The sequence below is a fragment of the Terrapene carolina genome, unplaced genomic scaffold, assembly GCF_002925995.2.
Source record: "Terrapene carolina triunguis isolate 2854851 unplaced genomic scaffold, T_m_triunguis-2.0 Scaffold85, whole genome shotgun sequence".
Classification (NCBI taxonomy): domain Eukaryota; kingdom Metazoa; phylum Chordata; order Testudines; family Emydidae; genus Terrapene; species Terrapene triunguis.
In genome coordinates, this window is record NW_020664436.1 from 4,342,025 (window position 1) to 4,486,203 (window position 144,179).

The following is a 144,179-nucleotide window of genomic DNA, read 5'->3' on the forward strand; positions in this document are numbered from 1 at the left end:
TGCTTGTCTGTGATTATGTTGAGTGTGATATGATGACAGAACAATATTCTTGAACGATGTCTTGCCATATCGGAGACAGATCCCTTTCGGAAGTTCCACTCCTCCAAAAACCAAGAGCCTGTCTTTTTACCAAGAAGGTTTGCATAGCGGTCCTTGTATGCGTGGAGCTGGTTGTAGGAGAATGCTCGAGTGGCAGATCAGTGTATGTTTGTGCAATTGAATCAACTGGAAAAATAGACAAATTGTAAAAATTGACTGTCAACCCACAAAAATTGGCAGGAGGACTAAGGGGGCAGATATAGTACATTAAATGCTCATTTAAAAAAACAACTAGATTCAAGTTGGTGTCCTTTTAACAAAAGACTTCTGAAAATTATGTTGTTTTTTATAAAACCCACATTGCTGCTCGGCCCTTTGTTTTCAATCTACAGTATTTTTTCATGTGAATACTTTGCACATATATAGCACTTACTGTCTCCAGAGTCAGCTAGGATCATAGAAGAGACATGATCTAATGGTCTAAACATGGGGCTTGGAACCAAAATTTCCTGAATTCTAATGCCTCTTCCGATGCTCGCTCCCTTTGTGGTTTTGGAAGTCACCTGTCCTCTCTACCACCTTTATTTTCCCCATCTGTAAGGATCAGGGATGCTTTGAGGCAGCAATTTGAAGCTGAAAGCCAGTAATATTTGTTGCTATGCTCGTGATTGCAGTGCTTGTAATGGTAGGAGGTGATTGGTGCACATGATGCACGAAGGGGCTTTAACAGAACAACCAGAGGAGAGAGTCAAATGAAAAAATTCATCAGCAGGGAGGGAGATGGGGGAATGGAAAGTCTCAAGAGGAGGAGGGGTCCCAGGATGGCTGCAGATTTGCGTATGTCCAGGGATCATACCCAACCTTCTCCTTTGGAGTACGATGCAGCGGGTGCTGTACTTCAGCAGGACCAAACTGCAGATGGATGGGTGTTGAGTGCAGTGGGTATTGGGAGTCCACACTGCTGGACTGTGAGGAGGGAGGAGTGGAATGCTACGGGTAGAGAGTTGAGCCAGGAGGTTGATAACAGTAGGTTGGGGGGGGGGGAAGTGGGAAGGGGGGCGCATGGGAAAGAGTTTTGCAACAGCGGCTGCTGGGGAGGGCGGGTGCGGAGCTGCTTGGTTTCAAGAGCTAGTATTGCCTGGAGCATGTCCACTTGGCGCTCCATAACTGTTAAGAGCCGCTCCGGGGCTTCTTTCTGGTGTGCCACATTCTCCTTTCATTCCCTCTTCTCGCTGTCGCGCCATTCCTTAAATTCCTTTTTCTCAGCGGCGGAGTGCATCATAACCTCATGCATAAAGTCCTCCTTAGTTCCTCTTGGATGCTTTCTAATTCTTCGCAACCGTTCTGCCACCGCTAACAAAGAGGGAGGCTGGGCTCCCAAGGTCATCTCTGTGAAGTTTAAATGCAACATTTTACAGAAGCAGTATTGTTTGCAACACAGACAACAGTTTCAATGCTTTAAAACACAGCCAGTCCTCACACACCTGTCACTAACTGGCTGACCCCAGGTAAGTATACACAAGCCACAAGACCCCCAGAATGATGAGTAGCCGCAGGGGCAGGGTAAATCACTCTTCCTGGACCCTGCTGTACACTGGGCACGTGGCTCTTGGGCACTTGGGGAGAGCCAGCACTATAGCAGGGGCCTGATAATCATTCCTGTCCCCACACTTTCCACAGGAGGTGATCATTATCAGTGGCATAGCCAGGTTCTAAGTGCAGGGGGAGCAAACATAAAAAAGGCGCCCCCCCCTTGGGTCCGCCCTGGCCGCTGCGCGCCCTCCCCTTGGCTGGCTCCTCCAGCTACGCCGCGCTCCCCCCCCCTTGGCTCCTCCGGCCACGCTGTGGCCATGCTGCGCCCCCCCTTGGAGGGGTTTGGTCCGGGAGGGGCTGGGCGCGGGGAAGGGGTGGCGGGCGGGCGCTGCTCGCTTCTCCCGGGGGCTGGGGGGAGCGGAGCAGTGGGGCGGGCAGCAGCTGGCGAGATCCCCTCTCCCTGGCAGCTTCCTGCTTCCCTCGGCCTGGGCAGCCAGCATTTTTTTCAAAAGCGGCGCCTGCTGGGCCGGGGCTGGGTTCCTGCAGGCAAGGAGGGGGGCGGGCAGCACGGCCGGACTCCGGAGGAGCCATTGGGGGGGGGGGCGGCGGGCGCGGCCAGAGGAGCGAAGGGCCTGGCTCCTCGGCCATCGCGCCCCACGCTCAGCGTGGCCCCAACATCGCCGCGGCCTCCTCCTGCGGCGGCTCAGGGCTCGGCGGCCGAGCGCTCCACAGCTGGCAGGCAGATCCCCTCTCCCCGGCAGCTTCCTGCTTCCCTCGGCCCGGGCAGCCCAGCATTAGCAAGCCAAGGTCCCCGCCCCTTGCTAATCCTGGGCTGCCCGGGCCGAGGGAAGCCGGAAGCTGCCGGGGAGAGGGGATCTGCCCGCCAGCTGCGGAGTGCTCAGCCGCCAAGCCCTGAGCCGCCGCTGGGGGCGGCCGCGGTGATGTTGGGGCCGCGCTGACCGTGGGGCCGTGCTGACCGAGGAGCCAGGCCCTTCGCTCCTCTGGCCGCGCCCGCCGCCCCCCCCCCCAATGGCTCCTCCGGAGTCCGGCCGTGCTGCCCGCCCCCCTCCTTGCCTGCAGGAGCCCAGCCCCGGCCCAGCAGGCACCGCTTTTGAAAAATGTGCTGAGGGGAAGCAGCTGCTTCTCCTGAACCCCCCTAGCTACGCTCCTGATCAGTATGGAAGATACCTCGCTGCTGAGGATGAGCAGGGAATCAAGTGAGGGTCTTCTCCAAGCCTGCGGCTTCTGCTCTGGCCTCTGTACAGCTAGCCTGTATGCAGCTATGGTCCCCGTCCCCCAGCGCCTCCGTGACGGCACAGTGGCGTGGGAAAATTACCGTTAATGGGGCAAGAAACAAAGCAGCTCTGCCGTGGAACCTGGGGGCGAGGATTGCCCCGTATCTCCATGAGAGTTTCCTGGAGATCTCTGAGGGAGATTCACGTGAAGTGAGGGAGTGTATCAACAGCCTGTTCCGCCGCTCAAACTAGGCATGAGGTGGGAGACAAGCCTGTTTTCTGCAACCCTCCTGCCCCCAACAACTCGCTTCAGCAATGCCCAGATCCACATACCAGGGGCCTCCTCTCCTGTTTGCACTTCACCAAGATCCAACTGCTGTGACTGGCTAGGCTCCTCCAGGATAGAAAAGAGCTCCCGACTGCATGCATCTCTGGCCTCCGAGTCATCCTTTGCCTCCCACATCCCTCACTTCATCCAAGATTGCCTCCTCCTGGCTCGGTCCACTCTCGACAGGCAACGAAGTATCCACAGGGGACTTTGCCGTGGAGGTGGGGTCACCCCCAAGTATCGCATCCAGCTCTTTGGAGAACTGGCAGCTTGTGGGCGCAGCACTGGAGTGGCGGTTTGCCTCCTGCACCTTGTGGTAGGCGTTCCACATCTCCTTCACTTTGACCCTGCACTGCAATGTGTCCCGGTCATGGCCCTTTTCTATCATGCATCATGAAATCTGTCCATGGGTATCCTAATTCTGATGGCTGGAGCGCAGCTGTGACTGTACTGTCTCCTCTCCCCAAATGCTGATGAGGTCCAGAAGCTCAGCATTGCTCCAAGTGGGGGATCGCCTGGTGTGTGGAGCAGGCATGGCCACCTGGAAAGATGCGCTGAGACCACTGCACGCATCACCAAGAAAACAGGAAGGGGACTTTCAAATTTGCAAAGGAATGTACGGGGTAGGGTTGACAGTTGGTCACCTGAGGGCAGGGCAGTAGAGTTCAAACCGATGGCCAGAGAGGTGAGAACAGGCATTGTGTGACACCTCCCAGAGGCCAATCGCAGCACTGTAATCACTACGGTGTCTGCACTGGACCCACAGTGCTATAGCCCTGGTGCAGAAAGCTCTACGCCTCTCGTCGAGGTGGTTATTTTTTAGAGCACTGCATCTGCGCAGTTTCTATGCACTAAGTGGCTTGGCAGTGTGTGCACCTCAGGAGTTACAGCTCTCAAAGCTGCTTTACTGCGCAAAAACTTGCCAGTGTAGACGGGGCCTAATATAAAAGGAACCAAAATTCAATCTGTCTCTTTAGAAGTTAATTCTCCAATACTTGAATTTTAGGAGGAAAAATTAATCTAAATTACAAGTTTTACAAAACCAATGTCTCTTCTCTCCATTTAAAAATCAGCTCTAAATAACATACGCAAAAACCTCTGTAAGGAATTAGATAAGTCCAAGTCTACCCACTCCATTCCATTTAATACACATTTTCACAACCCTCAAAAACTAAAGCTACTGCAGACTTTTCTCCCTCAGCTCCATAAAACTAATAAAGTCAGATCATTATATTAATAATCAGTTGCCTTTGCCTGAACTAATGGCACTTAGCTTGTCCTCATGAGTGGATGTTGATGTCATGAAAGAGAAAGTTCCTATCAATTAATTAGAGGAATATATCTGTACTCAAGAGAATTAATAGAATTTGATCATCAATATTATTTCAGAATAGTATGGCATGCACAAACTTGGACAGAATTGACACGTTGTGAGGCTGAAAGAGCTTTGGAGCAGCATTTCCATGAAGATTTGACTTCTATTGGACAAAAGCTCTGATTAAGGCTTTATTATTGAAGACATGGGTCGCTGGTGCTGTGGTGGGGTGGTACTGTTTTAGTGATGTGCCAATTTCAGAAAGATCAGATCTAATATGTACCATGGGGCATCCCTTTAGGTTAGCTAAGTTAGGATGGACATTTTTAAAGAAGCGGTTTCCTGGTGAAATTTGTATTGCTTCCTGCTTCCAGTCATCTCAAAATACCTCAAGAATAGCCTTTCAACTAGTTTTCCAGCCCTTCTGCTTCCAGAAGGAACTAGAAATTGCAGACTTGTGAAAATGAAAAAAATAATTGACCCTTGTGCAATCACTAAAAAAAGATTTATTTTACATTTTGGACAAAAATTGGAGTAGGTTCTTATTTTGTCAATCCTTACATCACTGAATTTATTCCTGCTGTCTTGTAGATTGTGTATGATGTCCAAAGCCAGTTTTAGTTTCAGTTTCAAAAGTTCTCGAAGAGGGAAAATGAAGCAAAATGCAGCCCGTGTCCCACCTCTTCTAATGACCTGTGTGACTCTGATTTTCTAAAGATTATTTTATATCATAGCTATGAAGATGTTCACATTTTGTTAAGGGCACAGGTATCCTGCAGAATTGCTGAAAGGTGAAAATTGCTGAAAGGTGAAAATGTCTAAAGAATAAGAGTCTCCTCTATTTCACTTGTTTGTTGCCTAGACAAAAATAAATCAGTAACTGTGTTGCTGTCAAGGCTGAATCCCCACTCTGTCACTTTGAGTACAGAAGGTGGGGGCCTGCAGGGATTTTAAAAATTAATACTTGCCACTCCAGGCTTGTATTAAACTTCCAAGGTTACAACTTTTCTCTGGCCTTGGCTTGGTAAACGCTGCCACCAGCCAAATGCAAAAAACCCCCTTGGAGCCAGGAAGGAGCACTTGGGAATTCCTCCCTCTGGGGTACCCTCGAGCCCTTACACACACACACACACACACACACACACACACACACACACCCCCACCCCCCCCCCGAAAGAAAATAAAGGAAACTAGATGTTTCTACCAGCTAATCAAACAACATGCACAAACCTCTTAGGACACCAAAAATCCAATCCTGTTCTTAAAAAAGGTAAATTTTATTAAAAACAAAAAAGAAGAAAATATATCTGGAACTTAGGCTTTTGCTAGATTTTTTTAAAAGAGCAATTCCAAAAATTAAGCACCCGAAATAGCTTTCTTAGGGGTTAGCTTAAAGATTACAAGCAAACAAAGGCATCTGGGGTTAGCACAGAGGAGTCCACAAATAAACCTAATCACGTCTTCCTAAACATTCCTAATTTACTTACATATTTAGGTTGTTAAAAGTAGTTCTAGATATGACCTGATGGTTTTCATATCTGGTTCAAATTTTACACCGCATTCCTGATGCCCGTCTCTTCAGCCCAGAGAGAGCAACAGACAAAGGGAAAGTTTCTTTCCCAATTTTAAAAGTTCTACCTGCCCATTGGCTCTTTTGGTCAGGTGCCCAGCTTCTTTTCTTCACTTGGGGCACTTTTAACCCTTTACAGGTAAAGCAAGCAGAGAACAGCTACCAAGAGGGATTTTACAGCTAACGGGCTGGCTGGGTGTTCATCAAAGGGAGCTACCCCCCCCCCCCCCCCCCCCCTCCCCCAACCCCCCCGCCCCCCTCCCCCCTCCCCCCCCCCTTGTTCCTTGACGCCCCCCCCCCCCGAGACTCCTGCCCCATCCACCTCCCTTCCCTGTCCCCTGACTGCCCCCGCCACCCCATCCAACCCCTCCTCTCATTCCTGATGGCCCTCCGGGATCCCTGCTCCATCCAACCACTCCTTCTCTCGGTCCCCTGACTTCCCCTGGAACCCCTGCCCCTGACTGCCCCCCACCGCCCCATCCAACCCCTGCTCCTTTCTGACTGCCCCCCCGGGACCCTTGCCCCTATTCAATCCCCCTGTTCCCTGCCCTCTGACCGCCCCGACCCCATCCACCCCCCCCGAACTCCCCTGCCCTCTTCCAACACCCCCTCACCGCGCTGGAGGCCGGGCCGGGGGCGCTGGGTCAGGCCGGGCCCGGGACGAAGCCGCTCGGCCGGGGCCTGGCCACTCGGCTGGGGCTGGTCCAAAGTCTCTCGGCCGGAGCTGGAGCCGCTCGGCCGGGGCCAGGGCTGGGCCGAAATCTCTTGGCTGAAGCCAGGGCGCTTGGCCGGGCCCGGGCGCGGGCCCGAGCCACTTGGCCAGAGCCGGGGCCGGGGCGCTGGGCCGGAGCAGGACTGGGCTGGGCCGCGCCTCCCTGGAGCCCTCCTCGTGCCCCCCCGTCTCAGCTTACCTTGTGAAGCCGCTGCTTGTTTCTGAACCCTCCCAGGCTTCCTGCGCGAACATCTGATTTGCGGGAAGCAGGGGAGGGGGAAGAGAAGGGGGGCAGAGCGTTCAGGGGAGGAGCCGAGGAAGCAGAGTTGAGCTGGGGCCGGGGGCTGGGAGCTGGAGCTTTACCAGTTGTTAAATTTAAAAGCCCTTTTAGAACCGGTTGTCTCACGTGGGACAACCGGTTCTAAAAGGGCTTCTAAATTTAACAACCGGTTCCTGCGAACCGGTGCAAACTGGCTCCCGCTCACCACTGTATAAAGCTAAGTAAAATCCAAATTCTTACAATGATCTTACTCCTGTTTTTGAAAGCAGATGGACTCTCATTGTAGCTGTCAACGTTCTCTGCAGTGTCTCACCACTCTGAGCACCAATCTCAGGTCAGATGTCAGAAAACAGGGCAGACACCCTAAACTGGTGGTGTAATCTATCATTAGATTTCACCAAGCCAGTAACAAATGTGCACTCCTGGATCACTATACCAGTTTTACCATAAAGTCATAGACAGTCCCCTTAGACTCTCCAGTCCATCCTGCCAGCCAGCCAAACTGGACTTAGTGATAATGGTCACATAAACCAAAAATCACACATCAGTTTTCTTCCAGTCCCAAAGGACCAGTCACTTACCCCCAAATCAATTGGTACTCTAGATCTCACACCAAAGACAATGCTGGCAACCAATTCTCCAGTAAACTAAAGGTTTATTAGTCAAGAAAAAGAAATGAGTTATTGAGAAGCTACAGCAGGTACATTAACAGGTAAGTCAAAGATTGTAAGTCCAAAATGGTAACAGATGTCCTGGGCTGGCCAAAAAGATCCTGCCGTGGACCCTGTCTCGAGATCAGGCTCACGAGGAGAGTAATCTGCCAGTTTCCCCAAAGTCTTTTCAGGGCTACCCAGAATAACTTCAGGGATCTCCGTTTTCTTGTTCAGTTATTCTACCATGTTCAAACCCAAACAGTCCAGACATAAAGGATCTCTTTTTGAATCAGTATTTCTAGCTTCTTTTCACAGACAACAATCTGACAAGTGTATGTACACAACGGTCAATTGCTTTGAATTTAGCACTCCTCTTCATTTGCATCCAACGAGTTATTTAGTCACAGGGATACACATAATGGAAATGCCTACCATTACATTATAATAGAAATAGATAAGTGAAAACAATACAAGTAACATTCCATTAGTTTTCTCAAAGTTCTGACACCTGAATACACTCTTACATTAACACACACTTTGATGTAGGGTTATTTAATTACCAGGCATGCATAATGTAAATACACTATAATAGTAAACAACAGGATATAGATAGGTGAAAACAATACAATTGACATCTCCTTTGAGCTCTTATTAACATACAAGTGAATTGGCCTGAACATATACTAATATATTTAACTCCTTTGATATTCACATACAAGTGAATTGGCCTATAGCGATGGCCTGAGCTGGTCTGTCCATGTGACAGTAGCTATAAGAATGACACACCAAAGATATAAGAAATGAACAGGAGCCAAGAAACTGAGTTAAAAGCAGATCCTTTGATTGCAGCAAGAATAAGAGATATTTGCCTCACATTGAACTAAATCTGCCATAGCCTGATCATATCTTGTCATGCTTGTATGTGTGTGTGTATAGCATAAACATACTTTGAAAACGATGCAGTATTAAGCAACTATTCTTAAGTCTCTTAAAGCAGTAGCCTTTTAAAAATGCTTAGTTTACCTTGAACAGCTAATCAGATGATGTTTATAAACATGTTGGACTTTAAATGGAAACTGACAAAGCTCCCAGCAACAATGGGAGTCTACGTATCAGCTGCTTGCTTTAAATGAAACTGCCTGAGGATCCAGTGTTGTGGCTTGTTGGGCTACACAGGCCATATGGTAGTCATAGTTGTGGATAGAGGTTGCCCAGGTTGTTTTGCCATGGGGACTATTTTTAAGCAGTTCTTGGTCACATTGAAGAGATACTTAGGGATGGTCACTTAGCGTGGGTTGACACTAATACGGATTGAATTAAGTCTGTGTGTTTGTAATATACAATTAAGAAGGAAGTTACAATTGCACAAAAGTTAAGACATTCAGAGTTAAGGTTCTCATAGCAACCTTACCTCTGCCCTTAACAGTCAGAAAAGTGGGTTGCCCCATATCAAAAGAAAACAGCATAACAAATATAATATATAGACTTTGACAGAAAGGATTATAAATTCAATACCAAACTCATAAGTCATATATACAGATAGTAAAGATTAATTATATGTGTCTTTCTCATACTAACTACTGCTGATGTATGTGTGGACTCATCTCTTTAAGTGCTCATGTTTTTGTCCGAACTTCAGTACTTCAGGTGTGCTCTATTTGATATGTTCATCCGCACCAGAAGGGCATTTTATCCCGCATATTAGATACATCAGGCAGCAAACGAAGGTCCTATGCATGCTATTTTAAAACATTGGGAGTTTTATTTGAAGAGCACCTTTTTTTAAACAAGGCAAAAATTTTGATTCTGCATGGCACAGATGTGACGCTTAATGTTTAAAACAACGTTGATCTGTTACTGAGTATAAAATATGTAGCTGAGAAATGTCTTAGTTGAAAAATAAAATTTTTCCCCACCCTAAAATAACTGAAAAACAGCACCATGGATTTGTATTTAATTTTCCAAACACCAAGCATGAGAAATTTCAATTATTTTAATATTTTTATGTGTAACTTAATGTTGTATGCAGCAAAACTAGAACTACTAAAAGAAAGTGGAGTTTGTATAAACATCCCCACTCCCCTCCCTCTGAAATTGGTTGGTCCTTACAAAAAGAAAGGCTTTGGCCAGCTTACCATATACCTTGTCTCATACTATAAGGCCGGAGGCCGATCAGTGAAAGGCAACAACTGTAAAACCCATCAAAGAAACCAGCCCACTACAGAGCCAAGCCTAACCAAAGCAAGTCCTTGGCACTCGCTCATTGGCACAAGGCAAACAGCTTAGTCCAACTCAAACCCTGATCAGAGCTGCAGGTGCCCCCTCCTCCTTGCAAAGGTGTGGGGCTGAGCACCAGCCAGGCCCCTGCAGAAGAAGGGGATGGGCCCCACCTCTGGTCCCATCCATCCGCCTCCCCTAGAGAGGGTCCTTCATCTGTGCCACACCCCTGTGAATTGGGGCACTTGTGGCCGGGCCTTAAATTGCCCTCGACTGAGCCAAGAGCCTTGGCTCTGGTCCCCAGTGACTGGGTCCTGGTTCCCCATCAGCTGCTGGGTTCCGCCCCCTAGCGTGAAGGGGCAGAGAAAAGGAATCCACTCCCCGCCACATCGCTCCGCCCCCTACTACTGGGGGCGGGGCGGCGGGTGGCTCCTCCCCCCGAGCGCTCAGTGACGTAGGGGGCCCTGTGTGCGAGGGGACAGGCTGTGTTGGGACGCACGGGACGCGCGGGTCTCCATGGAGCGGAGGCTGGCGCAGTTCCGAGCCGCGCGCAGCGCCCCCCAGCCCACGGCGGCGGCTCCGGCTAGCGAGCAGAGAGCCGGGCCGGAGGCAGGCCTCGGCCCGCGGGACGGCCCCGCCCAGGTGAGGGGGGACCAGGGCCTAGACTCACTCCGCCGCGCCACTCGCGGGGTGGCGCCGGGACCAGGTGCCTGGCTCGTTCTCCCGGGGCTCTGCAGCCGGGTGAGCGCTGACCTCTGGCCCGGCGGGCGGGGTCTGGGAGGCCGCTTGGGGGGCGGGATCCGGAGGAGCGGGGCAGGCCCCGCAGGGCGCAGTGCTCCTCCCCCCCACACACCCCGCTTGCTCTTGCCCCTCAGGGAGAGGCGCGCAGGCCGGGACCCCCGCAGGACGTGGCTGCCGGTGCCGCCGCCCCGTGGGGCGCCCGGGCGCTCCTGACCCACGTGGCCTTGCTGAAGTTCCTGCTCTGGCTGGTGCTGCTGGGGCTCGCCGCGGAGCTGCAGTTCGGGCTGCCCTGCTTCGTCCTGTCGCTGTTCTACTGGCTCTACGCCGGCATGCGCGGCCCCGGCGAGAGGCGGCCGGGGGAGAGAAGCGCCTACTCCGTCTTCAACCCGGGCTGCCAGGCCATCCAGGGCACGCTCACCGCGGAGCAGCTGGAGCGAGAGTTACTCTACGGACCCGCCGCCGGGAGGTAGCGCCTGGCGCCAGGGGCTGTGGGCGCAGCCTGACGAGCCGTAGCTGTGTGCGCGCCTCCCCCGCGGGAGCTGGTGCCACCGTACGCTGCTTTGTCTGCACTTCCCCTGCTCGCTGCAGTGCCTCAGGCGCACCCCTCAGGCCTGTGCGAAATCGAGCCTCGTAGCACCGCAACACTAACTGTTCTTCGCGGCCTGAGCCCCTCTCTCGCTAAGGGAGTGAAGTCGAGGTGGCTCCAAATAAGAAAGTGGCAAGCTCTGTTCCAGGTGAAATGCCTTAATTGACGCCTGTTGGCTTGAAGTTATGGCGACAAAGTGGTGCCAATTCTAATGTACTGATATCGCCTTATACACAACTTCTGGACACTAAGGCTTCTGGTACCTCAGACGGCAGGGCAGTCTGAACCTGCTTGCCTTTATTTTCTTATGCTGCTGGCCCACTAGTGAAAGCAATTAACCTGTTAAGATTGTCATCTTAATATTAAGCAGCCTAATGAAGAATCCATGCCGAGCCTGGCTTTCAGAGTCAGGACCCCATCTACTCTGAGACCAAATTTCACAGCAGTGTTAACTTAATTCTACTGCCCCTGAAATACCCTTCATTTTTTTTTTTTTTCCCCCCCCCCCCCCCCCCCATACATATAAATGTGTCATAGCTGAAAATATTCAGGGATTTAAAATGTGTTGTATTTACTATTTCCAACAGTTTTTTTTTTTAAGCAAGTTTTTTTTTTTTTTTATTATGCTTTGCAGTGGGAGAGGATGGGATTAAGGGGGCCTGAGCCCACTCTCCTGGCCTCAACTCTTCTCCCACCTAAAGGAGAGTGGGAGCTGACTGACCCGTTGCCTTCCTCTATGGGCCAGTGCAGGGAACATGGACTATAATCCAGTTACTTCTCTGTTGTGAGGAAAGCTGAAGATCAAGAGGCAGCTGCAGGCATGTCCTATGGGCACCTGGCTGCAACAGCATAGCAAATTCCACAGCAAAAATGCTTAGTGGTATATAGTGGGGAAAATTCCAAATGACAGGACGGCAGAGTCCCCAGGGCCCTGATTGTAATGAATAGGGTAGTTTACACCTCTGAGCTATTGTCAGACTTTCTGTACCCCTACATTCAGTTCATGTTTTCAAAGTTCTTTCTGCCAGAAACCAAATCTGTTTTTTAAATGAAAGTTGAAATTTGGGAACACAGTTTTGCAGCAAGGGGTAAATTTAGATGCTGGGGGATCTCAAACAGTGTCAATAATTAACAGACATTTATTTAGCTCTAGCTAGGCTTTTAATAGTATGATTAATAACTCTTTCTTCTTCCCTTATCACTGTAATTGCACTTCGGCAGGCTGCTATTGCTGCCATTTATTAAGGGATGATGATAAATGAGGCACAGAACTGGGGATGGTGAGGGAAAGTCAGCTTACTTGGTACCCATAATTTGCTATAATATTCTTAATTATGCAGATTAAGGCATAAACTCTTCAACAGAGGAGGTATTGAGCCCAGCACCCCACACATCATGTGACTGCCCATGCAAATGCAAAGGGCATCTGGCCTCCTTTGTAATGCTGCATGGAGGATGGATTATAGTCTGCACTCAGCCAAGTTTACAGCCTGTAGCGTAAGATTTTTTTTTTCCATTTTACTTAATCTTTATGGGAATGTGATTTATTATAAAATTAGCCTGCTTTAGAATCCAGTCCAAGTTACTTCTGGTTTCAAAGTAAAATTTAGGCTTCAGGAGATGAAAAATAACCATTAGAGCTTCAAGCTCTGCCAAGACTGCCTACTTAATGAGCAGTGATATCTGTATAGTTATTGAGCTGTTCACAACTGTAGGTGGGTGAGATCTAATACAGGAAAAAATACAATAATGCTGTTTTGTCCTGGTTATTAAATATGCATAATCTCCCATTCCAAGAAATCATTTTGGTTTCTGGCTGGACAGAGACAACTTTTATCATCATTGGACATTCAACTTGAATTGTTGGAGGTTCTTGCCTCTGGCAGATGCTGTACTTTACTATTCCTTAAATTGGGAGAGGTTTCTCTAGTACAAATCTCCATGGAAGAGTTTACTCCGATAATCCGTGCCAAGGCTTTGCAATACTGAATAATGTTACTATGTTTGCCTCGAATGTATTGTATCACAATGGGACCGTACCCATAAAAAAGAAAATCAAATGTTTTTAGTGTGATTGTAATTTATTCCCTTTGTGTAACAAAGATATATAGTATAAATGACCCTTTGCAGTCCAAGTTACCAGCAGGAGGTGGAAAGAGAATAGAGAGGAGAAGTGCTTCAAGGATTCTTGTTTGTGGAAGATAGTGAGATGCTCTCACTGAGTTAATCAAAGTGGAAGGACAATAAGAGTAAGGATACCAATCGTGCTTGATCTACTGAGGCGCTTCATGCAGCTCTCTAGCTAGTGATTAGGCTTCTAGCTTTGGATTGTTTGCTTTGATAATTAGAAGACTGATTCGATTAGAAATTTTAGTAATTCTTTCTAAGAGACTGAGGTATCAACATATATACCAAGTAAAATATCTTTTCTGATTTGCAGAGTCTTCTGTTCAAAACACTAATTTTAGATGCCCAGTCTGATTCCAGTGGGGGTCCTACTGTTCACCATGTATTCTAACAGAGTAGTTGTTGCTACAAGAGAGATCAGGAAAGTTACAAATACTGCAGAAGTAGATGTTTTTTAGGCAAACTGCTTGAGGACATAAACTCTCAATAAATGACTTAATATCCACTATATAAAGGCTTTTCTGTTTCTTTAAGTGAATCATAACTTGTGTGTCACTTAATTCTCCTTGAAAATATTCCACCAAGAACTGTGTAAAAAGTAGCCAAAAGAAAGAAAACAAACAAACAAACAAACACCAGTAACAACAGATTTATGTGACAAGGTAATTACATTCCAAGGAAAAATAAGGAAACTACACATCCATTTAATGTGCACAGTGAGCTTATTATGGTCTACATGTACATCTTCTATAGCTGCCTGTCTGTTTTTACATGCGAAGAAATCACATTCAAATACAAATTAACATTTAAACATTAATGATAGCGTACACATTCTTTGTAGCAGCAAGAATAGACAAAGTTTTCACTCACGAAAAACCTTTAGTTACATAATCGCTATATGTGCATTTAAAGTCTGGCTCCAAACACTTTGAAATAAATTATAATCACAGTGAGTGAGCATGTTGCTACAAGGCACAAAAATACACATTCATGTGGTTCATAAATGCAGGTTGAAAAGGTACTGCAAATTCTGAAGCATAGGCAGCAGTCATATAACAGAAGATAGCAAAAGGATTTATTGAAGATGCTGGTCAAATGTGTGAAAACCATCTTCTAGGCCCTGTCTGAAAAATGTTTATTTTTTCCAAAGGCAGGATGTAATAAATTAGCCTAAATATTTTGACATGTTGGGTCACTAAGAACCAGGCTGGCATGAGGATTTTTTTTTTCATTGTAACTTCATGTATCTGACAGCAATGATTCTCTCCCCCTCCCCCCGAAAGATGATCTGCACAAGAGGTGAAGGATTGAGAGCTTGTATTGTCTTTTTTTTTCTTTATGGCAAATAAGAGGATGCCTGAAAGTTTCCTCCAAAATTAATTTTTCTTGTTTATGTTTTACCATAGAAGTATTAGGCATGCTTTTGGGTATTCCTGGGGTTTTTGGAGTGCTCCCTTTAATGGCAACAGGAAGAGAAGTGACTGTGAAACTTTTAACCCTTAATTGATGGAGCAAGTTCTCAGTCACTGACAAAAGCACATTTCTTGTCATTCCTTTGTGCTAAACTCAAAAATTTCTGCATGCCTGTAATCACTTTCATCACCCATCTCTGGACCCTTTCCAGTTTTGCTATGTATCTTTTGAGACAGCTGACTAGAAGTAAACATGCTATTCCAGGCAAGGTACAGTATTGAATTAGATCAGGGCATTACAACATTTTTTTACTACAATTCTTCTATCCTACTCTGTAAATGTCTCAACTTTTTTTTTTTAAATCGCTTCTGTACAATATGCTCAAGGCTTCATTGAGCTGTCCACAATAATAGCCAAGTTTTGTCATGAGATGTAACAGTTAAATTAGAACCCAGCCATGGATGAGAGTAGTTTAAATTATTCCTTTGGCAGTGCAGTATCTTGCACTTGTCAGTCATGAATTTTACCTGTTGTGATGCTGCCCATTCACTGGGATCCTACAGCTTTGGCCTTCACGTCAATCAGTGCATGCTTAAGTGCTTTGATAAACAGGAACGTTGCTGAATTAGAGCCTTCATTAGGTCTCTAAAGTTCCACACAGGACTTTTAGAGGGGGTGATGAAAATAAGGCATGGTGGGCCTTCCATATGAGGAGAGACTGAAAAGATGGGGGATTGTTTAGTTTTGAGAGAATTAAAATAGGGACCTGACAGAGGTATACAGCAGATAGAGTGGGTGTAACACCATCAATTAAATGAAAAGGCAACAAATTTAAAACTGATATAGGTTAATTATGCACTGACACTGATGCTCACAAGATACTATTGAGCTTTTGTAGGAATAACCAGTTACATTGGATAAGATTTTAAAAAAATGGTGTAAGCTGTGTGAAGGGAATTAGGAAGGGCTAGATTCACAAAGGTATAGTAAGGTGCCTAAGGCCCAATTTTGGCTCAAGTGCAAGCCACCAAATTCCTGCCCTACCTTCATTTGGTGCGTATATGTTAAGTTCCTTAGGCACCTTTGGTTCAGCCTCAGGGTGGGCATACTACTGCTTCCTTCTAGGTGCCTAGCTCCCCACCTAAGCACCAGAACAATTCACAAACCAAGGCAGGCAGATATCTGGCCAAATCTGTCACATGCAGGGCTTGATGTGCTCAGAGGCTGCCTACCAATCAGGTCCCATTCAGAATCTGAACAGGAGCAGCAGCCAAACTTACAACTTTTTTCCCAGTGGTTGGTGCACTAACCTGGTATGTGGGAGACTCAGTTCAATTCCCCATATGCTTGAAATGAAGAAAGTATTTAAATAGGGGGTCTCCTACACCTCTCAGGAGAATGTCCTAGTCAACTGAGCTAGGATATATTTCAATATAGTGGGGTGGGGAAAAAGAGGATACAGATCCCTTGGTTTCTTTGGTGGAAGCTGTTTCACTATGGATAAAGAGTGTCATTGGAGTGGAGGGACTAGACTTTGGGTCATCTACCGCCTTCGGTGGATGTCCTAATTGCCAGGATACAGTCATTCTTCCAAGCTTGCTCATCAATGACACTCATTTATCAACAGTAGAACAGCTTTAACCAGAGACACCCTCCCTCTCTCCCCCCCCCCACCTGCCTGTCTCACAGCTAGTAATTGGCTCACTCTCACAGGAAACACCTTAAGCACACCTAAACTGCCTGGTCTCTAAGGTGCCACAAGTACTCCTGTTCTTTTTGCTGACTCCAGGAGAGGGGTTCCTGGCTGTGGATCGCTAGCAGAGATAAGTGCCTCCCTGCAGCCTGGACTTAGGTGCCTAACAGTAAGAGGAGCAAGGGTTAGGCCACACCCTTGTCATCAACATCGCCTATTAGATAGCAAGTAGGGAGCAGCCTAATCTATTTGTGAATCGCAATCTGAAGTGCCTGTCTCACCCCATTCATTGTATAGCAAGCCTAAGCACCTAACTCGCAGTGTCGTTCATACACGTTTGTAGGTATCTAAAAGTAAGCTTTGTGAAGCTAATCTGAAGAAACTTCCCCTTAGGGGAAGTTATTATTTAGTTGTTCGATATGAGGTTTCTTGCACTTTTCTCTGGAGCATCTGGTATTGGCTTGTACTGAACTAATGGTCTGATCTGATAGTAATTCCTTTATCTTGACTAACCCAAACAATTGCATTACTGCAACATATTGTCACCACATAGAAACATGTGGCATGCCAGTGTTAACCTTTTGTCATGGTGAAAATAGGGTCCAGTCTCTTCTTTCTGGATGAAAATTCCCCATATGCATATAAACAAATGTATAGTAATAAAGTACATACAAATTTGCATTATGTTAAAACGTTTCAAAAATCTGTTATTCACAGGAAGGAAGAGTCACTGTGTAAAGGGAAACAGTTGCAGCTCAATGTAAAACTTTTCTTGGAAATTTGCTATATTTTATTTTTTCACTGCATGGTTGTAGACTGAATTATTGGGACATATAAAGTGTGCTTATCAGCTATGGGTCTGAAACTGAAATCATAGTTTGATTCATGTTGAATTATAAACTGCATGACATGACTTGGTAAAATCTTCACCACAGTAGAGACCTCCACTTCCTTTGAATACTCCCACCTCAGGAAAAAGTCTGAGCAAATATATGGGCCTTCCAGCATGTCCTGAGCTCAACAGACTCTGCTTTCTCTCTCCCTCTGCTTGTCTGCAAACCAGAGTCTAAGGGCTAGATTCACAGAGGACATAGGTGTCTAACTGCTACTCTAGGTGCCAATGGCATTCACAAACCTCCTGCTCAGCTGCTATCTAAACTTGTAAGTGCCTAAATTCCCATGGTACCTACATTTCTACCAGTGAGCATGTACAAAACACCCTAAATCATGACACAGCTGAGCTGTTTGACACCCTAGCTCATGCCTAATCCTGGTGGGATTCTCAAACTAGGTGCATGCCTACTGGTTCAGGCCTTGCATAAAAGAGAGCCAACAGTTCAAGCATTGTTGTGGCTGCCAGGCATATTTGTGTGTCATTATACTAAACAGACCAGTTGATAAGGAGGTGGGAGAGTCAGCTCTGAATCCCTGTTCTGCCTGATTGATTTGAAGCAGGGACTTGAACCCAGGTCTCCCACATTGTAGGTATGTGCCCTAGCCACGAGGCTGTTGGATATCCTGAGATAGGTCTCTCTCAATCTCTCCTGCTGAAGCTGTTCCACTTTGTATTATTAATTAAATATTATTGGAACATGGGCTTGAAGCTGACTCACCTATATGCCAGGGACATGGCTTAACCAACCACCAGCCTATTTATTCTCTCAGAAATTCATTCTCTCACTTTTTCTTTCTCTCTGGCTCAATGAATATTTAAGTATTTATACACAGTGGAACCGCTTCAACAGGAGAGACAGAGGGTATGTCTACACTAAAAACTTAAGTCAACCTTAGGTCGACTTACAATCACCTCAGTAATTACTGCAGTGGTGCATGTCCTCACCAGGAGCGCTTTCATTGGCCTAAGAGGGGCAGTGTGGGGAGCTGAGAGCGCGGTCTCTTAAGCTCCCCGGCAGCTCCTTGCTGGAAGCCTAGCTACCTACCCCACCTGCTCCCAGGCTACCGATGGGTGGTGGGAGACTTAGATTTGATTTCTTCTCCCGCCTGATGTGGAGCAGAGATTTGAATTCGAGTCTCCCACCCGAGTACCCTAACCACTGAACTTGTCTTGTTGAAGCTGTTCCACTTTTAAATAAATAGTCATTGAACCAGAGAGAGAATGACTCTATAGCCCAGTGGCTAAGGCACTCTCCTGGGAAGTTGGAGTCTCAGCTTCACAATTCAGCAGAGTGGACTTGAACCTGGATCTCCAGCATCCTAGGAGCGCTAACCACTGCAATAAAGATTATGGGGGGCTGGTTCTACTACTATTATTACTTTTCCCCTTTGTGACTCTAGCTCAAAGATTGAGAAGGCCCTGCCACCTGCAGGACATTTACACGAGATACATATTAGGTTGGGTACCTTGGCTGAATGCCACTGGGAGTAAACAACATGAGAATAGAGGCAGGCAGGAGTCAAAGTTTTGGTCTTAACCAATACAACCAAAGCTTATTTACAGCCAAAGAGACAGAAATACCAATCAGAGTTGTATGTAGGGAGAGGAGGAGGATTTTGCCAGAAATACAGCATGAAATAAGTCATTAGACTATTTGAAGCCTATAAACAGTGGGCCTGATCCTTTGGTCCTTATACATACAAAGTTCTCAGACTTCACTGGGCAGTTTGCTTGAATAAGAACCACAGGAGTAAGTCCTTTCACACTAAGGGCAGGTCTACACTACAGACTTTCATTGGTGCAGCTGCATCAGTGCTGTAGCACTTCTGGTGAAGATGCTCTAAGCGGATGGGAGAGAGCTCTCCTGTCAGCTTAATTACTCCACCTCTGCGAGAGGCAGTAGCTATGTCAGCAGGAGAAGCTCTGCCGCTGACATAGTGCTGCCTACATGGAGGGGGGTGAGGGGTGAAGGTTGTTAGAATTACAGTGCTCAGAGGTGTGATACGCCTGAGCAAGGTAGTTATACTGAAGTAAGGGCAGGTCTACACTTACTTCCTGGTCCGGCCATAAGCAATCGATCTTCTGGGATTGATTTATCGCGTCTTGTCTAGATGCGATAAATCGATCCTGGATCGATCCCGGAAGTGCTCGCCGTCGACGCCAGTACTCCAACTCGGCGAGAGGAGTACGCGGAGTCGACAGGGGAGCCTGCCTGCTGCGTCTGGACCTGCAGTAAGTTCGAACTAAGGTACTTCGAATTCAGCTACGTTATTAACGTAGCTGAATTTGCGTACCTTAGTTCGAAGTGGGGGGTTAGTGTGGACCAGGCCTTAGTGTGTAGTGTAGATCTGGCCCAAGCAACTGGAGCGAGGGTTATATAGCTTCTCTTACTGTTCTTCTCATGTATGCTCTGCCGTTCACAACACTGAGCACTCTCAGCTCCTGTAGACTTCAGCGGGAATTGAGGGCAATTAGCACCTTGATTGGTCCTCTGGGCTGGATTCATTCATTTTTAGAAAAAGCTTTGAGTCTACATAAATATTTCGTTTCGTCTTGCAACATTGTAAGTGGTGACATTCTAAAGGCTCATTAAGAGCATAAATTTAAATAGCTCCAGCACAGAAGAGAAAGTACAGCAGGGAGCTGTCCTCAGTGCTGAAAGTGTAGTTACTAAATAAACTCAATTAACAATATTTTAGTTCCTGGCATCATGAGAAAAGAGCCTTGAAGATACATCATGCCAAAAGAAAATAAACAAGGCAAGAGACAAGGAAACTAAGAGAGTACACCAGAGAACTCCAAGAATTCTATTATTTCAAAGTGAAGAAAATTTTGCAAGATGTGTAATGGCCACAATATAACTTTTGCATGTTTGTACACCCAAGAAACAGAGCATTAACAGGAGGATAGGCCCCTAATATACACAGAACATACTTCTCCAAATTAAGCTTAAAAAAAAAATTCAGGAGTGTGCACATTACTGTTTCCAGTTATAGGCTTTATGGATGCCCCATATTTGCCCCTTCACATCAAGCAGTTAAGCACATCTCCAACCTTGATTTTGGGATGCTCTTGCCATTTAACTGTTGTGGCCCAGTGACTGTGCCACAAAGAAATATGTTCAAACTCCACTAATGTCTCTTTCTAAAAATAGTGAATATCAGCCTCTCCTTTCCCAGTAAAAGTACAAACATGGTTTATTGTCAATAGTCATGTTCTGTATTCTTGTAATTTAATCAGTGGATCTCAGCTCACCCACCTACAGTAATAAGCCATTGACCCTGTGGTTTGTGACTGGATCAATGCACTGCTTAAGTTTTGGACACCTGGAGGCCTCCTGTATTAACAGGAACAAACTCTTTAAACTTACTTTAGACATGCTCAATTTATCCTCTGATGTGTTGATTATATTAGCAGACTGCTTTCCTTAGAAAACTTTGTCCAGCTGCCTGCAGCAATGAGCAACAGAAGGTTAAGTCTCTGGGTCCAGCAGACATTTTTAAGCTGCTTGTCTGGGTATTTGAGGGTCTTCAGGTGCCTCCTACAGTTCAGTTTGGGTAATCTGGCTCATCTCTATTTTCATCTGTAGAAATCCTAGCTGAATGTGGCTTGGCAAGTGGCAGCATAGACACTGCTGCCCACTGTGCCTCCACTGCTTAGGCTGTTGGCTGGACATTTCAGTGGTTTCATACTGCTGTCTCTCTGGACATAAAAATGTTCCAGTCTCCAGCGTTCCCAGCTTTTCCGAAACTCTGTCTGAACCTTACACGAGCAAAGAAGGAAACAAAGGCATTTAATACAGAAATAATCAAGTCTTGAAATAATCCCATTTTAGGACAGGAAAAAATATAATGTATCACATTATTGAAGGACACTCGCAAGGTTTTAAGGCTCCCTTATTATTGCTTCAAATAGTCTCCCTAATTACCTTATTGGTCCATCACACCATTATTTCGTAAGTAAAATAATGACAGCACTTACTCTTATCTCTATAAATAAACCTGTTTATGCCACGCAGTGGGCACCAGCAAGCCTAGTCTATATTACCTTGCTCCAAACAGTGCTCAGCTGCAGTTCTGAAACTGTTCTAAATATGGTCTGGCCCTGTCTGCACTTGCAGTTAGTTTTTAGCACCAATTCAGCAGGAACTATTGCACATACCCATTGTCAGCAATGAATACATTTTCCTAACGCAAACACAGCCAAAAAGTGTCCAATGTCTTGTCTACCCTTACAGCGCCGCTGTAGCGCTTAGTGAAGACTCTACCTTGGCGTAGGTACTCCACCCCCCTGAGAGGCAGTAGCTATGTCGATGGGAGAAGCCCATTGACACAGCACTGTCTACACAGGGAGTTTGGTCGGTATAAGGGGTGTGGATTTTCCACACCCCTGAGCAATGTAGTTATACTGACATAAGTTCGTATTGTAGACCAGGAGCTAACTTTCCTTCCATGTTTTATAACTGAAAACACTTAAAGATCTGAGGCTACATTCATCCCTGTGTAATTCCATTGATTTAAGTGGTATTACATCTTGGATGAATTTGGTCCTTTGGATTTTCAACATGTTCATTCCACAAGGCAAAGAAATAGCAACTATTTACTTCAGCAAACAGCAGGCTCAAGAATTGCATCAATAAAGGATAAATCCAATAGAAACCCTAATCTAAGTTTTGAGCTTCCAATAGGTTCTTGACAATAATAGTGAGTTAAAGAAAAATGCCAGTGATGAAAGATAGCTTGACAGTGTCCTTCCAAACAGCATTACACCAGATATTGAAGGATGTTATACAGTACCTTTGATTATGCAGTGCAGTTAAGCATAAAAATCTATGTGCACAAAATAAACCATTGTGCCTAGTACCTTCATACATCAGTTAATTGTCATATCTTAAATTGAAGCATGGGACCAGAATATAGCACATCCAGATGTGGAAGCTTAGCGTGCATGAAACTCGCCATCCCATGTTTGCTGTAATGGACTAGTTTTGACTAGTGTGTCTGAATGAGTCATGTTGTCCTCTAGTGCCTGGGCCACAGAGAGGATAAGAAACCTACTAGAGGGGTTAGTTAAAAGAGTTGTTCTCTGAGCTACCAACTGTGCCTTAACTGAGTTTTTGGAACCAAAAGGCAATGGTTCTGGTTCCAAATTCCTCAAAATAAAGCAGAGAAACTGTTTAAGGCAAACTGATGGGGTCAGCTATAATCTCTTTCAAAGATATCAAACAAATTTCCAGCACTGAGTTCTACCAGGTCCACAAGGTTTCTTATGTATTATTATATAATAATATATAACAAATGGAAGAAAGGGGAAGTTGATAGTAATGAATAATAAATCAGAAGCTAGGAATTGTAGAAAATCGATAAGGGAAGCAAAGGGACACAAGGAGACATCTACGGCCAGCATTGTTAAAAACATCCTTCTTATTGTCCTTAAATATAATAGGAACAAAAAGAACCCTAACAATGATATTGATCCATTACTAGATGAAAATGATAGAATTATCAATAATGATGTAGAAAAGGCAGAAGTATTAAATAAATATTTCTGTTCTGTATTTGAGGGGAAAAAAAACAATGTGATCATATCATATAACACTAGTATCTCAGGAGGATGTTAAACAGCAACTACTAAAGTTAGATATTTAAAAATCAGCAGGTCTGGATAACTTGCATCCAAGAGTTTTAAAAGAGCTGCCCAAAGAGCTTGCTGGACCATTAATGCTGATTTTCAATAAGTCTTGGAACACTGGGTTCCAGAAGACTGGAAGAAAGCTCATGTTGTGCCCATATTTAAAAAGGGTAAACAGGATGTTCCAGATAATTATAGGCCTGTCAGTCTGACATTGATCCTGAGGAAGATAATGGGGCTGCTGATATGAGACTCAATTAATAAAAAATTAAAGGACAGTAATACAGTTAATGCCAATCAACATGGGGTTACGGAAAAAAAGATCATGCTAAACAATATCTTTTTTGATGAGATTACAGGTATGATTGATAAAAGTAACAGTGCCAGTGTAATATATCAAGACTTCTGTAAGGTGTTTGACTTAGTGCCACAAGACATTTTGATTAAAAAACTAGAACGATATAAAATTAATAAGCCACATATTAAATGGATTAAAAACTGGCTAACTGATAAGTTTCAAAATGTCACTGTAAACAAATAGTTGTATTTCTAGGGGATCCTGCAGGGATTGGTTCTTGGCCCTACGCTATTTAACATTTTTCTCAATAATGTTGAAGAAAACAAAATTATCACCGCTAAAGTTTGCAGATGACACAAAAATTGGGAGAGCCGCAAATAATAAAGAGGACAGGTCACTGATAAAGAGCAATCTGGATTGCTTGGTAAGCTGGGTGCCAGCAAACAGTGTGCGTTTTAATGTGTTTAAATGTAAAACTACACATCTAGGAATAAAGAATGTAGCTCATACTTACAGGACGGGAGACACTATCCAGGGAAGCAGTGACTCTGAAAAAGATTTGGGGGTCATGGTGGATAATCAGCTGACCATGAGCTCCCCAGTGTGACACTGTGGTCAAACGGGCTAATGTGATCTTTGAATGCATAAACAGGAATCTCAAGTAGGTGTAGACAGGTTATTTTATCTCTATATTTGGCACTGGTGCAATCACTGCTGGAATACTGTGTCCAGTTCTAGTGTCCACAATTTCAAGAAAGATATTGATGAATTCCGAGAAGAGCCACAAGAATGATTAAAGTATTAGAAAATGTGCTCCATAGTTATAGATTCAAGGAGCTGAATCTATGTATCTTAACAAAGAGAAGGTTTAGGGATGATTTGATTACAGTCTTTAAGTAACTACACAGGAAACAAATATTTAACAATGGGCTCTTCAATCGAGCAGAGAAAGGTACAACACAATCCAATGGCTGGCAGTTGAAGCTAGACAAATTCAGATTGGAAATAAGGCATGCATCTTTAACAGTGACAGAAATTAACCACTGGAACAATTTACCAGTGGTCATGGTGGATTCACCATCACTGACAATTTTTAAATCAAGACTGGATGTTTTTCTAAAAGATCTGCTCTGGGAATTGTTTTAGGGGAAGTTCTATGGCCTGTGTTATACAGGAGTTCAGACTAGATGAATCTATGAAAAGGTTGCAGCAAAGGAACTCGCAGAACTCTGCCCACAACTATCCCTGAATTATGCAGCCTGAATCCTTTCCCATAGTCTGTGTGATGAGAAATCACCCTCTAATTTCCTCCAGTGGGTCATTACTGTATGCAGGAACCCTAGAACAAACCTGAACTGATACTATTAATAGTTCAAGACCATTTTCGATTTCTTTTTTCTGCAGTGGAAGCTGGAGCTGCTCTGGGGTCTCTCTTACCTCATTGTTGATGAAGCAGTAGAGAATCGCCACCATGAGTCCCTGAAATCCAACAAGACAACAGAACAGCAATCAGAAAAACAGCCCACAGAAATGCTCCAAGTTTTGCTAGTCAAACCTGCAGGGGGAGGAGAATCTAATTCCAACGTGGAATGCTCCATAGTTAGAGGAAGAAACAGAAAAGTGGCTGAGAGTTTATTCCTCTCTGCTGAGAAAAATCTTGATGACATAACCCCAAACAGCTCTCACAGGACAAGCACGTTTTAGGTTCCTCCAATCCTTGCTCCTTAAAACTCTCCCCTTTCCCCGACCGTGGCCTATAATACTCCATACATCAGCAATTCATGGGGACATTGAAATGCAGGCTGAAGGTGGCTGTGGGAAGTTTAGAAGAATAATGGTCACCCACCACAAATGGGGAGATTCCTATAAAGTGGTCACATGTGAGACAACAGCTGAAAAAGAATCATTACAGAATCCCCCACATCCTTTCTATGCATACTCCTTAACTACCTCTCCACATGCACAGTTATAGTCCTACAGATGTGCCTTTCAAGGGTCAGATTTCCAAAAAGGCATTGTAGCAGCCATATAATTTGCCCTGGGTGACACCATTACAGTTTCCCAGGAGACCATGGACAATTTTTGGTTTTGGGTTTAACATATAAAACAGAAATTAACATGCAGATGCAAGGGTCAGATCACTGCTGGGGATCTAGGAAGCACTAAAAAGGAGTGTGTGTGGAATGCCAGGACTGGGACTCTGGCCACCTGATTTTAGCACTCTGGCTACCCTACTTCTCCTAGGTTCATAATCGTCTAACATCCAGAGCTGAATTAGGAGAGAAATTTAGGGTACCTGCCATGAAAGACAAACTGGTCTCCAGCAGCATTTAACATACAAACTGGGTTGAATATGTGTTTCCTGGGTGTTACCTGGAAGGAGTTGAAGGAGAGTTCACAAAAGAGCTTCACAAAGCGTAGCATTCCTCTGGCGTGCTCATCAGTAACAAAGGCAAAGATGACCTCATGGGTCCCCAGCAGCGGGATCAGAGTCAATGTAGACTTGGCCAATCTAAAGTAATAAAGAAAGGGAAGTCACAGCAGGCAGTATAGCAGCTACTGATTTAGCACAGAAATCTGGAAATTAGGACTCCTTAGTTCTGTTTCTGACTCACGGAGTCATCAGGTGACCTCAGGCAAGTTATTTTACCACTGTGCCTGAGTTTTCCCATGTGCAGCAGGGATAATGTTTCCACATGACAATATGGGGTTGTGAGGATTAATTCAATAATGTTTGTAAAGCACATTCAGATTGTTGGCTCAAAGGCACTATAGGCATGCAGAATACTATACATTACTGTATAGAGAGGAGTGCTGACTGTACAGTGCTTTGAGCTCACTGGACTGAAGGCGCCAGCAAAGGCCAAAGGATTATTGAGTATTCCTTAGCACTTACATAGCACATTACATCTTCAAAGCACTATAGCTAACATTAACTGTAAGTCACTGAGCTTTGTAAAATGAGAGACGTGAACTTAAAGTAAAAGGGAATGATGGCTGATGTTTACAAGGCAAGCTCCAAAGACCAGGGAGGGAAAAACCTAAGTAAAACATCTCCCAGTGCAAGAGCAATGAGCAGAGATATGAATACCCAGGAGGAGAAGAATGCTTCCAAAAACAATGGTTCTTAACACCGATGAGAGGAGTAAGGCACTGAGCAACACAACCTGGTAATGAAAGATGCCAGATCCCTAAGATGGGAATTCCTAGGCTGCCTGGGGCCAGAGAACCTGCTAACATGTTATCAGCATCTCATGAGGAGTTGTCATTTGCAAGTTGTTCCTCCAGCAAATGGGAAGCAGAGGCTCCAGTGGAGTCTCAGGGCTCTCAAAGTCTACTGAACGCAGGCTCTTGATTAGTTTGGCACCCTGGATGCTGTTCTTTCAAAGTGATATGTAAGCAGAGAGATGGAGAACCAAAACAGCTATTTACATCAGTGTGCACTTACAGGCAAGTGGGAGATGTAGGAGCACCAATGGACCTAGGCAAGGGATTCCATGGAGTGGCTGAGAGGGTGGTTTAAAAAGGAAATCTCCTAGCAGCCACACTTGCCTTGCAATTAGGGCTCTGCACTGCCACCTGAGGAAGCCAGGATCAGCCTCTTGCCTCCTCGTATGGCAGAGACTCAACTTGCTCTGGGACACCCATGGGGGAAAGGGAGAGGCGCCTCGTGTGGCTGTGCAGCAGCCCCTCTGGTTGGCATATCAACAGTGCTAATGGGTTCAGAAGGGAGTCCCAAGATGGCTCTACTCAGCTAGGAAGTCTTGCAAAAGTGGGAGAAACTTGGAGGGAATAAAGGGCCAGTCTCCCAAGATTCCCAAATTCTCTGGGGTAGGCAAGAAGTTTCCCAACAACCTCAGCCCCTCCACACTGGAAAAGGGATTTGCTGCCATCAAGATCTCCATGACCAAGAGGGGTGGCAGGGAGGAGAAAAGAGAAAGTACTGAGAGAGATAAGGAGAACCTATCCTGCTTGACAACAGCACAGATAGGCCCAGTTGCTTTCCAAATACTCTTGAATCTAATCCAGTGCATTTCTAGGGCACCTAGCCTTGGTGTATTTACCTACCAAACAACAGCTATAAAGAACACAGCAAAAGTACAAGACCTTTCAGACTGCATCAATGCCTTTCACTCCCTCCCCACCTCCTGAGGAAACGTCAGAAAGGAGAAGTTACCACTAACTTCTTGGAGAGGAGTGAAGAGGAATCCCTGGCCTCCAGTCTTGTTCTCATCATAGGAGCCAGCCTGATCTTTCTAGGCTCTTGGAGTGAAGATGGAACTTTTCAGGGCTCCCACCTAACAACTGTCAATGTCCCTTCAAGCTGCAGGGATAGGCTACAGGACTTCAGTATTCCTGGGTGAAGAGGAGGGGATCTTTTGCCAGGCAAGTCTTCTCCTGTTAGAGTGAAACTCTGCTTATAGTGAAGCTTTTTGGGGTGTGTTGCCACAAAAACCAAACATCACTCAGAGAGGGCTCCACTGTATCAAAGTTCAGAATCCATAAACCTCCCTATCATGAAGGTCACAGAGGTTGTGATAGCGAGAGATAATGTGGACCCACATCCATCTTATCTCTCTTAACCCTCCAAAATGAGTCCCTTCTCCCATGCTGAGCACCAAATACCCATTAGACAGCCATGATTTCATGTGCAAAGACAGGCTGGCAGCACAGAAGGAGATTAGTGATTGCTATGGTGAACTGTTACAACAGAGAGAACAAAACGTGATTAGAAAGGGCAAGGTCTTTAATGTTCCCTTGGTGCTAGACTTAGCCACCCATCATATCAATGTTTAGAGAGTCCTCTCTAAGTAAGCGCCTCACATACTGTACCAGACAAAAAGTCACACAAATATGCTCAGAAAATTGAGGACACATAGGTCATGATAAGAGGGCACAGTAACTAGTGGAGAGGGGAAGTAAGAGCAGTGATGGAAACTAGGACAACAGTGTTTTTCTCTATGTTTCTTAAAAATAATTGCCTAATGGATTTTTTCCCCCCAGTGCTCATAGTAGGTTCTGGATTGACAGCTGCAGAAGACCAAGTCCTCCGTTTAATCCATAGAGCAGGTACAACAAAGGCATTGATAGGGCAGGTTTACCATAAGCTTTGTACCCACCAGTGGGCTTCATCTGTGGTCAGTTGTTCTGGACTATCATAGTTATGTGCAATGCTTTCTACATACCACCCAGTGCCTGAAATCTTTAATCTCCTATGGCACTCCACTCCTGCTTGTGTCTCCCTTTTCAAAAAGCACAGCAAGTGCTAGCTCACCAAATAACTTACCTGCATTTTGTGTCAGTTTTGCACATCAGATTTGCTTGCAGCTTGGAAATGATGATGCATATAACTCTGATAAAGATCAGGAAATTCACCTGGAGAAAAGAAAGAAGTAGCTGACATTGTCATCAGGAAGTATATGTGCAAGACAAGACATGGATGAACATACATTGTGTCAAGGTGTCTATAGACAGGGCCCTGTGTATTCCACGATTCTGCAGCTGCAGAATTTGCTATGGACTTCAGCTCTTGCCACAGAACCATGCTCCAGAATCTGTTTCTAGCTTTTACAATTGGATAGTTCACCTTTAATATGTAAACTGAGCATAAATCAAAGAAGTGATGCCTACCCGAGTCTGCAGACAGCTGGAATCAGGAGTTCTAAGTGGTATAAACTCTCCTATTCATCCCAATACGTGCCCTGTAGTCTCCACAATTCTGTGACTGAGGAATCTGGCATTTTTCTAAAATACCATGGAATTTGTCATTTTGCTGTAGCCAGGTGTCTGGCACTGTGTTTTCGGTCAGAAACAGAACTGGTTTCACATGATCATGTTTCTGAACTGAAGTGAGGACCAAGAACTCCCCAGTTTTCCTATAGGACAGTGGCCAGTGGGCATCACCAGTACATCTTTCATACTGACTCTCACATTTTGTCTCTACCATTAACCCATCCAACCATACAATCTCTCAGCTTTGGCTCCCAATCCCCTCTTGTAGTTTCCTCCCCATTATTACATGTGAAGAGCAGAGCTGCTGTATAGTAGCTTTGTTAGCAAAAGTGTATCCTCCAGCATTGAATGCTCTGGTCTCTCTATCTGTCTCATTACATGTATGCTGAATCCCTATATCTGCTCCTGGTCACTCACCCCAATGGCGATTAGAATGGGCAGTCTGATGATCAGCCAGTAATTCATGTTTTGGTTTCTGGTCCAGCAACTGGAGAGGCAGCAGGGAGGTTAAACACAACACAAAAAGCTAAGTATATGCATGAAGTCTCTTCTCTCTCATCACATGTCTCAGCAATGCAGATGATGAGAACTAGATACCAGAAAGGCACATCATGCTGACATGGAAACAGATGCAGCTACTTGTGGTTCTTAGGGTATGTCTACACTACAGGATTAATCCGAATTTAGATAATTCGAATTTGGGAAACAGGTTGTATAAATTCGATTGTGCGCGGCCACACTAAGCACATTAATTCGGTTTTTAACCACATTAATTCGGTGGTGTGCGGCCACACTACCCCATTACTTTAACCACAGTAATTTGGTGGTGTGCGGCCACACTAACCCTAATTCGAATTAACAAAATCGATTTAGGCGCTACTCCGCTCGTCGAGGTGGAGTACAGAAATCGATTTTAAGTGCCCTTTAATTCGAATTAACTGGCTCTGTAGTGTGGACGGGTGAAGGGTTAATTCGGATTAACGCAGCTAAATCCGAATTAAAGTCGTAGTGTATACCAGGCCTTAGAAACATCTGAATGCCTCACGCTAAATTACAGCACCCAACTGGATGCTGTTAGCCTGTCTCTCTTGCACTCTGGTGACTAATCCTCCTACATAATTTTCTATCATTGTGAAGATTTACAGCATTGAATCCACGGTCCAAATATGTCATCTGGCTGAGCAGGAATTTGTTAAAAATCAAATATTTTGCTGCATGGTAGCTACCCTCATCTTTCCATTCAACACTTTTTTTTTTTTAATTAAATCTTAAAAGTACCAAAGTCAAGTCTTCTTGTTACTTGGCTGTTTATGAATATCCTATACAACAGCGTATCTCAAATGGGGGTCCACGGCCCCACTGATCAACTCCTCTCCCTCCCTCAACTCCTTCTCCTCCTTCTTCCTCTATCTCCCGGAGGCTACTAAAGCCAAACGGCGATTTTAGGCGCTACAAGTCCGATGGCGCAGTGGAGCTAAGGCAGGCTTCCTGCCTGCCCTGGCTCCGCGTGGCTCCCAGAAGCAGCTGGCATATCTCTGCAGGCCCAGTGGGGAGGGTGTAGGGAGGGGGGGCAGGGACTCTCTCCGCACTGCCTGCACCCTGAACGCCAACTCCACAGCTCCCATTGGCCGGGAACTGCAGCCAATGGGAGCTGCGGGCAGGGCCGGCTCCAGGCACCAGCTTGCCAAGCAGGTGCTTGGGGCGGCCACTCCGGAGAGGGGCGGCAACGTCCAGCTGTTCGGCGGCAATTCGGCGGACGGTCCCTCACTCCCGCTCGGAGCGAAGGACCTCCCGCCGAATTGCCACCGCAGATCACGATCGCGGCTTTTTTTTTTTTTTTTTGCCGCTTGGGGCGGCAAAAACCCTGGAGCCGGCCCTGGCTGCGGGGGTGGTGCCTGCAGGCAGGGGCAGTGCGCGGACACTCCCTGACCCTCCCCCCCCCCGCCTAGGAGCCGCTGTCAGATAGATGTGCCGGTCACTTTTGAGAGCTGCCCAAGGTAAGCGCCACCCAGCCGGAGCCCACACCCCAACCTCCTGCCCTAGCCCAGAGCCTGCACCCCAAACTCCCTCCTGCATCCAAGCTCCCTCCCAGAGCCTGCACCTCCTCCCGCACCCAAACTCCCTCCCAGAGCCCGCACCCCCTCCTGCACCCAAACTCCCTCCCAGAGCCCGCACCCCCTCCTGCACCCTAAGTCCCTGCCCCAGCCTTGTGAAAGTGAATGAGGGTAGGGGAGAGTAAGCGACAGAGGGAGGGGGGATGGAGTGAGCGGGGGGCATGAAGAGGTGGGGTGGGTGTGGGGCCTTAGGGGAAGGGACGGAGTGGGGGTGGGGCCTGGGGCTGAGCGGGGGGGGCGGGGCAAAAATTAAAAATTAAATAAAAAAGTGGGCCCTCGGGTTGCTAAAAAGTTTGAGAACCGCTGCTATAGAAGGGAACTGCGTTGCGTTGGTCAGATTTCCAGCCTCTCTCTCACTTTCCCCCCATCTCAGTGTTAAGATTAAGCATCTACATCTCTACCCCGATATAACGCTGTCCTCGGGAGCCAAAAAATCTTACCGCGTAATAGGTGAAACCGCGTTATATCGAACTTGCTTTGATCCGCCGGAGCACGCAGCCCTGCCCCCCCCGGAGCACTGCTTTACCACGTTATATCTGAATTCGTGTTCTATCGGGTCGCGTTATATCGGGGTAGAGGTGTATATTTAAAAAGCACCTATTCACTCACTCTGACCTGGGCTATTTAATGGAGATCAAGACAAAGGGCACATCCAGTTCTTTCAATATATATGTAGGTTTCAGTCCCAAAGACATTTTAAAGAGAAAGTTATGAACAGGTAGCATGCAGGATTCCTAACATTTGCATAAACTGGAGTTAATAACTTTATTAATCTCCTATCGAACCATTCAACATTATTAAAAGGCACCAGTTCTTATCAAACCCAACAGATTAAAACACGGTGTTTCTACACCACACTGTTTTTGAGATATGACAAGCCATACAGAGAGTAAAAAAATTTCCCAACAGATTCATTACATTTGATTTCTTTTCAAGTCTCATCTGCCAAAAACTACAGTAATCTATTCACCCTGCATTAGCCACTTCACTTATCCCTGGCATAAGAACATGCCAATTACATCTTGGGTGGTATTAGTGGGGGTAAGAAAAGGAGACTTGTAATGGGAAAGCTAGCTTCAACTTTAAGCCTGGAGATCCTAGCAAACCATAAGATATGCAGTTGCACCTAGACGTTACAGTGATGGAGACCTTAAAATACCACATAGAAAAGGGAAGCAGCTAAGCTTGTAGCATCACAAATGTCCGTATCTGGCAGGTGTAACAGGTCTCTGCTGTTTTTCAACTATATTTCATTTTGGTGCACACAACAAATATATTCTACCACCAGACCCTGTTCTACAGTACTTTAGCCACTGATGAATAGCAAGTGTATATTTTGAGAATAGTCAGTGCAGCTTAACTGGAACTACGTTAACGGGAGAACCACTTCATTGGCATGCGTGAGTGGGAACCAACTTCACGTAGCCTTTAAAATTAATTTTATGTGGATACTTCTGAGACATGCTGGATAACAGGCATGGCTGGAAGCAGAGTTTTAATTTCTGAGTAGCTGCAGTAGATACAGAGACAATTTTTAAGGTTCCTAGTAATGACAGACTGAGATATGGTTCTTTACATTAACTCTGCTACATTTATACGTGCATTAATTGGTTTCCACAGCACAGATCAGCTTTAACTATTTTTAAATTTATACAGATGCATGCAATAAAAACACCATTACAGTGCAATTAGTGTACCAGCACAATTAAAGTGTCCAGAAAATAAAACTGACATCTGTACGTGATTTCTTGTCTATTTGTACTTTCTGGAATTGTTACAGTAATAGAAACATTAACATCTATTGTGACTTGGATCTATTCACTGGCAACTGAGTAGGCTCACCGCCTCTCAGACCACGTTTAGCAACTCACAGCATTCGGTCCCTAGTGGGGAAGTGATCCAATTAACTGAATACCGCTGTAAAAACTCTGCTTTTGCGTCCCAAGTTTGTATTCCTAAAAAAAAAAATCTTCAATGCACTTTTGTCTTGGTTTGGTGCAACTGAACAGTCTGATTTTTAAAAAAGCTGCAACCCAGTCCCTGCATTTTGCATCCGCAATTAACTGATGGTGCAGATGTGGGTGTGTGGGATGAATGTAAGTACCAGATTTGTGGGTGCATTCCTATCATTAAGAAACATAACCTATCTTCACTTCCACCCACATATAACTGGACCCACAAAAACGGAGATAGAGTTTAAAAAACAGGGGAGTTGAAAATGTCTTCTTTTAATAGATCAATTCTTTTTAATGAATGGCAGTTTTTAGGGGAACTTCACAGTTGTAGTCACAATTATGGCAATCCTGGGCAGGCGGGAAGGAGACAGTTTGCAAGTAGATCTCCTGTCCTTGCAGGCTACAATCCTTTATTCTGAGTGGTTACATTCTCAGGATTGCCTAGAACATTGAGCCATTGTAGCCCTGACCTTATTTATTTCTAGTTATGCCTCATAACTGGGGAGATAGTTGAGTCACAAATGAAATTTACAGCCTTCTGCACATCCACAGTGGCAGCACTATGGCAAATGGCATGAAAGATATCCCTAGATGCACTAACAAATGCCATGCTGAGGCCCGAGGCATAGAAATCTTGCCCTTCAGAGAGGAAGCTGCACAAGGTGATTTATTACAGTATTTTACAAATATTTATACAAGATTTAGAAAACCTAATAAGATGCAAAATTGTCCCTTTTAGGGTCTGCTGAAGGCAGCAAGCAACAGTTTTCTTTAATAGAAATCATAAGTCAGCTCTGAGCATTGCATAATGGAGAAGGCTGAGGGAGAGCACTTTGAATACATTTTCCACACCAATAGAAAGATAGGCCTGAAGAGCGCTGGCTGTTCAAGTTCTTTAAAGCTATACTGATCATCTGGACAAAACTTGCAACAGATCATTGGAGCCAAGGTCTTATTACAGAATACAGTTGAGACAGACCTGGACAGAACAGTCAGAAAACTCTAGGATTATTTTAGCCTGGAAAGGAGAAGAGTTAGAGGTGACTTGAGCAAACCATTTTGTATTATGAAAGACAAATAAAAACTGATTCCTCATATCCCATCCCTTGAATACTCGGTCAAGGGGAGAGTTGATACAATGTTGGGCCCAACTACAGTGAATTTTCACACCATATTGGTACCTGTCTAACAAAGGACTGTGTTTAAACAAGGTTTTCTAGGAAGGTGCAGCGGGGAGGGTACACTGAGTGGCAACAGGGCCCAAAGGGCGGTAAGCAGAATAAAAAATAAATAGCGTAGAACTGTTGATCAGTGCAAAAGACGGCCATGCATCACATTATTCCATGCTCCCAGCCAGTCCCTATTAGAGGAAAGCTGCTACTAGCCTGTTGCTAGAAATAAACTTTGGTAAAATTAAATGATGCCACTGATTTTTCAAATCAGCAGCTACGGTGAAAGTTAACAGAAAACAAGTATTTCAAGTTCTACAGCATTTCCTTATGCAATGTAGTCAACCTGTGCAATTCTCTGCAATGCAAGGGAAGCCAGATAGACAACATGGCTGTATTTTATAAAGGACTGAATAATAGAAACTAAGAAAAGAATGGATAATCAGATCTCTGCTGCAAGGCATAAGCTGATCACTACAGGGGTCAGGAAGGAATAACACAAACAGAGATCATTATGGGAGGTTTTTGCCTTCCTTTGAAGCATCCTGGAGAGGCTATTGCCAGCGGCAGACTATCAAAGATAATCTGATCAGGTATGACGACCTCTACAATGGATATTGTAGCTGCTGAAAAACAGATACAAATGTACCTCTCTTTGACCTGCAGAGGAACAGATAAACAGACATATGGGGAATTCTGACCAGGAATGAGCCTGTGTGCCTTTCAGAAATGTTATGCAAGAGCTTCATACACAACACAAGCAACTACATCGGATTTCAGCACATCAGCCATAGCCAACGCAATCAAACCAAAAATGACCCCCCCAACACACACGCCCCACAAATGAATTATCAGCTAGATATTAGAACTGAACCAACCCCTCATCTTCATAGAGGTACTTGACAATTCCCCAGGGGATAACAAACAGCATTGGTACACCTGAGAAGAGAGGAGACAAGATAGATACTGACAATCAGAAACAAGGAAAAGCAGGAAGGACTAAAACCTCATATGACTAAGAGCAACATAATTAGCCAGTGACAGGGTTGCAGCTCCCATCCAGTGTACCTACTCATCACTGTTCCAGGTCAGCAATGCTGCTAAGTTATCATCCTGCAGCTATTTAGTGGCTTATATAAAATGAGTTAGGGGGATCAGTCTAGTTCCGAGTGGACAGGTGTTCGTGTGACAAAAACCACCTCCAAAACTGGCACTAATTTGGACCTCTTGTTGGCAGCTTTCATTGAATGGGCCACGGAGACCGAATTCGGGAGCTCCCGCTAGGTCAGAGTGAATACCGAGTGGGAAGTATTTTCTTGGGGAAGCTTGCAGTGCTGTTATTAAGACTCAAGGGCCATCAATCCAACACCTTTCACTTGCATTACATTTACCCACATCTAAATATACACTTAAAAAGTGCATCTGTCAACTGATAGTGCTGGAAATGTCCAAAAACAATGCAAAGGGGGGAATGTTTCATTAGACAAAGAGGGATGAAACACGGTCCCAAGAATGAACAAGGTGTCATATTTCCATAATTTCTCTGTGAATCTGTCCCTCCCTGCACACCCTTTCAGGTTCTTTACCCACATTAGTGCCAAGTAAGGTGGTGTATAATCCATGGAGTGTATTTAAAGGTGTGTGTGGGGGGAGAGTAATAAAAGTGTTATGATCCGCAGTGGTCTGGAAATCTCAAAACAGTATGTGCAATGTGAACTATGCTGTAATAACTTTCAGTTGTGTTGTACTGTATTCTTTCACAGCCACCCAGGAGAGGGGGCTGTTACAAAGAGACAAACCCTCCCCTGTCCGTAAGGACAGAATGAGAAGTAACAGGCAGCAGCAAGGAAACTTTCTGAAGCGTTTTATAACTAGAGTAATCATAAGGACAATGGAGTGAGCTGGCCAGGGGGAGGTTGCCAAATCACCATCACTAGAGGTATTCAATCCTGAGATTGTGCAGGCATCTATCAGGATGGGCTAGTCAGAACGGTCTATGTGGCCCCACAGTTTGGGCTATAGAGCACCTCCCAGACTGCAGGGGGGTGAATTACAGAGGGCACTAAAGTGCTGCCCTGTATCTTCCCCTTATGGACGCTGAGGGTACAAACTCAAGGTACCTGGTTTGCATTAATGTAAGTTAGGTACCTGTTAGTTTGCACCCACAGCATTCACATAGGGGAGTTACAGTGACGCACGCTAGGGTGTGATGCAATTAACACCCCCACTGTCTGAACTGCAGGGCCAGGTAGACAAGCCCCCAGTTGTGCTATGACGCCTAGGAAGTGGCTTAGGCGACCCACTGCAGATCACTTTCAATCCCAAATGAGTCTTTGATTCATGGAAGCTATTAAATTAGACTTTGAATTTTTCCCTTCTTGACTTTGCAGGGAATTAAGGCTGGATTAAAAGTCACCCTAATATGAAATTTACAAGATGAAACAAACACTCTGAGAGAACAAGATATATTTCAGTAAAGGAACAGATGTTTAGAGTGATAAGTGCTATGATTTGTGGAGATCTCCATAGCTTGGATACATCAGAAATCTCTCCATATTTAATTGCATTACTTGATTTTGATTCGGTGAGATTCAAATTATTAGTGATACATTTGAAAAGGGCCAAACTAGACAAAGCCTGTCATTACTGAACCACTTCAGAATTCTGATTAGAAAGTACTCAATTAATTAAAGGTAACATGGTGATTGGCATCTCCTCCTCCTCCTTCCAGTTGCTATCCAGTGCCGCTACATCAGTCATGTCCCATGTCACTGCACTTTAATCCAAGACCCTGAGACTTGACAGTATTGTGGAAATTTATGAGTTTTAATTGATATTGTCTGTACTGCTTGGATATACATGCAGCACTGACCAAACTTCAAAAGTTCTGTTCCAGGAGGTGCTAGGCTCAGTATATAATCTGGGACAGACTCTCGGAGTAGCGGGGCTATGAGGGATAGAGTCTCTTATTGTTCCAACATCCTGGTCAGGGATCTAGTCAGGGTATGTCCCCACGACATTACTTAATCCACATAAATCCGGTTTACAATGGACTGTATAATCTGAAGCAATGCCTCTCTTGTGATTTATAGCACAGAAAAACAGTAATGTCTCCAGCATCTCCTAAATGAATTCGTTTTCAAAGATCACAAAGGCTTTGTCTGGACAAGAGTTTGTGATCCTGGTCTTGATTGCTAATTAACTTGAGTTAATTTACATGATTGTGAATGTTAGTCTAGACACGCCCCAAGCATGTGTGGTTTGCTCGAAGACTCAGTCTAGGGTAACTTTTGTGTAATGTACCAAGAGTGCATGTTCACAGGAGGGAAATCCTAACTTCACATGATTTAGAAACCTCTACCCAATGGAGAGGTTTTTCCTTGTCAAACAAACCCATGATGTATTTTGGTATATGTATAGTGGTTTGGCTAGACTAAGAAAAGATGTCAAAGTGAGTTCAGGGCTTGGTAATGTATTAGCAAAGGGAACACATCTTTTTCTCCCTCTGCTTTTCCCCAATATGTCCGTTGGGATCAGGGATCTAGAAGTTGCAGATCTTTAATTCTATCCACACATTTCTAAGATTACATGCATCACAGTACACCATGAAGCAAGTCAACATTTACCAACCATCTATTCTCAATTCAGAGGGAAAACTATGGTATCTCTAATATTATGACTTTTTAAGTGGCAGCCACAGGATAAGATGACTGCAAATTATATTAAAAAGGAGATAACAAGATCAATGGTATCTTTTATTAGATTCCTGGTTACACTTTACATCTGCATTGCTACAGACCCAAAAGTTTTTCTCCAAAAATAGACCTCATAATTTGAACCACATTTGACACAGTTAATTTTTCTTTCTGAACCGTTTCCATCAATTTGGTCCTCATGAAACCAAGGGGTTTATAACACTGGGTTGAGTATTATTGTTATTTATTTATATTACAATATAGCCTAGGAACCCCAGTAATGAAGCAGGTGCCATTGTGCTAAGCGCTGTAAGCTAGGAAAGCTTCTTTCACACAGTTCCACCAATGCACTTTCAGCCTGACATTCCCACCCACCCCAGCTATTCTATTCCTGGGCTCCACATGTAGTTCTGCCATAGCACCTCTTCTCTGGCCACAGCAGGCTTTTCAGTATAGCCATGCCCTTAATCTAAAATAAAGGCCCTTCTGATATAAAGTTTCCAATTACTCTGTGTAGAGAAAAAATGAACAGTGGCTGAGAGTTTCAAAGTCAACCAGGGGATTTAGACACACAAAACTTCAGTGTGTCTAAATCCCCTAATCTGTTTGGAAAGTCTGAAGCAACAAGAGCAATGGTCCAAAATGCAGCAGCTTGCAACAGCGTTATGTACTGCAGAGTTGGGCCACTATTGTAGAATGCTGCAGTATTTTTAATAAGGCTCTTGATATCCCTGGTTCTAACAAAGTCTTTTACTTGAAGAAGCACGTTAAAAAGGAAATGCCTAATGGAAAAAACACATCTAATTGCTACACTGAGTCTATATAAGACTTTGAAAGAAAGTGTTCTTCCTGGATCTCTTCCAAACCGATCTTCCGTGCAATCTGGCTTTAGACACTGATAGCCTCGTCTGACTTCCTGTATTCGACAGCTTCATTCCTGCAGCTCTTTCTTCCTTGGAGTAGGTTTGGGTTGTCAGCTTTTCTGAATGGCAGCTTCCCTGCTGTGAGCACAGCTGGGTGTAAAATTGCTGCAGGAGCTCAGAGAATCTGTTTGGCTTTTTATTAATATATTCCTGTTAGTCTTTAGTGCTGCTAATTGCCTCGTTGTGTCATTCTCCCTGCACATTGCAATTGTGGGATGTTGCTCAGGCATCATCATTTTCCTCCTCTTCTGAATGTAAAAAGTTCCCTGTTCCAGTAGCTGCTGGTGGGCGTATGGATGGGTTGAAGTGTAATCTGCTGTTCTCATAGACTATTTTATACGGTGCTGATGTAGTTAGTCGGGGTGAGTTGGGTTCAGTGTCTGCTCTCTCAGACTCGGACTAAAAGAACAATGTCTTGCTGCCTTGAATGCTGTAACTAGGAATAAACTATGTATTTTAAGAAACAAAAAACAAACAAAAAATACCAATGTGTCATCATCACCATGACCACTTTACATTTGGTGTTCCTTTCCCCCTGCATCCCATGTCTGTTTTGTCTCTGGTGGAGCAAGAGCGCTTTGGGGCTCTTATGTCTGTGGAGCATTCAGCTCATTGTGGGCGGTATCAGAAATAAATAGCAACAACATTCTCTTTTCCACTGCAAATGAGCCTGCTGCTTCTGAGTCAGTATTTTGCTTAGCTATAGCTGTGCTGCCTTCTAGACTGAAGGGAGTAACTCATCTACCTGCCCCGCCATTTGCCCAATATGGCCCATCAGAGAGTTCTTTTGTTGTTGCTACTGCTTCTGTTCTGGATACAGTATAATTTTTCTAGCAGCTTTGCACGTGGTAGCGACAAGGGGAAAATGTGGGCTTTGGTTTACAAAGCATGCACAATACATTACATGCGTGCATGTGTGAAATCACAAAACGTTTTGTATAACTCAGACCGTAAGCCCGTTGGGGTCAGGACTGTCTTTTTGTTCTGTGTTTGTACAGCACCTAGCACAATGGGGTTCTGGTCCATGACTGGAGCTCCTTGGTGCTAAGGTAATACAAACAATAATAATTCATGGAAACAAGCAAAAATATAACACTGCCCTCTCCACATATTCTACTTTCCCCACTATTTTCTACAAGGATGTAGCCGTAAAAAAAAATGGAGATTCCTGACAAAAAATCCAGGGATTCTTGTGGAATCCTGTGAATATAAAAGTGATGTTCACATAAATGACTCCCGATTTGTGAAAAGGGGTGAAAATTTGCCTTGCATTATTTTACTTACATCATTCAGGAAAGGTTTTACATTTTTTCCAGTTTTGCTATATGGGTATTTGTTTTATAAAAATAAACTGAACAGAATTTTTAAAAATCAATTACTTATTTCTACAGCCAAAGAAAAATAAACTCAAATCTGCATTGACGTGAATGGAGCATATCCTAATAAATAATAATAGTAAAAATAATAATCCAGCTACAGAATAGTCAATTATTAACCTTTAGCTAACATGTACTTGGAAAATTCTTTTAAAATATTTTGTAATTTAGCATTTTACTCCCTGTTATTTGTTAAACTTGCCAAGAGGCACAACAGAGAAACACCCCGCTGAGATTGCTTTTTTTGCCCCATTTGGAAAGCAGTTTCACCCCCCACGGTTTGAACAGAAACTAAACAAACATGGTAGTTTTGATTTAACAACCACCTCTTTATATTATCACCCAGAAATTGCATGGGTTTCAAATCATCATCACTGACTCATGTAAGTACATCTCCGGGAACAATGTGTGTTTGTTAGCTGCTGCTGCCCAGCTTATGACACATTTTAACAAAGCTCAGCATTTAGGCCTAAAATCTGGGCCAGATCCACTACAACAATTTACACTCGCTGAGGATCAGCGCCTACAGTGCCAGTCAAATTTATCTAGGGTGTAAATTCCTTTATCTTCATATACATGAGGATGAATTTGGCCTAGCCTATTTAGCTCTTATTTGTTCTGTGACTTCATGCACAGCACTTGCCAAGCACAAGAACTACAGCAGAGCAAATACTGCAAAAAAGGGTATTTGCAAACATTCAGGGGAACAAAACCAGCGAGCTGGATTCAGTGATTGCTCATAAACACTCCAGTGGTTCTGTTCATGTGGATGTCTGGGAGAAGCTCAAACCTATATACATGAGATCACACACAGAAAAATTAGTGTTATCCAACCAGGAAGCAGAAACAATACCGTGAGGCTTCTGTGACCAATCACATGGCTCAATTATAATTATAACTAAAAAAAAGGGAGAGGTAGTTAATAAACAGATATTCACAACAAACCGAAATTTGAGGTAAAAACATTCATTTAACAATGGCGACTGGTGAACAAATTAGTGGAGGTCAAATCAATTATTTAACCAGCTCTGGTAAAAACCAGCAGGTGCTTGTTTTTTGGTTCAGCTCTATCAGGTGTGATTCATCAGATGCAATGTGTACTGTACTGCTAGATAATGGCAACCTTTGAGATCTTTGTCCTCAAGGCCTTTGCAGGTCTATGACCCATGTCCATAACTTCCCATTGTTAGATGGATGACATGAGGCACTAGCAACTGAACACACGTCACTTCTATTTTATTTTTAATCCACTAGTTCCTTTCTGTTGCTAGGATGATTTTTTAACAACTGATAAACTATGTCAAGCTACAGGACTCTTTCACCTAGAACAGGAACATCTTGTCTCGTTGGAGCAAACATGAACATAACATTGAGAAAAATCAGTCTACTCAGAAGACCTTCTGAGCATTCATGGCATAAAGAGACCTGAACCAGGGTTACATATTCATGAAGAAAGAATAATGAGCAAGGCAGAGAGACAGGAAGAAAAGCTATTCTTGCTTCATTTTGCCAGTAGTTACATTCACAATCGTTAAGTCTGATGTAGGAACGAGTTATGAACACTTCTGAGGGCACCTCCCAGGATAGGAGTAGTAGAGGCTGCTATATTTGAGAATGAAGGTGCATTGGCAGTGTTTTGTCCAAGTACCCAGGGTTGGAATAGTAAGGGACTCTGCAGGTTAGGAGTCAACAATGCTGGCAGGAGGTGTGGATGATGCCTAGACATTGAATGCCAAACTCTGGCATTGCCAGTAATTTTCACAAACTCAAAAATTAAATAAATTGACAGTAGTTGAAAGATGAGGGAGAACAAACAGGACTGTGTCATTTTTCTTCATCATTTTCATCTTTTGTTCTTGCCAGAGGCTGAACTGCAAGCAGACATTTTTCAGACAAAATACACCCCCCCCCCCACAACTATTTCTTATAGAGGATTTTTGGCATTTTTGCAGAATATAATTTTGTTTTTATTTCTGTTCTGTTTTGCTCCCTGGTGAGTTGGATGCCTTATAAGTTTTATGAGGGGCAGGGCTGCTCATAGGATTTGAGCTATGTATGATTTTAATAATGATTACACAGCATGTAGGTGCTGTTGGTATGCACACTATATAAGATGGTGAAGAAAGGGATACAGCAGCACTTTTTTGGCTAGCACATTCCAGCACAGACTTGTTATTCCTCATATTTATTTATTCCCATCAACACACCAGAACTCTTTCACCTTTCATATATCACTGTGTATTCAATACAGGTAAGTTAGTAATTTGCAACGGATCATTGATATGAATCTCACCAGTCAACACATTTGCTAGCATAGTCACAGAAGGCAAATACAGAAAACGGGAAAGAACGCAGTCTTCCAACAGCAGTTGTGGGAGCAAACAACCAAATTAGTTTTAAGATGGAGCTTGATAAATTTATGAACAGGAGTACATGATGGGGCTGCTTGTGATAGCAAAGGACTGGACTACACTCAGGGACGCAGGAGATCCCTTCCGGTCCTTTGTTCCTATGTAACACAATTAAAACTGTTGATAAATTGGAGAGGGTTCATAGAAGAGCCACAAGAATGGTTAAAGAATTAGAAAACATGCCTTACCAGTGCCAGACACAAGGAACTCAATCTATTTAGTTTGACAAAGAGAAGCTTAGTTGGAGAGTGAAAGATTCAGAGCTTTAGCATTTCTACTACAGACAGCTCGGGCTCAAGGGACTGAAACTTATCCAACTCATCACAACCCCTAATCTCTCTCATGCACATGCACAATAGTCACTGAACATTCCATCACGCTCCAGAAGATAACCACTTGTTCTGCCCATACGGTAGAGCTGACCTATCATTACCTTCATTTAGCAGCCCCAATAATATTCCACATAGATGTCCTTCCTTAGAGGTTTTTAAGGTCAGGCTTGACAAAGTCCTGGCTGGGATGATTTAGTTGGGAATTGGTCCTGCTTTGAGCAGGGGGTTGGACTAGATGACTTCTTGAGGTCCCTTCCAACCCTGATATTCTATGATTCTATGATTGCATGAGCTATAACCCTGCATTGTACGTACAAGGAAATCCACTCGCTTGCACCCAGGAGTGGCTGGCATTTCCTCCTGGAGGTGCTGCTGACTTCAGATGACAAACAACTGTTATGTAAAGTGAGATGCTTGACATGAGGGCTATTCTTGATTGCCCTGTTCCATCTTATTACAGTTATATAGCATAAAGGTCTTTCATGTCAAGCAACTAACATACAGTGGTAAAGCATTATGCGCCCGTCATCCAGTTATAGAAGTTTTGTAGGTGTTAGTAAATTTTGCAGGGTCTCGGTGAGTTCATGGAGTTATATAGATGTCCCATGGAGCCTAATGTATGAATTTATGAGATTTATGCATAGTCATTGTTTTCAGCTAAAGGCTCTCATATAAGAAACTAAAATAGTATAATATCTATAAGGGATTTTAAAAGCATTAGGTCAGATATTAGGAACAGAAAAGGAATGGGAAGCAGGATTTGAATTCAACTGGTACAGAAGAGAATATGCGTAGACAGACAGCTTTTCCTATTTCACCTGTCCCAAAACGTGAGATAGGGTAGTCACCACAGTGACTGTGTTGGCAAATGCACTCAGCAACCAGTAGATAATATGAGAAAGAAAACAAGAGACTGACTTACCCCAGCCAATGCAGAGATAAAGCCGAAAAATTCTCTGTTCAGAAAAGACCGACAGTACCAGCAGTGTGTACAGGTACATGCCTTCCACCAACAGCCAGTAGTAGTTTGCAGCCACACAATACTGCATCATCACAAAAACCAGGCGGCAGCTGAGTGACTCCTGAGAGAGCAGAAAATACAGGTCAGTGAATGTAGCAGGGGTGGTGAAAAAAGGAGACAACCCCCCCCCCAGAAGTTCTAGTAACATGAACAGAAGAACAGGATTAACTATACACCCCTCTTCCTAGTCAAAAAATATCTTGACTAAATGGATCACACCTAACCACTGGGATAACAAAGGGTCAGCTACTGTACTTCAAAAACACAGCAGGTGAATTCCAAAGCAGAGAACTGTATAAAAGAACATTTACCTTTGTTTCTTTACACATCTACTGCTCTGTATACTCCCCTGTGTATACCTTAAGTGGTAGTTTGCCAGTACAGTACAGGAGAAGGGAAGAGAAGAGTAGCTACAAGATCGTCTCCAGTTACTGAAATCAGTCACTGAAAAATTTCAGGTCCACAGATACTATCTTCTACAGATAAGAATTCCACTATTCCAGAACACACAGTTGATGCCACAATGCTGCCAATTCTTCAAAGGCAAGTGATGTGTGATACCAGAGCAGTATTGCCCTGATGCATCATATCTGACTGCAAAACCCTCTTGGCCATTTCTCTGAATTTTACAACCGATCAGGAATCTAAACAAATACAATTAACAAATTCACTTGCCCATCAAATCATGAAACAAATCTGAACTACTCAGCACTATTTACACACTATGCAGAAGTACTCAGCCCTCCCTGCTTGAAGGAAGGGACTGACTGACAATCCAGGAGGTCATTGCCAATCCTCACATTTATGATTTTATATCGGCTTGTCGGTGCACCCCGAAGTCTGCATGTTACAAATCACAAGAAACTGATTATTGTGTGGGATGCATCCATCTGGTCCCGACAGGTGATCCCCGTTCAGTGAAAGGTGAAAAATGCCTAAGGTTCCTATCACAGTGCTCAAAGAGAGATTAAAAATCTTCCTGATTTTTCCATTTTCCAGTGCCTTTAACCTCCTGCATATGACCTAGAATCACAGCAGATACGTATCTACTCCCATTTAATTTCCAAATCACTGTCTCCCACAACTTGGTAACATTTTACATACCAGCTCTCAAGGGGGAGAGAAAGCAGTTCTCTGGTTTCAGCATCATCACAGAATATTTACATACTTTCTATATTCAGACTAAAGATTAAGTGACATGTTACTTTAGCTCCTCCCAGATTTGGACTCGCATTCAAATCAAATCACCCTAGTTAGCAGGACTATACAGTACCCCAAGAATGACCAGCTCACTGGGTCACCTGACTGGCTGGACAATGTCACCTGTTGCAATGGAACATCTGTCAGAATATTCTGTTGTCATCACTGGAAATGGTGAGTGTGGAGTGAGGGGGGGAGGTATGGAGCATTTACCAATACAGGGGGGAGGGGGGAGAAACCTGCTCTTGATGTTTTCTCTGCCCCATGGGGACAAACCTCCAAAAGGACAAGAAACACAACGGGGTAACAATTATTCATAGGTAACAAGACTGGGATTGCATGACTAGAACTGTATAAAATGTGCCAAGGGACTCAAAGGAAAACCCTGTGGAAGTGAAGAAAATATTTTGGACAAACCTCAGTAGAAAGCGAAAGTTTCATGCAGGTGATGGACCACTGACCTCAAAAGCAACATAACTCCTGCCCCTACCTGGTAGGAGAGGAGTCCTTCCCACTGGTGCTCAGGCGTAGCTGTTTTGTACATCCACTTCACCACAGAATCCTTAATGAAGACAGATACAGCACGTAGGATAAAAGAAGTGAAGAGATTCAGGTGAATGTAATTCCTAGTGCAGTGCAAATGCCTGTAACAAGAAAGCAAAGCCTGAGTCAGTGACTGTGTGTAGGCTGCAATGATACCATGGGTATCAATGAGAGAGGAATTGATAGATTCTGTTCAAAATCAGTGGATACCCATGCAGATGAGTCACTGGAAACTCATTACTTGCGAATGGCTGCGGGGATCTGAAACTCTCTGTAAGAAATATTCACCTTTAGGCAGAAGCCTGACCTGGAAAATTTCCGCCCAAAAGGTTAATATTTCAGAACAATTGGAGTGTGTGAAAAATAGGGAGTTATAATGAAACACAATTTACAACCTTAATTACAATGATCACAGCTGAGGGATCTAAAGGACTGGACTTTTTACATAATGCTGTGTCTAAACTATTTAAGTGATCCTTCAGCAAAGAAAACAAGAGTGCAACAGGAATACTTTGGAAAGGTTCATGTGCTGGTGTGCAGCAAAGCAGCAGACTATGTTAAAGTATCTGTCCCCGTGAAGGGAAATTATCATACATATTAATTATCACTTAGACAACAAGAGAAGACTACATTCATCAACAGCATCCCGAGAGGATCACAAACACCTTCCATGAGTCTAAAAGAAACACGATTTTCACCTTTGTGGTGGTGATAAAAAACAATGATGGAAGATCATCTTCTTCGTGAATTTCAATAGCCAGCTGCACAGACAACAAAATTGCTACCTGTCAAACGTGTTTTGGGCGTGCAACGGAAACGGGAGTTGTGTGATTGAAACTCGGCAATGAAGTGCTGTCAATATTTTACCAAAGTTCTCCCACTAATATTTCCTCCCTCAGCCTTGTGACAAACTCTATGTAAGCAGAAACACACATGCTGTAGAGGGGAGAGATGGGGGAACTCTATTAATTTGTTTTTCCATTTAAACAAAGACACATTCTCACAACTAGGATCAAGAAAGTAGGCAGTGCCACTTGGAAAATTCATATTAAGCTACGCTCTGCTGGAAGTGATTATTTTTTATTTCTGAAAAATATACTGAGCATATTATAGAGGAACAGTTGTTACGCCTATATTTTAAAGTCCTAATTTTTCAGCTCTGCAACGTTGACTTGGAAAATAGATTTGGCCTGAAATTTTCTAGATTTCATCAGAAGGCAAAGAAGAATATTTCTGCAAAGCCTGAAGAAGATTCATGAAGCCACTTTTAAGTTACAGGTCATTTCACAATGTAACCATGTTTAACTTTGGTCACCCTCTAGCTCAAAACTAGCTTGTTGCTACCCTTTCAAACTTTCCATATTCTTAAATCTGCTTGAAAATTCATACACCAACTATACATGTTATATATATACAGAGAGAGAGAGAGAGAGAGAGACGTGAATGAAGAAAATAATTTGTAAGTAAATACAGTTACTGATTAACTGCATTGTGGGTAGTTTAGGTGTCCAATACTGCTCCCATTGATTTCAATGGGAGGTATGGGGACTATCCTGTTTCCATTGCTAAGCATAGAAGGTTTCTACCATTGACTTCAGTGGGAGCAGGACTGGACACTACTTGTTTGTGAGCATGTTGCCCCCTGTTGGCTGTTTGCACCTTAGAATTAATATAAAGGATATTCTATAGCGAACAGAGATCTTCCTTTAGTTCAAGGTGGAAAATCTGTGGTTTGGAACCGGGGTTCTGCTCCCAGCTCTGTAAGCATGCAAGGTTGCTGTGGATAGTTAGAAGCTGAGGCTGCAGTCAGAGTCCAACAACATGCGGATGTTAATTCCAAGGAAAAAGAAATATCATGCTTCCAAATGTTTAGGGTTAAGTCCTTCTGACAACTAGAATTTGTCCTGATAATTATGAATAAGTTGAACAAACATTTTTTGAAATTTAAAGACTTTAAAATGGCTCCTTTTTTATGTTTTTGTGAAGCCTCTAACATTCAATTTTTCATTTTCTTATGTTACAGTGCTCAAGTTTTATAAATGATGCAAAAGGCAAGTACATGTGTCACTTAGCACATTAACTGAAGTTATTTGTTCTTGGATTGACAGCAGAACACAGTGCTCAGCTGGAGAGATTGGAACTGTGGTTGGGAGTTTTGAACATCCTCCTTCAGAAAGATTTTGAAAACACCTGCCATGTTGGCTCAATCTGCACCATTTCAACAGCAAAATAAATTGCTCCTCAGGAGTATTTTTATGAATTCTGGGGAGAAGTCATCTTTGGTGGGGGTGATTTAGTGGTAGCCAGAGAGCAGTGACTCTGAATCCCTAAACTGTACTAATGCCTAAACGTGTGAATCATCAATCCTCCCATGGCATTGACGGAGGCAGAACTTGTCTTTCTGGGTTTCCCACAAATTTCAACTCAGTGGTAGTCATTTTAAGCTCTCTTTGGAATGCAAAGAGCAGTCACTGGTCCCATGTTTCTCAGCTGAAAAAAGATAAAATACAATAGACCAGGATCAAATATCTGCATTTCCTGCATTTTCTAGATGTCACTCTGAATGCCCCCGTATTTGCATCTGCTTGCTCAGTAACCCCAAAATTCAGACAAACTAGGCTAGAACCAATGAAATTGCAGCAGGCATGCATGGTGCATTTATGGAAAGATGTATGGTCTAGGTCAGGCTGCCAGCATTTTTTTGATCAAACCTAAGCAATCTAACAAATGTTCCAGGGTCCTTTCAATGGCTTCTCAGTCACCAGACTCTGTTAATTTCTATGCTCTTCCACAGAATTTGATGGAGTCATACCTAGAAGAAACTAATACATAGAGCTGACTGGAGGATGGCAATTCTGTTTCATGGCACTGTTAGCAGTTTGGGGGGGGGAGGGGGAGGGAATTGTTCCACAGTGGAACAAAAATCTTTCAAATATTTTGGCAAAAATGGAATTGCATTGAAGTGTCTGTTTTCCGATCAAAACCTTGAGGTGTTCATGTGGAGAGGCTGGTCTGGCAGGTTCGAGTCCCTGATTCTGATCTGGGACGAAAAACTCTGCTCTGAATCAGGCAGAGCAGGGACTTGAACATGGGTTTCCCCACCTCCGATGCCAATCCCCTCACCACCCTAGAGTATGATAGGGTCAGTCTGTCCTCTCATCCCTTCCAATGAAAATTTTGTCAAAACCAATACACCTCCGCAAAGCATTTCAGCTTCAGCAAAAGCATATTTTGATAAATTTTCATTTTGTCAAAAATATTTCAACCAGGACTCCGAGTAGTTTAGAAGCTAAATATGTTTGGGAGAGATAAGGTGCAAGAGGGGAGCAGGAAAGGGTGAGAGGATGACAGGAGTAGAACGGGGAGATGGTAGAAGGGAGAAGCTGAATGTTTCAAAGTCTGATGCTGTTTAGACTGGTAGAACAGCGTGGCTGCTTCCACTCTGCTTTGAACTACATCAGGATTACCTGAATCCAAGAAGGATGGCAGTTGCTATTACCAGGGCAGAGAATGAAAGAGCATATCCAATGGTGTAGATGACTGACACATATAGGAGTTGTTCCTCTGGTGCGTCCTGACAGCATAAAAGGAAAGAAAAGACAGCACTCATTGGACCTGTTTCTCTTCTCCCATCTCCCCATTACCTTCCCGCCAACCCTACTTTGATGACACCTACTATTTTTCCATCCCTTTATTAGGTACTCAGAGGCACACATTACAAATCAGAATCTTCCACCTTTCCCATTCCCCAAACAAACAAAAATCCCACCCCAACTTCCCATTCAAATACACGAGCTTTGCAGCAAGCCCAGAAAGTCAATAAAACGAGGCTATTACAGAACAAGGCCCAAGGGAGTGGGAAAGGGAGTGAATTCCAAATCCAAAGGACACTGTCCTTCCTATCTATATTGCCATACAGACAGACACATCAACACATCAATTCTGCAATAGCAGATATAAATTCTGAAGCCAGCATTTTCAAGCGGGGATGCCTAAAGCCATGTCCCTTAATGCCATATTTAGTGGCTTTTTTCATACCCAAGTTTGAAAATTTTGGTCCATGTCTTGGGGAGAAAAGATTTTTTGTAGAACATGCAATAGCTAGAGACAGGCCTGAATCCTGATGTTTGGGTTGTGGGGCAGGATTTAGATCCTGAATTCTGATTCTGGATCATCTCTAATCACAAACCTAGTTCCAAGACTCATCTATTTTATTTCTCCACTTTGGGTTGATGAACTACAATTACTGAGCATTGTGCACTGTGCTGTACAAAAGAAGACACTCTCCCTGCTTCAGAAATTGATAAAACCATTCAGAGGCACACGGCACAGCATGTGAGGGTTCAGGCTGAGTGCAGAGGCCATCACTGACAGGTTTTGTGGAATAAGAGTGTTTTAAAAGGAAGGATTGAAGACTGCTTAGTCCAGGAGGAGAGACTTTGTCAGGGTCACAGCCTGGCACAACTTCTGAGACTCAACAGTTTGAAACATCAACGCAGCCCAAACGGATGTTTAAAGTTTAAAGGACATGATGCCTCCTCTCTCATCTTGGAGGATGTTACATTAAAACAAACCTTAGGGTGATGGCAAAACACTATCAGCTTGTGATATTTGTGCAGAGCCTCCCTCCGACATTCCTAGTGGGTTTGTGTTTGGGGGATGCCCACAACATGACAATGATTTTTACCCAAACTAAGCCCTCAGTGGTTGGATACACGTTGTGATAATTGGGCCTAAAAATTTACCTTAATTGTGAGCTCAACTGTAAAAAGTACATAAAAGTTCATAAGATGTCACAATAACCTATAACAACACGTACTGATGGGAAAAGGTATGAAAGGGAGACAGAAAGACTGAATTAGTCCAAACAAAAAGGCATACCAATATAACTCAAGGATTGTGTTAAGATCATCCCTTGTAAACAAGAAAAGCGTGGAACCAAAAATCAGTGAACCAAAACTCATGTTTTGAAAACTAGGCCTAATTCGTGAACAAAATCATGAGGGGATAGGCTATTCCACCCACCATTCCCTTGGTGGGTCCTTAAGAGACTTTGGGGAGAAAAATGGGTTACTGGAGTGAGGTTCACCATCACCGCCCCCACCACCACCACCTTGTGGGACCCCATGCCTTCATCATCCTGATCCTGAGAGATATCTTGACCAGACTGGGTTCAAGAGAAGGACTCAGATGACACTGCCACCCTTACCAACTCCAGCTGAGTCCCAAACACCATCTGATATGAAACAGGATCGGACTTTAACATAGACCATAAGAAAGGCCATATTGGGTCAGACCAAAGGTCCAGCTAGCCCAGTATTGAACAATGCCAGGCGCTTCAGAGGGAATGAACAGAACGGGTAATCATGAAGTGATCCATCCCTTGTCGCCCATTCCCAGCTTCTGGCAAAAGTGAGGCTGGGGACATCATCCCTGCCCATCCTAGCTAAAAGCCATAGATGGACCTATCCTCCATGAATTTATCTAGTTCTTTTTTGAACCCTATTATAGTCTTGTCCTTCACAACATTCTCTGGCAAGAAGTTCCAAGGGTTGTGCGTTGTGTGAAGAAATACTTCCTTTTGTTTGTTTTAAACCTGCTGCCTATTAATTTCATTTGGTGACCCCTAGTTCTTGTGTTATGAGAAGGAGTAAATAATTCCTTATTTACTTTCTCCACACCAGTCATGATTTTATAGCTCTCTATCATATCCCCCCCCTTAGTCATCTCCTTTCCAAGCTGAAAAGTCCCAGTCTTTTTAATCTTTCCTCATATGGAAGCCGTTCCATACCCCTAATCGTTTTTGTTGCCCTTTTCTGAACCTTTCCCAGTTCCTTTATATCTTTTTTTGAGATGGGGTGACCACATCTGCACGCAATATTCAAGATGTGGGCGTACCATGGATTTATACAGAGGCACTATGATATTTTCTGTTTTATTATCTATCCCTCTCTTAATGATTCCCAACAGCAGCAGCAGCTCCAGCCCATCTCAACTAACTTCTTCTCTTTTCCCCAGGACAGTTATTACCATCTCTGATACTCTCTAAGAGTCTGTCAAACAAGAAGGTTTTTCCTTCTAAACACTCTCCAGCTACAGAGAAAGGGAACAAGGGATGTTGTTAAAATAAAAGCCTTACTTAATACTTTACATTTCAAATGCCTTAATTGTTTTTCCTTCTTTTCTTTATCTTTAATAAGAGGTTAACATGATTTTTAATTATATGTTTGCCAGGGTAATAAGCAGACCGAGGTCTCTGTAAACCAAAACCAAACCTTCTTTAACACAGTTTAATGTTGGACAGTGACTGGGTTATATTGACACCTTTAGCCCATATATTCCATCTACTTTAATACAAATGCACAAACATATTTGAAAAGCAGGCAATTAGGAGTTCTGCATCTGCTAAAGTGAAAATAGAAATAAAAATCGCAAGCTATTTCCATATCAGGAGGTGACACAATGTATTCAGGGTTTAACATAATTGCCCTCCCCCCCAAGCACTGTATTTTATGGAAATGAGCTACGTACCAAATGGCCAAGTGCTGCCATAAGGTATTTGTCTACTTGGCAGCTCTCAATGTATAGTTAAGGAAGAAGCTTTAAACTGCAAGTGGAATTAAAAATGATCAGGCATGCAGTCTGTGTTAGGCTAAAGCTGCCTCTCCATGCCACAGAGCTTTGAAGGAGTGGGAAAAGGGATGGGGCTGCAATTTAGGGGACTGCTTACATTTCCTAAACTTTCCTTCAGATGTGTTGAATTTCTCTTCTTCCCTTTCATAGCCCTTTCCAATTTATAATCTTCCTGCTCCCTATGAAGGGTTGTGGCATTGCAGAACAGGGAGTTCTGGGAGAATAGGAACCCCTGATCGTTTTGGGGATCTCCTATGTCTGGACTGTTTGTCCATATCTATACTAGAGCATGGAGCTCCTTGAGACAGGGACTGTGCACTCAACAAATAGGTCAGAGGAAAAGGGCTAGTCCTATAGCATGCTGAGAGCTCTTAACTTCTCCCAAGGTCTAATGCCAGGAAGTGAAATTGACCAGTCTAACTTTGCTGCCCAAGTTCAGTTAAAGTAGACAAAGAGCATACATCATAGAAATGTAGAACTGGAAGGGACCTCAATAGGTCATCTAGTCCAGTTCCCTGCATGGAGGCAGGAATAAGTATCATCAGACCATCCCTGACAGTTGTTTGTCTCATCTGTTCTTAAAAACCACGGAGATTCCACAACCTCCCTAGGCAATTTGTTAACTAACTTTACAGAAGAAGTTTTTCCTAATGTCTATCCTAAATCTCAATTTAAGCCCATTACTTCTTGTCCTGTCCTCAGTGGCTAAGAAGAAAAATGTATCACCTTCCTCTCTATAACAACCTTTTACATGCTTGAAGACTGTTATGTCCCCCCTCAGTCTTCTCTTCTCCAGACTAAACAAACCCAGTTTTTTCAATCTTTCCTTGTAGGTCATGTTTTCTAGATCTTTAATCATTTTTGTTGCTCTCTTCTGGACTTTCTCCAATTTGTCCACATCTATCCTGAAGTGTGGCATCCAGAACTGGACACAATACTCCACAAGAGGCCTTATCAGTGCTGAGTAGAGGTGGAAGAATTACCGGGACTTCTCGTGTCTTGCTTACAACACTCCTGCTAATACATCCCAGAATGATGTGGTTTTATTTTGCGACAGTATTACATTGTTGACTCATATTTAGTTTGTGATCCACTATAATTCCCAACTCCTTTTGTGCAGTACACCTTTCTAGGCAGTCATTTCCTATTTTGTATTTGTAAAATTGATTATTCCTGCCTAAGTGTAATACTTTGCATTATTGTCCTTATTGAATTTCACCTTTTCTTCAGTTTGCCAAGGTCATTTTGAATTCTAAGCCTGTGCTCCAAAGTGCTTGCAACCCCTTCCAGCTTGGTACCATCTGCCAGTTTTATAAGTGTACTCTCTATCTATGCTGTTATCCAAATCATTTATGAAGATGTTGACTAGAAGGAGACCCAGGACAGATTCCTGCAGGACCCCACTCAATATGCTCCTCTACCTCAATTGTGGCTCATAACTATTCTCTGAGTACAGTTTTCCAGCTAGTTGTTCATCAACCTTATAGTGGTTCATCTAAGCTATGATTCTCTAGTTTGTTTACAAGAAGGTAATGTGAGACAGTATCAAAGCCTTACTAAAGTTGAGATATATCACATCTACTGCTTCCCTCCTATCCACAAGGCTTGTTCCCCGGTCAGAGAAGGATATTAGGTTGATTTGACATGATTTGTTTTTGAGAAATCCATGTTGAGTGCTATTTATTACTTTATTTTCATCTAGGTGCTTACAGATTGATTATTTGCTCCATTACCATTCTGGGTACCAAAGTTAAACTGACCAGTTTATAATTCCCTGGGTTGTCCTTATTCCTTTTTCATAGATAAGTACTATATTTGCACTTTTCTAGTCCTCTGGGATCTCTCTCATCCTTCACAAGTTCTCAGAGATAATGGCTAATGGCTCAGAGATCTCTTCAGCCAGTTCCTTAAGTATTCTAGGATGTACTTCATCAGGCCCTGCCGGCTTGAAGACATCTAACTTATCTAAGTAATTCTTCACTTGTTCATTTCCTATGTTAGCCTCAGATCCTACCTCATTTACACTGATGTTGCTATATTTGTCATCTGATCATTGGTAACTTTTTTAGTGAAAACTGAAACAAAAAAGGCATTTAACACTTTGGGCATTGCTGTGTTTCCTGTTATTGTCTTTCTTTCCTCATTAAACAATGGGCCTACCCTGTCCTTGGTCTTCCTCTTGCTTCTCATGTATTTGTAAAATGCTTTCTTCTTACTCTTTATATCCCTAGCTAGTTTAATCTCATTTTTTGCCTTGGCCTGTCTAATTTTGTCCCTACGTGCTTGTGTTGTATTTTTATATTTATCCTTGGACCCAGTTTCCATTTTTTGTATGACTCTTTTTTTTAGTTTCAAGTCACTGAAGGTCTCCTGGTTAAGCCAGGGTGGCCTCTTACCATACTTCTTAACTTTCCTATTCACTGGTATCATTTGCTTTTTGTGCCCTTAATAATGTCTCTTTAAAAAACTACTAATTCTCCTGAACTCTTTTATTCCCCCCTCAGACTTGCTTCCCACTGGATCCTACCAACCAATTCTCTGAGTTTGCTAAAGTCTGCCTTCTTGAAGCCCATTGTCTTTATTCTCCTGTTTTTCCCTTAGAATCATAAACTCTGTCATTTCATGATCACTTTTACCCACGCTGCCTTCCAACTTCAGATTTTCAACCTGTTCCTTCCCGTTTGTCAAAGTAAACGGCGGAAAGGATTATTTTTTAACAATTCAGTTAATTTTAATCATGCAAGGTGTTATTAGCAACACAGGGAAGGACATTATTTTTGCCCTGACAGCGTTCCCTTGTGGGAAGAAAACAAAAGAGATGAACATTAAATGTCTTCACCACAGTGAGTTAACACTACTGTATTTCATCCCTGTGCAGAAAACTAAAGGCAACTCAGTTCTCTCCTAAGGCTTTGCAGCTTCTCGCCTGGTACCATTGTGTGGATCACAGTATTATGCTAGGCTGAACTGAGCATCTGTTTACTGGATCAGCACTGTGCTTGTCTGCATTACTTCCTCCAATGCTCTTATCTACACCAAACACTAAGCGAGATTAAATAGAGAGCCTTAAAATTTCTTACTGTTAGACTCACTGGGGCCAGTTAGAGAGATCAGGTTGAAAAAGCTAATTTCAGTAGGAATAATACATAAGTGTTGACTTATTACTATTTTTTATAGGCAAAACCTCTTCTCCTTACCCCGTCTGATGCCTCACATTCAGAAATGTTCTTCCATGGCTGGGTGGAATTCTCCTTCAGCAGCCAAGTGCCCTCAGGAGTGCAGAAGCGGTAAACTTGTCCATGGAGCACTGCCAACGACAAGGAGGGAAAGAACACAGACTTACTGGCAAGAAGAATAGAACAACTGCAAAGCTTAGCCTACCCTCTCCCCCTCACCTGTCGCCTTATTACAGCTATTCTTCACCTTGTTCCTTTCCTGTAACAAATGCTTCAATTCATTCATTCTCACAGCCAACTGTGTACAGCTTCCAAGAACAACATTACAAAGGCCTGGTCTACACTACGACTTTAATTCGGATTTAGCTGCGTTAATCCGAATTAACCCTTCACCCGTCCACACTACAGAGCCAGTTAATTCGAATTAAAGGGCACTTAAAATCGATTTCTGTACTCCACCTCGACGAGCGGAGTAGAGCCTAAATCGATTTTGTTAATTCGAATTAGGGTTAGTGTGGCCGCACACCACCGAATTACTGTGTTTAAGTTAATGGGGTAGTGTGGCCGCACACCACCGAATTAATGTGGTTAAAAACCGAATTAAGGTGCTTAGTGTGGCCGCGCACAATCGAATTTATACAACCTGTTTCCCAAATTCGAATTATCTAAATTCGGATTAATCCTGTAGTGTAGACATACCCAAAGAGTACTCCAAAGAGCACTCCAACTGTTCAGCAGCAATAACCCACAGAGTTTGTGGCTGAAAACAAACCTCTGTTTGGTGAGGAAACTGCATGTGTTTTGTTAGGAGAAAAAATGGATCTAAACTGAATGCCCAGATTCAAACACCCCAGAACTTTAGGAAAGTTTGATCCTGAACTTTGTGACTTAAGCCCATCTGTAGTATGTATGCATATGTGCAGGTTCCTGCCAAAGTCTCCCTGCAAGCTGAGTCATTACAAAGTTGTCTTACCAGGAATGTAAGCAAATACCCAGATTTGCTGAGGAGATAGAGGAACACAAAGACCACATATCCCCTCCTCTCTTTGCCTATACTAGTCCCAAAATTAGTAACAGTGGTAACAGGGAACACTCGAAAAGGGTATACTAAGATGCGCACACAAAAATGTGGATGCTTGGCCAAACCTCTGCTCTAAAAATTGAGCCATAAATCTCTCTAAGCTGCCCACACATTTTTTTACTCACGCAAAGAGAGTAAAACCAACAACAAATCAAGAGCCCTTCAGAGGCTGTTAGAAGCCTCCTGCTATGAGATAAGATTAAAAGGCATACAATAAAACAGAACTATACTGAACCATTAAAATAAAAGTAGGAAGAGGAGGGATCTTTCAGATACACTGTAGTAAAGGGAACTTTGTGCTGGTAAAAGTCTTATCCATGTATTTAGAACAGACTCTCTCATTATGGTATGAAAACATGCTGGAGACTCAACACTTATCCACAAAACAGGTACAGCAGCAGTGCAAACTGCTTCCCAAACACTGTAGCTTGCTAACATGCCTTAGCCTCAATCTAGACCACCTCTTGGTTGAGAAGGTACCATAGTTTGATCACCAGGGCCAATTCAGCCCCTGCCCTTTGCTGAGACAGCAGTGCGACATGGACATGTACCCACTAGAAACTGACCAGAGAGCATTAATTCATTTTACATAAGTCATCAAGGAGCCTTTTGATTACAGCTTTGACTAACTATCAATCTGATCCAGATTGAGCCTATATCCTGTTGTCAATATACCAAGCCAACCAGTTTCCTGCTTACTACAAACTAGAGCTGATCGAAACTCCAAATTTCTGTTCTGTGGGAAATTCTGACATTTAAAAAAAGGAAGTTCCAAATTGGAAAATAAAGTCAACATTTTCTGTAAAACAAAATTAACAAAAACAAATCATTTGGGGTTAATCAAAACATTTTGATAAAACCAAAATGTTTCAATTTTCACTTTTTAAATTTGATTTTAAAATTAGGGTTAAAATTATTTTAACTTATAATACAAAATAATATAATATAGTTATTTCACTGCAACTGGTAATTGCCTTGGTAATTGGTATTGTAATAAGTATTGTAACTGGTATTCTAATGGGCATTTGGTATTGTAACTGGTATTGAAATTGGTAACTGGTTTGCTTGTTAATTGGTGTTTAGTACTTTGTTATTAGTATTATAGTTATAATATAATATAAAATTATAAGCTAGTAGAGAATTTTCTTCAGTAAGTGTGTCTGTCTCTCTCTGGGTCTATGAAAGAAAGAAAGAGAGGCAGCCTGTGCATGTAACGTATTTCATATTCATTAACCACTTTGTTTGAATGCTTCATCATCCACTCCCTTTATTTATAACCTGTGAAAACTGTAGGGGATGTTGCTGCATTGCCAGAGATTGCTTGTTAGGTGAACAGTAGTGAACAGAAAGGGTTAATTTTCCTCAAGATTTAGTGGATGACACATTAGGCAGGTGAATTGCTGCAGAGGACATTAATGTTAGAGCCACTAACTCTACTCCAGAAGTCAGAATAATGGCTGAAATAAAGGAAAGCTTTGAATCTACACAGAAAGTGTTAGTAACCTTGGATTGAAACGAAAGGCCATTTTAGCAGTTCACCTTTAAGATGCTACAGGTTTATCTTTAAAATATTACAAAACAAAATGCAGTAATAAGCCAATCTGGACCATACGATCCTTCATACTTTAACCTCAGTGTGTCTACTTCATTGGCTTATTGCAAAACTCTCTACCCAAACCATTTACAAGATGAGGAGATAAAATGTGGGATGACCAAGATGCATCCACAGGCCAAAGGAGGCTAAGGAGTCCTACAAAGAGGCCCAGGCACCTCTTGTTTTTAATACCACACGCTGTAGGATGCAGAGACGATGAGACCCAGCATGTAATGATCAGCCTTGACCCAAAGCGAAGTATACTATCTTTTTAAAAAGTTAGATCTAAATGGCAGTACCTTATTGCTTCTTAGGATCTGTTTTTTGTACTGTAATTATATAGAATTTAAGATCAACAAGGGTATGTCTACACTGCAGCTGGGAACACACTAAAAATAGGAGTGGTGGCACTGGTGATGACATGGGCTAGTTGCCTGCATCCAAGCTCACACAAACCCCTGGATCCAAACTCAGGAGGCTACCTTGATTGGCCGCTCATGCCACAACGTACACACTGCTAATTTTAGCATAATAGCTCAAGCAGAGCTCACATGAGTCTGCCTACCAAGGCTGAGAATCACACTTCTGAACTGCAGTATAGACCTTTCATGTTTAAACTTCCACAAAGAATGTGACATTCTAGAATTAGCCAGTTTCATTAATTCCCAATGTTCTGGAAAAGGTAACAGTTTTCTCTCGAAGGCAGCAGTGACTCTGTACTGAATGAGTAACAACAGAATGATTTGCTGCCACAGATTGATGTGGTCCCTGATCAAGTCACTTGACCTTCAATGCGGAAGACAATACATTTTAATGGAGGAGTTTCTCCTCCTTTGAAGAACTCGTCTCGGCTCATTCCTAGGCCTGGTCTACACTACCCCCCCAAGTCGAAGTAAGGTACGCAACTTCAGCTACGTGAATAACGTAGCTGAAGTCGACATACCTTACTTCGAACTTACAGACGCGGTCCACACGGGGCAGGCAGGCTCCCCCGTCGACTCCGCGGTACTCCTCTCGTTGAGATGGAGTACCGCAGTCGACGGCGAGCACTTCCTGGTTCGATTTATCGCGTCCAGACCAGACGCGATAAATCGAACCCGAAAGTTCGATCCCCAGCCGCCGAACTAGCGGCTAAGTATAGACCAGCCCCTAGCTGAGTTTATCGTTCAATGTGGCATGAGCGCACAGCTCGCTGGATGTGTACATGCAGTCAGTTCTTTGCTGGGGAAGTTACTGTTTAAATGTCTCACTCCCATACTTGAGTTTCTTTGCAATAAACACGCACTAAGTCCAGGAATCCTGCATTTGGCTTTGAAGTCCAAACTGCAGCTGGCAGCATGAAACCCATGAGCAGTCTCAACTTTGTTGGGGAAGAGGGGTTCCAGCTTTTACTGCAAACCTATTTACCCAGCTATATATTTACAGTGGGCTCATCACCATAGTTTCCTAAATTATATTCTTAGCTCCTGCACCAGGGATATTTAAAACTAGGCTGAACAGATGCTGAGGAACAATCTTCCACTGGTTAACACAGGTGCAACTGATCATATAACTGATCAGGAATTTCCCATCACGTATTTCTGGCTTTAAATATCCAGTAAGCATTTGTTTTCCCTTGAATCTTGTATTCTCTTTATTCTGTCTGTATATTGTAAAGTTCTGCTCTAAAGGGGTGGGTGATAGGCAGAAAGGAATCGTGCTGCATAATCAAGAGGCGGTTGCTGTGGATAGGAAGGCAGCAGTGCCTCCTCCACAGTTTTGTGGTGCTCCATGCTGGAACATTCTCTGTTCTATGTAAGCTTCTAACTGTACTAACCCTGTTCCCCATAAATGGGGCATCAGACTCCCTTTATGTCAGGACGCAGTTTTAGTTTCTCAGTGGATCTTGTATTTAATATGTGCAGACAATATTTATTATTATACTCAAAAACTACATTAAAAGAACATTAAAGGTAGAAAGTCAAGCACTCCAAAGTTAGGAAATGCCAGAATTAAAGTCGCCAGTGCAATGTTTTAATTCAGCCCCCTTGTCCGTATATATCATCATACGATTTTTAATTACATGATCATTACTATTTTTCCACAGGGCCCTCCCTGCCTCATTCAGTTCCCCGGATGAATAGTGCTCACAAAATGGGTAGCTATTCCCTATTTCTTGTATCCTTACAACTCAGTGTGTGGCTCTAGGCCTTATTTAACCACCCCATACAACCTCTGCACTGAACACAGAATTAGTAATTTTCTCATGGAATTTTATGGTGTTCTCATTTAGTATCTTAGTTCTTTACAAAGATCAATGCATTAACATTCACAATACCCCAGTAAAGTGAGGTTGCATTATCTTCATCCCCATTTGGGTACCTAGAAAATGAGTGGGCACCTGTGAACATTTTGGCTCAAGTGACTTGCCAGCATCACCTAGGAACTCTGTGGCAGAGGCAGGGATAGAATCCAGTTCTCCACTGCAGCATTCAACTGCCTAAACCATGAGATTGTTCTCTCTCTTACAGCACTCCCTTGCCTCATTCATTAATCACCTTCCAACTTCTGCAGTAAACAGGGTAGGGTCCTAAAGACAACAGTCTCCTTCACTGCACAACCCTGATTTAATTCCCAGAATACCATCCATCATGCGCGCGGAAGAAGGCAGAGGTCTCATGGTCAGTCACAGGATCAGCAAAAAGCACATCTGACATCAGGACAAAATACCCCTTTCCAAATTTCAACTCCATCCACCAAAGCTAAAGCTTCTGACCAAAAAGCTTGTACAGATTTTCTTTTTAATAGGGGCAAAACACCATTTTCCTTAATCTCAGTCTGGGAAGAAGCTGAAGATTTTTGGCTGAAACTTCCAAAGATAATTCAGTTTTATGCAGACTCTCAGCACAGAAAATTTCAACTTGAACAGTTAAAGTTTGGCAAAGTTATAAACAATTAAATATAGGATCTTAGGAAGCATCAGGCAGCTTTAACTGTAGGGATTGCTACCTTCACTGACTACAGTTATGGATGGGTACTAACACATGTATTACAAACTTAATTTCCAACCCAACTTTACTAAACTCAAACCATCCCATATCCTTATCGTAAGGTTGGATTCTCCTACAAGATTCTATAGTCAGTGTATCCCACATTCTTTGCCTTTCCTCTCATGTGTTCATCACTGTCTGTAGGTAAAAAGTCTCTTTATGGCTTTGAGAGCTCCTCTTCTCCTGCTGAGGTTAAAATACACTCTTTAAACATCAAAAATCCACAGCTAGTTGACTGCTCATGTGTATAAACTTGGAAGGGCTTGTTGTCACTCATCCCCAGTGAGGGTGAGGACAATCTCTCAGGAGTCTCTGCATTTGTATTCACTTGACAGAGATTGCTGCCCCACTTCACTAAGCTCAGGGACAGCCATCAAGCAGGTTGTGTGTATGCAAGCCGGTTTTTGCTGAAAGACCAATTATGCTGATTGGGCACTTGCTCCCGTTCTTCCCTAACTCACCTCTTGTTATTCTGATTGTCAGAAAGCAGAATAAATTAGCGCTGGAAAGGGAAAATGAGGCTGGCAACAAGCCAGCACTACTGTCATTATCTTCATGGAAGAAGCCATAAAACTGGGTTTTCTCAAAAACATGCCACCCATAAGGACTTCCTTCTTGTTCAAACAAAATTTAAAGTGATGAATACAAATTCTAAAAGTCATCATTTGGAGTGTGTTTGAGCATGAGTCTTTATTTGCCATAATTCCAGAATAAGTGACAGGATCTCTTGGGAGGTGAGGGGTGGTGGTGGTGGAGGATTTTGCCTATCACAGAAAACTCTCAGGGGGAAGTTCACAGCAAAATATTAGAGGGAAAGGGTAACAATGCCGATAAATAAGAGAGTCTGTGTGCGAGATTAAAGGAAAACTGCAGCCATTTTGCACAGCCTAGCACTTTTAAAGTTAAAACTGTGTTTGTGAAACTGTTTTGAAATGAAAAGGGGATGGATTTTTAAATATATATATTTTATAATATAAAACTATTACTAGGATGTCCTAGACTGTCTGTACATATACGTCTGTGTACATCTTTCTACGAAAAGTGAGATTTTGTCTCAGAAAATCTTTATATTTTTCAATAAATATTATATACTAATATGTAAGGGATCCAAAAATTAAGAGGAATAACAACAAATAAAAAAGGCAAAGAGTTCCAAACTCATTCAATCCTGGCAATCTATATTCACAGGGGCTCTGATTCTGTTCTTACATGTATGTAACTCTGCCTGATTTCAATGGAATTACTTCTGATTTACACCAAAGAGATCAGAATTTGAATGTGTGTGTGTGTCTGTCTGTCTCAGAGGAAGACAAACTCTTAGAATTCAATAGGGAAACACTGCTGATAAATACTAAGTTTACATAATTAAAAAAAAGAATCTAGTCTTTGGGGCTTGGAAAGTGAATCTTCCAACTAGCTGGTAACTTTCAGATAAGGAAAATGGACATTTAGATAATAGCCTTAGTCCCTTTTCAGCGAAGCACTTGCTATACAAGATTAATGCTTAATTCAGAACCTTAGTTACTAACTAATGACTGGATTAACATTCTCTTTCATCAACACCTAGCAAGAGCATACTTTGTTTCTATTAAAAGATGTAAAGTTGATTGTCCCCTGTAATGAGATGCTATATATTTCTTCACCTGAGACTTCTAATGGTGGGGAGTTGTACTTCTATATAATATAATAACTATAATATATTTGTATTTATTTTAACTGGAAAGGCCATTCTGACAAAAAAAAAATCCTGGATAACACAGTCCTACCAAGTATATAAGAAAGTATTGACATTTCAACACCTCCCCACCACACACATACAAGCAGCTGGTGCAGTTGCCCTGAGCTGTGACATGTATATCCCTCCATTGTATCTCTCATAATGAAATTTCTGACTGTTTATTCCAACAGTCCATATTTCTGTCCTTGAAACAAGAGTGGCATATGTTCTAGAGTTTATCATCTTATAAACAGATGTAGGTTGATAAAGTCAGAGGTGAACTTCCTGTCAGTAAGTGAGTTTTCATATTATTTGCAAAGTGAATTTGTTGATTAGACTGAGACAACTTTTAGTCCAGGGAAGGAAACTTAAAATTTGAATTGCTTTACAGGGTTGGCAAATGCAAATTAATATCTCTTCTAGGGAGATAACTTGACCTCGAAAGGGGCCAGATTAACATATTTGAAAGCATCCTACAAACTTAATTTTGGAGTAAGAGGAAAAGGGTGTAGTGAACCCTGTACCCACCTTTACTTTATACCACATTTTAAATGAAACTCCTTTTAGAGGGTGTTTATATAATAAAGGAGATGTTACTGCTGTGGAGGCCTAAACCAAAGAAACTTCTTGGGGGAGGGCAGGGGCGTGGGTAGATTCCATTACTGGTAAGGGGTGGGGGTGACAGGAGAAGTTTGGGGACCACTGTCTTGACTGGTTACAAGGCCACTGCAGAGCCTGCTACTAGTGGGCAGCCCACTGAATTAAGTGAAAGTTATCCAGGATCATAGTAGATTAGGAGGTCATCTGAATCAGACAACATAGCTAGGGATGAATCCTGAAGCAAAACCCTGGATACAAACATCCACAAACTTCGGGGGAGTTTGGCGCCAGATCTGAATTTTGTGAGCTGGTGTCATCTCTATTTATAACTACTAAATGTGTGTATCAGTAGCAACCAAAGATCTCGGACATAGTGTTTCATTATAATCTACTTAATGCTTATGTTTCAAATAATGTAATTTAAATCAACAGACACACACCCACAGCCACTAACTTCTGAACTACTCGAAACAATAAGAAGAGAGGGAACACATTAGCTGTCATATGGTACTGAGACATGGCTATGCTCCACCAGGCTGCAGCTAACCTTTATGTGCCCCAGTATACATAAAAAACAACTGATGTGGTTACTGTGCACATAAGTCATGTTTGGAACCACTATCTCTGGAAGATTTTCTATTTAAGAGGATTTAGTGCTATTAAACAATAAAATATCAGAACCCCAAAGGACATAAATGTAAAATGAATTGTACTAGCTGCTCCAAGCTTTCCAGGTCCATACAGCATTATTGGCAACTGACCTTAAATTTTTTTAAAAAGTAACAATACTGAGATGCATAGCCAGTGACAGTAACTGGAAGTGGATGCTTTCTCTCAAAGGGGCACTGCTATTTTCCTTTAATATTCCTAACTGATGGTACGTTGAAGTACATAGTTGCCCTCAATTGCACCCCCCTCAAATGCATTGACTTCAGTGCATACAAATGGTCACAGTATCTTCAGTCTTGTTTTATGGTTACCAGATTTCCGCAGGGTTACTTGTACGTAACTGAGTGCAAAATGTCACTCTGTAGGTTTACTAGTGATCAAATCTCAAAAGCTTTGGCTCAGGCAGAAGTTTCTCTGAAGCCTTTGTGTTCGCAAAAGACCTGATCCAAAGCCTACTGGAGTCACTGAAAGCTTTTACCTTGGCTTCTCTGGACTTCAGAGTTGGTCTAAAAGTGGGCTCGAACCTTCATGGGAACAGGTCCTCTAGAACATTCTGTCAGGACTAAGGAAAACCACAAGAGAACTGTTTCACACTTGTTCAACATTTCCAACCCAGCCCTGTCTGAGGCCAGGAGATGCAGAGGCTACTATGGAAATAAAAAACAGAAAAATTTACCCCAGCGTCTTCAGACTTTGAAGATTAAGTTTTGAGCATCAGTTCAGGTTAGGCTTTATTTTGTCTGAAGTGGCTCGCTAAGCACTATGTTACTGGGCTCCTGAGAAGATGAACAGGTCATGTCCACGAGCACTGAAAATGAATCACAGGAAGGAGGAAGGATAGTCCAGCAGTTAAGGTGTTAAGCTGGGACTTGAGATACCTAGATTCAATTCCCTGCTCTGCTATAGACTTTCTGTGTGACCTTGGCTTCCCTGTGCCTCAGTTCCTCATGTGTAAGATGGGGATAATAGTATTTCCCTGGAGCACAGCGGTATTGTGAGGATAAATCCCTTAGAGATCATGAGGTGCTCAGCTGCTATGGTGATGGAGCAAATAGAAGTACCTAAGGCAGATAGGAAATGGTTCTGGGTTATCAAAGCAACTAAACAGTTAGGTAGAAGGACTCCAATATCGTGTCAGGTGGCCCAATCTGAGCTTCATGCAGCGGGAATATAAAAGGCCTGCTTCATGTAAATCAGATGAACATTTGCTACACAGCCTCAACAGGAAAAACATAATTTCACATCATCTTTAAAGTATTTTGATTGAAATGCTGAAATCAGCAAATTCTCCCCATAGCAGAATGCCCTGAGACTTGCCCAAAAGAAGAATAGAAAACAGATAAGCATCCTCCAAAGTACATCTTCCTGTCATTGCCAGACACAGTCTTGGAAACATTATCTAGACAACTGCAGTACACACACAGTGCCAGCTTGTGCTGAAGTACCAGGGGACGCAGATGTTGGGTACTTCATATAATGAAGACGGGAATAAGGTAGTACTTTAGTGACTGGTACGCTGGCCAGCTCATCCCTACTGTGATGCTGAGCCTCTCTGCTGGAATGTGGTGCACAGCAGCTGCTCACCTCCCACTCAACATGCAATAAAGCATGAACTGCTCTAAACCACAGTCTGTCTAGCTAAGGTACTTGTGTGGCTTCCGTCACCACATCTGACCCCCTCACAATCTAACGCATTTTATCCTCACAAGTGTCCTGGGAGGTAGGGCAGCACTACTATCCCCATTTTACTGATGGGGAACTGAGCTACAGAAACACTACAGCCCAGATTCGCAAAGGTACTTAGGCATCTAACTCCCAGTTTTAGGCTCCACTGTGATCCAGTATGCCCCCCGCTCACCTGCCACCTAACCCTGTAGGTGCCTACACTCACTTGGCACCTAAATTCCTGCTGTAGAAATTCCCTAGGTGCCTAAGTTTCTGCCTCTGAGCATGCACATGTGCACTGCTGCTTCACTCTAAGCATCCAGACACTTATCTCCCGCCTAAGCTCAAGAGCTCAAACTCTCTTGTTTAAGTTGTTCCACTGTGTATCAATAATTAAACAGTTCCTGGAGCAGAGGGTACCCTAACAACCAAGCTATAGAGTCATTTGCACTCTGTCTGGCCCAGTGACTAATTATTTATCCAAAGTGGAACAGCTTCAACAGGAGAGAGTGAGGGAGCTCCACATAGAATCAGGATTGGAAGGCACCTCGAGAGGTCATCTAGTCCAGTCCCCTGCACTCGTGGCAGGACTAATTATCTAGACCATTCATGACAGGTGTTTGTCTAACCTGCTCTTAAAAATCTCCAATGATGGAGATTCCACAACCTCCCTAGGCAATTCATTCCAGTGCTTAACCACTCTGACAGTTAGGAAATTTTTCTTAATGTCCAACTTAAACCTCCCACATCAGAATATCCCATAGCTCAGTGGTTGAAGTGCTCTCGTGTGGGAGACCCCTATTCAAACCCTTTCTCCCACTTCTGGCAGACAGTGGGGAATTGAACCTGGATTCACCACCATTCCAGGTGAGTGTGCTAACCCCTGGGCTAAAAGTCACAAGGCAGGCATCACTAACCCCCTCCCATTTCGTGTGGCACGATACAGGTTTTTTTCTCCCAAAAACCTACTTAGACACCTAAGCCACCTGATTCCAGGAGAGAGGTTTCTGGTTGGGATTGAAAGCAAAGGTAGGTGCTTGGATTTAGGTGCCAAACCCTAAGAGGTCCAGGGCTTGGGACATACCCCTCTTGTTGGCATCTTCTATTGGCTAGCTTAGGTGACTTCCCGCCTAGCATGCTGGCTATGGTGGATTGCATTTTTAGTTGCCTATTTCTCCCCATTCATTGTATAGGAACCTCAGGCTTTGCAGATTGCAGTGTTGTACCAGTGATCTTCTAGGCACTGCAACACTGGGTGTCACAACACTTAAGTCCCTTTGTGGATCCAGGCCTGCATGACTTGCTTAAAGTTACACAGGAAGTCTGTGGTTGAACACAGACTAGACCCCAGGTCTCCCAAGTCCTTGACTAGCACTAAACCCTAGGGCCTAGTGCTTCCTCCGGTCTCAGGCTCATGAGTGACAAACCCCCACTATGGGTTACAGCAGATTCAGCTAGGACCTTAGCTGATCAACTGACATGTCAGCCCAGACAGCTTGGGACTGGAAACTGCTGGTCTAAGTCTGGCAGAGGGCAAAAAGCTGATATGAAGTATGGCTTAGCACTTCTCCGATTCAGGCCATTGTTATTTAATTCCCTGGAACTGGGATCCTAATTCTCTTCAGCTCCTTTGAATGTTCCTGGCTTGATGTCTAAATATGGATTTAGGTGCCTAATTTTAGGAACATGGATTTGAAAATGCAGACCTTTGCCTCCCCTCAAAGATGGGAGAATTTTCTCTGACTCCCCCTATTTACTCTAGAATAGAACAGCGACCTGTTCGGACCCTCCCTGGTCAGGGCACTATAGTATAGGCTACCAGTTTCAGAAGCTACCATGCTGTGGGACACAGTTACACCTCCCTGAGAAAAGCCAGTGGCTGCAGACAAAGAGAAGAGGAGACTGCTGATAGCATCAGGGATTGGGCTAATGGCTAAGTGGATGAAAAAACAATCTTCACATCATTTTCAACTTCCTGTCCTGCTAGTCACCCTGCAGAGCTACATGTATCAGCAAAGCCATGAGTCAGGCTGGTGCTAAGACTGATAGCCCACCAGAACAGAGTGACGGAGAATGGGACCTGTGAATGAGAAAGACTGAGTAGCTGCTCAAATACAAAGCTGGCCAAGTCTGCAGTATGAACAAGAAGAGTTCCTGCATTACAAAAATCTCTCACTGCAAGCACTCACAGTGTGGGGTCTTTTTCCAGCCCTCTACTCCAACTGGCACCAGTTCAGGCTTGTTAATGTAACTGGCTAAATGGAATCTGATTACCTTTTAACACAAAATGATCATATTAAGCAATTACTTGAAAAAAATACATATATCCCAAGCCCTAATGTGATAACTATCCAGGTCAAATAGTACTGCTAGTTTTTTTCCATTTACTTTGCTTTCTATGTTCTATCCCCAGCAGGAGCAGCATTCACACTCTCCATAGGATCTGCAATGGCTACAGCCTCACTTCACAAATTGGGAACATAGGAATTGCTATACCAGATCAGTAGCCAATAGCAGGTGTTGAGAGGAAGATGCAAAAAATCCTGCAGTTGACTGAGCTGTTGACAAGAGAAGTTACTTCTTAAGGGGTGGTCGAAACTGAAAGGTTACATCGGCATTGCTACATCTCACAGGGTGCGGGAGGAAAAAAAAAAATCACACCCTGAAAGACTTAGTTAAACTGACTTAACCCACCTCCCTGAGAGGTGGTAGCTAGGATGGAAGAATTCTTCCTTCGACCTAGCACTGTCTACACTGGGGGTTAACTACAGCGACCCCCTTCTGTCCTTGTAGTGAGTGTCTACACTGAAGCACCACAGCTGTGCTGCTGTAGCATTTTAAGTGTAGGCTTATCCTCAGGGCCGGCTTTAAGCCGATTCGGCCGATTCCCGGGAATGGGGCCCCACGCCTAAGAGGGCCCCGCAACGTCCAGGGCTGCCGGCGAAGCGGGGAAAAAAAAAAAAAGCCGCGTCCTGCTTCTCCCCCTCCCTCCAGCACTTGTACCGCCATACAGCTGATCAGCGCAAGCCTGGGAGGGAGGGGTGAGGAGGAGGAAAGCGGCGTGCTTGGGGAAGACGCGGGGCCAGGGCGGGGATTTGGGGAGGGATCCAATGGGGCAGTGAGTGGGCGGGGCTGGGGGCGAGGCCAGGGCGGGGATTTGGGGAGGGATCCAATGGGGCAGGGAGGGGGCAGAGTCGGGGCGGGGCCGGGGCAGGGGGGCGCGAGACAATTCGCGTCCCGGCGTGGGGCCTCGCACCTGCTAAAGCCGGCCCTGCTTATCCTAACCTCCATCAATGGGATGACCCCCAGGCATAAAGTCAAGCATATTCTTAAGGCCTGGTCGACACTAAAAAGTTAGTTCAACCCAGGGGTGTGAAAAATCCACACTCCTGAGCAATGTAGTTAAGCTGGACCTTACCCCCAGTGTAGACAGCACTGGGTTGATGGAAGAATTCTTCTGTCGGCCTAGCTACCGCCTCTTGGGAAGGTGGATCAACTATAGCGACGGGAAAACCTCTCCCATCACTGTAGTGAGTGTCTATCCTGAAGCACTACAGGGGCACAGCTGCAGCGCTAGAGCTGTGCCACAGCAGCATTTCTAGTGAAGACATAGCTTAAGGTCACACGTCTCAAGCTACGTTTAACTGTTGCACTTCCCACTCCGTAACATCAGACCTCACCAAAGAGCCTTTCGAGATACTTCCTGAACAAAGCCTCATTCGTAACTTTATTATCTCCCTTCTCAGCATGTGTAGAATAGAAAATTAGGGGTCCACACCCAGAAGTGCTGGAGCCTATTTTGGATTTATGGGAATGCATTGCTATGTAAGAATAAAAAATGAGTGTGGTTCAGTGATTATAGAAGGGAATTGAAGGCCCAATTCACTGTTGCACTGCATCTTTTGAAACATTTTTCTCCAGGGAAAAACAAGCATAAGCACACTACCCTTCTAGTCTGGCAGCATTTTACCCCCACTTGGCAGTGGCGTAAATGACTCCACAAGGTGCAGTGATGAATCAGGCCATGGGAATTCAGACTCCTAGGTTACATTTCCAGCTCTCACAGTAACTTTTTGTGTTATTTCTTTGTTCCCCTTCCTTCCCCCAACTCCCTTATGTCAAATGGGGATGATATGGGGTATAACCAGCAATGAAGAGGGAAGGAGATTGGGAGGCTTAATTTGTGTCTAACGTGCTTTTGCCACCCTCCTGTGCAATACTCTATAGAAGTCCAAAGCATTGCTATTATTTTCACTCAAATACTCTTTCACAGTAATTCGTTTTTTACTTATTTGCAAAAGTATATGAAAGATATTGCACATTCTGATAATTTATTCCCCACAGTATTGCGTTAAATTCTGACTCTCTCTCTTGCAGTGATGGTTTCAAGTGTCGTTATCAATCAAATGACTGCACGTAGTGTCTTAAAGATTGAAAATAAATGGGTTTGCTGGAGGGAAGGAGTTTAATCCTATAAGTAGGTTATTAGATATCCAAAAAGATTAGAGCTATTGGAAAGAGTTCTGGAGCATCTGAGGGGCTTTTAGGTCAGGTAATTGGAAGGTAAACGTTGATTCTGTGCATTAGTAAAAGAAAATCTTTAAATAGCTTGAAAGGTTTAATATCTTTATTAATGATCTGGAGGGGATAAACAAACGGCATATTAATTCACAGATGATACTAAGTTGACAATTGCTACCAACAGCAGAGAAATAATACAAAAGTGCTGTAGGGAAATCAGAAATATAGACAGAGTAAGAATATGATATTCATCTTGGACAAATTGGAAAAAATTATCTCCAACATGGATATTTAGTGTGAGCGAGGTACTGGTAAAGGAGTAATGTGAAAAGTGTAAGGGTCATTGCAGACAGCAAGGGAAAAAGGAGTGAGCAGCTGTGACAGAATATCTCTCTCCTGTAATAATCTTGGTATAAGGTATGCCTTTTAAGGTATCATCTGAAAACTCAATTTGCTGATCAGTATTATCCTGGTAAAATAGGCGTGGCAACATTGTATGTGAAGTTATAAGATTCCCCTTTCTGATGTTCCAAACCCCACTGCCCTGGCCAAACAGAGACTGGCAAACAGGTCTGTCCTAAACAAAGGAATGTATGCTCTGCTTAATTTGCATCTAAGCAGTAAACAGAGTCATCATCAAGCAGGAAGGGAACACAAAGGAAGTTCAAACGGGTGAAAAAATAAAATAAAATAAAATTAAAAAAAAAAAAAAAACCACCACCAGCAGGGAATATCCTTCTACATAGACTCTGACTCCTGGTTCTCAGCTAGAAATGTTTTTCTATGAGGGGAACTGACACTATAAAAAGGAAGGACAAACACCCCAAGGGACCCCCCTCTCTGCCTATCGCATTCATTGCACCTGAAGAGACAAAGGAAGCAGGTGTTAGACTCTGGGGGAGGGGGTCCTCACAAAGAATATGGTCAGTAACTCTGCTGAAAGCATGTGGTGAAAAAACTTGGCTTTGTTTCGAATGTAATTTGTTAAAGAGAAAATGCTTACTGGTGCCTAATTTATTTTTCTTATAACCATTTCTGACATTTACACCTCATTACTTGTACTCATTTAAAATGTCTCTTTGTAGTTAATAAATTTGTTTTATCCAATCGAGTATGTTCAAGTTGAAATATCTGGGTAACTCCCTTTGGGGTAACCGCATATTATACCCATAAAGGAATAACGGATTTAACATATCCATACTGTCCAGAAGAGGTCTGGGCAGTACAGGACATGTGTTTCTGGGGGCGGGGGGAAATCTGACACTGGGACTGTGTTGGGGTCACCCTGTGATAACTTTTATGACTGCTAAGAACCAAGGAGTGGCTGGCTGGAACACGAACACGAACACGAACACACACACACACACACACACACACACACACGACTTACATGCTGGAGGCTGTTTGTGAGGAGCAAGTATGCCACAGCAACCCACTACATGGCAACAAAAATAATTTGTGACTCTGGGCTGTTCAGGCTAATGGAATGGAATCTGGTCGTATCTCCCCAGCTGAGGATTTCCCCCAGAGTGTGAGGAAGTCCCCCAAGCTGGTGCATAGCAGTGCAGCCAGTTCCTATATCACCACCTTGCAGCCCCAGTGTAGGATACACTAGGGACAAGCAGGTGCACAAGCCATGGCCCTGCAACTCCCAGCTGGTAGATGGCCATGTCGGAATTTACCTATTCAGAGGGTTTAAGGCAGATCCCCCAATTACTCTAAATACCACCAGGGCTGGCTTAAAACTAGACAGAGAATCAGAGAGATGCAACAGTCTCCGTGCCATCTTTCCCCACAATCCACTGCATACAGAATCTGAATTTTTTTTAGTATCTTACCTACAGTACTTAATTCAACAGAAAGGATAATTAATTATTCGAACAGACTATCGAGGAAGGTGGTAAATTCCCAACATTTGGGCTCTTTAAATCAGAATTAGAGGTCTTTCTAAAGAGACATGCTCTGCAACTCATTGGGCACAATACAAGAATCGCTGGGTAAAATTCCATGGTCTGAGTTATGCAGGAGATGAGACAACATAATCATAATGGTCCCATCATAGATTTTTAAGGCCAGAATTTTCCCAGTGACAACCTCTTCACAGACACATTCTAATAAACCAGAGAGCAATGAATCCCAGAAATTAATGCAAAATGAAGGAAGAACATTAAAACACTTTCTCCCCAGTTTCAATTTATCTACTGTATGTTGCTCTCTTTTTCCTCTTAACAGCTTTTATCTAGGTTTTTAGATTTGCATCTGAGAGGCATCACATTTGGTTCTGGTTAGTATAAGATATTACTTGATTCTTAGCTCCTTGCCATTCAGGTACCCACACACTGATTGGCACACATGATCCAATCAGAGCATAATGCGACCCTCCTCTCCTACCGCAAAAGGAAAATGGCAAAGTAATTAGCTAGGATGGACTAGGATCAGTATCCTTGTATTGGAAGCTTTTAAGTGTCTCAGCTGCAATGGCGGTGTAAGTTTAACAGGCTGCTGCAAGACAAACAGCTCACATTTGGGGTTGGATTTGCCCAGAAAGGACAGGCCCTTACCTGTGCTGGCCCAAGGAAGATACCAAGGACAGCTTACGTTCACATAGGTCCCAGGTAGCCCATCAGGCCAGCAGGCATAGTCATCCAATGTCCTTCTGCAGAACTTGCCTTCTGCAGAGAGATGGAGAATGGGATCAAGCATTGACCTTGATCCATGATCACTATGAAGAGCAATCATCAGAAAACAGGAGGAATGAAGGTGAAGCAGTTGCACCACATAACTGTAAAAGGTTATGTTTTATTTTACCATTTATCCTCACCCCTTACAAGAATAAAGGGAAGGGACTGAACCTCCCAGGCTGCTCTTTCACTGACTGAACAAATGGGCAGGATGATTGCGGAGGTGACATCGCAAAGATCTCATGCCGTGGTGCCACAATACCTACAGCCAGAGGCTTCCGTCCTGCTCCGGTGCCAGGTATCCTTCTCATCTCTCTGCCTTTGTGTAGCCCAGTCTCTCACGTTGGTTCTCTCAGCAGCTCATATGCTTGTTATGGATGCTGTATATAATATTTCCCTGAGAACTGGTTGCTGTCATGATGTTGTGAATTCTAAACTAATACATTGATACATTGCTGATATGCCCACACAAATTACCATAGATCAGCATTACAGCTTATTCAATGTGCTAATGCTACAGCTTCACATTTATTGAACCGTCAGTCTTGGAGGTGATCACTCTGAGCATAATGGAACAAAGGGAGATGAATGGCTCCCTCCCACTACTGCTATCACTATACACTCCATTGTAGCAATACAACTAACAGAGGCAGCTATGGGGAAACGAATAACATTTTTAAAAACAGTGTTTTATAAATGTAATTTGAGACTCGCGCAGTCCTTTTCAGAGCTTTACTGTAGCACAGAGGCACTCTAGTAGCTCCCACGGTGTGTCCAATTGTGGGCTGCATTGTCAGCAAGTCCCAGCAATTTGCCAAGCAGAACACTGAACAGATTGCAGCTGCCCTTATCTTCAACAGAACATTTCAGCCTATAGAGACCATGAACTGCATTCTCATTTACACTAAGGCCCCTTTACACCACTCTGACAGATAAAGGGCCCTTAAAGTGGGTGTATATTAAGGGGACTGAGTGTAAATGGAATATGGCCTTATAAGTCCAATGCAGAACTCTCCTTGAAGTTCCCTTTAGAACACTCCTTGCTAGGACCTATCGTCTCCCTCGGGCTGCTCCTCCATATGAAAGGCTGCAGGGCACATTGCAGAACTCCATGGGTGGCATTCATCCTGCAGGCTGCACTGAAAATACCGCCTGCCTTGGAACCAAACATGAGCCATGGCACTGCAAGATACTTTGGGCCATAGAGATGAATGGTTTTATCGCACAAAAACAACGAGGAGTCCGGTGGCACCTTAAAGACTAAGGGATTTATTTGGGCATAAGCTTTCATGGGTAAAAAACCCACTTCTTCAGATGCAACAATGCAAAAACGTGGGTTTTTAAGCAACACAATCAGTGGGCTGGAGAGAATGGAAATGGAGTTATGGAGAGGGAGGACTTTGTGTTTCCTTGCCCCAGTTAGCAGATGTTTTATAAAGTAAACATCCCATTCCTGCCAAGCATTACCTGCCACAAGAGGAGGCGTCTCATAGAGATACTTCAGGCACTGGAGCTGATATTCTTTCCACTTCTGCATCACTTCAGAGAGGGACCCATACGCACTCTGTAAGAGAAAGGTCTCAGGTACTTTAAGAGCCAAACCACCTGCTTCACACACAGCCTAGATAAATAAAAACGCAGCTGTAGCCCAGTTAGATCTACCCTGCAAGTACTAGAACAGCCCTGTCAAGACCCCTATATAAAGAGGAAGAAGGAAATACAGAGTTTCATGATCATAAAGAGCCTCTGTTGCATGTTTGTCTCAGGACAACCAAGGAGATGGCCAATGCAAAACACACAACCTGTCTGACATGGTATGGAGATTTTCATGAAAAGGTCATGGTCACGAGTGATGCTCATTTTCTGACTCATTACCTCCAAACAAACTTTTCCAATGAGCAGGGACATCAGTGAGCCTTCTTGGAAAAGGACTTCTAGCCAACAGCAGCTTCTGTGATCCCAAAATTGAGGCCAAGAGAACCCAGCGCATTCAGCTGACACGGTCCAAGCACTCCTCCAAAGCAGGGGCTGAACTTTCCCCTCTAACTATCTCTTGTGGGTGGCAGCTGCTCCAACATCTAGCACATTTCTCTTGGGGAGAAAAAAAGGCAGGGATATGCCTCTGCACATTGCACAGACACCTACTTCCAGCTACTCAGAGTTTCAGGAAGAGAAGTTTCTACATTTGGTCACTGATGATTAATGTGACAATAGTGAAGCCAAGTGAATTAAGTAGTAGGCATCCTAGGTGGCTCTGACGGGCTCATCTTGTTGCCTGCATTTTCCCTTGTGGTTTTTTAAACACATCAAACTAGCAAAAGCTGAATTATGAACATAAGAATTACCATCCTGTAAGTGACCAATGGTCCATCTAGCCCAGCATCCTGTCTCAGAGAATGGCCCAGCATGGATGCTTCAGAAGGCATAAAACCAGCAGCATGAACCTAATTGTGCAATACTCTAACACGGGGTGGGGGAAACGTCATCTAACCCCAGCTGTTGATCAGTTTATGCTTTGAAGCATGAGGATTAAATAACCCTTGTAATTTTATCCTGGCTGCTTTAACTGCCCTTTTTGTTTTTTATCCCTTCACATATCTAAATCTTTTTTGTGGGGGTGGGGAGAAGCCAAGGGCCTGCACAGTATCATTTTAAACTGGCAAAAAAAAAAAATGAAGCCGTTTTTAATTATACAAGAGTTTAAAGAAAACTGGGCTGGATTCTTTCCGTTACATCAACGTGACTCATCTGAAGCCCTTTCAATTGCCCTGCATTTTACACTAGTGTAAGCATGAACAGAATTAGACCCTACATTTTTAGAACACAGAGCTTTAAGGTTCCCCCTGCCAGCATTGTACTCCTTCCTATAATTCGAAACATTTAAAATGTTTGTGAAGAAAAATTTGCGCATCAAGCCTCTGCCTTGAGCGACTAACCCACCCAGAATAGGGGTCACTAATGGGAGCACATCACAACCATGCTCAGACATACAAGCATGACAATATTGCTCTCATAAACATGAGCTATGTGAGGGCCTAGGGACCTTATTGGCCAATGCATGCTTCCAGGTGCTCCTCTGCTCTTGACTAACATATTAGTAACGTTCGTGAAGATCAGAGCTCAGGACAAAACCCAGCAAAATGCTGATCAGGGTGAGCTTCTGATGACGAGCAAATGAGTTACTCTCCTGTGACAAATGTCCCAGAAGCCCAAATGAGCAGCCAGTAACGCTATCATCATTATGTTCATTCATAAAGATGCTCTCGGGCGGCATAATGAGGAGTGGAACTGACTTGCCTAAAGACAACGTGGACATTTATTAAGTGCCTGTATTTAAGTGTAGATTTTAATAGCGGTTATAGTCTTTGTCTAGTTGATGCAAAGCACCCTGGTCTGCGTCTTGCCAACGAGGGCTGCATTGCCAGTCACATTTCACCCATAGTCCTCACAGAAGGCTGTAGGGAGCTTACATGCTCTGGATGTCTGGGGGAAAGAAAACAAATCAAAAAAGCACAAAAAACACCACACCACTTATTTGGGTGCCTAAAGTTAGAAAAAGCTGGCCTTCTCCTTTATTGGGTTAGAAAGTCATTCACAAGCCAGAGCTCATTTTCTTCAATTGGATTAATTGTTCCTGAATATTCACCAAATAACCTGCTGAATGAGTCATTTTCAGACTATGGGTTGTTCACAGGTTGTTCATTGTAACCAGTCACTATTCTTCTTGTATGCTTGACCACCTAAGTCACACGGTATTGTTTCATCTCTTTCCAACTGCATGGGAAACGTTTTAGAAACAGTAAAAAAAGCAGCACATCCAGGATAAGCTTTTGGACAATAATCCTTTGCCCTAAATTTATGGCGCTACTAGGATTCACAAAAATTTTAATGGAATATTTAGTTATCATCCCTACATATGACCCCCCCAAATCACAGCAAACCAAATTCATCCCTTTATACTGTATTGAAAAACGTGTGCAAATCATTTTTAATTAAAAACTAGCTGTAGTCAATTATATAAACCCAAGATTATTCACATTAAGATCATTAGATTTTCCAGAATACACTAGTTTAAAAAAAATTATTTTGGCAAAGAAAAAAAAGTGTCATTTTTTTCTGAATAGATTTAAATTGTCATATAGGAATAACCGCCTTTAACAATGACTGGGCAAACTGAAATCTCTGTCCATCTGTTTAATCAGAAGTAAATGTTCTATCTGCAATGATTTCTCATCCTGTGCTAAGGCAACTCTAATACAATTATTAGCAAAATAGGAAAATAATCGGACATGTTCTCTTTAGTGAAGAGGACTCATTTGGGGATTTTTTTTTTTTAAAACCACCAATATCCTGCTGCCAAAATATATATAAATAATCGATTGTACAGTATCTTTATTGCTCTATGCACTCAGCAGCTTATAATTTGATTAATCTGAATACCATTTCTTGTTGCTCAGGTGAATACCAAATTAGTCACTGGATGTAAGTTGTATACATTCCATCTACCCTTTTACAAAGGGACTTAATACCAGGTGAACAATAATCAATATGATTTATTTGGCACTATAGATATGCAATGTAATTAATTACTCAAACTAGAGAAACTAAACTCGTGAATAGATTACTATTATTTGTATAGTGTCAAGTGTGCTAGACACTTTATAGACAGGTAAACATGACAAGGCCCCTGCTCCAGAGGGCCTACAACCTAAATGGACAATCCATAGGCAAGGAGGAGGAGTTATGGCAGGCAACAAGTAACTCAAACAAATAGTGTCGTTAAGCATGTTGTGTAAGTATCATGATTTTCATCACTAGTTTGTTGCCATCTTGCAATTATTATTTTCAGTTCTTTGCTAAGTACTGGGCAGTGAGAGGAGAAGCACTAAAAGGTAGATAGCCTCCCTGCAGGAGAGATGTGTACTAAGGAAAGATGGAGGAGAGGATGGAGGCATGGCAGATTAGGTCGAGGTGGTGGGGTTTCAAGGCAGATGAGGGGCTGCGTGAGGCACAAGTGGGAGAAGCACAAAGGAGGCAAGCAGGGAGGCAGCTTGGGTGGCATGAAATGGATTCAGGAGAATTAAAAGAGACAAGTGCAGTGAGCCATTCATTGTACTAATATGATTAAGTGCAATTAATCTCTGGTGATAAATTATCCCATTCAGAAAAGTCTGAGGAAAGAATTCTTTAGAAATCAGTGACACCTTTTTATGAAATCCTTACCATGATTACACTCTGTCTTAGTAGTTTTCACTGCACAAAAAAGCACTTATCATTTTCCTATATCCTGGAGGTTACCCAGGTAATTTCATCTATTTGACCCCAACGCAATCCTTGCTACACAAGTGCAGTTCCATGACACAAGAGTCTGAAACTGCAAGGTGCTCAACAACTTCATTTCTCATTGAGGTCAATGGAAGCAGAGGCTGTTCAGAACTTCACAGAACTCACGCGTCATCTTGCAGGATGGGGCAAGTTCTCCCCCAGTCTCTGATACAGCTTGGAAAAATGGGGCCTTTTCTCAGAACCCTATTGAGCTCCCTTCCCTTCTTGTCCATGCATTCCCTGCCCCAGCCTTGTGTGTGAAAACAAAAGTTCTCCTTCTACATTGGCCTCAGCTTGCCCAACCCATTCAGTTGTGTCCCATTCCAGTATATGTAATGTCCCCAATTCATCACAAAGGACTCAATTGCTATAACATGATCCAATGGCTGGAAGCTGAAACTACACAAATTTGGATTGGAAATAAGGTGTAAAATTTTAACAATGTAATTAACCATAGGAACAACTTACCAAGGATCACTGTGGATTCTCCATCACTGACAATTTTAAAATCAAGATTGGATGTTTTTCCAAAAGATCTGCTCTAGGAATTATTGTGGGTAGGTTCTATGGCCTGTGTTATATAGGAAGTCAGACTAAATTATCACAATGGTCCCTTATGATCTGGAAATCTAATCAACTGTGATGACAAAGACTAGGAGCTAGGAACTGCCAAATTCTAATCCCAACTCCCAAAGTGACTCCCCAGGTGACACTGGTAAGTAACTTCATTTTCTCTATCTGTGACACAGGTACAATACCATACTTACGTCACTGTGGGGTTGTGTAGATCCATATAGGATTATGCTCCTACAGTTCTTTGTAGATGTGAAGTGCTAATAATAATCAGTAGTAATAGGACTACCCTTACAGTAAAATGGTCAGAAAAACTGGTTCCCAGCAACGCCTAATTTCCAGGCTATTTTGCTCTGGATCAGAATCCCAGTCTTGGGGGGACTGAGGATCTTATCTGAAAGCCTTTTAGAGATTGGCCTATTACTAGTTATGTTTTTAGAAGAGGCAAAGAATGACGGGCCAGAATAGAGTCTAATGAAAGGGTCTCTAAACTATGTGTCTGCATTAGAGAAGCTTCCACTTCCCGGGATGGGCAATTTGATTCTATTAATAACAGATATAGGCTTGAATTTACAACAGTGAGCTTTGTCCTCTGATCATAGCCTTAAAGGAGCAGAGTACAGCACTGAAACCCCAGAAAGTCCTCTGTAAACAATTATCACCTTGTATCCACAGGGGGTGAGAATCTCCTCTCTCTGGGAAGGGCAGTTTTCAGGTTTCATTTTAGTTCTCAGGTTTCAGTGAATTTGGTAGTGACAGTCCCTCAAGCCACAGACCAGTCTCAGACACATCAGCATTAGCGCAAACTTCCCTCAAAGAGCAATATGCCTCAGCCCAGACCTGGACACTGCTTCTTCGAGCATGAAAGTGATTCATCCTCTGGTCCTTTTTGGTCTATGGCTTCTCAGATAACTGTCACAGTAAGTGTCCATTGTAACGGAGCAACGACTCACCGGCGCGGCGCCCCCTGATGGTCATCCAAGGAATTAGCTTTCCATCCTCCGGCGTGCCCTCTGTCAGCCGGTGTCTCGCCTTTCGCTAGCCCCCATGTCCCTCCCGGATCCCGGCGCCCCTTTCTCTTGGGGGCTGCCCCCTGGCAGTACCTCCACAGTTACTGGGTCTCCCCACCCAGGGGAACCCCCACCCACTAGCCCCACCTCGCCTCAGTATAAGACTACTGCCAGTCACCATCTAGCCCCTGTTCACTGGGGCAGACTGCAGTGTACAAGCCATTCATCACAGGCAAGGGGGGTTTGGACCGGCTGCCTCCGCCTACCCTTGGGCTGCCCTCTGCAACCCCAGTACCTATTTGGCCTTGCACAAGGCCGGCAGCCTGGCGAGTTGCCAGGCAGGAGCTCCCCAGCTCCTCTCGCCTTTCCCCAGCCCTGCTCCACCTCAGGTACCCTGGTACGCTCCCCAGCAGCCAGGCCCGTCTCCCTCCACAGCTAGAGGAGACTCTCTTAGCTCCAGCCTAGCAGCCCCTTTATAGGGCCAGCTGTGGCCTGATTGGGGCGTGGCCCAACTGTGGCTGCTTCCCTGATCAGCCCAGGCTTACTGCTTTGCCCTGTCACAGTCCTCTCCCAGGGCTGTTTTAAGCCCTGCAGTGCAGGAGCGGGTGACCACCCCGCTACACCATCTTGTGGTGGAATTTTGTTATGTGTCTGTCTGCCCAGAAGGACATGGACTGACATCCCTCCTCACTCCCCCAACTCATTTCACACAGAGCACAAAACAACCTCCAGCCGGTAACAGCTTTTAGTCACTACTGGGATGGAATGGATTAAATCCAGGGGTTTGAAAGCAAGTGTCAGCATGCCATTATTAGTTCCCTGAGTCAGTCTCTGGCCCAGTTCTCAGTTTCTCTCTAATGTGTTGTTGTCCCTTATAGACCTGAAGATAATTATTTTTCTCTCAAGATTTTTTGAACTATTTATCTGAAAGAGAAATCAAGGTGTTGGGTTCTTTTGCAGACACTGTAGTGACAGCGTAGGTAAGGCTGAACTCCAATTTCAGTAATAAGGTAGATTTTGCCTCCACATCTTTACCTTTCATGAAAAGGTACCCAGAATCCATGAGAATTGGTTAGGGGGCTCCTCTGCCAGGGTATAATAGGTCTTGAAAGTCTGGGAAAAACCGAAAGAGGCAATGACATGGAAGAAACAAAATCTTCAGAGATAAAGTTTGCAGATACAAAAATTGGAGGAGTAGTAAATAATGAAGAGGATAGGTCACTGATTCAGAGAGATCTAGATCGCTTGGTAAACTGGGTCAAGCAAACAATATGCATTTTAATATAGCTTAAATGTAAATGTATTCATCTAGGAACAATTTAACTTAACAAAGAGAAGGTTAAGTGGTGACTTGATTAGTGTCTATAAGTATCTACATGGGGAACAAATATTTAACAATGGGCTCTTCAATCTAGTAGAGAAAGGTACAACACAATCCAATAGCTGAAAGTTGAAGCTAGACAAATTCAGACTTGAAATCAGGTGTAAATTGTTAGCAGCGACAGAAATTAACCATTGGACCAATTTACCAAGGGTCTTGGTGGATTCTCCATCACTGAATTTTTAAAATCAAGATTGGATGTTTTTCTAGGAATTATTTTGGGGACGTTCTATGGCCTGTGCCATACCAGAAGTCAGACCAGATGATCACAATGATCCATTCTGGCCTTGGAATCTATGAATTTCTGGAAGTGGTATTGGGGAGGGCAATACTTTGACCACTTTGCTGTCATTCACGGGACTTGTTATATGCCAAATTTCATGTTCCTTTTGCAGATGGAAGGTGAATCACAGGGTGCCCTATAGACACAGATATAAATTCACTATGGGACACTCCATTGATAAAGTGCAGTCCTGCAGCTCTTATTTTGTGTGTTGAAGAGCTGCTTTGTCTGAGGACTACGTTGTCTCTTCATTTTGGGTAATGATACAGGGCAGAGTTAAGGGCATTTGTGAGACTAACTGTGGTTTTCCATACTTTCATATACTTTTAAAGCATATTTTCATTTTAGAAATGGTTTTCCACTGTTTATTATTTCTCCTTCTTCCCCAAGTTACTTTAGGTTTCTTCCCACTTGGAGTTATGATGCCCAATTTCAATTTTCACTCCAATTTAATGTGGTCTTCTTGATTTAGGCAAGATGCAGTGCCTCTCTGAGATGAAGTAATTATTATTATCCTGCCTTGGCAACTGCTTCACTGATCAAATGAGCTCGCCTTAATTATGCCTCCCAACTCATATTTTACAAGTTACTTGGTTGGCAGCTGGGTCATTCTGGACAAACCCCTCGGAAATGGCAAGCACTGAATCAGAGCAGCCCTTCATTCAGAGAAAAGTCTTTATTGCCAGCTTTCAAGAATGTTTTACACAACGTTTCTGGTTCGTTAGTGACCAAGGAAAAATGACTCCAGGGGCTGGAAAGCTAAATTTTTTTTCAATGTTCTTCCTTTTTAAGTTTCCTCCCTTCTCTTGTTGGGAGCAGTAACTGATGAACACATGGAGGGAAAGCACTGCAGGAGTTACTGTGAGATTTCTGCAGCAGCTTCCTGCACATACCTGCCGTTTGGCCTCTCTGTGAGCAGCAGCAGCTGCTCAGCACTTCTCCAGCACTTAGTCTTTTATTCCCTCTCCTAGTACACTGGGCCTCCATGAGGTATCCTTTGCCATGGGATCTATCTCCTGGTCCCAGATTAGTTGGTGGATCAGGGACAACACATCTGGAATGCTAAGGCTCTCAACAAAACAAAAAACAAACAAACCAACATTCAGTTTCAGTTTTCAGCATGGTTCTTATTTTACCTGAACTAGTTTGCTGGGCCCTAACTGGAATGGCACATCAGTAAAGCATTACCTTGCTAACTGCACTTTCAGTTTCAGCACAGTCTAGAATTAAGAGAGATCCTCTAGCAATCGATGCATGGAATGCTTCTCCTCTGGTAGGTCAGGTGGGGTAAGAAGGCTCTCCTCTCCTACGTGGCTTTGTACTGGGGAAGTGCCATTTTCTATTGCACCTGTCCTCAGTGATGGATAGGGCTGGGATGGAGAAGAATTACCAGCAGTCTTTATTCCTGCTCCTTGAAATGTCCTCCAGCATTTAGGTCAGGATAGAGCTCTGCCCAAAGGTCATTGTGGGAACCAATAGTCAATATGCTTACAGCTCAAGTTGACACAGATTTAGTTTGACAGCCATTGTTACCGTCAAATGTTCTTTTCATTACCACTTCTTTCATCTGTTCTGACAAATGTTCCTACCCAGGACTTATTGCCTGGGTCAGTTACAAATCCAACATGAGAAAACGACTATGTTCCCAAGCAAAGGCACAAAGGAAAACCCCCTTCCTTGGGGGACTCTGGTGACAAAAAGGCTCAGGGGAAAAAGATGCAGCCACAGCTATAAGAACTCCAAACCAGAAAGTAGCCCCATGATTCTAGCAGAGTGCTAGACAATTCTGTGGCACTCCTCTCAAAAGGGGGATGAGACCAAGATGATACAGACTCACTATAAAAAATAAGTTAGATTATACTGCCAAGTGCAGCTCAGTAATGCTATCCACAGACAAAGTTTATGGAGTACTTTACCAGCACTGTAATTCTTATTGGAAATGAGTTGCATATTTTTTCTGGCCCAAGGCTATAGCGCTAGCAAAACTGTGGAAGGGCTGTCAGAGGTTAGGAGAGCTGTAATTTAAGTCTCTCTCACAAACAAACACCAGAGGGAGGTGAACCCAGCCCTCTATCAGAAGAAGGGGTGTTATAACATGGAATCTTTCACGGGGTGGGGAAGGGAAGAGGGAGAAAGGGAAAAGATTGACAACCATATGAGGTGGATCAGAGGCGCTGTGAAGTGCAGCGATCTGTGAAGTAGAGGTCAGCAGCTTCACGTGATACAGAGAGGGAAGGATTCACCTAATCAAGTAGGATTTTTGTTTCTTTTTGCTGTGGTTTAAAAATGCAGTGAGTCAAATCAACCCCTGATGACTTCCGTGGACATACGCCAGGGAAATATCTAACCCAATCCCTACTGAACCAGGTACATTGAAAGCACCTCACTCGTGGACATAGAAAAGCTCTATGCTGATTAGTTCGTTTGTACAGTGATACGGGCAGGCAGGCCAGCAGGGACTAGGCAAACCAAGAACAGATAAGGAAAATATAATGATGTGCTGCAGGCCACCCCGTGTAGTTATGAAACTGGGACATCGGGGGTGTGGGGGGGGAGGGGAAGATTCCTTGAAGAAATTTAAGATTCAAGAAGAAAAGAGCATCTCCTTTAGGAGACAATGTGCATCTCAGTTCCAAGAACTGAGGACTTGCTGCCGTGCAGCAGATGCCTAAAGTGATTTAACAGAACAAGGGCCCTCAATTTATTAACTCTTTGCCCTTTGGTAGTGCTTTGCATCCAAGAGTCTCAAACAGTCTAACAAACCATTAGTGAAGTCTCACAAATAGCATTGTAAGGTAAGCAATATCCCCATTTAGACAGATGGAGGAAAGTGATTTGCCCAAGATTGTAGCAGCAGAACCAGGAACAGAAACCAGGTCTCAGTTTTTTACTGTTATCTCTAGACAGTTATATCCCTAGTGATCGGGGGGGGGGGGAAATCACACGTATCAAAATCTTAACACCTCTCTTCCATCCTAAATATACACCCCACATTTGTCTTAAAAACAGTGACTCTTCAGAGCCGAGTCATCAATTTTGATAGGAACACTTTATTCTACCTCTGTCGTTGCTGTTTGCTCAGATACTCCGATATGAACTTAGTCTCCAATTTAAACAAGTGATTTGAGACAGTAAAATAATAATCACAAAGCTATTAAAGAAATCTCTGGTGCATAATTTCATGGCTCCTGCATCTCCTAATCACAACTGATTTCAAGAGAAGAATGTGATTACCTCTCTATAGTTTTTAAGAGTTCCAGCTGAGGGAAGCTAGTTAATTAAAACAGAAATAACAAGTAGCAGAGTAACTCATCAGCAGCTCATTGCCACCATATTCAAGGTCCACTGTCCAGTTATCTGCTGTACTAATTTTTCCCTTTTAACCATCCCTCTCCCAAGACTGCCTGCATGCAGTGGCTTTGTAAACGTTCAGCCAAGAACAAAGCAATTACAAGAAAGACTTGAGAACTGAGCCTGCAGGACCAGAACTCTCCAAACTACACTCATCTCAAACTCTTGGTTCTATTAATGAGAAGTATCCCCTTGGATGTTTCCACTGTACTTCTCCCCAATGTAAAAACAGTGCAGGCCAGCTCTTACAGCATATAGTGACATGGGTTTACTGTACCTGCAAGCAAGGCAGAACAGCATCGCAGACTCTTGGCCAGGCTTTGCATATGCTGGAGCACGTTCACTAGATTTCACACGTTTGAATGCATGCAGTGTTTACAATGTACAAGCCAGCACATACATTACACTATGCAGCATGCAACCCACATAGCTACAGTTTCTACATCCCAAAGACTTACGTTGTCAAAATTAGGACAGCGGCAAACTCAATCAGGATTAAAAAACAAAAAGAGTCCTCTATGCCAGTTTGCTTCATAGCTTCTACATGGTCCCTCCAGCCTGCAACACCCTCTTAGAGCTCCTCTTGCTGCATGAAGTGGCTTAGAGGAAGGATAGATAAGTCAGAATGGACCCACAGGCTTTCCTCACTCTGGGACTTTACATGCAGCAGGTGTTGGGCAGCAGCATCATAACAGGGACCACCTGGGCTTTTAGGACTTGTGAGAATTTCTATCTCAAGGCATTTTACAAACAGAGAAGCCTCACAATACCTTTGTCAGATATGAAATAGATAATTATTATTCCTAGAGGGCTAAATTAAGGCACAGAAACATTAAGGGAATTGCCAAAGATCACAGAGTGACAGAAGTGGGAATGGAATTTGGGAATTCTGATTCCCAAACCCCTATTTTATGTGTGTTCCTTAAGAGATAAATGCAACATCAATTCCCTGAAGTCACTGTTAGAAGAAAAACTTTTATGTATATACAGATCTTAAAGAATATTTAAATACTCTGTTTTAAATGATAAGCCTTAAATAAAACTTTTCTATCAAGATAGCTTCTCTTGGAATCTGTTTTCGATTTATAGCCTAGTTCAAAAATAGGAAAGTAGAAAAATTTGAGATTGTAATCTGTATTTTCTGGAAAATAAGTTGTCAAACTTTTGCTTATCAGGAATGATCTGTTAAAGCCTGTATATCATCATCATCATCATCTCCTCCTCAGTTTGGGGTGGACAGGAGAGGGAGGAAAGGGTTAGCCACCATTAAGAATTGTATTTTAAGAAGGAAGCTGGATAACGGTCTCTGAGTTTGTGGTTTAGACATTAGATAATAGTTTGGTTTCGATATTCAGATATTTGCCTAAGTTATAGAGTGGATTGACTTTGGTTGTAAATCCCAACTGAAGAGTTTTACCAAACAGACAGCCAGCTTTTTAGAATCCGTCTAAGAATTTAAGGATGAATTATTTTTGTATTAGTTTAACGATTTAATTAATTTGACTATTTAATTGGATGATTTAACTCCAATCTAACATTGAGACTCACCTGTTTGATTTGATCTTGATTAGATTCCCATTTGACAAGGCTTTATTTTTAGTTGAATATTAATAATTTAGCTTTGGTAATATGTTTTCTTGATTTGATTTTATGGGGGTTTTTTTTAGAAGAGTTTTAGTAAATTTTGTAGCTGTTTAGTGAAGTAATGTTTTTTTCCAATAAGCAATGTGGGTCTAGAGCAGTGGTTCCCAAAGTTTAACAACATGTGAACCGCTTTCACTAAAATGTCAAGTCTCGCGAACCCCCTCCTAAAAATGAATATTTCCAGGGATTTTCTCCTTTACCTGAGTATAAATTATAAAAGCAGTGAACTTGGAAATATTAAATTTGTTTTTATGACATGCTTATTACACACTATTTATTATTAATTATTATTTATCATTACTGTATTTTTATTACATTATGAAAACAGCAACACTCTTCCAAGATCTCACTTTTGTAGCTTGTATCACTTTGAATAAGCCTGTTATAAAACAAGGCTCCTATGTTTCATCAAGGAGTATCAGCAGTTTTTTTTGCCGCCTCAAGCTCCGAGCAAAAAAAAAAAAAAAATCCCCAGAATTGTGCCGCCCCAAGTACGTGCTTGTTTTGCTGGTGTCTGAGTATCAGATGTGGAACAGCATGAAGGTATTTAAGAAGCCAACTCAAAGAGTTCCTCCTACACAAGCATTCAGGTCTTGAGTAGTCTAGGCAAACAACGCACGTTACAACAAAGCTTAAACTTGTTCTTCATAATAATTTAACAAAACAATACTAGCTGCCTATTTAATTTTAAAAATAGCAAAAAATATCCACCTCCCTTTCCATTACTTATAAGGAGTCTTGAAGTTTAAATCTCCTCAATGTGATAGATATGCTTGCTTTGATCTGCTTAGCTCTTGGAAGTCCAGGCGCTCCAAGCTGCTGGCCCCATGCTGCCCAGGGTCCCTAGGGACAACTCTGTCCACCATTAGGGAATTTTTCCCTGAGAACCCCCTGTAACATTTCATGAACCCCAGTTTGGGAACCACTGGTCTATAGCCTTTGAGGGCCTGGGGTGGAGGATACCATCTGCTCAACCTAAAAGCGTGACTAGCTGCTCCTCCAGTGGGTATGTCTACACAGCAATAAAAAACCCCACAGCACCAAGTAGTAGAGCCCAGGTCAACTGATTAGGGCTCACAGGGCTAAACATAGCAGTGTAGACATTCAGTCTCAGGCTGCAGCCTGAGCTCCGTTACCCTTCCTCCTCACCAGGCTCCAAAGCCTGGGCTCCACCCCAAGCCCAAATGTCTACAACACTATTTTTAATCCTACAGCCTGAGCCACATGAGCCCAAGTCAATTGACACTGCAGGTTTTTCTGTGCAGTGCAGTTGTACGCAATAAGTCTATAGTTCTCACATCATCCATCCTAGCTACAAATGCCTGAGTCAACATGTTCTGCAACAAGTGCCCCTCAAATCTTTCATTTTGAGGTGTAAATCCAGCAAAAAAAACACACTCCAGTTGTCAATATACTGTATTAAAGTTAGCTGCCTACCCCGCAAACCCAACTCCCAAAAATCTCCTGTGTGATGTTACCTCAGTGACCAATCACCACAACTGCACCATAGCCATGCATATACAATAGATAGACATTACTGCCTATTTCTGTCCTGTCAAGTAATCCTGGCAATCAATGCACAAGTTGCATTATCATCCAATGATAATGTCCACTGCGACACTGCAGATTGATTCCTGCAAAGTAGAGTCCCGAGCCCTTGCCATGCTCCTATGTCCTCCTGCCTCTCTCAGTAATCACACAACTGAGGAAACTGTGATACAAAGTCGGATCAAGGGGAAAGTGTCCCTTTATTAAGGAACAGTGCAAGGTTAAATCTGATTAGGCAGCTATAGTGTGAAGCATGTGGATATTTTGCAGGAATTGAGTGCAAGTTACCCAATTCTGACACTTTGCGGAAGTTTAATATCCTTCTAGTTACTGATGGAATAGAATCTTGTCACAGTAAGATATGAATACATCATCTGGCTTCTTTCCAAATACGGAACAGAAATATTTATTAAAATACTTCTTCCTTTTCTGTATCACGATTGACAATTTTGCCATCAATTGTCTGCATTTCTTAACTGCCGATCAGTACTGATTGCTATCAACTTCCCCATCTTTCCACTGTTGTATCAGTGGTTCTCAACCAGTGGTACGCGTAGCCCTGAGGGTATGCAGAGGTGTTGAAAGGAGTACATCAACTCATATAGATATTTGCCTGGTTTTACAACAGCCCACATAAAAAAGCACTAGCCAAATCAGTACAAACTAAAATGTCATACAGACATTTTATACCTCTCTATATACTATACACTGAAATGTAAGTACAATATTTATATTCCAAATGATTTATTTTATAATTATATGGTAAAATGAGAAAGTAAGCAATTTTTCCACTAATAGCGGAACACTTTCATAATTTTATGTCTGATTTTGTAAGCAAGTAGTTTTTAAGTGAGGTGAAACTTGGGGGTACGCAAGACAAATCAGACTCCTGAGAGCCAATGTGTTCTATATTGGGTTTGTAAAATTATTTTAGTTGCTACTTTCACTTCCTTGCTTAACCTGGAAATCCTTTTTTAAAAATTTAATTTTATATATATATAAAAATGAAAGAGTGCATTTTTTGTTTTTAACCTAGACAGCCTTCTTATGAGATTGCAGAATTCTGGGGCATCTAATAAAGCATTCTTATAACAACGCACAATTATCATTGACATTTTTATATTAAAATTTTTCTTCCCATTCAATTTCACTAATTTTCTTCCTTCAGTTTTACATCGTCAGATGATAGCTTGTGTTTCCTTCAGTATATCCAGTACTTTCAATGATGTGAATACATGAAATTCTATAAATGACAATGTTGTGATACTGGCCCTACATATGATCTCTGGGTCCGGGCCTCTATAAAAACTTTCATGGATTAGGAGATCTTCTCAGCAAGTTGAATGACAACTCCTCACAGTTAGGGGTGTCATGTTCAGTGGTAGACTGTAGGCAATCTGGAATATAAAGCACTTTTCCACCTTTGGGCACATTTTGGCGGTCCCGATGGGGGTGGAGGGGAGTCTCAGCTTGTAACAGCTGCAATACAGACTTGGAGACATTCTTTGCACTTCCCTCTGCCTCAGCCCAGTTTTTTCCACCATTGATGTTCTAGTCCCTATCCTCCTCTTTTCACCTGGAGAATGCAAGTCATTCTTTAACCATGAAGACAATCAGCCCCTCTTGCCTAAAGAAAAATGGCAGATTCTGCGTCATACTTTTAGATCTATTGCTGATTTAGTGAGAAAGTTCCATTTGGTATTACTGCTAGCCAGCACAGCAAGGTACTTCCAGGACTTAAGTTGCCAAATTACCCAACATGTTTTATTCACCCTGACAACAGCAGAGGCCATTAGCTCTATTCACACAAAAGCATTAACACTGAGAAACTGGTTCCATCATCAGGCTGGAAGTCTGCCAGGACTTCTATCACCAATTCACTGTGTGACCCTGAGAAAGTTACATCTCTGTGCCTCATTTCCTCGATACATATCTGTGATATTGGGAATAATATTTAGCATATGTTGTTATGATGATTATTTCACTGGTTATTGCAAAGCACTCGGAGATCCTTTATGAGTGCTATAAATATGCAACATATATTATTTTGGGGGGGGGGGGACTTTTCCCTAAGTGTCATATACAGAAACACAGGCCTCTTGCTCTAGTCCTAAATTGACACTCTCCAACTCTGGACTCAAGTCTGATTCCCACTGAGCTGTCTGGGAGATGTCCTCGCAATATGATTGAAAGCGCTTTTATTTTGTTTGCTTTATTTTAAGTTATTCACTTGTACAGCTTCTCTCTTCCTCTCATTACTCTGTGTCTCACTGAGCCCATACTTTTGCTTTCAGCCAGAGAGCTAGCCAGGAATATTCCCAGACCTATTTGTTATGCTTAATCTCTTTAATACATGAAAGAAAAATCCCAAACATTTCATCCTGGGAGGGCTTTGATAATAGTTTATATGGATTAACATTTAGAGATGAAACCGTTTGGTTATCTGGACCAACCTACACCAACTTTGGGGCAATGCAGATACAGACGTCCTGAACTTCATGGACCAGGCCTAATTCCACTAAGAATGAAACGCAGACAGTAACAGAGTGTGTTTGTGTGTGATAGGGACAGTGGGGGAGAGAGAGGGGTATCTGACCCCAAACACCCAACCTACTATTCACAAAGGAGCCGATATTTCCAAGGTAACACACAAAGGTCTCTGCATGGGAATCCTCCTTCACACCCTGAATGTTCTTTATAGCTTTAGATAACATTACAGGAGACCTCAAGCACAGGAGACAGAAAGATGTGGTCAAGAGCCTCAGAGTCTATAGCCCAGTTCATAATGTACAATGGAAGCAACAGGTGGGAGAAAAAACAAGATGTGCTTTCAACCCCTGAATGGAAAAGCCCCTCTTCAGATCATCCTGGTAGAATATCAGCAGTAATGGAGCATAATGACGATCATATTATTAAACGGACAAAAACTAATGTCACTGCAACAATAAGGTCGCATAGTTAAGGCCTGGAAGTGAAAAGATGCTGAGTTAACGCTGCTGTTGGAATCTTCCACATCACGGATATGGTTTATTATTAATAACAAAGACTATTACAGTTGGGCCTAGAGGCCCTGAGATCAGGACCTCATTGTACTAGTGTGATCCAGGCACCTCTTGGTGCCAACTGGCAAAGGGCACCAAGGTACACAGGGATCCCTTGGGTGTGGTCTCTACATTGTGTTGCCCGTGGCTGGTGGAGTTGGGGAGCTGACTTGTGGCAGGCACAGACAAAACTTCCTTGTGTCAGGGCAGGTGGTAGTGAGATGTCTCAACCCTGGGTAAAATCACAGCGAGGCACTGTACAAACTCACAGTAAGCATCAGTCCCTACCCTAAAAATCTTATATCTAAATTATGTGTGTATGGGAACAGGAATTTCTTTTATGCACGAAGTGTGACATTTCTGAAGCGTTTTTCATTCCAAATAGCAACAAAAAGTCAGAAATATGAAGTTTCCCACAGAATTAGATTCTTTCAAAACATTCCAGGCAGGGAGCAGGCCTGCTGATAGGGGAAACTCAGGCAGCCTGCCTACTGGCTGGCTGAAAGTTTCAATTTTTAATGGAATAAAAGACTGTTTCTATTCTGGTAACTAAGCATTTTCCAACAGAGAACCAACTCCCCTTAAAAAGGGGGGGGGGGAGGAGGAGCTGGGGATCTATAGACCAGTCAGCCTGACTTTGATACCTGGGAAGTTATTAGAGCAATGTATAAAACATTCAATTTGCAAATACCTGGAGGATGAAGGGGTGGTCACTCATGGACAGCATGGATTTACTAAGAACAAATCCTGCCAAACCAGCTTGATATCATTCTTTGACAAGGTAACTGCTTTGTGTCTAGGGGAAATGTGATGGACAGAATATACCTGGACTTTAGCAAGGCTTTTGACACAGTCCCACATGACATTTTAATAAGTAAGCTGGAGAAATACAAGCTCAGTAGAACTACCATTAAGTAGATACATAATTGGTTAAACAACCCCAAAGAAAGAGTAACTATTAATGGAATGATGTCAGATTGGAAAGAGGCCTCAAGTGGGTTTTAACAGCCATCTGTTCTGGGTCAATGTTATTTAACATCTTTATTAATTACCTGGATGTGGGAGTAGAGAGCATACTGATCAAATCTGCAAATGACACAAAGCTGGCGGTGGGGGAGGGGGGGGGATTTCAAATACTTTGAGGGATGGAACTAAAATTCAAAGGGATCTTGATAAATTGGAAAACTAGGCTATAGACAACAAAATGAAATTCAACAAAGACAAATTTAAGGTGCTACACATAGGGAAGAAAAACCAAATGCACAGATACAGAATCGGGGATAACTAGCTTGGCAGCAGCACTGCTGAGAAGTATTTGGGAACTGTGGTGGATCACAACCTCACCATACGTTAACAAGATTCTGTTGCAAAAAGAGAAGCAAATGCAATTTTGGTTTCATACTCCTCAGGGAATTCTGTGTCTCTGCACATGTGCAGAATTAATGTTCCCCGCAGATTTATTTGCTTCCCCACAGAAAAATGACTTCTGATGGGGAAGCAAAGGGAAGCCCACAAGAGTGGTCATGTGCCCCTCCTCAGCAGCAGCGGCAGATTGCTTCGGGCACCCGGAGCAGCTGGTAGAGATGTAAATCACCACTGGGATGGGGTGGGAGGGGCTGGGCAGTCGTGTGTGCGAGAGGGAGACACACTGTCCCTCTTGCTCGCTATTGCAACATGCTTGGCATGGAGAGGCTGGGCTTTGGGGTGTTTCTGAGGAGGTAGGCGTGTGGCAGAGAAGAATGTAGCAGCCTGCCTGCCTTAGTGAATTGTTCCCATTCTCTTTGTGAATTCTCCCAGGACTATAAGACAGGTGTAAAAGTTTTAAGGCTCCTTTATGTTGCCAGAGTGGTGTAAAGCAGTGGTTTTCCAACTTTTTTTCTGGTGACCCAGTTGAAGAAAATTGTTGATGCCCGCGACCCAATGAAGCTGGGGATGAGGAGTTTGGGAGGGGCTCAGGGCTGGGGCAGAGGATTGGGGTGCAGGGGCGAGGACTGCAGGGTGGGGCTGGGGATAAGGGGTTTGGCGTGCAGGGGCGGGGCTTAGGGCTGGGGCAGGGGATTAGGGCGCAGGCTTACCTCAGGTGGCTCTTGGTCAGTGGCGCAGCAGGGGTACTATGGCAGGCTTCCTGCCTGTCCTGGCACCACGGACCGCGCTGCACCCCAGAAGCAACCAGCAACAGGTAGGGCTGCTAGGCAGAGGCGCGCAAGCGGCTCTGTGTGGCTCTCACCCGCGGGCACTGGCCCCCCCCCCCGCTCCCATTGGCCAGGAACCGGCCAATGGGAGTGCGGAGCCGGTGCTCGGGGCGGGAGCAGCGCGCAGAGCCGGACCTGCTGCTTCTGCGGTGCAGCATGGTGTCAGAAAAGGTAGGGACTAGCATTCCTTAGCTGATCAGAGCCACCACATCCCAGTGCCTTACATTCCGCAACCCAGTACTGGGTCGCGACCCGCAGTTTGAAAATCACTGCTGTAAAGGACAGTATGGCCTTATAAATGCTTATGGTGCTTTAGTGATTAGAACTGGTCTAAATTTTTGGACTGAAAAAAATTCCTATCAAAATGTGCTCCATGAACTGTTTGGTATTTACCTTTCTGGAGATAGTCAGCCAATATAAATTGTGTGTTTTATTCCTCAGCCCTCACTTGCTCTTCAGTTGGTTGTAACACTGAGCATATGGCTACATATATTTGTTAACTAATAACTAGAAATAAAGGGTCAAACCTAGCTACATTACTACTAGACCAAGGGGGTTCGGGGATTTCTTCCAATGCTCCCCACTCCCATTCTCCATCCATTGTATTGTAGCTTAAATAAATTATCAAAATAATTGAAACTGGCATGATTGTATTATTTTGACAAATAAAATGTGCAGAATTTTAAAATATTGTGCGCAGAATTTTTAATTTTTTGGTGCAGAATTCCCCAGGAGTAGTTTCATTAACAAAGGCATAGCATGCAAGTCACAGAAAGCGAAGGAAGTGATAGTACTGGTTAGGCCTCTGGCTTGGTCACTGCTGTATAGAAAGGACATAGAGAAACTGGAAAGGATCCAGAGGCAAGTGACACAGATGATCAAAGAGATGGTCTGCAAGCCATATGAGCAAAGGCTGAAGAAACTAGGTATGTTTAGTTTGGAAGAGGGGAGATTAAGGCCTTCAGATACTTGAAAGGCTGCCATTAAAAAAGATGGAGAAAAATTACTCTGTCTTGCTACAGAGGGCAAGACAAGAGGCAATAGGTTCAAACTACGACACAACATAAAATATCAGCATAGTATCTCAGGAGAAACTTCCTAACTGTAAGAACAAACTGCCTAGGGAAGTCCTGGAAGCACTGTCACTGGAGGTTTTCAGAAGGAGGCTGGATAAAGCATTCAAGACAGATGGCTAACACAACAAATCCTGCATCTTGGTGGGGGTTATACTAGATGACCCTTGCGGCCCCTTCTTACCCCATCCTTCTATGATTCTATAACTGTTCATAGATTCCAAGGCGATAAGGAACTATTGTGATCCTCAAGTCTGACCTCCTATATAGCACAGGCCACAGAACTTACCCAAAGTAATTCCCAGAGCAGAGATTTTAGGAAAACATCCAATCTTGATTTTAAAATAGTCAGTGATGGAGACGCCATCACAACCCTTGGTAAATTTGCCAATGTTTAGTTACCCACACTGTCAAAAATTTACACCTTATTTTCAGTCTGGAAGTTTTTTGAAAGTTTATGATCAGCTGTACCCTAAATAAATAAGGCAGAAAAAGGATGGGAGGAGAAAAAAAGAATCACAGAGAGGTAAAGTGGCTTGCTCAAGATCACACAGTAATGCTTTCCAATCCTGGTTGTATAGATTATTTCCAATGTGCACCATAAAACATACAGCATGCACCATACAGCTGATTTAATGCTATAGTTGGAACCCAAGCATTTCAGTTCTTAACAACATATACTTGACAGTGTTCAGATACTGAACAAGGTTTGTAGCAGCAACCTTCAGATCTTCTCAGAACCCAGTACAGTAACTCCTCACTTAAAGTCATCCTGGTTAACATTGTTTCATTGTTACGTTACTGATCAATTAGGGAGCATGCTCGTTTAAAGTTGTGCAATGTTCTCTTCTAACGTCGTTTGGCAGCCGCCTGCTTTGTCCACTGCTTGCAGGAAGAGCAGCCCGTTGCAGCTAGCTGGTGGGGGCGTGGAACCAGGGTGGACCGGCAGCCCCCCATCAACTCCCTGCTCCCCTAAGTTCCCTGTGCTGCAGCTGCCCAGCAGGCTATCAATCGGCAGTTCAGCTGTCCCTCCCCCCACTGCCATGTGCTGCTCCTGCCCTCTGCCTTGGAGCTGCTCCCAGAGACTCCTGCTTGCTGTGCAGGAGGGGAAGGGGGGGGGGCTGTCAGGGTGTCCCCCTCCCCCCTGCTCCTGCACCCTGCTTACCCTTTCTCCATATAGAGCAGGGAGGGGACACGGATGGAGAGAGACGGAGAGAGGTTGGGGCAGCAGCTGCTGTCTCAACTTCCTGATCCACTTAAAAAAAATGCACTTAAGAGTGGGTCAGCTTATTTAAAGGGACAGTGTGCATCTCTCTCTTTCTCTCCCACACACAAGGTGTGTGTCTGTCTCTGTCTGCTATGCTGTCTCCCCTCCCTCGTGTTCGTGCTGCCTTGTGTGAGAGGCTACATTAACAACAAAATGTTAACCCATGAGGGCTCAGCCGAGTGCTAGTCCATCATTTAGCAGCAAGGCATTCCCTGGGAAATATCCCTCCCTCTTCCACCCTCTAACTTCACCATCTCAACCAAGCTTCACAATCATCATAGCTGTGAACAGTATTAAATTGTTTGTTTAAAATGTATACTGTGTGTATATCTATATAATATATAGTTTTTTGTCTGGTGAAAAAAAATGTCCCTGCAACCTAACCCCCCGCCCCCATTTACATTAAATCTTATTGGGAAATTGGATTCGCTTAACATCGTTTCACTTAAAGTTCACTTTTTCAGGAACATAACTACAACGTTAAGCGAGGAGTTACTGTACAGCAGGCAGCAGCTTCTCCAATCAGGACCAAAACTTTTCCTCTGTGGTGATCCCAGTTGTTCATTGAGCAGGCACACAATTTCAACAGTGTAACAAACAACTGTTGTGTTCACTTCCAACAGCTGCTTTTCCCCAAAAAATTTCAGCAAGGGGCAGGGGGAAAGAAGAGGTAAGTCAGGATGTAGTTATAAAGCATACACAAAGGCCACCTATTATTCCTCTCATTATTTGTATTACTGTAAAGCTCAGGATCCCTACTCCAGGACCAGAATCCCACTGTACTAGTCACCTAATAGCATCACCAAGGAAATGACCTTGCCTGGGTGCAGCTTGAGCAAGCACTAGATCACATTCTCTTGTAACACAGGTCAGGATTCCCAAGTACTCTTTCCAGCTCTGCCAATGACTAGCAGAGATATCGTTTAGCCTCCCTAGTTCTCCATAAAGTTAGTACGATATCTATGTACCTACCTCAGAGGGCTGGAGGCTCATTGTCTGTGAAGTGCTTTTAGGTGCTCTGATTTTTCTTTTTTAAGCAAAGTATTACATAAAGCAATCCTGACAGAATGGGAGATCCTAGATGAAAGAGGACCAGAAGGAATGCTTCTAGGCTGGACCACAAGCTGTTGCATGCTTACACTGTTCCAGACAGATTGAAAAATGATAGCTAGAGGGGTTCTCACAACAAATTTTTTGATGGCCTCAGAGTGCGGCCACCAACTCTCACTGGTGGCCGCACTGACACTTTTTTCCTAAAATATTTAATTACCTATAGGAAAAAACAATTAAATATGCACAGATTCACATCCAAATCATTGTAATGTATATTTGTAGGTTTTTTTTGGCAGACTCAATAACAAAAATAATGCTGCCTCCCCCTTCGGCACCCCCATCCAGGCCTTAGTGGGTCCTGGGGCTTGCTGTGAAGAGTGTATTTGTATATTTGTAAATATCACAGCACTTAGAAGCTATGTGGGAGGCGATCAAAAGTGATATTAAACATACAAGTATCACTTTTCACAGATAGCTAGTAAATCTGCTGTGAAAAGTGATACTTGCATGTTTGTTATTATCATTTTTCTCAGCAAGATCCAGGACAGATTAAGCCCTGAATGGGAAGGCCGAAGCAGGAGGCAGCACGAGCCAGAGGCGATGGTGGGGAGGCAGCGGGGGCCTGGGCAATAGGGGGAATGGATGCGAGTCCAGTAAGGGGGCAGGATCGGGGGGGGGGGGGTATCTGCTGCCATGAGGCCAGGGCTGGGGCCAGGAACGGCATGGCTGGAGCCAGGGATTGGAGCCCACTGCCATGCAGCTGGAGCTGTGGGTCAGCGCCCAGGGCTAGTGCCTACTCCCACATGGCCAGAGCCCGGAGCTGGGTGCCGGAGCCAGCTTCCACCACCGCGTGGCCGTGGCCAGGGCCAGTTCCCGCCACCACATGGCCAGGACCCGGGAACAGAGCTGTGGGTTGGTGCCTGCTGCCATGCAGCTGGGGCAGGGGATCAGCACCAGGGGCTAGGGCCGCACGGCTGGAGCCCGGGGCCAGCTCCCGCCACTGCACAGCTGGAACTGGGGCTGACTGAAGCTCCGCGGCCAGAGCTGGGGGTCAGTACCCGCTGCCCTGCGGTTGGAGCCCGTGGCCGCATGGCCAGGTTCCTGAAGTCCTGCCGCTGCAGCCTGCCGCTCAAACCCCCTCCCTCCCAACGTGGGTCAAAAACTCACCTTGCTCCTGAAGTGCTCTGCCCCACCTCTCTCCAGAGGCGGTGCAGAGTGCCCCATCCAGGAGCAACAAGGAGGGAGGGAGAGGGGCCACTGCTCCCCGGCCCCCAATCACCACCCAGGAGGCTGTTGTGGCCGCACAAAAAGGCCCCGGCGGCCATGTTTGAGAAACATTGAGCTAGACACTGTAGTGCAAAGAGAGCCACCACATGAGAAGATGTTGAACTCTGCAACAAAATCCACTGCCAAGGAGCAAAACAGGAAAAGAGAGGTGAAGACAACAGTAGAGGATTTTCCTTCTGAACTACAAAGGGTTTTTCATATTTGTGAACTTGTATAACAGTAGTGGAGGGGAGAAGGGGGAACCGCATTTGGAGCAGTGCTTAGCAATTAGTTGTTTCTCTGTTTAGGGGTTTGCACTAAAGAAGTGCCACTGAATGCTGTATGGGATAGTGAAATATTCAGAACTGCTTCCCGAGGATGGATTTGGAGGTTTTTTGACTCACTTTAATTGTTTGACTTCACAATTGGGAGCAATGTCAGAAAACAAGCCAGGAGCTCTTTCTGCTCTGACTCAGCGAGAGGAGGGCCCAGTGCTCTCTGCTTTCCTTGCTCTAGCAATCATGTGTTTCTAGGCACCTGTCACCTTGGTAGCTAAGCACTGAACAGTTATGTAATGTGCACAACACCACCATCCTAAAGGTGTTATGCTGTCTTCAGTGCACCAGGATTTCTACATTTTCATACACACACACTCTCTCTCGGTCCTCTCTCCCTGCAATCCCTCCCCTTGTTTTTAATGCTGGAGAGAAAAACAAAAACCCAACATACTCCCTCTCCCAACCAGGGAAGGAGCAGTGATAACGTCACCTTGAGTGTGTGCGTATGTTTTAAGTGTCTAACACATGCCCTCTAACATGAGGAAACAGATATTGCTGAAACATGGTTAATTTTGGCCCAGTTAGACAAGGGTCATGGAACAGTGTATGACTCTCCAGATCCCATTGTACCAGGAAGCTCAGGCAGAGCAAGGATGGATCTTGAGCCTCTCCTTTGAAGTTTCTTGCCATTATAGGATTTCTTTTCCAGTGGTGTTCTCATGCGACCTAGCCCTAAGTGAACTAGGGCATTAGATGGAGACTTGGCATGCACACAAATCCTCCAGTGATGCTCTGCTTCCTTCCTCACTCTCTGTACCATCTCCTCCTCCCGAAAGGGCATCCCTATCTGCTCAGTTGAGGGCAGTGATGGGGTAGGGGTGAAACCAGTTGGATAGAAGCTGCTGGAAACAGGAGAGAGATTCAAATGGTCTTACAAGGAAACAGCCTCGATGGCCCCAGTGTTACTGAGGAGCCACTTAGATGGAACCCTAGGCAGCTGCTTCTTTGGTTATCCCACCTCTCTTACTGAACCATTTATAAGAGTTATAGATCTGCACCTATCTTCCTACTCAGGGGGTCTTGGAAGAGCTTTAGCAGCCGTCTCTCAGAGGGCAAAAGCAGGCCCAGCTTCTGCCCTCTGAGAGACGGCTGCTAAACCCTTTTAGGATTATAGAAGAACCCTTTCCTCAGGGTTCTTCTATAATCAGGCCCAGCAGTCAGCCAGGAGCTCTCTCTCACTCCCCCGGGCCCTGCCAGTGCTGAGCTGTCCATGGTGCTGCACTTTCCTTTGGCCAGCCAGGAGCACCACCTGTACTCCTCTGACTCTAGCAAAGAACTGACTCTGGTCTGCACTGCAGCTCCTTTTAAACTAGCCTGCAACCCTCTGATTGGCTGCTTCCTGCGCAGCCTCTCTAGGCTGCTTGGAGGACTTGGCTCCACTGATCCTGAGGCCTCCAGCAAGGGGCCTCTGGGCCTAGCCCACCCAGTCATAGTGACTAAAAGGTCAGGATATACTTTAATGTCTAGGGTTACATACTTCCATCCCCTTCCTTATAAGTATTCACTACAATACTTCAGTAATTGTCCCAAACAGCTTACCAGTGTCTGACACGTGGCCAGAAAGGGTTAAGCATCCTGCAGGATAAATGACCTAAATTCAACCTTTAGAGACATATTGGTAGATGTTTGTGCGTTTACATATATATATTGTTAGAGATTGACAATGTCATCAAACAGTTCCTGTCTATGCTGTATTCTGTTAATTCTGAGATTTAAAGGAGATCTTAACACTTAAATGAACTGTAAATATAGTGATATCACTGTATTGATTTCTCTTTGAAGTATATAGCAGATCACCTGCAAATGGTGGAAAACAGGCAATTGCCTCATGTTAATCCATGTAGCTAATTACTGATGATGCTTAGGAAATAGGTCTACTTCAAAGTCTAGATGATTGCCTATTGTTCACCTAAGGACTTTGTGGTGTCAAGAGAAGGCCTGGAACTGTATAAAAGTAACTTGGATCCTGATCCTTTTTATCTCAGATCTGCTTGATAGAGGGGAAGCTTGAGTCATAAGACTGAGAGCTCCAGTCCCATCTGGATCACCCTGGATATGAACATTGGACTTTAACCTATGGACTAATTCTGAAAGAACTCTTTGTAACTACAAAGCTCACTATCTCTACTATGAAACTGATCTCAGAACTGTACTCATGTCGGTATGTATATTGATCTTTTAACCAATACTCTCTCTTTTTTTTTTAAATAAATTTTAGTTTAGTTAATAAGAATTGGCTGTAAGCAGGTATTTGGTAAAATCTGGAATATTCAATAGATTGGGAGGTAATGTGTCCAATCCTTTGGGATTGGTAGAACTTTCATCTTTGACTTGGTTGTCTGCGAGGGAGCCCAAAGACTGCTTTTAAGGGAACTGTGTTTTGGCTTCTGTATAACCAGTAAGGTATTACAGAAGCTGTTTTGTGGCCAACTGGGTGGATCTAAGTATTGGAGTAAACACCAGCTTTGGGGATTGTCTGCCCCATTCTTTGCAGTTTGCCCTAATTGAGTAACCTCAGTGCGCCCCCACCCCTAGACCCTGGTCCCAGTGTCATTGCAAAGTCCAAGGCTATTTACACCCAGAACATTGTAGCATTCACTGTGAGAGTGCGATCAGCCAAATTAGGGTTGGGGGTTGGGTGCATAAATGAAAATCTTGTTTTTCAGGACAGCAAACAGTACAATTCTGAGGCTACATTTAAAATCTGATTAATTTAAACTAATTGGATTGAAATTAAATAAAGCAATATGTGGTATAGTAAGAGAAGCAGCTTCAATTTCCAGACTGGAACATAATGCAAGGAACGAGTAGAATACCTGATGCTGTGCTACCTGGGCATAACAGCACGAGGCAATCAAAACCACAGAGCCTGACTCTGGCATGTTTCAATTGCCAGCATAAAGATAATGTAACAGACAATTGCATTTCATTTTATAGGGCATTTTTGCCAGCAGGAGGCCAGACACTCCAGACAACTATCACCCTTTAGGGTATGTCAATGTCTACAGTGCAGAATTAGCCTGGGCTCATACTCAGGTGTTGCCCCTTCCTTCCCCCCCCCCCCCCCATCCAAAAAAATCCCTCTCAACCCAGGCTAGCCGGCACAGCTAGGGAAACAGGTTAGAGCCCAGGTTCCACTTACCAGCCTGAATGACACTCACCCACTTTGCAGTGTGGACACAGGCTAAACCACTCAGTGCTGATAGCCCTCCATTCCCTTCCCACATTTCCTCCCTCCAGCCACCATATGCCCAGAAGACAGACAAGTTCTTCTACAATTCTGTGGGAAAGAATCAGAGCCGTTCAGCTTACTGCAGCACTAAGAACTACAAGGTATGCCCCTAGAAGTCCCAGTGACATACACAGGCAAGTGCAGCACCAGCGAGACAGGAACTCTGGTACGGCTTTGCAGTGTGGCAGCTCACACCCACGCATCGAGCACCGAGGCTCACTCTGCAGTGGAGTCCTTCATGAGGTGGACCAACTCCTTCTGGGACACATCCGGCATAATAACCACACCAGAGGCCCTCCTGGCTCAGCCAGCATCAGCTCCAGCAAATGAGCTTCCTCCTGGCTGAGCTGCACTTCGATGTCCTCAACTGTAAGCCACATTCTGTATGTCTTATGTAGCAGAGCAATATAATTGCATTAACAGAGCTCAACATTGCAATGCCTAAATCAGTTTGGGATGTGCGTGGAAGTGCGAGAGCGTGGCAGTAGAAAGGCAGCAAAGAACAGGGAGGTCTAGACACAAGTGGGAAAACTATGAGGCAGATTGTGTATGAGCGAGGGATAAATAGTAGCAATGAAATGTAATCAATAGCAAGGAGATAGGAGTCAGTTCATAGCAAAGAGCAGTGAACAGGCAATCAGTTAGAAGCAATCAATTATGGTCAATTGCAGTAAGACTGTACTCAAATGGCAATAAATAGCTAATGGATCTTTCCTTTCCTACATTTGCAACTTTTAGGGCATGGCTACACTTGCAAATGTAGAGCGCTTTGAGTTAAACCAGCCTTCGTAGAGCGCAGTAGGGAAAGCTGGCAGCTCCAGACAGCTCCAGAGCGCATCTGGAAGCTGGCAGCTCCAGACAGCTACCAATTGGTCACTAATCAGTTTGGCGTGGGAAAGTCAACCGTTGGAATCGTGTTGATGCAAGTTTGCAGGACCATTAATTGGATCCTATTCAGAAGAACCGTAACTCTGGGTAATGTGCATGACATTGTGGCTGGCTTTGTACAAACGGGTTTCCCTAACTGCGGAAGGACAATAGATGGGACACATATTCCAATTCTGACACCAGCCTACCTAGCCTCCGAGTATGTTAATCGGAAGGGGTATTTCTCTATGGTTCTCCAGGTGCTTGTGGATCACCATGGGCGTTTCATTGACATTAACGCAGGCTGGCCCAGAAAGGTGCATGACGCATGCATCTTTCAGAACATTGGCCTGTTCAGGAAGCTGCAAGCCGGGACTTTTTCCCAGACCAGAAGATCACCGTAGGTGAAGTCGAAACGCCCATTGTGATCCTTGGAGACCCCGCTTACCCTTTAATGTTGTGGCTCATGAAACCCTACACAGGGAGCCTTGAAGGCAGCAAGGAGCGGTTCAACAATAGGCTGAGCCAGTGCAGAATGACTGTGGAGTGTGCTTTTGGCCGTTTAAAGGGCCGTTGGCGCTCTCTGTATGGGAAGCTGGACCTGGCCGATGACAACATCCCTGCGGTTATATCCGCGTGCTGTACCCTCCCTAACATTTGTGAAGGGAAGGGTGAAAGATTCACTCAGGCATGGAACTTGGAGGTTCAACACCTGGAGGCTGAATTTGAACAGCCAGAGAGCAGGGCTATTAGAGGGGCCCAGCACGGGGCTGCAAGGATTAGAGATGCTTTGAGGGAGCAATTTGAGGCTGAAAGGCACCAGTAATGTCTGGTGCCCTACACGGGAGTGAAGTGCAGTGGTTCCAATGTTAGTAGGCATCTGTGTTTGCTACGCTGACTTGCAGTGCCTGTTGCTTTCCTGGGCTAAGGTATCTTTTACTTTATGCAATAATAAAGAATGTTTTCAAAGCCAAAAAAATCCATTTATTGAAAAGAAACACAATTGCTTGGGAAACAGAAAGGGCAGGGGGGTGGAGTGGGGACGGTACATCTCAGATTTGCTTATGTCCTGTTATCATACTCAGCCTTCCTGTCTGGAGTGCTGTGCAATGAGTGCTGCACTTCAGGATGGCTATACTGCATGGTGATGGGGGTTGAGTGCAGTGGGTAAAGGTCGTAGTTTTCAGGGCCGGGTGGTGAAGCTACAGGTGCTGGAGGCAGCTGGTGGTGATAAGAACCCGGATGTTGGGGAAAGTGGGTTGTAGATGACATGGGGGCACAAGAGAAAGTTTTGGGACAAGGACTGCGGGGGTGGGGGGGGGACATGATAGTGCTCCGCCTGCATGGCTACGAGCGCCTGGATAGAGTCCACTTGGCGCTCCATGATGCTTAGCAGCCGATCTGTGCTTTGCTGCCAGAGCTCCGTGCTTTTGTGCCAGCGCTCCTCATTCTGCTGTCAGATCCTCCTTTCACTTTCCCTCCACTCCTGCACTTTTAGATTCTTGTTAAGGGACTGCTGCATTACTTCATGCAGCATATCTTCTTTGCTTCTACGTGGCCTCTTCCTGAGTCTTTGCAGCCTCTCGGCCAGTGATGAGACAGATAGCGGAGATCTCAAGGTTGCATCTGTAAAGGTAAAATGCAACACTTAACAGAGGCAGCATTATTCATACCAGACAGAGCAATGATTCCCCCATACTTAAGGACAAGCACAGTCTACACAATAGCATAATTTGCCCATCCCAAAGTGAGCGCACATAACCCACAGGAGCCCCAAAATGGCGAGTAAGCACAGGGTCAAGGAGGACTGATTGTTTCACAGCTGTACTGTCCTTTGGGTTTCTGTGCCTTGGGGAGAGCCAACAGCTGCAGGGGGCCCCTATACTGAACACTGTCCCCACATTTTCCACAGGAGTTTGTCCTGGAAGATATCTCGCTGCTGAGGGTGACCTGGGAAGCAATGGAGGGTCTTCTGCTACAATGCAGCTTCTGCCCTGGCCCATATGCAGCTTGCCTGTGTGCCCCCGCCCCTCACGGCACAGTGGTGCAGACCTGTTAGCCTGACTGGGACAAGGACCACAGTGGCTCTCCCAAGAATCCTGCGCAAGCGCATTGCCAAACTTCTGGCTGAGACCTTTGAAGAGATCACTGAGGCCGATTACCGCGATGTGAGAGAGCACATCAATGCCCTATTCTGCATCTAGGCATGCATGCAGCCCTAACCCTCCTCGCCCCAAGAGCCCACACCAAATAACTTCCTTCCCAAAATAAAAGCCACTTACCGGGAACCTCCTCTGGTGTTTGTCCTTCTCCAAGCACCGGCTGCCACGACTGGCTACCTTCCTTCTGGCTTGAGAACAGCTCCTGGCTGCATGCATCTAGGGATTCCAGGGTGTCTTCGTTCTCCCCAGCACCCTCACTCCCGCTTTCCTCCTCCTCCTCCCTTGTTGAACTGGGCTCTGAAGTGTCCATGGTGGTGCACGAAGTATCGTGTCCAGCTCTTTGTAGAAATGGCAGGTCACGGCGGCAGCACCGGAGCGGCTGTTTGCCTTGCGGGCTTTGCAGTAGGCATTCCACAGCTCCTTCACTTTAACCCTGCACTGCAGTGCATCCCGGTCATGGCCCCTTTCCATCATGTCCCTTGATATCTGCCCGAAGGTATCGTAATTCCTACGGCTGGAGCGCAGCTGGGACTGGACAGCTTCCTCCCCGCAAACACTGATGAGGTCCAGCACCTCGCCATTGCTCCATACTGGGGCTCACCTGGCGCGTGGAGGCATGGTCACCTGGAAAGGTTCGCTGATAGCACTCCACGCCTTGCTGAGCAAATAGGAAGGGGATTTTCAAAGTTCCCAGAGAATTTAAAGGGCGGGTCTGACGGTTGGTCACCTGAAGGCAGGGCAGTAGAGTTCAAAGTGATGACCAGAGTGGCTTGAACAGGCATTGTGGGACACTTCTGGAGGCCGATCAGAGCGCATTAACAGGGCGTCCACCCTGGCACTATGGTGCTTCAGCGGGGGCGCATCAAAAGTTATTCCACTCACTGAGGTGGATTACCAGGAGTGCTCTAGCCATGGAGTCCGGGCGCTCTACGTGCCTTGCCAGTGTGGACGCGTCGTGAGTTAGGGTGCCTGGGGCTGCTTTAATGCGCTCTGACTCGCAAGAGTAGCCATGCCCTTAGTTTCTCTATCTGCCATTATTTAGCTCAGTTTGTACTCATGACACTGTTCTGAACTAAACTTGTGTTACACTGTGCAACCGCTATCCCGAACCAGAGGACCTTCATGAAAGTGAAAGATTAAACTTTGAGGGAGTAGCTCACAAGGCCATCCTAGTAAGCTCTATTTGAATGAAAAGTCTGTATTAGGTGTTTGTTGCTGTTCTATACTTCAAAATGTAACATCTTTAAAACTTTCATGGAGACAAAACACATACACTAATAGGGAGTTGCATCTGGACTTACCAAACTTCAGCTAGATGGAAAGAAAATAACCAGGAGAGTAACCCCAGAGAATGGAGAATTTATGAGAGAGTCAGGTTGCCTTTACCGGGGAGAATACCTACAGCACTAGAATTACAGTCTCTCAAAGCAATACCTTTATGGGTTGCTCCATTTTCATCAAACTATTAAATATTGGACATTTTCCTCACAGAGTTGGATGGAAGTTTCTTTTTCTTTTGCTAGTGAGGCAGGGACCAGGGAGATTCAGACCAAGACACCATGGGGCACATTTGAAAGTGGGGTCACCTAATTTCCTTGTTCAGGGTATGTGAATGCAAAGCTTTCCAAACCTAGGCACATGAAATACAGAGCAAGGCAACCCAACCAGTATGCATAGAAAAAGGTACCACACCCACATTCTAAAAGTTTATTTTCATCTGTTAAAATTCATGATACTCTTTATATCCTGTCCTGTATATTTACATCAGGGATGGCTACAGTGCAGCTAGGAGCCAAATGCAGCTCAGAGTTTTATAGTGCAGTCTGCATTTGCCCTCACTTAGACCTGGATGTGCAACCTACAGTTTCTGACACATGTGCTGAGCAGAGGCTGTTCCAATCAAGATGGAGTATCACATCAGGAACTATCCTCAACTCAGGTTGCAAATTTGTATTTAAAATGAGGGCAGCTGCAATCTACTCCATTGCATGAAAAGTAAGTATGACTTGTGGCAAGAAGCACCTTCAATATTATTGACTGGGCAAAGTTTGTGTGTTCTTGTACGGTCATTGAAGACATTAGAAGTGGGATATGCAGAGAGCATCTGGAATGCAAGTCTTGAGGTTAGGCCTTTCCCTGGGCAGCAGAGTTTGGAAAAAGCTGCTGAATTTAACTGTTCTATTTGATGCTGTAATTCAGCATCACTCACTAACAGGTAACGCTGGATGTCTCCGAGATGCAGTTTTTGTTAGCTGTTGACTAGGTTAGTTTTCCTAGCAATAATGAACTCGCATAGGAAAATGATTAAAAAACCAAAACACTATCACCTGTGGGTGAACACTTTTGATAAAGTGATCACTCTCTATATCTGACCTAGAAGGCCATATCCTCAAAGGAAACCTGCACAACACTTTCAAAAGACAAGCCTAGGAGCTTAAATTCATAACTTTGCTAGATACTAAAAGTCACAGTCTTAAGCCAGAAATCCAGTATCCCTATTACAACAATCTATAACCCACTAACCCCCTTTTTTCCCTAAACTACTGGGGTGTTAACAGGCCACTTCACCTTGAATGGTCCCTTAGTTTAGTATAAGTACTTAGCACACATTCCATCTGTTCAATCTTGTATGTAGCTGTGACACTCTTGTGTCTACACAGCAAAGAAAAAGCTGCAGCTGGCCCATGCCAGCCGACTTGGGATTGCAGGGCTGTTTCATTGCTATGTAGATTTCTGGTCTCGGGCTGGAAGCCAATCTCTGGGACCCTCCCACCCCACAGGATCCTAGAGGCTGGAGCCCAGAAGTCTACACAGCAATGAAATAGCCCTGAAGCCCAAGCCCCACAAGCCCGAGTCAGCTGGCATGGGCCAGCCATGGATTTTTCTTTGCTGCACAGACATACCTTTAGTACTTTCCCAGGCATGAAGAAGAGCTCTGTGTAGCTTGAAAGCGGGTCTCTCTCAACAGATTTTTGTCCACCAGATTTTGGTCCTATAAAAGGTATTACCTCACCCACCTTGTTTTCCTAGCAACAAGGCATTTGCACTGTGTAAAGTTACTTGCATTAAGCCTAAGACTAATTGAACTAATACTTTGCCTCAAGATAACACGCATGGAGACAACCCTATTAATAAAGTTTCCATACCCCTGTCTCTATTAAACCATTATATGTTTATAAACACTGAACACAACAAGATGGAATACTTTAATTCATTGGGTTGGCAACCTAGGACATTGCAGAAGGAAACATTCCCTTTTCCAAGGACTGCCCTGAGCAATAAACAAATAAAGATGCCGTGATGTCAGAGATAACAGCTCCTGCTGAATAGCCAGCTACTTGGAGGACATAACATCAACACAGCAAATTAAAGCTTCATTTAGCTAGTCTGGCTCACAGGAACAGGATGTGATACAGTACCATTTAAAACTTAATCAGCCATCAGTAACCAACCCCGACACATGTCCTGTAACTCAGACTCAGTTTGCTTAGCCAAACTATACAGCAGCTGAAACTACAGCCTCTTCCCAGAGCAGGAGGTTTCATCAATCAAAACTCCATTTCCCCATAGCGATTCAGAAAGAATCCCTTCCCCAAAATACATACCTCCTATATATGAGGGCAATATCTATGTAATCCATTGCAGAGCCTTGCAGAACATACATTTATAACTTGTACTTTGCCCACTAGTTCATCTCAAACAGGACTACTTCTAACATGTCCAACTCTGAACAGCTTTAAGTACCTGTCAATTTACATACAAAGCACTTGCTACTTATTTCACTCATTACACAGATCCAAGTAGCAGGATGGGAAATACAGGTCTGATCCCGTGACAAATTTAGAGTACAATAACTTGCTACTCATTATGACTAGAAATAGGAGTTAGATAGCAATAGAAAGGAGCAATTCCGAGATCTCCCACAGGAAATGCTGCACTTGCTTCTAATCCTTGTAGGACCCAAGATATCAGGAGTTTCTTTTTAAAAAGTCACAATAGAAAAACTATTTCAGGCAATTTCAGAAATTTCTAAAACGTAAATTATAATTTCTCTTTGAGGCCTACCCAAATTGAATTTGTGGTTCTTAAGCACCTGGCTTCATGGCACAAAGATACTGCTGGTAATTTTTTGTAAAGTCTCCAAAACATCACTAAAATATAGTTTCTGTAAAATGTGAGATACAGAATACATTAAGGTTCAGCATAAAGGTTTCAGTTAACCCTCTTTCAGGATGCCATGCATTAACTCACTTGTGGATTTGTCATTTGTAAGTAACACTGCCATCGGATTAATACTGACTAAAAATGTTCTATAAAACATTTTTGATGTGAAAGAATGTTTAACTCCCAAGAAAGTGCCTGGTTCCAAGGAGGAACATCAACCAGGAACTGGTGCTTTAGATAGAGATAGGCAAGAAACAGGACATGAAAGTAAAGAGTATCCGAGACCTTGAAACACTGAATTAAATAATTGATTTTAATAGCATTTTGTATCTGTACTTGTAGTTATTTTCCTAAAGAAAGGCGGATTCTCTCTGGTTGGCAACCATTAAAATCTATTGGTTTATAACTAAAATAGCCTTTACACTAAACCTTAGCTTCTTTTTGGTAGCCAGGAGGAAACACTATAATCATAGTCAGTTATTTGGGCAATTATATAGCTTTGCTTACATTTATTCAGATTCTTAATTTTTACATTTTTTTATTGTGTTGGAAAATGGTAAATGATGCATTTCTTATTTACTAGATGATGATTAAATTGTGATTTTTGTTTAAAGCTGTATTTGTATATTCCAATTCAATTACATATTCACAAAAAACATTTTGTTTAAATTAATTAAAACTACCTTAAATGTGCTGGACACAAGAAAAAAGTATGTTTATCAAAACATATTTTGCATTTAAAACAAATTGATTTATTAAACAAAAGTCGTATTATCTGTAATTAGTGAATTGAACTGATTGTTTCTGGTCACCATGCCCTTCAAGATTTAGAACTAGCATACCTCATCCTCTCACGCCTAGTTTTTATTTATAGATTGGAAGAGGATAACAAGTTTTCCTGCTTTTTCAACTCTTAATTGGTTTCTTATTGTGAATGATCTAGCCATTGAACTGAACTAGCTGAATAAACTTAAATGAAGAAAATATACCCTGTACCTGCGTAATTCGCTACCAATGGTTTAGCACTTCAACAAATGCTGGTTCCAGGTGCTTAGTCAGTGACTTCCATCAGTTCAGTGGTCTGACTCTTTATTACTTGGCAGCAAACATGTACTGCTTAATATTATTTTTGTATTTAATTTAAGTGATTTTAATAGATTATAATAAATGTAGGCCTTTATATAAGGTTGATTTTTAAAAAATAAACTTGTATTTAAATTTAAAAAAAAAATCAAATTTAAAATTAAAAGATACATTTTTAAAATCATTACATTTTTATCCACCCTGCCTGGTCCACACTAGCCTTTTTCTTCAAAACTTCCCCACTGTTGCACTGCCAGCATGTAGCTCTACTGGTGGTAGCAACTAGAGAAGCACAGTTGTAGACCAGTCCCCACTAATGAAGGCACTGGTTACCAATGTACATTAGCACTCTCACTATTGCTCGCACTAGTGAGGCTGCAGTGGGAGAGTTGAAGAAAAATACTAGTGTAGATACTGAAGTGTTTCTGGCCAAGGGGGAGACAGGATTGGTCAAGGCTCTTGCCAGGAGCACGTCTTGCACTTTGTCCCTGCTCCTGGAAACCCTCCCCCATCTCCAGCCCATGCACTCCAACTCCCTGTTACTGTTTTTTGACTAGCTCATCCGTCCAGGAACCAGCAGCGGGCAGGAGTGTCTCTTGCAATCAGAGAAGTTTACTTATCCTCAGGGAGAAGGGAAGACCCATTATCCAGTTCTCAGGGAGGGAAGGTAAATGTGACTGTGACAGAACACAGGAACTCATGCAAGTGCACAACTGGGATTTTTGCATCAAGTGTTGCCCAAATCAAATCCCAATGCAATTTTTAAATAGCTTCATTAAAAGCTGCATCTCTGCCAGTGGAATGTCAAGATTTAGAGAGAGGATGCTCATAAAACCTACCTGCCACTAGAAACCTACGCTGTAGTTAAAGCAGAGATGGATGGTGCTCACTGGGTTAGCAAGCTGTTGGATCATCGTTTCAATGGTGGTCTTTAGGGGGATGAGTGGTGAGCACTAACTACTTCTGCACCTGCTATCAGTCGCTTCATGGAGCCATACTGATGCTGAGAAAGCTGCTGCTCTGTCCTCCAAGCCAGACATCAGGCTTAGAAATTCCAGGAGCTGCAGAACAACAGGTACCATGTGCACGGTTTTGACTTACTAAGGCAACATGGAGCTTGATACTACTAATGCAGCAGGCCTGCCTGTTTCAGTATAAAGGAGCCTCAGGAGTAAGAGCAGAGAAGAGAACAAGATCTGTAACCTTTCACTTGAACTACACTATGTGTTTACCTGCATCTCTCCAGGAGTTTACAAACAACACATTTAAATGTTACAAACACAGATGCCAGGATGGGTTGAAGTGCAGAATCACTGACTGAAAAGGACGATGGAAAGGATTAATGTTAGTGCCACAGTTTCCCCTTCTGCTTCCCCAAGACATTTGCTTAATATTCTCACTTCATTTCTTTGATCTAGCCCTGCCCAGAATCGAGAGCATCTGTCAAATACATACAAATGAGAACTAGTGTCCAGGTCCAAGACCCTCCCTAAAAAAGCCTGGTTTTGCAGTATAACCCTCCTGCCCTGTCGTCCCTGTCCCCACCCCCTCCCCCCAATCTGGGCTCTAGTGAATCTACAAGTGTGTGCCAGAGTCAAAGACACTTCCCCGAAGATGCCCTGCCCCCAGCCCTCTAAAGGACCATTGGCTTCACCTGGTTTTATCTGGGGAGAGAAGCAGGTCTTTGAAGGACTCAGGACACAAACTATTTGTGACTTTATGAATCTGTAACAAAACAAAGCTGCTCAGATCACAATGATCTTTAGATGGTGCAGGCTTGTACGTGATAGTAAAGTGGCCACTCACAGTAGAAGCTCAGTACCAGCTCCTTACTGTTTCACTACATTCAATGCCACAGAAAAAAGCAAACAGGTCTCAAGAATAAGATGGCGAGAAAGCGTTTAGGGTAGTGGACAGGCTTCCTCTCTGTTCTCTACTACGCTACCCCCCCTTGTTCCTTCCTGTCTCATCTTGTCATTTATCTGATCCCCTCCTAACAAAACCCCAACCAAGAAGAGTTTAAAAAATAAACAATGGCACTGCCATGATGATTGCCACCATCACATTGCTCAGTCTCCCTACCCTGTGTTTGTCTTGTCTATTTAGATTGTAAGCTCTTTGCGACTGGCACTGCCTACTACTGTGTCTGTACAATGCCTAGCTCTCTACGGGCACCCCTTTTCAGTCAGTGCCTAGGCACTACCAAAATAAAATAATTGAATAATGGGATGGAGTTAAAGGGAATATTTCCACTGAATATCAATCAGGAAAGACTCATGGCAGCAAAATATTAGGAAGTGGAACAGTCTGCCAAGGAAAACAGCGAAAGCCACATGGTTGTGGACATTTAGAACTGGACACAGCATGAGGAAGTGTACAACAGGAAATAGCCTGCATTGCCCTGGGGTTCCATCTGGTCTGTCCCAATAGGGCTTAAGTTTTTAACATGCATGTTCTGATAGACAATATTACTAAGATAAAAACTGAAGGGCAACCAAGAGGAAACCAGTGATACCTCATTTCCCACACTGACCCCATTTCTTTCCAGCCAAATGAGAGTTTGTTCCGACTCATTCTGCAGGAGTCACACATTTCACTTTGCTTCTCTACCATCTATGTCCTGCTCACAAGCTCAGTCTTGCCCTGTGGCACTACAAGTTCCCCAATTTCTCAGAGTATTGCAGTTATGCACTAAATTCCCTCATCCTGTACTACATGCTGGCAGCAGCCAAGTACTGTATCAAAATTACGAGGATTAGAGAGGAAAACTGAAGTTCAGTTGCTACTACAGATTACAGAGGAAAGTCATAATACACTCTGTGTTTATATACAGCCTTTCATTAGGGGGATCTGAAATAATGGACGGGATAATCCAATTGCTGGGGTGGCGAGAGAATTATTTTGCACAGAGCTTTCAGTTCTTGCTTTGAAGAAAAGCCCCACATTTAGTTTGAGTAGCGGTAAATGCATACATCTTCCATCCCAAAGCATCTTCCGTACTTCTATTCTTCTCCACTCTCTTCCCTATGATGAATGCTCACAATCTCATCTTCATGTCCTCTCCCGCCCATCCAACCTCTTACCAACTGTATCCCTTATGTTCCCACTGCTAACATGCCCTCATTCTGTCACCTGAATTACTGTAGCCTTCTTCTGCCCGGCCTCTCCTCCCCGCTCTGTCATCCCTTCAACATGCTGCAGTAATCTACTCTGTCCACCACTTCAATAATATCACCCCCTATTTCCTGCTCTCTTGTCCCACCACTTGCCTCATTTTATTCTGCATCCTATTAATTCCTCATCCATACTTTCAGAGTTCCGCATATCGCAGCTCCTGCCTACACCGTGTCTACCACAGTGCCTAGCTCCAGAGCCTGTCCCAACTACTGTTCAGAGCTGTTCCACGGAACAGAGAGATTAACATGATTGTCATTTTCACAGCTGCACATAGCGTTCTAAACATCAGCAGCAAAATCAAACAGAACTTCACTCACTTCACTTTGCTGTTGCCAGAAGACAAGCTAGAGTAATTTGACTGAAGACTCAGGAAGACAACATTGCATCAGGTCAAATTGTCAGGTCACTAACATAATGGCTACACTTTTTTAAAAAGAAAAAAAAAATCACAGGCCCAGTGCCACCATTAGGGAAAGTTTCCTACTTGCATTTTCCAAACCCTTCAGTATCTCAAGCAGTCTCATTCTCCACCACATCCCTCTGTAAAACTCACTTCTTTCAGGACCTTCCACCGCTATCAATCCAGCCCCGCTCTCATGCATCACCTGCTAATGGTTTAATTTACCTCACATCACAACATAAACATATATTTAATCCAGGAGTAGGGTGGAATAAAGAGTTACTCTGGGACTAACAAGATTTTAACTTGGTCATTTTACTTCTCTGTTACATCTCTTTCACCCCATTTAGATTGCAAGCTTGTCAGGACCTGGATTTTCTTTTTCTTTATCTGTAAAGTGCACCATTGGGACTGTGCAAATAAGGTAATAATATCACTTGTTCCTATCCTGCCTCTTTACAATCTGAACAGGAGCTATTTTTCAATTATGTCACAATAGGAGTACTACATTATGCCTATAAAGATAGATTAAGGATTTATCTACATGCAACCTAGAACTGAAACAATTAGACCGGTTGCAATTCATACCTCTAGTTATTTTGGTGCAAGTCTGTGTGTGGGCACTTGTATATCAGATTAAGAGTGACCTATTACAATATAATTAGACTTGGCAGAATTTAATTTCTTTTATAAATTTCAATGGATAATATCAATGCTTCTGTTTAAGCATTTTTATCTATTTACATTTTCACGGTTACAAAAATTGTTTGTGGAGCCAGACAATAGTTATTTAATGACGGATGATGTATTTTGGCATGTGATGTTCGCAAAGTAAATAACCTTAAATCAGACTCTAATAAGTTCTGAAGCTACTTTTTTTAAACTTATTTCTTATCTGTACATTTTGATAATTACAGAAATATATTTTCATCAGTCTGTGTGTGTGTGTGTGTGTATGGTGAAGTTGATGTTTACTGAAGCTTACTGATAAAAATCTTAGAGATAAAGTGGGTGAGGTAATATCTTTTATTGGACAAATTTGTGCTGGTGAGAGAGACAAGCTTTCTTCAGGTCTGGGAAACTACGGGTTTGTCTATACTACACAGCTTTTAGCGACATGGCGATGTTGACATGCCCATGTCGCTAAAAGTCAAGCGGTGTAAACGCTGTTTGTCGTCACTTTTGCCGACAAAATACTTCCACCCCCTACGAGCGGAGTTCGCGTTGTCGACAGGAGAGCGCTTCTGCCGACAACAAGCCGTTTACACTGCTACTTGCCGCTGCAAAACTTTTGTCTTTTGGGAGGGGAGGGGCTTAAGCACCTGTGAACTTTTGTCGTTCAATTGGCAGTGTAAAAGCCTAAGTCTTTGTCTACACTAGCACTTTACAGTAAAACTTTTGTCGGTCAGGGGTGTGAAAAAAACATAAGTTTCACCAACAAAAGTGCTGGTGTGTGTGGACAACACTATGTTGGTAGGAGAGGCTGTCCTGCTGACATAGCTAACGCCACTCATTGGGGGTGGTTTAATTGTGCTGGCAGGAGTCTAGACATAATGACCTAAGCTTTGAGTTAGTCTAATACATATTACAAGGCACCATTCAAAGTGAAGTGGTCTGTTAACACCCCTCCAGTCCTAGGGAGGAAAAGAAGGGGGGGGGGGAGAGCAACTGGGAGGGGTTTCTAGGGGGTTACAGATTTTTGTAATAAGCCATAAATCCAGTCTCTCTATTCAGTCCATGATTTTTAGCGTCTAGCAAAGTAAGAATTTAAACTCCCGGGTTTGTCTTTTGAAAGTGCTGTGCAGGTTTTCTTTGAGGATGAGGATTGATAGGTCAGATATACAGTGATCACTTTGTGAAGAGTGTTCACCCACAGGTGATAAGGTGTTTTTATCTTTTATCATTTTCCTGTGTGAGTTCATTCGAGACCATAGTGATTGTCTGGTTTCACCCTACATAGTTGCTATTGGGGCATTTAGAAAGCTTGTCTCTCTCACCAACAGAAGTTGGTCCAGTAAAGATATTACCTCATGCACCTTTGTCTCTCTAAGGGCTTGTCTACACTGGCACTTTACAGCACCACAACTTTCTCGCTCAGGAGTGTGAAAAAACACCCCCTTGAGCACAGCAAGTTTCAGCGCTGTAAAGCGCCAGTGTAGACAGTGCACCAGCGCTGGGAGCTACGCCCCTCATGGAGGTGATTTTTTTAGAGTGCTGGGAGAGCTCTCCCGCACCACTCTGCCACAACTACACAAGCCACGTTAAAGCGCTGCCGCAGGAGCGCTTTATCATTGCCAGTGTGGACTAGTCCTAATATCCTGGGACCAACATGGCTAGAACACCACAGATGATAAAAAATTATCCTTCCAAGCCTAAATATAATTTAAATCAATTTTGTTACCTACTTAAGTTACACTGAAATAGGGCTGGCATTCTTAATCTGAAATAAGAGTGTCCACACGGAGACTAGCACCAAAATAACTAGAGGTGCAAATTACAATTTATTTAATTATTTCAAGTCCAATTTGCTAGACAAGCTCCATGAGACAGCTAAAAGTTTTCCTCCACTGGATAACAGAGCAGAATATTCCACACACACCTTCCCATCCTCCTCCCAGTCATTCCTTAGTAGCCACGCTTAGGTCTGTGGACAGTGAGCCCAGGCACATCCCAATGCACACAGTCACAAGGAAGAATGTACAAAACTTGATGGAAAGGCAGCACTGGACAAACCAAGGGGGTGATGAATAAGACAGAACTGAGCTAAGAAGCAGAGGGGTCAGGTTTCCTTGCCATCCAACAGCTGAAGGAAACGAAGTGGCTTGGCTGTGGCTTCTCTTGAACCACGAGGCACCAAGCAGCTGGGACAGGGTTGGATTTAGGGGCAGGCGACCATCTGGGGTGCTGCGCTTGGGGGCACTGGGCTCGGGGAGCTGTTTTTGTTGTTAGCGACAAAAAGGAAATTTATCATCTTATATGACAGAGATAAAATATGCATGTAAATCATGCATCAAAGTCACGAAATGGGCTACAAATGCAATACAAATAAGGTATTTAAAAGTTTAACAAATGGGGCCGGGGGAAGCATCATTTGGTCTAGGGCCAGCCCTGGGCTGGGATCAGGTGCCATATGCAGGGCAGGACCCTTGACTCCTTGTGTACTCTCAGGCAGTTTAGCAAAGGGATCGGACTGAAGGCAGAGCCCCCCACCAGCCCGTTCCCACTGACACACCACACCCCCCCCCAGCAAGGCGCCGCTCCGAGGCTGGGGCCACAAAAGCAACTGGGAAGAAACCGTAACTAAGCGACTCCCTCAGGAGCTGGGTCCCCTAATACCCGGGGCAGCGAGCGGGCGGGTGAGCGCCGAGAGCCCCCGCAGCCCGCAGCTAACCCCGCGCACCCTGCCTCAGCCGGTGGGGGCGCCTTGCCCGGAGCGCGGGCGGACTCACCTGTCTCCTGGGGGCCGACTGCCCCGCGGCCAGGAACAGCACGAAAGCGAAGGCGAAAGGAGCCGGCGCCGAGGAGAAGCTCATGTCCCGCAGCAGCCAGCCGGGCCGGGCCGGGGCGAGGGCTGAGGGTGCGGGGAGGACCGCTGCAGGGAGCCGCCGGGGAACAGGCGACAGGAGCGGCGCGCCTGCAGAGTGAGCCCCGGCCCGCCGCACGGCAGAGAGCCACCCAGCAGGGGAGAAGGGGCGGGGGCGGGCTCCGCAGGGGGCGCGGCAGAGTTTGATTGAACTTGAGCCGCTGCTGGAGCGGGAGCGCGGGGAGCCTTTCCTGGGGCGAGCCCAGGGGAGGGAGCCCGTAGCTCGCCCCTCGGCCCAGGCTGTGCAGCGGCGCGTGTCAGGACAGCGTGCACCGCTGCCCCCAGCCCACGCGCCCCCAGCGCCCCTTAGCGCGCGAGCGGAGCGGGGTCTGGCTGCCTGGGACTCTGCTGAGTGAAGGGGAGGGCGCAGTGGGCTCAGCCCGCGAGTCCATCCAATAGCCTGGGGAGACCCGCTTGGTTTTATTAGCGTGGGCTCCCCAGCGCGCAGCCAAAGAGTGGGGTTCGTGGGTGGAGCATAGCAAAGCCAGGCGGGTCGTTTAATTAACCAGGGGGGTCGTTTTATTGTAAAACATCAGAATAAATTATTATTTTAGACCCTGCTGTTTCCCCTTCACCTTGTAAAAACAAATCTCCCCCCTCTGTTCAGACACCCTGTCCTTGCGTTGGCTGGATTGGGCGACTTCAGTTGGCGGCCATCACATTATAGCTGTGTTAGCTCTGAATTTTTTACAGTATATGTGATAAACTGGTTTATTATATGGACTACTGGAGTTATACTTGTCTCCTGACCTAGGGTTCTGGTCCTACAAAATCTCAGGCACAAACTGAACTTTAAGTACATGAGTAGTCCCAGTGTATAAGTCTTTGCAGACTTGAGAGTTTAGTTACCTAGCAGAAGAGTCATCTAACTTTCCTACCTATTCTGTCTGAATTTTTTGTCATTACCTCTTCTGTTTGCATCGACTGAGAAGACAGAACAAACCTGTGCTGTAACTGTTGATCTGTGAGATGTGCTGCACATGTCCATTCCCCTTCAGGTGGCTCCCAAGCAGTTTGACAAGATGGAGGGTTTCAGAATCTACCTAAACAAGGACTGCAAGACAGCTCCCCCAAATCTGGCATCATCTCTTGAGGCTTGGGAGATAGCACATTGTTAGTGAAAGTATATACCAATGACCAGGTTACAGCCCTGAAAACATCACTGATATCACCTGACCCAGAATGCTTGTGTTCTTGTAGAATGTTCTGAAGCACTGTCCGTTGGAGGAAACCTTAGCAGTGTCATAGCATAAGAAGATACAGGATGTAATCCAGAAGGATATTCTCTGAGGAGACAGGGCCACACTTGGCCATGACGAGGTGCATAAGGGTAGCTCACCCCTTTACAGTATGTCTTATAATCATCCTGAATTGAAAATGACAGTTTTACCTGTTCCAGAGAGGATGAAGATGAATTCAGGGGTGCTTCATAGGAATGTCCTGAACAGGTGGGTGTAATGAGGCTCAGTCAGCTGGGCCTGGATCTGGCCATAAGAGCTCTGGAACTCAATCGGCATCCCTCCTTTTCTCAGCGGTAACTTAGCCAAGCGAGGTACCGGGAAAACATGGGAAGCTGGTGACATGCCCCACATGGGTTCCAGAATGTCCACTGATAAGGTACTGGACCCCAGTTAAAAATATCCTATGGGCCCTTGTCTCTAGACTTGCTCCTGAGAGAGCGTTGGTACCGAGATCTAGATCTCCACGAGGGAGATGGTGAATTATGAGACCTCCTATAACAGGACTGGGTTGTGTACAATCCCAACTCTGACTCCAAAGAAGAGTAGGAATAGTCAGAGGGCTATGGAGGTGCAGTGCCAGGCTATGTAGAACGGGTTGGCGATAGAGATCTGTAATCAGATGTGGTGGGTACAGAGAGAAGCATCAGAGGCTTATCCAGGGAGGGTACCAAACAATTAGATTGCACCTGCACATAGGTCTTGCTCATTGTTGGTACTGACATGTAGACAGTACTGGAGTTTTTGAAGAAGTAGCTGGAACTGATAACTTGACTTCCTGTATAATCAGGGAGTCTGGGACTAAAAGGCAAAGTAAGTCTTTAGCTGCTGCATATGCTTCCAGGGTTGTCGGTATCAAGAGCGCCATATGCCACATGCTGGAGTGATGATGTCATAGACAGCCCTGGCAAAGGAGACAGTCTCAACGGTACTGAGGACAGTGCTGGAGAGAACTACTCTATCTGAGCAGCCAAGGAAGTATGTGGTACTGGGGAGCGTCTAGCTAGAGTTGGGCCCCTTACTCCTGTACATGACTTACTCATGGAAGGACCCACTGGGGATCAAGGGTTGTTGATGAGGAAGATCTCTTTGACTTCAAAGCAAGTGGATCATCTGTTTTTTCTCTCTCTTGTGCAGCATTGTGGTGGAAGAATGATGCCTCCTTTCTGAATCCCTCAGACATGGGGAAACAGCAATGTCCACAGACATGCTCCCTCATGGAGCAGAGCCCATGGGTCTGCACGCTGAGCAGCTAGGTCTGAGGGAGGTCACAAGGTAGCTTCCATCCGTATATGATGAAGGCTCACGTCTCTAAATTTTTTGGTCCTAGTCTTGAATCCCCTGCAAATTGGACACCTATCTCAAATGTGCCCTCACCCAAACACTTCAAACAATGGAAGTGAAGGTAATTGACTGGCACAGACTTATTACAACCAGAACAGTGCATAAAGCCCAGGGACTTAGGTATGCCCCGGTATCAAAGGTCGATGATGCTAAGTACAAGTCCAACAATCAAAACACAAAATTATAAAAAGTGAGTACTGCTATTCAAACTAACACTAAAACAACTAATCTAACTATTTACTAAGTTTTATAAAGTTTCTCTAAGGCCTGGTCTACACTATGACTTTAATTCGGATTTAGCAGCGTTAAATCGAATTAACCCTGCACCCGTCCACACAACGAAGCCATTTATTTCGAAATAAAGGGCTTTTAAAATCGATTTCTGTACTCCACCCCGACGAGCGGAGTAGCGCCAAAATCGATATTGTCATTTCGAATTAGGGTTAGTGTGGCCACAATTCGATGGTATTGGCCTCCGGGAGCTATCCCACAGTGCACCATTGTGTCCGCTCTGGACAGCAATCTGAACTCGGATGCACTGGCCAGATAGACAGGAAAAGCCCCGCGAACATTTGAATTTTATTTCCTGTTTGCCCAGCGTGGAGAGCACAGGTGACCACAGATAGCTCATCAGCACAGGTAACCATGCAGGCCGATAATCGAAAAAGAGCACCAGCATGGACCGTACGAGAGGTACTGGATCTGATCGCTATATGGAGAGAGGATTCAGTGCTAGCAGAACTTCGTTCGAAAAGACGAAATGCCAAAACTTTTGAAAAAATCTCCAAGGGCATGATGGAGAGATGCCACAATAGGGACTCAGATCAGTGCCACATGAAAGTCAAGGAGCTCAGACAAGCCTATCAAAAAACAAAGGAGGCAAACGGTCGCTCCGGGTCAGAGCTGCGGACATGCCGCTTCTATGCCGAGCTGCATGCAGTTCTGGGGGGGGCCGCCACCACTACCCCACCTCTGACCGTGGATTCCGAGGCGGGGGTAATCTCATCAGCTACACCTGAGGATTCTGCGGACGGGGAAGAGGAGGAGGAGGAGGAGGACGACGACGAGCTTGCGGAGAGCACACAGCACTCCGTTCTCCCCAACAGCCAGGATCTTTTTCTCAGCCTGACTGAAGTACCCTCCCAAGCCAGTATCCAAGACCATGACCCCATGGAAGGGACCTCAGGTCAGTTTACCTTTAAAAATATAAAACTTGTTTTAAAAGCAAGCGTTTTTTAATGATTACTTTGCCCTGAGGACTTGGGATGCATTCGTGGCCAGTGCAGCTACTGGAAAAGTCTGTTAACGTGTCTGGGGATGGAGCGGAAATCCTCCAGGGACCTCTCCATGAAGCTCTCCTGGAGGTACTCCAAAAGCCTTGCCACAATGTTTCTGGGCAGTGCAGCCTTATTCCGTCCTCCATGGTAGGACACTTGACCACGCCATGCTAGTAGCAAGTAATCTGGTATCATTGCATGACAAAGCCTGGCAGCGTATGGTCCCGGTGTTTGCTGGCATTCAAGCAACATCCATTCTTTATCTCGCTGTGTAATCCTCAGGAGAGTGATATCGCTCATGGTAACCTGGTTGAAATACGGGAATTTAATTAAGGGGACAGAGGTGGCCGTTCCTACTGGGCTGTTTGCCTGTGGCTGAAAAGAAATCCTTCCCTGCAGTTAGCCAAGCGCAGCGGGGGGGGGGGGAATTGGCCTTGAGCTTTTCGCGTTTGGCTAGCAGGGATCTTCCCTGATGCCAGCCACGCGGTGGGGGGAGGGGTAAAGCGATCATCCCAGAGAATTCATGGCGGGGTGGGGGGTGTTAGTTTGGTTCCTGCAGGGATCTTCCCTGATACCAGCCACGCGGTGGGGGAAGGGATAAAGCGATCATCCAGAGAATTGGATTGTGGGGCGGGGGGGTTAGTTTGTTTTCCGCTGCTGAAGGTTAACAGGAAAACCACAGCACTCAATGGGCTTTGCTTGGTATGTGGGAAAGGAGGGCACAGAAGCCGAAAGACAATGGCTTACCGTGGCCGCATGCAAGCCGAATTCTGTTGCCCGGACCTGCGTCTGTGATCTCTAGCAGCAAAGCCACAGGCACTCAATATTAAGAGGCAAAATGCGACCTTGCACAGAAATCACATGTGCTATGTAATGTGAATATGTTGGTCACCGTGAAAGAGTATAAGCATTGTTCTGTAAAATGTATCTTTTTAAAAAATTCTCTCCTTTTTTCCCTCCCTCCAGCAGCTGCAAATTTTTCAAGCCTCCCTCCTCCGTCCCGAAGGCTATCTCAGGTAAGGCATCGGAAAAAGAAGACGCGAGACGAGATGTTCGCGGAAATCATGGAATCCACCCGCAGTGAAAGAGCTCATCTGAATGAGTGGAAGGACACAGTTTCAAAGTATAGGAAAGATGCCAGTGAACGTGAGGACATGAGGGACCAACGTGAGGACAGGAGGGACCAACGTGAGGACAGGAGAGATGCTCGAGATGAGAGGTGGCGGCAGGAAGATCAGAGGAGGCAGGATGCAACGCTGGGGCTGCTGCGTGAGCAAACAGACATGCTCCGGCGTCTGGTGGAGCTTCAGGACCGGCAGCAGGATAACAGAGTACCGCTACAGCCCCTGTATAACCCCCCTCACCATGTTCCATAGCCTCCTCACCCAGACGTGTAAGAACGCAGGGGGTGGGGGAGGGAAGGCTCCGTACACCCTCCCATTCCACCCCAGTGGACAGCCCAAGCAAAAGGCTGTCATTTTTTTAACCTTTTTTTAGTGGCCTTTTCCTTCCCGCCAATCCTCCTCCCAAACCCCACCCGGGTTCTCTCCCTCTTTTTATAATCAATTAATAAAGAATAAATGATTTTTAAACGATAATTACTTTATTTCCTTTGAAAGCAAGCTGGGGGAAGGGGGAGGGCAGGTTCCTTACAGAGAATGAGTCAATAAAGGGGGCGGGTTTTCATGAAGGAGAAACAAACAGAAATTTCACACTGTAGCCTGGCCAATCATGAAACTGGTTTTCAAAGCTTCTCTGATGCGCAGCGCTTCCTGGTGTGCTCTTCTAATCGCCCTGGTGTCTGGCTGCGCGTAATCAGCAGCCAGGCGATTTGCCTCAGCCTCCCACCCCGCCATAAAGGTCTCCCCCTTACTTTCACAGAGATTGTGGAGCACACAGCAAGCAGCAATAACAATGGGGATATTGGTTTGGCTGAGGTCTGAGCGAGTCAGTAACGATCGCCAGCGACCTTTTAAACGGCCAAATGCACATTCCACCACCATTCTGCACTTGCTCAGCCTGTAGTTGAACAGCTCCTGACTCCTGACCAGGCTGCCTGTGTATGGCTTCATGAGCCATGGCATTAAGGGGTAGGCTGGGTCCCCAAGAATAACTATTGGCATTTCAACTCCCCAACGGTTATTTTCTGGTCCGGGAAGTAAGTCCCTTGCTGCAGCCATTTAAACAGATTAGTGTTCCTGAAGACGCGAGCATCATGAACCCTTCCCGGCTAGCCCACGTTGATGTTGGTGAAACGTCCCTTGTGATCCACAAGTGCTTGCAGCACCATTGAAAAGTACCCCTTGCGGTTTATGTACTGGGTACCCTGGTGCTCCGGTGCCAAGATAGGAATAGGGATATGGGTTCCATCTATCGCCCCACCACAGTTAGGGAATCCCATTGCAGCAAAGCCATCCACTATGACCTGCACATTTCCCAGAGTCACTACCTTTCGTAGCAGCAGCTCAGTGATTACTTTGGCTACTTGCATCACAGCAGCCCCCACATCTGAAGACTTGCATCTGAAGAAGTGAAGTTCTTACCCACGAAAGCTTATGCTCCCAATACTTCTGTTAGTCTTAAAGGTACCACAGGACCCTCTGTTGCTTTTTACAGATTCAGACTAACACGGCTACCCCTCTGATACTTAGCAGCCCCCACAGTAGATTTGCCCACTCCAAATTGATTCCCGACTGACCGGTAGCTGTCTGGCGTTGCAAGCTTCCACAGGGCTATCGCCACTCGCTTCTCAACTGTGAGGGCTGCTCTCATCTTGATATTCTGGCGCTTCAGGGCAGGGGACAGCAAGTTACAAAGTTCCATGAAAGTGCCCTTACGCATGCGAAAGTTTCGCAGCCACTGGGAATCGTCCCACACCTGCAACACTATGTGGTCCCACCAGTCTGTGCTTGTTTCCCGGGCCCAGAATCGGCGTTCCATGGATAGAACCTGCCCCATTAACAACATGATCTCCAAAGCACCGGGGCCCGCGGTTTGAGAGAATTCTGTGTCCATGTCCATGTCTATGTCCTCATCACTCTTGTCGCTGCGCTGCCGTCGCCGCCTCCTCCTCTCCTTGTTTTTCTGGTCCTGGTGCAGCATAAACTGCACGAGAACGCGCGAGGTGTTTACAATGTTCATGACTGCTGTCTTGAGCTGAGCGGGCTCCATGCTTGCCGTGGTATGGAGTCTGCAGTGTTCACCCAGGAAAAAAGGCGTGAAATGGTTGTCTGCCGTTGCTTTCATGGAGGGAGGGGTGAGGCTGTACCCAGAACCACCTGCGACAATGTTTTTTGCCCCATCAGGCACTGAGATCTCAACCCAGAATTCCAATGGGCGGGGGAGACTGCGGGAACTATGGGATAGCTATGGGATAACTACCCACAGTGCAACGCTCCGGAAATCGACGCTAGCCCCGGTACATGGACGCACACCGCCGAATTAATGTGCTTAGTGTGTCCGCATACATTCGACTTTATACAATCTGTTTCCAAAATTCGAATTCTGTAAATTCGGATTAATCCCGTAGTGTAGACATACCCTAAGAGAAGAAAAGACAGATTGAGCGAGTAAGCACACAGGTTCCAACTATTGTCCCTGGGCGGTGAGAACAAACTGAGGGAGGGTCAGGGCAGCTCCACCTCTTTATACTATTGGCTAACAGGATGAGCATGTAGAGGGCGCATGTGCCGCCCCAATAGGTACCAATTTGGGAAAAAGATCTCTGGCTTTGGTGCTCTGAGCACACACATTCCTGAAGTGGACATGGGTGCAATCACTTGAAGAAACAGAAACCATTATTGACTCAGCCAAGTTTGGTGTGATTATTTAGATCGATTTAGTTGGGGATTGGTCCTGCTTTGAGCAGAGGGTTGGACTAGATGACCTCCTGAGGTCCCTTCCAACCCTGATATTCTATGATTCTATGGTTTACTTTAAAGAAAAGGAATAGAGCATTCAAAAACTAATAGAATTCACAAGGAAACGCTGAATATTGTTTGCATAATGGGGCCCAGATTCTTCTCAGTGCTACTGCAATATAAACATACATAAATTAATAAATTATAAATAACAAAACAATTGCTGTTGTATATACACATTTAAAATAAATTAAAATATCCATCAAAAGATCACTTTGGAATAATCCAGTTTTCCAGCTATACTGATAAAATTTCTGATGTGATAAATGTGGTATTGGTTGTTCTTGGAGATATATGTGGCATGTACTTGGAGAAAAAAAATCTTTTCATCAGCTAGGAAAAAAAGGGATCTCTACAATTAAATTAATTTTCAAATAAGGTATGTGTTGCTGGAGAAACAGTAAATTTTTTTCCAGTTGTCAGCATTTAGACTACATAAATGAGATATTTGAAAGAGAAAGGAATTTTATGAGTATTTATTGTTGGATAATGGATATCCTTTAGGAAAATACGGAGAAAATAGGAAAGTGATGTGGAAGATGGTGTAAGGAAAGATGACATGTAATACTAACAGCTACATTTTATTATGTCCATCAAGTAACCCTATCCAATTTCAGAATACTGCACAAATCCAGGTATCTTAAATCACCATGATACAACAGAGGGTGTTTTCCTAAAAATGGTAAGGAACCTGTCCAATAATTAACATCTTTTGGGAGGCAGTGATGAAAGACATCTCTAAAGGGGTAAAAAGAACAAGAGTACTTGTGGCACCTAAAGGGGTGGGAGTAGTTATTTCTGTTAGAGCTTCACTGCATTTATTGTTGGATTTATTAATGTTAGAAATTTAACTTAATCTCCCACATCAGAATTATTGTAAGGGGAAGAAGAATAACTTTATTGAGGAGCTCCAACTGAAGCATTAGAGATGATGCATTTGTGCTGTGCTGGGAAAAGTGATACAGAAGATTGATCAAAATATCCAAATGAAAGATGAGGTGGTCCTTTCCTAGTTTTATTTGAGAAATATGATCTAATAATTGAAGTCTTTGGGGCAGATGCAATATTTTCCCTCTTGAGTGGAATATTGAGTTAGTTCAAAATTCTTAAGATTTATGATGGGAGAAGGGTATTGCTTCAGTTTTGCACTGACAATGGATAAGTTAATGTCTTCTGTTAAGAAACAACTGGAAAGCAGTTGTAGGTGTTTGTATTGGAAAAGTGGCATGTAATGTAAAATCTCTAACATTCAAATTAGAACAGAGTAAAACTCAAGACAGCTATGCTTTGTAAGGAAAGCAGTTCTTAATCTGGTGGTTTGGTCTTGCCTATATATATGCCTGAGGGATATAAACTCTGCTTATCCTTCTGAGATCAGGTCTTGGATCAATATCTGGAAATCCAGTTCAGATCTGTGTTAATTAGCAAATCCTCATTTGCATTCAGTAACAAAACTGAACACCTAGTTGGCTGTAAAACCGCTGCAGAAACGTCCTCAAATGTCTGGAGCCCTTTGACTCAGACTGTACCTCCACGACTGTGATGGTCAACAACTCTTCTTTCATCTTCACAGAACCCACCTTAATGTTCCACAGGGCTCAGGCCTGTCCCCTATCTCAGATTTATAGTCCATTAAAAACTCAGGGATGGGCTGTGGAGAGATGGCTTGTCCCATGGTGCTAGCTCCTATTACTTTTACATGCAGACTATTGCTGTAATTGCTATGAGGATGTGTATCATGTATAAGAGGGGAGATAGTACATGCAGTTACGAATGGGCGAGTTGATGGTCCATAACATGAAAAAGTTTGAGAATCTCAAACTTGTTGTTTTTGCTGATATAGACTAACACAGCTACCACTCTGAAACCTGTCACCAATCTTTTTAATCTCTCCTCATACAGAAGCTGTTCCATATTGTTGCTGTACTCTGTACCTTTTCCAATTCTAATATACTTTTTCTGAGATGGGGTGACCAGAACTGCACGCAGTATTCAAGGTGTGGGCATACCATAGATTTGTATAGTTGTATTATGATATTTTCTGCCTTATTTTCTATCCCTTTTGTAATGGTTCCTAACATTCTATTAGCTTTTTTGACTGCCATTGCACACTGAGCAGATGTTTTCAGAGAACTATCCACAGTGACTCCAAGATCTCTTTCTTGAGTGGTAACAGCTATTTTAGACTCCACCATTTTGTATGTAATATTGAGATTATGTTTTCCAATGTGCATTACTCTGCATTTATCAACATTGAATTTCACCTGCCATTTTGCTTCCTAGTCACCCAGTATAGTGAGATCCCTTTGTAACTCTTCTCAGTGTGCTCTGGACTTAACTATCTTGAGTAATTTTGTATCGTCTGCAAAAGGTAAGTTGGAGAAATTAATTTTCCATTTGTTTGTGAATGTGCGGGTTAGTGCTCACTCTTACTTCAAGTGGTGTTGAACTTTAGATCACGTGAAAGTTCTAGATCCTGTGAAAGCACTGTCTCATATTCAAGAGCTTCCCTCTACTAGTCATCAGCTATATTATTCTCATGAAACGTAGTTGTTGTGGATGCTGAGGCAATTTCTCAGGCAGCTAAAGTTGTTCCCGTGCAGATCTTTGAATATCAGGACTGAGACCTTGAATTGGACTTTGTATTCAATGAGAAGCCATTGCAGAGTGGAGCACTGAGGTGATAATTTCATGGCAACTTGTGTTACTTAGCAGATGGGCAGCTGTGCTTTGTACCAGATACAGTTTTCTCAAAATGTGTAGTTTTATTCAAAATTATAATGAGTTACAATAATCAAGCCTGAACGTCATAAGTGCATGATGGCCAGATCTGTCTTTGAAATGATGGGGCACACTCTTCCGGCTAGTCACAGATGAAACGGAGAGGTTTTCTTATAGCTGTGGCTAACTGAGCATCCAGTAGCAATGAGGAGACCAACATGACCCAGAAGTGTGAAATGTGAATCTGTGAGCAGAGGTTGATGTTGTAGAGGAAGTGAGTTCGTCTAAGTGTTGCCCTCTTCCTACCAACATTGCTCTAGTGGTGCTCAGATTCAGATTCAGCCAACTGCTCTTCATCCAAGTGCTAATTTTGCCAAGTGGTATTTACATCTGTGTGACAGGGTATGAGGACACTGGATAGTGCAGATACTAAAGAGTGAAGGTAGCAACCAATTAACCCTGACATATTGGAGGGAGCAGGGGAAATATTAAGGGCTGCCTGGGAGGCAGCTGGGGGAAACAGCTGGGTGAGCTGAAGCCCTGGCCACAGGTCTGTTTGGGAAAACTGCTGGTTGCAGTTGCTGTTTGTGTTTTGTTTCTGCTGGTTTTTGTTCTCTATGGATTCTTTATAAATTCTCATAAAGATGACCCTGGGAAGAAGGGACCACAACTAACTGAAGGCTGCCTGACTCTTTTATTTCATTAGCTGGGAAATCAGTGCACCAGCCTACAGTCTGACATAAAGGCAATGTAGAATATGCACAGATGACATTTCAGCCTGTGTTTTGTCACCAACTTCCTCAATGGTTTAATGTAAATACTGAATAAGAGAGCGCAGGAGTTGGCACCTTAGAGACTAACAAATTTATTTGGGCATAAGCTTTCATGGCTAAAACCCACTTCATCAGATGCATGGAGTGCAAAATACAGAGGCAGGTATAAATACACAGCACAGAAAAAGATGGGAGTTGCCTTACCAAGTGGGGGGTCAGTGCTAACGAGCCAATTCAGTTAAGGTGGAAGTGGGCTATACCCCTGGTTGAGAACCACTGTATTACCACAGTACAAATGGATAATCAAACTCTTAAACTACATCCCTTCCCTCCCCCCCCCCACACCTCCACCCATACCCCACCGCAACCCCACAATCCGTACTTCTGAGGTTGCAGAGTGCAAAGCTGCAGACCATCTAGATCCAAAAGATTTAATTTGGGGGTGAGGGAGTTGCTGTCCCAAGCAGTGGCTCCAAAAGTGTAGCCTAGGTGCCTTAAATAGTGTTAGCTGTTTGGTGCTTTCAGATGGAGCTGATTTAATATTGATTTTAAGAAAAATCTCATGCTCTATAATTGGCATCTGTAGCAGTATCATATGATTGTGAATTTCAGCTCAATTCATTCCTTGCAGAGACAACTAGAACTACATGCAGAGCATGGGCGGTGGGTGTAATAGGACAGGGAAGGCCTTGCCCTCCCTGGCGCTGCCGCCAACCCGCCGCTGGACATCTAGGCCACGGTGGCCCCGGCCCTTCCCTGAGACCCCCACTACTTCCTCCACTCCACTCCCCGCCCCCACTGCTCGCCGCGTCTCTCCTACTCGGGTTGGGGGAGTGAGGAGGGATGTGGAAAGCCAGTGACCAGTGGACTGAGCAGGCTCGGCCGGGTGCTGGGGCTGGCAGCGCGGCGGGGGGGAGGGCCTTCAGGGGCAGGAGGAGCTGGTGCTAGGGGGCCAGTGGCTCGGCCCAGCAGATATTTGGGGGCCGGGGGAGCCGGCGGCTCGGCCTGGCGCTGGGGGAGGCCGGCGCTCAGGGAGGCTGGCGGCTCGGCCTTGCCCAGCGCTGGAGGAGGCTGGCAGTTGGGCCTGGCACCAGGAGAGGCCAGTGGCTCAGCCTTGCCTGGCTCTGGGGGAGGCTGGCAGTTCGGCCTGGCACCAGGAGAGGCTGGCGGCTCGGCCTTGCCCAGCGCTGGAGGAGGCTGGCAGTTCGGCCTGGCACCAGGAGAGGCCAGCGGCTCAGCCTTGCCTGGCTCTGGGGGGGGCCAGCAGCTAGGCCCGGTGCTCGGGGAGGCCAACGGCTCAGCCCGACTCTGGCGGGGGAGGGAGGGCGTCAAGGGCAGGGGGGCCGGTGGCTCAGTCTGGCACTTGGGGGGTGGGTCAGGGGGGCCGGCGGCAGCGGATCAGCCCAATGTGGCTGGGGTGGGCGTGCCGGGGCTCCTCTGGTTGCGGGGACCCCTCAGGGCTTCTCCTTTTACAGGGTGGGAGGGGGGTTTCGGGGCTCCGGTGTGGGTGGGCGGCGCCTTGGGCAGAAGGGTGGGCTGGCAGGCTAGCCTCCCCAAAGCAGGGGTTCACCCGCTGCCCATGATGCGGAGTTCTCTCAAAGCTCCCTAAATGCTGTTACACCTAATGTGGGAGCCATGGCCTATGATTTGGGGCACATTACTGAAGTTATTCAATAATGTAGAGAACTGAAATAGATATTTAGCAACTGAAGCAGAAGGATTTTACTGTTGAATCATCATTACTGGGTTTGGGTGTTTGGGAGACTGTCTGGTTCTTACTGATATTACTGATACTGAACTGACAAGTTCAGCAGAGCCAAATCTTTATGTACATCTGCATGAAAAATGTAGCTCATAACAATACTATACAATAAGTGGCCCATAGAATGAGTAAACTACAATTATTAATTATTATTATTATTATTATTACAAGCCCATTGGCCTTTAGAAAGGAGGTCCAGGTGCCACTGTTTTCTTTGGGCCATGGAGTGCTCCAGGGGATGTTACAGTTTTTCACAGTTGAAGAGCTCACTTTGGCAACCAAATTGTCTGAATTTCAGCTTCAAATGTTGGATTTTTGGGGACTAAGTCTTAGCTAGCAACATATTATTTTGGGTATCTATTATTTATATAGCATTCATGACACTTGCAGACAAAAACACCGGAGATAAAAATGTTTATGTTTTTAAAATCCAGCTGTAATAAATACATAAGGATTATAATAAACCCTCTAAGCGATGATTCCTGTCTCCTATGTCACTCCTAAGTTCCCGACCCTGCCTCACACATATCTCACATGGCAAAGGAAGGCGCAAACCCTTAAAGCAACTGGACAACTGTGTAATGCATTAAGGTGGGAGGGGGGATTTCTTTCTGATCCTGGTCATGATGGCATTATACCATGAAGCATGAAATCTCATTACTCCTTATCTTAATATTCCTAACTATCAATGGAATTACTAGTTATAAAGTTATACAGCCACTTAGTGGAAAATATTATCCTTGGATGAAATGTTCTCATATCAGCTGCTACACACTGTAGCAGTGCAGGAGCGGAAATCATCCTGTTTTTTTTTATAATCTGGAGCACAGAAACCTTGTTTCAGACTTTAGAATGAACGAGAATGATTAGTTGATCATTTGCAGCTCAAGTTCTAGAGGACTGGCAATATGTTAAGTATTCTATATGTCAAAGGGATGAATGAATGGTACTCCTGTGAGATGGATGGTTTAGAATTTCAAATGGCAACTGTCAGACAATATGGGTTGTACTCTTTGGGCCATGCATTTCTTGATGGCAGAAAAGAAATGAGTATAAAGGTTTTATATTACACTTTTGTAAATTATATAATGAACGTGAATGGCTGTGTCTGGTGTTGTAGCCTGTGGACACTGGGAAACTTATTCTGTGCAATGGCAATATAGAAGACAAGGTTTAGCTCGAAGGAAATATTTAATTTCAACATGAAGCTCATATTTCCTTGTCTTAGAAACAAGGAAATTGTTAAAAATATTTTTTAGTCATCTTACTTTGAAAAATGCATTCACTCCTATCCTGGACGGTTTGGATGCTAAAGATAATCTGGATATTGGACCACTGCCTCTCTTATGCTTAGATGTATTTATGGAAACTTATTAAAAGCTGTGGACAATCACAGAAGAAAACAGGAAACAACGTGCTTTCACCACTTTTTGGAAAAATTCTTAGCATAATTGTCCTTTCTGTTAATACCTTCTTGTCTGTTTCAGCATAAATGAGCTGTCTCTTCCTTGTGGAATTTGGAGGCAGTCCAATGTTGGTGCTGGGAGGCTCCAGGACTAAACCCTGTCCCTCATTGCAGGCCAGCCACAATAGTGCTTCCAAACCTATAAAACACTCCAATACCTGGTTATCTGCTGTGACCAGGGTCCTAGTGAGGAGCCAGCTGTGGTCACTCAATTAGGGTGAACTGGAAAGAATGGGGCAGACAATCCCCATAAAGCTGGTGGATATTCCAATACTTAGATTTACCAAGCCAGCATAAAACAGCTTCTTTATTATCTTGCTGGTTACTCAGAAGTCCAAACAACACAGTTCCCTTAAAGTGATCCAGCCTCAGGCCTCCATCCAGGTACCGACGTCAAATATGATGAAAATTTCTGTAAATCTTATTTCATCATATAAAATACAAAGTTCTACCAATCCCAAAGGATCGGACACATTACCTCCCAGGTTAATGAATGTTTCAGATCTTACCCAAATACACGCTACAGCCAATTCTTATTAACTAAACTAAAATTTATTAAAAAACAAAAGAGAGAGAGAGTATGGTTAAAATATCAATATACATACAGACATGAGTTCAATTCATTGAGGTGCAGATTCATAGCATAGATGGTGAGCTTTGTAGTTGCAAAGAGTTCTTTCAGAAATAGTTCATAGGTTATAGTCCAATGTCCAAATATCATATTCAGGCCATACCAGCATAAATGGGACCTCAGTCTTGCGACTCAAACTTCCCCGATGAAGCCTAAGCAGATCTGAGATGTCAGAATCAGGACCCAAGGGTCTTATTATACAGTGTTCTAGCATCCACTTGACCACACAGTCCTGGTTAAACAATAGGCTTTTGATGTAACCTTTTGCTTTCTAAACAACACCAGTAATTAGTTACACAAATTAACATAGGGTAATTTATCCATTAGGCAGTCTATTACAAACTTCAAAGAGACATATAGACAATGACATTATTTTACCCAAGATTCATCCAAATGTTAATATTCCCTTTTGATCTCTGAATCAATAGTTATAATGACAGACAGGAACTGTCTGTTTATGGGTAGCATCTAAGATACACACAATTAGTATTACTTCTAACAATATAGGTTTGCATTTCAAAAGTCTAGCCTATTTAGCATGAATGGCCCTAATTATCATTTGCATACCTTTCTAACATGACTTTAAAGGTGGGCTTTGGGTCATTCAGCCTGCAAGCTGTTTAACCCCTTCTAGCCATGCATCGCATGTATTTGTCCTTATTGATTTTCATCCTATTTATTTCACACCATTTCTCCAGTTTCTCAAGATCATTGTGAATTCTAATCCTGTCTTCCAAAGCACTTGCAACCCCTCCCAGTTTAGTATCATCTGCAAACTTTATAAGTATACTCTCTATGCCATTATCCAAACCATTTATTAACATATTGGACAGAACTGGACCCAAGACAGATCCCTGTGGGAGCCCACTCAATATGCTCTTCCAGCTTGATTGTGAACCATTGATAACTACTCTCTGAGCATGCTTTTCCAGCCAGTTATACACCCACTTTTGAACCAGGTTGCCTCAGTCAGCCGGTTCCAGCCTTCGCATGCAATGGGTAGACAGGCCCTAACTCACCGAGAGTCTCATACTCATCGGCTACCCTCACCTGGTTTAGCCCACCAGTCGAGACGGTCTCCGGGGTGTGGCCACTGTCGCATGCTGACAGCTACTTGGAGCCACAGGTGAGAACTGGGTGTCAAGTGGGGACCAAAGTGGATGAGCTACTCCTAGGAGTACGACTGCTCCCCCATCAGAGGTACTACTCCTCCCTGACAACCCCATACACCCTGACAACACAGCAAGCATTGTGGAACACTTAAGAGCACAACAAGACACGTAGGCGTCCTGGTCATCCACTGCGCCCTGTCCTATCTCCAGCTGTCTTGACTTCTGTCCTGCCACTGGATACAGATAGGAACTGGGAAGAGAGAGTGAGGCTGATGTTGCGCAACTCTCCCTCACTTTAATCCAATTCACGCGCAAGTCTCGACATCATATCATATTATATTACATCATATCAAGTCCTGTGGCGATGGGCGAGCGACGAAGCAGCAGGTGTGGATACACTGGGAGCTGTAGCCACGGACCTGCACATAGGCGGCTCAGGCATAATGGTCGGTCCTCACTGACCGAAGCAGCAGTGGAGCTCGGCATCTTCTTGAGCGACTGAGCAGCCCTATTCAGGATTGCACTGCTCACCTCCATAGAATGAGGAGGGGGCTAGAAAAGGTGCCATAAACATTGCCTGCTTCACCTTATCCTGGCCAGTACACCGCGGCTGGCGAGGATCCCATAAAAGCGGTCGAACAAAAACAAAAATAAAACTTAGAGTGACACCGATCACTATTGGCACATGGAATGTGCGCACGTTACTGGACAACATCACGGCAGACAGACCGGAGAGAAGAACAGCACTTGTCGCTAGAGAGCTCGCACGCTACAACATTGACATTGCAGCCCTTAGCGAAACTCGCCTTGCTAATGAAGGACAGCTGTCCGAGTCAGGCGGTGGCCATACATTCTTCTGGAGTGGCCGCAGCAGTGATGAATGTCGCGAATCTGGAGTTGGCTTCACCATCAAGAATCATCTTGTTCGGAAACTTGCCAGTTCCCCCAAGGATATGAATGACCGGCTCATGACAATGCAGCTTCCGCTTCAAAAAGGAAAACAAGCTACTTTGATCAGCGCATATGCTCCTACAATGACCAACCCAGAGGATGTGAAGGATAAATTCTACGAAGAACTAGATACTCTGCTATCGTCAGTGCACCGCACAGACAAGCTGATTCTGCTTGGCGATTTTAATGCAAGAGTCGGATGCAATGCCGCAGCCTGGGAAGGAGTCATCGGGAAAAATGGAGTGGGAAAGTGTAACAGCAATGGCTTGTTACTGCTGAAAACTTGTGCAGCACATGACCTTCTGATCAGCAGTACGGTCTTCCGCCTTCCTACCCGTAACAGGACTTCGTGGATGCATCTCCCTTCTAAGCACTGGCATTTGATCGATTATATCATCATCAGGAGAAGGGACAGACAAGATGTCGGGGTTACAAAAGCTATGTGTGGTGCTGACTGTTGGACGGATCATAGGCTCATAGTATCCAAAATGAAGCTCTGTATTATGCCGAAGAGATGACCACAAGGCTGTAAGGCTCTCAAAAGGATCAACGTGTCGAAGCTGAAGAACAGCCGCATCACTGAAAATCTAGTGGAAGACCTAGAGAATGAGCTTGCTGATCTTTGTATTGAGGATGACGCTGAGAAAGACTGGGAGCGATTCCGCAACACTGTCCATACAGCTGCATCGAAGGTATTGGGGCCCTCCACATGCAGGCGGCAAGACTGGTTTGATGAAAATGATGCAGAAATCCAGGCCATACTTGCTGAGAAGCACCGCCTGCACCGTGCATATCAAAACGATCCATCCTCGGCAGCAAAGAAGACCGCCTTTATCAACGCTCGCAGAACAGTACAGAACCGACTGCGCAAAATGCGGGACTTGTGGCTGAGCGCCAAAGCCGATGAAATACAGGCATATGCGGACAGGAACGACTATAAGCAGTTTTATGAAGCCCTTAACACACTCTATGGTCCACAGTCTTCTGGGAGCTTTCCCCTCCTGAACTCTGATGGTACTGTGCTCCTTACAGAGAAGACGCAGATTCTCCAGAGATGGGCTGAACACTTTGAAGCAATTCTCAATCGCCCCCCAGTCATCAATGATGAGGCCATTGACAAGATGCCCCAGGTTGCAGTCAATGACTCCATGGATGCTTCACCAGAAGAGGACGAAGTGAAGAAAGCTATCAATCAGCTGTCAAGTGGCAAAGCCCCAGGGTCAGATGCCATACCAGCAGAGGTGTACAAAGTCGGTGGACCCATGCTGCTACGGAAACTCACTGAGCTGCTTCAGTCCTTCTGGAAGCAGGGAACCATTCCACAAGAATTTAGAGACGTGTCCATCTTGCACCTCTATAAGAGGAAGGGCAATCGCCAGGTATGTGACAATCACCGTGGAATCTCGCTGCTTTCTACAGCGGGGAAAGTTCTTGCACGAGTTCTGTTGAACCGATTGATCACTCACCTGGAGAAGGGCTTACTGCCAGAATCACAGTGTGGCTTCCGCAAGGGACATGGGACTATTGACATGATCTTCGCTGTGCGTCAGCTACAGGAGAAATATCAAGAGCAGAATCGTGAACTCTACACAACTTTTGTGGACCTCACGAAAGCATTTGACTCTGTCAGTTGTCAGGGCCTGTGGAGGATCATGTCGAAATTTGGCTGTCCAGACAGATTTATACGAATGGTACGTCAATTTCATCACGGTATGATGGCTCGTGTCCTGGATGACGGTGAAACATCTGAGGCCTTCCCAGTCACCAACGGCGTCAAGCAAGGGTGTGTTTTAGCACCCACTTTGTTCAGCATGATATTCTCTGCCACTTTGACTGATGCCTTTCAACACTGCACTGAAGGAGGAGGCCTGAAGTATAGAACTGACGGGAAACTATTCAATCTGAGGCGACTGCGTGCCATCACCAAGGTGAAGGAAACTGTACTTTGAGACTTTCTCTTTGCCGATGATTGTGCTCTGAATGCTAGTACAGAGTCAGAAATGCAAGCCAGTATGGACAAGTTTTCAACTGCATGCAACAACTTCGGTCTCACCATTAACATCAAGGAGACTGAGGTCTTGCACCAGCCAGCTCCCCATGCTCCGTACTCAGAACCGTCCATCACTGTAAATGGACAGAGACTTCAGACAGTGGACCACTTCACGTACCTGGGCAGTACCCTTTCCCGAGCAGTGTCAATCGATGATGAAGTAAACTGCAGAATTGCTAAAGCCAGCTCTGCATTTGGCCGATTGCGCTCCAATGTTTGGGAATGTCGAGGGATCAGCCTACCAACGAAGCTGAAGGTCTACCGAGCAGTGGTGCTTCCAACTCTGCTGTACGCCTGCGAGACGTGGACTGTCTATCGGAGTCATGCACGAAGGCTCAATCACTTCCACATTTCCTGTCTGCGAAAGCTTCTAAAAATCAGATGGCAGGACAAAGTGCTTGATACTGATGTCCTTACTAGAGCCAGTCTGCCGTCAGTTCACACATTGCTGATGAGAGCCCAGACCAGGTGGGCCGGACATGTTGTGAGAATGTCAGATGAACGCATTCCTAAACAGCTCTTCTACAGAGAACTCACCTCAGGGAAAGCGCTCCCATGGAGGACAAAAGAAGCGGTTCAAGGACACGCTGAAGACCTCTTTGAAGTCCTTCGAGATCAACACCGCCACATGGGAAACCTTCGCACTGAACCGTTCAGCATGGCACAGCCTCATTCACACAGGCAGTAATACCTCTGAGGCGAGGCGTATTGCTGAGGCTGAAAAAAAGCGTGAGCTGCGCAAATCCAGAGCTGCTCGTACATCATCGACAGTGCCATTACATGTCTGCCCGACGTGTGACAGGACGTTCCACACCCGAATCGGACTGATCAGTCATCTTCGGTCATCGAAAGAATGAGTTGTTGAGGTCTTCATCGATAACGATGGACGAACATCACACCCACTTTATAGTAGGTTCATCTAGGCTATAGACATGGGTGCAGACAAACAGACTGCTTTGAATCAGCCTTGTCTTCACAGATAGCAGTCATTAAATTGGAGTGCTTCTTTGATGCCCATAAGTAAGACATGGACTTCAAGCAGGAAGTGATGATGCAAAAATGTCTTTGTGCTGTGACAAAGTTCAGGATCATTCAAACTTGTGTACTACCTGTATTGTATCAGAAACCTGGACCCTTTCTTACAGGGAGACTTGGAGCGGCTAGAGGCACTCCACCGGTGCTGTCAGTACCAAATTCTAAGCAGAAAGTGGTTTCACTTTGTGCAAAATTTCAGTCTTGCAGAGATCTGACCTTTCTTCAGTTGCTCATTATACTCAAAAGTGGTGTTACATGCTCTTTGGCCATGTCGCTAAAATAGAGAAGAACACCCTAGTATACTGTGTCCTCAAACTCTACATTGACATGCAAAGGTTTGCACGCCCTGAACTTACCTGGCACCACTCTCCCAGGTAACCCAGAGATTCATGGATTTGCAGGATTGAGCCAGATCTGGGAACTTCACAGCTTGATGTCTGGTGCAATTGCATCACCTGTGGTTACTGTGGCTGGCACAACAGTCCTCAGTAGACTGTGTGTGTTTGATGACAGTTTGATGTTCCAGACATGCTGCCGGTTGTGGAGAGGCAGAGAACCTGATAGTACCGAGAAAAAGTCCTTGTACAAGAGAAAACACCCAGCAAACAGCCCTCCTGGGTGGGAAGGCAAAGAAGAAATTATTTAAAATCTGATTTTTACATTACTAGCTGAATAAAATCACATAACAGCCCCTTAAGAAGGGGATCCTTGCTTTTGCCTTTTTAGACCTGGAATTTATGGAGTTTTGCAAACTTTACCCCCCAACAGGCTGTGTAGGGTCCTCTCCTTGGGAATCCTGGTTCCTCTGATTCAGCTTTCCCAGCAGAATCATGGCTTTTTTGAGGGACAAGGTCCCAACATGCCAGTTGGATTCAAAGCCTTATGTCGTGACAAAGCAAAGGTGGCTGACTAGCATAGTCATAGGCATAGCTCATCCTCAGAAGCTCCTGAAAATCTGCCTTCAAAATATAGCATGTCTTGGATTTGGTTCAGTGCTTGTAGGACTACATTGCCACTGCAGGGGTGGGGCATAGGGAGCCTACAAAAGAGGTGCTATACTAGAGTGCACAGAAGATTAGAGTCTCAGTTCTCTGGTGATTCCTCAGCTGAGTGGAGGGAGAGAGAAACCAGAAGCTGAAATGAGATTGCCATTGTCAACCCCCAAAAATTAATATGATAAAACAAACTGGTCCAGAGAAATTGAACTGCTGGAAGATTCCACTACTGCAGGCAGAACTTTTGGTGGCTTGCTATGAGAGGTGGGACTTAGTCCTAGAGCCCCCAGCAATGACAGCGGATTGCCTCTGAATTCTATAGGGAAGAGATATAGCACATTTGTCAAAGATGAATGAAGAAGCTGTGTAAGCCAAAATAAAGTCTTACAGGCAAGCACAAATCTGCTTGGGTTATTAAATGGGTTGGTTAGATTGGACATCTTGATTGTCTTTTTGCTCAGTGCTAACTGCACTCATGTATGTACCCCAGGCAGTGTAGGGAACACTATGATCTGCACTCCAAGAATTCTGGTCTATGCACCTGCAAAGTGTTAAACTGGGATGGAGGAAGGGCAGTAATAGTAGCTGTACATAAGTTGGCCCAGTATTTCAGTTACAGTAGCACTGACACTAAACCAGTCAGCACTCTACTCTGATTCTTCCAGGTTTCTTTCTACACATATCAGGACTCCTTTTTTCTCAACACATATATCAGCTAAACTGAATACAGGACATATTGCTCACCAGGGGCGGCTCCAGGCACCAGCGCACCAAGTGCATGCCTGGGGCGGCAAGCCGCGGGGAGAGGCCTGCCGGTTGCTGGGAGGGCGGCAGTCAGGCAGCCTTCGGCGGCATGCCTGCGGGAGGTCCGCTGGTCCCGTGGCTTCGGCGGCAATTTGGCGGCGGGTTACACCGAAGCCGCGGGACCGGCGGACCTCCCGCAGGCATGCCGCCGAATCCGCATTACCAGCAGACCTCCCGCAGGTGTGCCGCCGAAAGCCGCCTGACTGCCGTGCTTGGGGTGGCAAAATACATAGAGCCGCCCCTGTTGCTCACCATCCAATGGCTCAAAGGGAAATGCATGGGGATCGCTTACTAACATTCCGAGTGCAGTTTTGCTACATCTACATTGTCTAGCACTGTGCAATGAATCATGAAAGTATGGATCAAGTTCTCTCGAGGTTAGACAGAAAAGTGTTATGTTTAATATTCAAATTTATGATTCACTGTCCAGAGTTGCTTTTAAAACTTGTATCTGGAGTAAAATAAAGCTTCATTTTGTAATGTTTTGTATTGCAATCTGTTTTCTTCTAATCTCACTGAAACCAGATATGAATAGCAGGAAGCAGAAATAATGAGAAAACAACTGCATGTTTTTCTTTTTAATAACATCTTCCACTAATTTTATTATTTAAAACAATCTTTACTTTGCTTTTAAGTATTGTTATGCAAACTCTCAAATGTTACAGTTACTGAGATACTTGACCTTAAAAACATCACCAGTGAAATAATAATTTCCATTACCAGTTCAATAACTTCTTTAGACTGAGAGAGAAAAGAATCATTCTTAGAACTTGCATTTAAATTATTCATATTGAAAGATTTAATATAATGGACAAAGGGCAAAATATTAAACCATTAGAAAAAAGGCAGCTTAGGATAGGTATAACTGGTTACATGTGCCATAGTCTATAAAGTTTCTGACATAGTCTGAAGGACAGGGTTTACTTGATGTCACACAGGAGCGCCACTCCTCTCAGTATCCAGTGATCTGGAGATACGATTGTCCTTAAATAGATCACAGTGATGTAGGTCAGATCCGTCCTCCTGGGTTTCTTGTAAATAGGACAAACATAGAGTTTGGGATCCTTGGGACCAATTGTGTTAACAGCAAATACGTGCACCACAGGGAGTATTGTGAAGAGAATCTTTGGTGTAGGTTCAGTGAGTTTACTATTACGTCTGTCCCAGCCTGCGCCATCCAAGTACAGTCCGTAAATATAAACCCCTTCCTGTGTGTAGAGGGAGCAGATATGTTATGCATATATGGTATCTGGTTCAACTTATAATATGAATAATTAATTTAAGCCTCTCAAAATAAGCCTGTGTATTATAGTTAGAAGGATCTGCAATAAGAAAAAAATTGAATTTATAATTTAACATTAAATAACTTGAAAAATCTTCAGAGAATAATGTGATTGAAATAGTGTGGAGATTAGTTAGTTGAGTAAGTGAGTTCACCAAATAGAAGATACTACCTAACATTCATTCTGAAGTACTTTACATAAATGGTAAAAATATATGCCATAATTATTCCATGGCTGAAGATTGGATACATTTTGATAGGTGCACCTTTATCCCACTTTTTAGCAAATAGCACAGATATTTTCTATTTCAGTTCAACACAGAACCCAAAAGATAGTATAGCTTAGTGTGAATATCTGAATATTTCCTTAATACCTTATTTTCATAAGTTGCAAAAGAGAAAGTAAGAATCCTCACATTTTCTGTAATTTGTATTTAACTTCTAAAATGGGTAAAAACTGTGAGGCGAATACAGTGTCAACTTTTCTTCTAGCAATTTGAAATGCCTTAATTATGAAAAAATATATATTAAATACAGAATTTAATAGAAAAATATCTTCATATGTCATACATACAGCAGGGGGTGTTGTGATTTCTTCTTTAGATTGCTTTAAAACTTCGTTATGTATTGTAACTGTATCTAACGCCCAGCCTTTATGTGCTCGAGTTGCTTCTTGTCTCATTGCTGTCAGGAATCCTGAAAAGTCAAGCCACAGGATTTAGTGTAACTCACTTGAGCAAAAGAACTAACAAAAAGGTAGTGGACACTCCCAAGGCTACTGGACTGGACCCAAATGTGGGGTCTCATCTGCTCTTGGCTTGCTGGGGGTTGCAGAGTTGCTCCAGTTGGACGAGGAGCTTAAAAGAGAGCCAGATAGCTCAGAAGGGAGCAGACAGGATAGGAACTACCTTGGGAGTTCCTGAGAAAGGACCCAGCTGAAGCCCTGGCTGCAGGAGAGAAGTCTACAGGCAACAGCTACCCCAGCCCCTAGGGGAGGACCAGTCTTTCCCTAAGCCCTAGGGAACCCTTCACTCCGTTGTCTGGTGGATCATTTGCGAGGCTTTCTGACCACAACCTGGACTCGGTGGGTAAGTGGTAGGAAGTGACCAAAGGAGGCAGTTCTGAAGCACTCCTGAGTGTTTGATATTGCTGCCTCTCATAGAGTTCCTGGGTTGGAGCCCAGTTGGAAGGGATGGCCTGGGTTCCCTACCAATTCACCTCCTGCAAAGGGGGCACAAATCTCTACCCCCTGAGCTAAGGGGGATAGAGACATTGTAAGCTCTGAGACAAGGGTGTGCAGCCCCCAGAGCCCTGTATGTAGGCTGAAGGCTGTTTTGTGGGGGATGTTGGACTTACATATTTTGTTGGACTGTTATCCCCTCGCTACCAGAAGAGGGCAGATTCAACTGGTGACCTGGCCAGAGGGCTGAGTTACTGTCTACTGGAAAGGAGACCACCACTGTGCCAGAGCCACCATCCACAGAGGACTCTAGAGATGGAGGAGAATCATGATCCAGCCACCTAATCATGATTTGGTACCACCGGCAAGTGCAGCTCCTCACAGTCCCACACTCTTCAAAGAAAGGCCAGGAGACACATGATATGTGACCTTACCCATTGGGAGACTCATATGCACGAGACCAGAAGGTCTAATGTCTAAAGATATTGAGCTATGGTTGGCTTCATTCACTTGTCCAGCATTGATATTAGATCCTGGATCTTCTGCAATTTGTCTAGTGATGGGTAGATCTTTGTTACCAAAGTGTCCGTCTCCAGTCCCAGGTGAATTATGTTTGTCAAGTGAATCAGGGAGCTTTTCCTTGTGTTACTGCAAAGCCATGCACATGGAGAGATCCAGAATCTGGGTTGTGGCAGTGTGTGCCTTACTGTGACTACTACCAGCCACCTAAGACTCTGGGTGGAGAGGGGAGATCAGAAGATTTATCTAGGTTTCCTTGAAAGCTTCTGCTTCAGATTCCCCCCGCCCCCACTCCCGCCCAGACAGGGTACTTAGTCCCTTCTTGGATACGCTGGGTGTTGATAGCAACCAATGGACTGCTGTGATGGCTTTGACAGTGAGAGAGCTGAAGCCTCTCTGTAGTCTCAGCTATTAATTTATCTAATGTTCCATCAATAGCTCTCAGCTCTAAGTCTGGATGCACTATCACGGGTGTAACATGACATCCTTGTAGCTACCAAGTTAGAATCCATTGCTCATCACAAATCATATCAAGGCTCTGACCAAGAAAGGACCTGCAACATCTCACTCCAAGCAAGGATCATACCCTTAGAAGATGAGCTGCTTGTTTACCATGAAGAAGGCTTTCCTATTAAATATATGAAAATACTTTCCGTCTAAACAGGTATGGCTGTGGCTTTGAAATTGCTGTGCAGTGTATCATCACTCTTATGGTCTATGGGCTCTTTTGGAAGGAAGTCCCCTTCTGAAGGTGTGAATATGTCTTTCACTGGTGGAACTACTGCTGCACGAACCTTAGGCTCACAAAATTTATCGATTTTTTTTTATATAAACATTTTACTCAGGTTAATCAGTTTAATCAGGTGTCCTCATTTGGATCTTAAGATGCCCCCAAAGGAAGTATCAACAGGAAAACATGTATCTAATAAAGCTTCAAGAGGAAGATATTTTCTAATATTAATGAGTTTTTTGAAAGCCACTGACTGACATCCTGTTCTGGAAAAGTCCTGTAGTTGGTTGGGTTTTTTTAAATTCATGTGTGGTACTTCTTCCCCTAGCCCTTCATCCTGGCATGGGGTACACATACCTCAACTGTGAAAATAGCTGGTTAGTTGTCCCCAGGAGCCTGAAAGACTTCCTGCCTGCTCTCCCAGGCAGGCCAGCACCCAAGTAAGTGGTATAGGAGCAACCTGGTACCACTTGGAGCTTTACTCAGTAAATCAGGATTATTTTGAACACGGGAAGGGATTTTTCTCTTACCCCTCTGTAATCCCAAAATGGTGCAGCTTTTTGGAGAGTGAATCCTCATGTGCCTCTGTTCTTGTCACAGGCTACCTGAAGTGCTAAAGGTTTTAATGTGGAGCGGGGAGGGACAGACCCTTTCCTGCCTTTCCCTGGCAGAGCAAGAATTTGTGGCTGATGATTTGAAGTCACAATTCCCATTCTGCTGCTGCCTCAAATCTGAGCCCCTTTCCTTGGGCTGAAAGCCAGATAGGCACAAATTCCATTAGGCTGCAGCCTGAGGCATGACTGCCCAAGAGATAGACTTCTCTGCATGCCCATACATGCTGCAGGGTGAGGGAGGGGCAGTGAGTTTGGTACAGAGCACTAAGAGATTCTGTGGAGGAGAAAAGCCCCAGCAAACAGTCCCCCGGGGGAGAAGACAAAAGAGAAGGGTGTCTAATCCCGATTTCCACCCCCACTTGTTTATTAACAATAGTAATCCCTACCTTGCGAAGGGCATATTGGCTTTTACCTTTTGGGACCTGGGGAGTCTCTGGGTTTTACAGAATGTACGCCAGAGTATCATGAAAATCCCCTGATACACAGTGCGAGGAAGGGGAGCTTTGTAGGAACCTTGCTTCTCTCCCCAGGGATTGTAGGACTCACTTTAGGACTTGTGGTGGGGACTGGTAGCACAGAAAAGGACTTATCTTTACGGTCATTTGTTGCTCAAGGACTTACCCCATGAATGGATTTATGAAGTCCTACTCATCCTCAGA

General features: G+C 44.2%; 3 protein-coding genes across 3 annotated transcripts in view; 1 reads left to right on the forward strand and 2 right to left on the reverse strand.

The window, feature by feature from the left end:
- Positions 1-10,394: 10,394 nt before the first annotated feature.
- SAYSD1 (SAYSVFN motif domain containing 1) lies at positions 10,395-11,691 on the forward strand. The gene is made up of 2 exons (XM_024203465.3): positions 10,395-10,524; positions 10,758-11,691. The coding sequence occupies exons 1-2, from the start codon at positions 10,399-10,401 to the stop codon at positions 11,091-11,093; spliced, it is 462 nt and encodes a 153-aa protein (XP_024059233.2). The 5' UTR covers positions 10,395-10,398; the 3' UTR covers positions 11,094-11,691.
- Positions 11,692-20,931: 9,240 nt separating this feature from the next.
- GLP1R (glucagon like peptide 1 receptor) lies at positions 20,932-117,067 on the reverse strand. The gene is made up of 13 exons (XM_029911035.1): positions 116,984-117,067; positions 74,572-74,668; positions 72,985-73,095; positions 55,569-55,678; positions 49,206-49,312; positions 45,686-45,839; positions 43,897-44,056; positions 35,116-35,176; positions 29,417-29,486; positions 28,554-28,642; positions 25,640-25,778; positions 24,704-24,745; positions 20,932-21,099 (listed from the first exon to the last, which is right to left on the reverse strand). The coding sequence occupies exons 1-13, from the start codon at positions 117,065-117,067 to the stop codon at positions 20,932-20,934; spliced, it is 1,392 nt and encodes a 463-aa protein (XP_029766895.1).
- Positions 117,068-140,115: 23,048 nt separating this feature from the next.
- DNAH8 (dynein axonemal heavy chain 8) overlaps positions 140,116-144,179 on the reverse strand; it is a 525,323-nt gene continuing 521,259 nt past the window's right edge. The window contains exons 91-92 of the mRNA XM_026649503.1: positions 141,052-141,173; positions 140,116-140,403 (exon numbers count right to left, since the gene is read on the reverse strand). Of these exons, the coding sequence (XP_026505288.1) occupies positions 140,116-140,403; positions 141,052-141,173 (410 nt within the window). The remainder of the gene's footprint in view (positions 140,404-141,051; positions 141,174-144,179) is intronic.

What these genes read in the sequence shown, in the direction of transcription:
- SAYSD1 (XM_024203465.3), top strand. Translation starts at nt 10,399, where the DNA reads ATGGAGCGGAGGCTGGCGCAGTTCCGAGCCGCGCGCAGCGCCCCCCAG. An exon ending in CGCGGGACGGCCCCGCCCAG is followed by an intron (nt 10,525 to 10,757) that starts GTGAGGGGGGAC and finishes CTTGCCCCTCAG; the next exon opens with GGAGAGGCGCGCAGGCCGGG.
- GLP1R (XM_029911035.1), bottom strand. Translation starts at nt 117,067, where the DNA reads ATGAGCTTCTCCTCGGCGCCGGCTCCTTTCGCCTTCGCTTTCGTGCTG. An exon ending in AGTCGGCCCCCAGGAGACAG is followed by an intron (nt 74,669 to 116,983) that starts GTGAGTCCGCCC and finishes TTTCTCTTACAG; the next exon opens with AGTGCGTATGGGTCCCTCTC. An exon ending in AATGTGAGGCATCAGACGGG is followed by an intron (nt 49,313 to 55,568) that starts GTAAGGAGAAGA and finishes TTATGCTGTCAG; the next exon opens with GACGCACCAGAGGAACAACT.